Here is a 144,179-nt window from a genome sequence, read left to right on the forward strand (position 1 = left end):
AAGAGAGAACTTTGACCTCACACCTCTTACAAACCTTAAAGTACAGACTTAAATTTGCTCCAGTACTAACCCATGAAAAAATAAATGTATCTTCATTGTGACAGTGAGGGAAAAATAAATGGTTCCTTCTGTCTCGGATTCCATATTCTATCTCTAATACTCAAGATTATGTACTTAGATTATTACATTAAATTTAGATATGCTAGGCAGACATCTGTTTGCTGATTATCGACTTGAAAATGATAAATGTGTTTTTTATGCAAGTCACAGTAGATTTTGATACAAGCTTTGTAGAGGGTTCTGTCAACAGAAGGAGCTTAAAAGGTAATGGTTGAAAACAAAAAATGTTATCACCTATCTTCTTCAGGCTAAATATGCCCAATTTCTTCATACATTTGTGAAATGTGGAAAAGGCTGCAAAAACCTGGACGTTTACTGATATGTTTTTTTTTGTTTGTTTGTTTGTTTTTGTTTTTTTGCGGTACGCGGGCCTCTCACTGCTGTGGCCTCTCCCGTTGCGGAGCACAGACTCTGGACGCGCAGGCTCAGCGGCCATGGCTCACGGACCCAGCCGCTCCGCGGCATGTGGGATCTTCCCGGACCAGGGCACGAACCCGTGTCCCCTGCATCAGCATGCGGACTCTCAACCACTGCGCCACCAGGGAAGCCCCTCCTTTTACTTTTTTATACATAGGAACAGTTTTCCAATTTTGCAATCTTAGTGTAATTGTAACAGCTCTGTTCCTCCTCAGAACAAAACTTAAGAAATATTTCTACAGGTTGCTTCATCATCACACGATTATTTTTATGTTGTATAGTTTCAAACAGATGTAGTTATTTATTTACTTCTCTATTTTTAAGCCATATTGTTTATATTCAACATTTTATTACTATACAGTGTTTCAATAACTTTGTGAATATAACATTTGCATTTTTACATTTCCTCAATATAAAAATTACCAGCTTATTTGCTTTTTGTCATTGGTTACTTTGGTGAGACAAGTTACATTGAAGCTCTGCATCTTATAACAAAATTTCTAAAGAGGTGAGGAACGAATGTGGGTTAGGACTAGAGATAGAAGTTTATGAAGTATTTTCAGACATAGATTTAATAGAAACCAGAGGGTGTAACAAAGAATTAAGAACTGAAAGAATGATGTTTATACTCTGTTTTGCTTTTCTTTATAACGCGTATCAATTCCCAGTATATATTAGTACCTTTTTTTTTCCTATTAAATTTCTCCCATAATAAAATGTCAGCTCCACGGGTGGGGATTTTTGCACGTTCACAGTTGCGTCCCCAGCATCTACAACAGTGCTTGGCACACAGTAGGCGCTCAATAAGTGGCGAATGAAAGGATAGGGAGGACAGAAGAAACAGAGAGCAAAGAAAGAAATCCCGAGCACATTATCTCTTAACTACGCCCGCATCCTCCCGGGGTCCCCCCCTCCGGCGGGCCCCAGCCCTCACACCCAGCCTCAACCAGCTGCGTTTTTCCAGCACCGGGCCTGGAGCCCCACCTGCTGCGCCCGGGCGCGGGCCCGACCACCGCGCATGCGCAACACAGCCGCGTCCGCTATTCGCGGCCGACGCGTGCACCGAGCCTGGACGCCTCCGCGACGCGAGCAAGCTGCACCTGCGCAGTTCGAGCCGGCCAATCCAGGTCCGGGCTGGATTCGGTGACGGGGGGGGTGGGTCGGACGGCCTGAGAGGGCGGGGCGAGTGCAAGTTCTGGGTCGCAAGGTCGGGGTGTTTAAGGAGCGTGGCAGAGACGACGCGAAAGGACGAGGCAGGAAGCAGCTGTCTGCCCGGTCCCCCGCGGCGAGCAGTCCCAGGATGCTCCGCGCCGCACCGCGCCTGGCCCCGGACTCCATTTCCCAGCAGCCACTGCGGCTGGCGCCGACAGCCTGCCCGAGCGCTTTGGCCCCTTTGTGAGTCCGCCCGTCGGGCCCGAGATCGAGTCCACGCCCTGGCCGCAGAGCGCTCAGCTCCCAGCCTCCGCGAACGGTGCGGAACGAAGTGCCGACTCTCGGGGAGAAAGCGGTGAGGAGCCCGGGGTGGGTGCGCGCGCCTGGGCAGGCCTGTCGGGCGGGAGCGGGCGTGTGAGGGGGCCTGTGACGGTGGGAGCCTGGGTCCGGTGTGTGTGACCGTGTTTGAACAGAGTGAAGCCGTGTGACAGTGTGTGAGGCTGTGTGGGACCGAGGGAGAATGTGTGACAGTGTCTGAGAATGTGACAGGGAAACCGTGTCACTGTGTGTGAACAGTGTGACCGTGTATGGGACCGTGTGTTACAGTGTCACTGTGTGTGTGACCTTGTGTATGGGGCTCTGTGAGACGGTGTGTGAACAGAATTTGAGAATGTGTGTGACAGTTTCTGTAACAGTGAACGTGCAGCTGTGTTCACGTGAGACTGCTTGAGATTGTGTGACCCTAGGAGTGTGTGACAGTATATGGCACCATGTGTCATCATGTCAGTGACTGTGTGACTCACTGCGAGGGGTGGGCAAGCTACAGCTCGGGAGCATGTCCACAGTCTGCCAGGGGAGCTGCCAGCATGAGGGTTTGTGTGGTGGCTGGGAGGCTGTGTGGATGCTTTGGGAGGCCAGTGTGCTCCAGGATTTGGGAGACTTGTAGCGGGAAGACCGAGATTGAGATGAAGGGGAAGAGATGGGGTTTACGGAGAGGAGAGTGGGAGAGGGGAAGAGAGCTGGAGAGGAGGAGAAAGCCTCGGGCCTGGAGAGCAGAAGACTGAGCTGCTGGACCTTAGTCCTCTCTGGCACAGAAGGTCTTTCCGTCCCTCTCCTAGTGAGGAATCGAAGCGAAAAAAGGACGGGGAGACCTACTGTGTACTACTTATGAAAATTAATGATTGAATGATATTTATCGACCAGGTACTGCGCTAAATGCTTGATATGGATCATCTTATGACCCTCCCAACCGTTGATAGAGAGTAGGTACTACTCTGTTGATGAGGAAATTGAGGTTTGGAATAGAGGCTGCAGAGCCAGTTGAGTGGTGGATCAGATGTATGAGCATTCTGATCCACAAACCTAGTTGTTCTTACCACTAAGTTATGCTGCTTCTGAGATAATTTCTTTACTCTCCAAGGCAGTGAAGTTTAGTGGAAAATAATTAATGATTAAGGGGTTGCAGTGACTGTTTCTGCATATCCCTCCCCCCAGGCCCTTCTGAGGAAATTTCTTAGAAAAGTTGAGAGATTGGTTTTCAGGTGCATTTTATTTTAAGCCAGGACCAGAAGCAATATGTTCTTTTTGGTCCAGTGTCTTCCAGACCACATGATCCCTCTGATGCCTACTCTGTGTAAAGATGCTTTCTCTGAGGCATTCACTTTGTAGTTTTATCTCTCATCTTTGTAGAAAGGGTGGGGACACATTTCCTTTCAATGTCATCATCTGGTGGAAAGACTAATGAGTCAGACCTGGATTCCAGTTGGGCTCAATTACTTAATTACCATGAGGCATTGGATGATTTCACTGATGAATAGCCTTCACGTGTGAAGGGGGAATTATCCTTATTTGGCAGTGCCATTCTGAAGGATAAATACTGTTACTTCTTATAAATATAAATGAGGTATCTTAAGCACAGAAAGTTTATGTTGCATAGTGAGATCTAAAGCACGTGGGAGATTTAAGTGGAGTATAATCTATAAAAATATTGAATCACTGTGTTGAACACCTGAAACTAATATAACACTATAAATCAACTATATTTCAAAAAATAAAGCACATAGGTGAAAGAATTATAAATTTAGATAGGAATGACCAATGCAGTGACACCTCGTATCTACTTCTGTGGTTGGGGAGAAGTGCACAGAGAAGGAAAGGAGAGTATCTAGGCTGGTGATGCTGGGAGCTGAGGGCAGGCCCAGCATTTCATGTTTTCTTTCTCCCTCTCCAGCTCTGTTTTCTCTGGACACTGCCCTTCTCCCAAAAAGAAGCCAGAAGGAGGAGGACAGAAGGGCTGTCCTAAATTCTTAAAGCCATGCCTGAGGTAAGGAAGCTTTTCTACTCTCTTCTCTGAAATGCCTTGTTTTTCAGATTTTATATGAACATTTTGCTTTTCTTCTGAAATTTCCCATTCTAAAATTCCATTCATTCAGTGACCTGGTCCTCATGTTCTCCAGTCTAGTAAAAGGAGGTCCCCCAAAACCCACTGAGCCTCCTTTTTTTTTTCTCAGCCAGAATTTTCATCTTCATTCAAGAAACAGTTTAGCACTTCCTGCGGGTTAGGTGTTCTGTTGGGAGGTCTCAAGAGGCAAAAATACACTCCTTGGTGGAATCTGAAAGTCTTCCCTGTAGGGAAGTGAAGTGATTCACTGAGGTCAAGGTGGGTGTTCAGATGTGACCAACAGTTTAGAGCTTTTCCACAGACCTGGGTTTGAAAAGTAGACAGGGACTACTTGGGGAAGTCTTAGTTGTAGTATTGACACATGACAGGGTTGCTTGCTCAAGGTGATTTTGAGGAGTGGGATTTGTTGTGTCTTGAGTATTAAAGTGTGGGTCAGCTAGGGCAGGAGTGTTTTTCAGGCATTCTGTAGGCACTGAAGAGTAGGATTCCATGGGGGTAATGAGGTCCTGTTCTAGGGATATCCTGACTTAGTAGCTGGTTACAGCTAAAATATTCTAGATCATGCAGTAAAGATTAGAGGAGTTAATATGGAAAAATAGCAGGGAATTTTTTGAAAAAGGAGAATAGTAGGGAGTATTGAATCTACATAAAAGAATGGCTAAATACATCTGTAATAACAAATCATAAATAGTAAATAACAAAAATAGTATAGAATGAGAGCCAGAAAATATAAATGAAAAAATCAGCATATAATATCCAGAAACAAATGCAAATATAAATAAGAATAGAAAATATTCATTCACTGAACATATAGTTATTAAAGACTTACTGTATATTAACTGCTGGCAATACTGTGGTGAAAAAAATACTGTCTTCATGGAATTCAATGTCTACTAGTTTGTTTATTACATAATAATGTAATGATGTTATTTTAAATCCGTGGAGAAGAGCTGGAGTATTCATTTAGAAAAAAATTTTCTTCCTCATACTTTGAGGTTAAATACATTTTGTAGGTTAAACATAAAAAATAAAACCATACAAAATACTATATCTTTTTATTTTCTTACATCTTAAGAAGATGACTCAGAAGCAGAAATCACCTAGAGAAGCACTGTGATGATTGATGATAAAAGTGCTCTATGTTTGCACTGCCCAATACAGTAGCAACTAGCCACATGTGGCTGTGGAGCACTTGTATGTACTAGTGTGACTGAAGAACTGAATTTTTAAATGTTAATTGATTTAGATTTAAATAACCACGTGTGGCTAGTAGCTAGTGTATTAGACAGCAAAGATGTAGGTTCATAAAATGATAAAGCCAGGAAGAAAATTACGGGTGATCTTGTCTAAGACACTTGTTTTACAAATGAGGAAAAAGCCAAGGAAGGAAAGTGATGTATACACATCACTAGTTAGTGACTGTCAGATGTAGGAAGTTGTACTATATATTGAGGGTCAGTAACACACATGATGGTGAGAGATTTAAAGAGGGTGGTAGAAAATAATGAAGGACTCTAGGGAGCAGTGTGCTCAGTGTGATGGAACACATTATTTCACTCCTTTGCCCAGAAACTTTGTTCGCTTCCCATTTTACTTGGAATGAAGTCCAGTTTCCTTACCTGGGCCTATAAGGTCCTACATGATCCAGCTCCTGGCTACCCCAGACCTCATTTTCCACAAGTCTTTACTGCTCTCTGTGCCAGTCACACTGGTCAACTTGCTGTTCCTCAAATGTTCCAAGCTACCTTCTATTTCTAAACCTTTGCGTTTGCTCCTCCCTCTTCTGTAATTCTTCCGTAGATGATGACATGGCTGGCTCTCCCACTTTATGTATTGACAGATTTTTGTTCAAAAATCACCTCTTTGTTAAGTTTTACATTACTTTTTTTAAAAATAAATTTATTTTTATTTATTTATTTTTGGCTGTGTTGGGTCTTCATTGCTGCGTGCGGGCTTTCTCTAGTTGTGGCGAGCGGGGGCTACTCTTCATTGCGGTGCACGGGCTTCTCATTGTGGTGGCTTCTCTTGTTGGGAGCACGGGCTCTAGGTGCGTGGGCTTCAGTAGTTGTGGCATGCAGGCTAAGTAGTTGTGGCTTGTGGGCTCTAGAGCGCGGGCTGAGTAGTTGTGGCACACAGGCTGAGTTGCTCCACGGCATGTGGGATCTTCCTGAACCAGGGCTTGAACCCGTGTCCCCTGCATTGGCAGGCGGATTCTTAACCACTGCACCACCAGGGAAGCCCTACATTACTTTATCTTACTTTATCTTACACAAACACTCCTGTAACTTTCAGTTACCTTACCTTGTTTTTTGTCATAGTATTTAATAGTACATGACACTGTATGACCATATGGGGTTTTTTTGTTTTTTTTAATTGGGGTATAGTTGCTTTACAATGTTGTGTTAGTTTCTCCTATACAACAAAGTGAATCAGCTATACGTATACATATATCCCCTCTTTTTTGGATTTCCTTCCCATTTAGGTAGCCACAGAGCACTGAGTAAAGGTCCCTGTGCTATACAGCAGGTTCTCACTAGTTATCTATTTTATACATGTTAGTGTATATATGTGTATGACCTTATGTTTAGTGTCTTTCTCCTCTGTTAGAATATTAACTCCACAAAGGGAGGGGCTGTATTCTGTTCACCTTTGTATTCCCAACTCTTAGAACAAAATAGGTAGTAGTCATTAGTAAATATTTGCCAAATTAATATATGAATCAACAAAGGAATGTATTTGTGAGACCAGGGCAGCAAGAGCCAGCAGGCAACCTCTTTTTTCCTGCCACTGAATTGGTAATGGAAGAAGGAGAAGGCAGAGGATATGATGTGTAGAACAGACAAAGCCCATCAGCCCAAATGCTCTTTCTGGGATGCCACCTCAGACCTCCTGAATCACAGTGCCTTGTGGTGCTCTAAAGATTATATTTAAAGTATGCCTCTTATAAACAGTATATAGTCTTTCTTTTTTTTTCTCTCCCCTGCGCTCACAGCCAGGCACTCGGCCCAGTGTGCCTCCCAATCCCCTATGCCTCTCATGATCCCTTGTGCCTCCCCCCAAAAAAGGTTGGCTGGTTTTTAAAAATCCAGTCTGATAATCTTGGTCTTTTTAAATAAGTGTTTAGTACATTTTCATTTAATGTATTATTAATATATTTGTGTTTAAGTATACCATGCTGCAATTTATTTTCTACTTATCCCATCTGTTCGTTCTTCCTTTATTTCTCCTTTTTTGCCTTCTTTTGGATAAATCAGTTTTTTTCCTAGTTATCTTAATTATACATTACTTTTATTATTCTTTTAGTGGCCACTCTAGGATATGTACCATTGCTTCTTATGTAATGATCTTCTTTCTTCTTTCTGTAATTTTCCTTCTAAATAATTAGTATTCTTGCCACTTTCTGAATAAGGTAAGTCCCCTATTATTAGCAGATATAATATTTTGGGGGACTTACCTTATTGAGTTTATAGTTTGGGGGCTCTTAGTTTCTTCCTGTGTTTTGATGCTTCCATATTCCTTTTATTTCCATTTCCTTCCATTTTCTTTCTATGTGAAGAACCTTTATTAATATTTCTTTGACTACCGGTCAACACTTTACTCCCAGCCTGAATTATTTTTTCATTAGGTCCTATTCTGACTGGGTCAAAATAGTGTAAACTCTTTTCTGATGTTAAGTAAGTTTGGGAGATCCTAGTCTCAATGGAGAGAAAAACTTTTAGGAATATATTTTGAGAAAATAATAGAGACATTTATAGCATCATAGTGAGAAATTAAGATTCATATAACTGAAAATAAGCAAGGGGGTAGTAAATAAGATATCACATATTTACATCATGTAATATTATCTAACAAGTGATGTTATAAGAAAATGAATATGTATAGATAATCATAGACATGTCTGTATAAGGAAACATTTGAACAAATATATACTAACTAAATTTTTATTGTTTCTAGGTCGGGTGCCATGGTAGGTAGGTGCTGAGGGTTGAGGACTTCCAGTTTTTTACCTTAGAAAGGGAAAAAAATTCACTGAGGGTAGAAATACCAGACATTTTTGTTTTTGTTCTCTTAAGCCATCACCATATTTTATAAATTTTATTTATTACTTTTTATTGACATAAAAATTGACATATTTTTTATTGACATTGATTTACAATGTTGTGTTAATTACTGCTGTATAGCAGAGTGATGAGTTATACATATATACATTCTTTATCTTCTCTTCCATTATGGTTTATCACAGGATATTGAATATAGTTCTCTGTGCTATACAGTAAGACTTTGTTGTTTATCCATTCTATATATAAAAGCTTAGATCTGCTAACCCCAACCTCCCACTTCATCCCTCCCCCAACTTCCTCCCCCTTGGCAACCCTCAGTCTGTTCTCTATGTCTGTGATTCTGTTTCTGTTTCATAGGTAGGTTCATTTGTGTCATATTTTAGATTTCACATATAAGTGATATCATATGGTATCTGTCTTTTTCTTTCTGAGTTACTTAGTATGATAATCTCTGCTTGCATACATGTTGCTGCAAATGACATTATTTCATTCTTTTTTATGGCTGAGTAGTATTTCAGTGTATATATGTACCACATCTTTATCCATTCATCTGTTGATGGACATTTAGGTTGTTTCCATGTCTTGGCTATTGTGAATACTGCTGCTGTGAACATAGGGGTGCATGTATCTTTTTGAATAATAGTTTTGTCTAGATATATGCCCAGTAGTGGGACTGCTGGATCATATGGTAATTCTATTTTTAGTTTTCTGAGGAACCGCCATACTGTTCTCCATAGTGGCTGCACCAACTTACATTCCCACCAACAGTGTAGGAAGTTTCCCTTTTCTCCACACCCTCTCCAGCATTTGTTTTGTAGATATTTTAATGATGGCTATTCTGACTGGTGTGAGGTGGTACCTCATTGTAGTTTTGATTTGCATTTCTCTAATAATTAGCGATGTTAAGCATCTTTTCATGTGTCTACTAGCCATCTGTATTTCTTCTTTGGAGAAATGTCTAGGTCTTCTGCCCATTCTTCTGTTGGGTTGTTTGTTTTTTGGGGTTGTATGAGCTGTGTGTATAATTTGGAAATCAAGCCCTTGTTGCTCGCATCATTTGCAAATATTTTCTCCCATCCTGTAGGTTGTCTTTCCGTTTTGTTTATGGTTTCCTTTGTTGTGTAAAAGCCTATAGGTTTGATTAGATCCCATTTGTTTATTTTTGTTTTTATTTCTATTGCCATGGGACACTGACCTAAGAAAACATTGGTACAATTTATGTCAGAGATTGTTTTGCCTGTGTTATCTTCTAAGAGTTTTATGGTGTCATGTCTTATGTTTAAGTCTTTAAGCCATTTTGAGTTTATTTTTGTGTGTGATGGGAGGGTGTGTTCTAACTTCATTGATTTACATGCAGCTGTCCAGATTTCCCAACACCACTTGTTGAAGAGAATGTCTTTTTCCCATTGTATATTCTTGCCTCCTCTGACAAAGATTAATGGACCATAGGTGTGTGGGTTTATTTCTGGGCTCTCTTCCATTCCATTCATCCATATGTCTGTTTTACTGCCAGTACCACACTGTTTTGATTACTCTAGCTTTCTAATATTGTCTGAACTCTGGGAGAGTTATGCCTTCTACTTTGTTCTTTTTCTTCAGGATTGCTTTGGCAATTCTGGGTCTTTTATGGTTCCGCATGAATTTTAGGATTATTTTTTCTAGTTCTGTGAAAAATGTCATGGGTAATTTGATAGGGATCACATTAAATCTGTAGATTGCTTTGGGTAGTATGACCATTTTAACAACATTAATTCTTCCAATCCAAAAGCATGAGATATCTTTCCATTTCTTTGAATCATCTCAGTTTCCTTCATCAGTGTTTTATAGTTCTCAGTGTATAAGTTTCATCTGCTTGGTGAGGTTTATTCCAAAGTAATTTATGTTTTGAGTTGCAATTTTAAAAGATTTTTTTTTACATTCCCTTTCTCATATTTCATTGTTGGTATAAAGAAATGCAACCGATTTCTGTACATTAATGTTGTATCTTGCTACCTTGCCGATTTCGCTTATCTGTTCTAGTAGTTTATGTGTGGACTGTTTAGGGTTTTCTATATGTAGTATCATATCATTTGCATATAATGACAATTTTACCTCTTCCCTACCAATCTGGATATCTTTTTTTAAAAATTTTATTCTTATTTTTGGCTGCACTGCATCTTTGTTGCTGTGCGCTGGCTTTCTCTAGTTGTGGCGAGCAGGGGCTTTGTTGTTGTGCGCGGGCTTCTCATTGTGGGGGCTTCTCTTGTGGAGCACAGGCTCTAGGTGCACAGGCTTCAGTGTTTGTAGCACACAGGCTCAGTAGTCGTGGCTGGCGGGCTCTAGAGTGCAGGCTCAGTAGTTGTGGTGCACAAGCTCACCTGCTTTGCAGCATGTGGGATCTTCCCCGACCAGAGCTCGAACCCATGTCCCCTGCATTGGCAGGTGGATTCTTAACCACTGTGCCACCAGGGGAGCCCTAATCTGGGTATCTTTTATCTCTTTTTCTTATCTGATTGCTGCAGGTAGGACTTCCAATAGTGTTGAATAGAAGAGGTGAGAGTGGGCATCCTTGTCTTGTTCCAGATTTTAGCAGGAATGCTTTCAGCTTTTCACTGTTGAGTATTATATTGGCTGTGGATTTGTCATAAAGAGCTTTTATTATCTTGAGGTATTTTCCCTCTATACCTGTTTTGGTAAGAGTTTTTATCATGAATGGATGTTGAATTTGTCAAATGCCTTTTCTACATCTATTCAGAAGACCATGTGGGTTTTGGCTTTTCTTTTATAATTGTTTGTAGTTTTTTGTATTTTTTTTGTATTTCTGTGGTGTCAGTTGTTATGTTTCCTTTTTCATTTCTTATTTTGTTTAATGAAATAAGTTCTCTCTTCCTCCTTGAAGAGCTTGGTTGAGAGGTTTGTCAATGTTGTTTATCCTTTCAGAGAACCAGCTCTTAGTTTTATTGATTTTTTCTATTTTTTAAATGTCTTTTATTTATTTCCTCTCTGATCTTTATTGTTTCATTCTTTCTGCTGACTTTAGGTTTTGTTTGTTCTTCTTTTTCTAGTTCTTTGTGGTAGGTTAGGTTGTTTGAGATTTTTCTTGTTTTTTGAGGAAAGCCTGTATTGCTATGAACTTCTAAGAACTGCTTTTGTTGCATTCCATAGATTTTGTATGGTTGTGTTTTCATTGTCATTTGTCTCAAGGTATTTTTAAATCTCCTCTTTGATTTCCTCATTGACCCATTGGATTTGTAGTACCATGTTGTTTAGTCTCCATGTAATCATTTTTTTCTCATTTATTTTTCTGTGGTTAATTTCTAGTTCCATGCCGTTGTGGTCAGAAAAGATGCTTGAGATAATTTCTATACTCTTAAGTTTGTTGAGGCTTGTTTTATGCCCTAGTATGTGGTCAGTTCTAGAGAATGTTCCATGTGCACTTGAAAAAAATGTGTATTCTGGTATTTTTGGATGTAACGTACTGAAAATATCAATTAAGTCTAACTGTTCTGTTGTATCATTTAGTATCTCTTGTCTTATTGATTCTCTATCTGGAAGATCTGTCCATTGATGTGAATGGGGTGTTAAAATATCCTATTATTATTGTAGTCTTCTCTTCTGCCTTTATTTCTTTTTCTTTTTTATAAATTTATTTATTTATTATTTATTAGCTGCTTTGTGTCTTCGTTGCTGCACATGGGCTTTCTCTAGTTGTGGTGAGTAGGAACAGGGGTTACTCTTTGTTGCGGAGCATGGGCTCTAGGCAGACAGACTTCCGTAATTGTGGTGCATGGGCTCAGTAGTCATGGCTCTCAAGTTCTAGAGTGCAGGCTCAGTAGTTGTGGTGCATGGGCTTAGTTGCTCCACGGCATGTGGGATCTTCCTGGAACAGGGCTCAAACCCGTGTCCCCTGCATTGGCAGGTGGATTCTTAACCACTGCACCATCAGGGAAGTCCCTCTCCCTATATTTCTGTTAGTATTTGTTTTACGTACATGGGTGTTCCTATATTAGGTGCATATATGTTGACGTAAAATCCTCTTGTATTGATCCTTTTTTCATTATATAGTATTCTTCTTTATCTTTATGGCTTTTGTCTTAAAGTCTATTTTATCTGATATGAGTATTGCAACCCCACTTTCTTGTCATTTCCTTTTGCATGAAATATCTTTTTCCATCCCCTCACTTTCAATCTCTATGTATCCTTTGCCCTAAAGTGGGTCTCTTGTAGGCAGCATATTGTAGGCTCTTGTTTGTTTGTTTGTTTTTCCAATCTGCCACTCTGTGTCTTTTGATTGGAGGATTTAGTCCATTGACAGTTACGGTAATTACTGATATTTATTTATGTATTTACTGATAGATATGTATTTATTGAAAACCTTGTTTTCCTGTTGATTTTATATTTCTTCTTTGTCCCTTATTTTTCCTTTTGTGGTTTCATGATTTTCTTTGGTATTATACTTATGTTCTCTTCTTTTTGGTTTTTGTGAATCTACTGTATGTTTTTGATTTGTGGGTACCCTATTTTTCAAGAATGTTAACCCCTTCCTATATCTACTTGCCTTAGACTGGTAGTTATATAGGCTGAAACACATTCATTCTAGGAAAGAAAAAGAATCTACACTTTTTTACTCTCCTCCCCGACATTTTATGATTTTGATGTCCTGTTTTACATCTTATTCATCCTTTTGCTGTTCATTGTGGTTACCATCATTTTCACACAAATTTTTGGATTTTTTTTTGTGTGTCCTGGCTTTAAATTTAATGTAAATTTAAGTAATGTACTTTCCAATTGTGATGTTTTTTTCTTTCTTATAGATTCTTCTTTTCTATTTAGAGAAGACCTTTCAATGTTTCCTTTAGGATAGATTTAGTATTTTAGTTTTTGTGAGTCTGAGAAATTCTTTATCTCTCTTTCTATTTTAAATGATAATCTTGCTAGGTAGAGTATCCTAGGTTGTATATTTTTCCCTTTCAGGACTTTGAATATATCTTGCCACTCCCTTCTGGCCTGCAGCATTTCTGTAGAGAAATCACCTGGTAGCCTTATGGGGGTTTCCTTGTAATGAACTCTTTGTTTTCCTCTTGCTGCCTTTAGAATTCTCTCTTTAACTTTTGCTGTTTTTATTGTAATATGTCTTGGTGTAGGTCTGTTTTGGTTTATCTTACTTGGGACCCTCTGTGCTTCCTGTACCTGGATATGTGTTTCCTTCTTTAGGTTTGGGAATTTTTTTTTTTTTTTTTTTTTTTTTGTGGTACTCGGGCCTCTCACTATTGTGGCCTCTCCCATTGCGGAGCACAGGTTCTGGACGCGCAGGCTCAGCGGCCATGGCTCACAGGCCTAGCCACTCTGCAGCATGTGGGATATTCCCGGACCAGGGCACGAACCCGTGTCCCCTGCATCGGCAGGCAGACTCTCAACAACTGCACCACCAGGGAAGCCCCATTGGGAATTTTTCAGACATAATTTTTTCAAATACATTTTTGATCCCCTTTTTCTTCTCCTTCTGGAATCCCCATTATGTGTAGATTGGCATGGTTTATATTATCCCATAGGTCTCTTATATTGCTTTCATTTTTTTTATTTGGCTTTCTGTCTGCTGTCCTTGTTGGGTGATTTCCATTATTCTATGTTCCAGGTCACTTATTCATTCTTCTGCATCATTCATTCTGCTATTCATTGCCCTTAGCTTTCATCTCTGCAGATGAGTTTTCTGATATTTTGTGGTTCCTCTGTATAGTTTCTAGTTCCCTTTTACAGTACTCTGCATTTCTGTCAATAGCTTTTCTTACTCCTCCAGTATTTTCATTATCTCCGTTTTGAAATCAGTGTCTATTAGAATGAAGAGGTCTGTTTCACTGTTTGTTCTTTCAGGGGAATGCTCTTGGTCTTTTAACTGGGAGTGGTTCCTCTGCTGTTTACCAACCAGTGTGGAAGGATTTCAATATTTGACAAGTCAGTTCAGCTGTTTAGGTCATCTACATATCAGCTCAGCTTACGAGTAGATTTTGCTCCGTGACATGCCAAACCTGTGAAGCATATACCAAATCAGTCAGCAAGCCTTAATAAGTCTGAAGCGGATTTACCACATTAGGAAGAATGCCCATTTTCAATTTCTAGGGAGCAGACTAGGTCATCTTCCATGCTATCAAGATCCTTAATGTAACATACAGTGGTATTTAAAGAGCTATGTTTTAACATTTAAAAAACTCTTGCTCATTAGATGTGCACAATTGGGTATGTTCCTCTAGTGAGAGTTGTAGGTATTTTTTGATGGCACTTCATTATCACCTTTGAAATGTTCATTCTTTAACTTAATCAGTAGTACTTAAAATTACTATTATTTTGTCTTTTAGGTAGCATGATAAGTTACCAGCTGTCTTTGAAACTTAGTGATGTTGTCAGAGCTGTTATGTAATCTTTTGTTGTCCCTGATTGTTCTCCGTAATGACATATATTGTTTGTTATATTTTTGCAAAATCACCATAAAACTTTACTGTTTTTATTATATCTGTATTTAATTTTAGAAAACCAGTTATAAGCAACAAATATATTTTAATATATACCTTATTGATATAGCTGGAACATTGACCATTCCATTGTAGAATTTGGGAAAATGCTGGTTTAGACCATGTACGTCCTGTAAGGCATAACTCATGTTTTTGCCTCCTCTTTGAAGCCTTTTTCACTGCCCCAGTCTATCCTTATTTTCCATATTGAGAAATGCTCTAGCATTTAGTATGAATAACATTTTACACTTGATTGTTTACAGTGTTCTGTTATTGCCAATTTCTGTGTGTATCTTTTCTCCATCAGTAGAGACTCTGAAATTGTATACTTTCCATGACAGAATATCAACACTAAGCACAGAGAAGTTGTCTAGCAATTACTTGACACGTGTTGCTCAGAACTCAAGATACTGACAGAAAATTTCACTACCTATCGTATTTCTCTCCAGAAGTATAGACAATTTAATTTTTTAAACTATGCTCATGCGAGGGTAAGAACACTAGTTGAGCAAGAATATGTTTATGTCATTTCAGGATTTGGTGACATTTGGGGATGTGGCTGTAGATTTCTCTCAAGAGGAGTGGGAATGGCTGAACCCTGCTCAGAGGAATTTGTACAGGAAAGTGATGTTGCAGAACTATAGGAGCCTGGTATCACTGGGTAAGGAGGTCTCCCTGTAATTCAGAATCTGCACGTAGGGCTGCTTTCCAATGTAATGTTTGGGAAACCTCTGATATAGTTCGCTAAGTTTCTGATTTTTGTGCTCCCCCAGATAAATATAGTTTTGTAGAATTGGCAGCTTCATTAGACTGTCCATACAACTTCATCTTCCCCATTCTTCAGAATACTTCATCTCTTCCTCAGCTCCCTTCTATAATGGCCTCACCTTCCTGATGACCAAGCAACTTGATCTGATCTATGGGCCTGGCTAATTCCCCTTTTATTTCTTGTAAGCAGGAGTTTCAGTTTCTAAGCCAGATGTGATCTCATTATTGGAGCAAGGAAAAGACCCCTGGATGGTGAAGAAGGAGGGGACAAGAGGAGCATGCCCTGGTGAGTGAGAGAGAACTAGGCAGGCAGAGGCCATTGCAAGGAAAAGCTCAGCTATTCTGGAAAGTTCCAGCTCATAATTGATGTTTCCTGGGTAGCCTGAAAAGGCTCAAGGCCTGGAAAGAAACACTGTGGTGTGTCTAGCGTGAGTTCCCCAACCTAACTCTCCTCACACATTATGTGTGTATATTTTCTCTCACACATAACTGTCTTCTCTGATAACATTTTCTTATTCTCTGGATGCAGATGTCACAGTTATCTCCTTGTCCTTGCTTTTTAGTTTTACACACATTGCTCCATTCTATGTTTAAAAATCCAGACAGAGCAATGCATATTTTTTCCTCTTTGGTCACTCATTCCTTTCAGATTGAAGGATTGATTCATTTACTTATTCACTTGATTCACTGAATTTCTACTTTCATAAAATCATTCTGCTCAATTTTTAGGATTATTCAGAGGTTTATAAACCATCAAAGAAAAGATAAAGCATTTCCAGTTGTATTTTCAAGTCTGGGTAACTGGAAAGTGATAGCATTTAATAGAAACAAGTCAGAAGAAAGAACAGGTTGGTAGAGGAAAAGATGAATTTGGCTTGGGACAGTAAGAGACTTATTTTTAAGAGATGGGGAGATTGCCAAGGGAAGATATGCAATGTATGATTGGAGGGAGATGGAGGCTAAGAAGAAAAATTCTGATTTAGAGATGTTAGTGTGAAGGAATGAGGTCATAGTCTTCAAGTTTGAGAGAAAAGTCCTGGTACTTGGGCCTTTGTGGGGAAGTGGACCTTTGACAACTTTCTCAATGTCCTCTCTGGTAAATAACCTCCCTATAGTTTCTTCCTTGGGTTAAATTATATAAATTTAAATTTTTCTAGTTAGTTACCCTTTTCATTTAGGTTACAGATTTATTTCTATGAACCTGAGCATAATAATTGCTTATAATTGTTTTTCTTTTATATCTGGTAATTTCCAATTTTAATTTATTTTACATAACTGTTATTTAAAAAAAAATTGTTTGCTACTCAGTCAATTTTGTTAATTTTTATTTATTTTTAAAATCCAGCTTTTGGATGTATCTGTTAAATATAAAATATAGTGTCATCATTCTTCTCTTTTTAATTCTCTATTTTCTGTTTTTCTCTTTACTAATTCTTTCCATCTAATTTCCTTAGGTTTATTTTGTTTTCCATTTTGCTGAAAAAAACTTAAACTATTAATTTCATTTTCTCATTCACTAATGACATTATTAGGAGTTTTAATTTTCTTCTGAATATAGCTTTAGGTGACTTCCATAGATTCTGATATGTAGTTTTTCTTATTTCCATTTCCTAGACAACCTATTTTTTTTTAAATTCCTTTTTACACAAGAGTTGTTTAAAAGAAAGTTTTCTTGTTTTATTGTATCTTGATCAAATTGTTTTATCATATTTGATCAGGATAGTAATTAGTACTAATTCTACTCTCTAACGATTTGAGGATTTTATATGTCCTAATATAGCATTAGTTTTCTTTAACGGTTCCATAGGTTCCAAGGTATAGTCTCTATTTTCAGTGTAAAGAGCTTATTACATGAGTTTCTTTTTTTATTATGTTACTAAAGTCTCTCTTTACTTAATCTTTCTTCATTCCATCTATAATTTGTTCTTTCTTATTTTTGGCTGCATTGGGTCTTAGTTGTGGCACATGTGATCTTTCATTATTGCGCACAGGCTCTTCATTGTGGTGCTTGGGTTTCTCTCTAGTTGTGGCATGTGGGCTCAGTAGTTGTGGCATGCAGGCTCCAGAGTGCATGGGCTCTGTAGTTGTGGCACACAGGCTCTCTAGTTGTGGCATGCAGGCTCAGTAGCCACACGGCATGTGGGATCTTAGTTCCCCAACCAGGAACTAAGAAGGCGGATTCTTTACCACTGGACCACCAGGGAAGTCCCTATAATATTTTTCTTAATAACTAATTATTTACATACAGTAAATTGCATTCATATAAATTACACAATGTGATGAGTTCTGCCAGTTGTATACGTCCATGAAACCATCACCACAATCAAGACATAAAACGTTTCCGTCACCCCAGAAGATAGCTTGTACCTCTATGCAGTTCATTCTTCTTCACTCCTGGCTCCAAACACTAATATTTGTCATTTTAGATTACTTTGCATTTAAACTAAATGGAATCATACAGTTACGTGTGGCTTATTTTGTCATCAAAATTATTTTGAAAATCATATTGTTTCATATATAAATAATTTACTCCTTTTGTTTCTGAGTAGCAGTCTATTGTATAGATGTTCCACACTTTTTCCATTCACCTGTTGATGCACTTTTGGGTTGTTTGCAGTTTGGGGCTATATGAAGTGGTCACATACAGGACTTTGTGTGGACATACGTTTTCATTTCTCTTAGGTAAATATCTGAAAGTGGAAAAACTGAGTCATATGACAGGAATATGTTTAAATTTTTAAGAAACTGCCAGATAGTTTTCTAAAGAGATTGTATCATTTTCATTCCCACCAGCACTGTAGAAGAGTTCCAGTTGCTCTACATCCTCACCATATCTTGGTGAGGTTTTTTCTTTTTTAAAATAATTTTATTGAAGTATAGTTGATTTACAATGTTCTGTTAATTTTTGCTGTGCAGCAAAGTGATTCAGTTACATATATATATTCTTTTCCATTATGGTTTATCACAGGATACTGAATATAGTTTCCTGTGCTACACAATAGGACCTTGTTATTCATCCTATATATTGATATAATACTTTGCATCTGCTAATCCCAAAATCCCAATCCTTCTCTCCCCCACCCCTCCTCCCCCTTGGCAAACACAAGTCTGTTCTCTAGATGAGTCTGTTTCTGTTTTGCAAATATATTCATTTGTATTGTATTTTAGATTCCACATATAAGTGATACCATATGGTATGTCTTTCTCTTTCTGACTTACCTGGCTTAGTATGATGATCTCTAGGTCCATCCATGTGCTGCAGATGGCATTATTTCATTCTTTTTTATAGCTGAGTAATATTCCATTGTGTGTATGTATGTATGTATATATGTGTGTGTGTGTATATGTATACACACACATATGTACCGTATCTCCTTTATCCATTCACCTGTTGATGGACATTTAGGTTGTTTCCATGTCTTGGCTATTGTACATAGTGCTGCATGTATCTTTTTGAATTATAGTTATGTCTGGATATATGCCCAGGAGTGGGATTTCTGGATCATATGGCAAGTCTAGTGTTTTGAGGAACCTCCATACTGTTTTCCATAGAGGCTGCATCAATTTACATTCTCATCAACAATGTAGGAGGGTTCCCTTTTTGGTGAGCTATTTTTAGTTTTATCCATTCTAATGATTGTGTTATGGTATCTCGTAGTTTTAGTATGTATGTATCTGATGACTAATGATGTTGAGGATCTTTTCATGTGCTTATTGGCCATTCATATATCTATTGTGAAGTATTTGTTCAAATCTTTTGCCCATGTTTTATTAGGTTGTTTTGTTATTATTGTAAAAGTTCTTAATACTGGTATACTTCATTTTATTGTGCTTCACTTTATTGTACTTCGCAGATATTGCACTTTTTACAAATTGAAGGTTTGTGGTGACCCTGCGTTGTCAGATGATGGTTAGTACTTTTTAGCAATAAAGTGCTTTTTAATTAAGGTATGTAAACTGATTTTTTTTTAGACTTAATGCTATTGCACACTTAATAGACTACAGTATAGTGTAAACATAACTCTTACATGCACTGGGAAACCAAAAAATTCGTGTGACTCGCTTAATTGCAACATTCATTTTATTGGGGTGGCCTCGAACTGAACCCATGATACCTCTGAGGTATGCCTGTATAGTCCTGATACAAATTCTTTGTCATTTATGTGTATTGAGATATACGTACCAATTGTGACTTGTATTTTTATTTTCCTACTAGTGTCTTTTGAACATCCAAAGTTTTCAATATTTGTTAAGTCCAAATTATTGCCTTGGTTTGTCCCTTTTGTGTCATATCTAAGAAAGTCTTGCTACCTGCAGGTCACAGACATTTTCTTCTGTGTTTTCACCTAGGAATTTTATAATTTTGGCTTTATATTTTGGTATATGTTCCATTGAGCCAATTTTTGTGCCTTGTGTGAGGTAAAGGTTGAAGTTCTTTTTTCTTTTTTCCCAATTTGTATATATAGTTTCTCCAGTACCCTTTCTTTTAAAGACTTTCCCTTCCCCATTATATTATCTTGTTGGTACCTTCACTGAAAATCATTTGACCGTATATGCATGCATTAAGTTCTAAACTCTGTCCTTTCACCAGTACCACACTGTCTTGATTACTGTAGGTTTATAGTAAATTTTGATATCAGTTCAATTTGTAAAATCACTTTGACTACTTTAATATATCATTTGCATTTCCATATAAATTCTAGGATGAAGTTGAGAATTTCTACCCAGAAATCCTCCTGGGGTTTTGTTTGGGATTGTGTTGAATCTATGTATCAGTTTGGAGAGAAATGACATCCTAATATCATTTTTTTCAATTCCTGAGTATGGTTTATTTAGCCATTTTTTACAGTCTTAATTTCTCTTAGCAGTGTTTTGTCATATCCAGTGTAGTGGTCTTATATTTATAAGTATTATATTTATATAGCTATATACAAAAAATATACTTATATCCAGAATTTTTTTCCCTGAGTCTTATGTTTTTTTGGTGCTTTTATATTAAAAAGACCATTTTCCAATTGTTTGCTGCTAGTATGTAAAAATGTAAATGGATTTTTAAAATTTTTTTATTGAAGTATAGTTCATTTACAATGTTGTTAGACTTTTATATTAACTTTACATCTTTTGACCTTGCTGGATTGATTTAGCAGTTGTTCTAGTAGTTGTTTTGTAAGTTCCTGAGGATTTTCTGCATGAACATTTTTTCTGTAAATACAGTTTTATTTCTTCCTTTCTGATCTTTATGTCTTTTTCTTGATTAATTGTAATAGCTAGGACCTCCTGTAAAATGAATAGAATTGGTAAGAGCATATATACTTGCATTGTTGTAAGGGGAAATGTATTCACTCTTTCACTGTTGATGTTACAGATTTTTCATAGATGCCCTTTATCAGCTTGAGGAATTTCCTTTCTGTTCCTGGTTTGCCGAGAATTTTTATAATAAACAGGTGTTGAATTTTTTTTGCGGTACATGGGCCTCTCACTGTTGTGGCCCCTCCTGTTGTGGAGCACAGGCTCCAGACGTGCAGGCTCAGTGGCCATGTTTCACGGGCCCAGCTGCTCCATGGCATGTGGGGTCTTCCCAGACTGGGGCACGAACCCGTGTCCCCTGCATCAGCAGGTGGACTCTCAACCACTGTGCCACCAGGGAAGCCCTACAGGTGTTGAATTTAGTAAAATACTTTTATATCTATTGAAATATGATTTTCCTTTTTTTAATCTGTTAATGTGGTGAATTACATTGATTTTCATATATTAAACCAACCTTGCATTCGTGGGACAAACTCCACTTGGTTATGATTATGCTTTCATATGTTCCTGGATTTTATTTGCCATAATTTTATATAGGCTTTATATTTATGTTCATGTGCTACATTGGTTTTGTAAATCATGATAGGAATTTTGGTTTTACTATAAATAAGGTGAGAAACCATTGGAAAGTCTTGAACAGAATAATAGGTGATTTGATTTGGGAATGAAAAGGGTAAGGCAATTAAGGCCAATGGCAGGTTAATAAAACCAAGAAATTTGATACAAAATTACTTCCATATGAAGGCATCTTAGCTTGAGTATCAATTGAAAACTTACATTTGGTTGGAACATATCACACAGAAAATGATACTCAGGAAGACCACTTCCAGGCTGCAAAAGTTTAACCATAGAGTTTTATGTACAGCCTATGGCAATTAATGGTACTGGGAGTTTTTTTAGCCACACTGACATGAAATTGGTTTTTTAAAGGTAATGAACTTAGCTTGAATGCAGGATAACTAGCAGCAAGAGAGGAAGGGTGTTTGCAGACTGTTATATTAATATATATATAAAAAGATTATTATGATTTTCTGATAGTTACCTTTAGTTATGCATGATTTATTTTCTTAATAAATTTTCCTTCATTCTCTATAATCTCATTATTAGACTGCATTTAACAGCTGTTAAATCCTTGAACTTCTTATGTAGTTCATTCATCAATTTGTGCTTTAGAACTTCTTCTTTTCTAATGCATAAATACAAAAGACATTTGTTTTCTTGGTATCTTTTAGATTGGGAGTATGCATTTAAAAACAATGAATTTTCATCAAAGCAAGTTATTTATGAGGAATCATCCAAAGTAAGGACAATGGGAAGAAGCCATCTTAGTTATAACCTTGACTGCTCCAGTTTGAGAGAAGACTCTAAAAATGAGGACTGGTTTAAGAACCACTTGGGAAGTCAGGAGATACATTCTAGTCAATTGATCATCACTCATAAAGAAATCCTGACTAAAGATCAAAGTAATGAATATACTAAATCTTGGCAAACTTTCCATCAGGATGCAATCTTTGATATAAGGCAGAGTTTTCCCACCAAAGAAAGAATACATAAGCATGAGCCACGAAAGAGAAGCTACCGGAAAAAATCTGTTGAAATGAAACGTAAGAAAGTCTATGTAGAAAAGAAACTTTTGAAATGTAATGAATGTGAGAAGGTTTTCAACCAGAGCTCATCTCTTACTCTTCATCAGAGAATTCACACTGGAGAGAAACCCTATGCATGTGTTGAATGTGGGAAAACCTTCAGCCAGAGTGCGAACTTAGCTCAACATAAGAGAATACATACTGGAGAGAAACCCTATGAATGTAAAGAATGTAGGAAAGCCTTTAGCCAGAATGCCCATCTTGCTCAACATCAGAGAGTTCATACTGGAGAGAAACCTTATCAGTGTAAAGAATGTAAAAAAGCCTTCAGCCAGATTGCACACCTGACTCAACATCAGAGGGTTCATACTGGGGAAAGACCTTTTGAATGTATTGAATGTGGAAAGGCCTTTAGTAATGGCTCATTTCTTGCTCAGCATCAGAGAATTCACACAGGAGAGAAGCCTTATGTATGTAACGTGTGTGGGAAAGCCTTCAGCCATCGAGGATACCTAATTGTACATCAGAGAATTCATACTGGAGAGAGACCCTATGAATGTAAGGAATGTAGGAAAACCTTCAGCCAGTATGCACACCTGGCTCAACATCAGAGAGTTCATACTGGAGAGAAACCTTATGAGTGTAAAGTATGTAGGAAAGCTTTCAGCCAGATTGCATACCTTGATCAACATCAGAGGGTTCATACTGGAGAGAAGCCCTATGAATGTATCGAATGTGGGAAGGCCTTTAGCAACAGCTCGTCACTTGCACAACATCAGAGAAGTCATACCGGAGAGAAACCTTACATGTGTAAGGAATGCAGGAAAACATTTAGCCAGAATGCAGGCCTTGCTCAACATCAGCGAATTCACACTGGAGAGAAACCTTACGAATGTAACATTTGTGGAAAAGCCTTTAGCTACAGTGGATCTCTTACTCTACATCAAAGAATTCATACTGGGGAAAGACCCTATGAATGTAAGGATTGCAGGAAATCTTTCAGGCAGCGAGCACACCTTGCTCATCATGAGAGAATTCATACCATGGAGTCATTCTTGACTCTTTCCTCCCCCTCACCCTCCGTGTCCAGTCAGTTGCCAAGACCTGTAGGTTCTATCTCCTAAATATGCCTTGAATCTGACTCTAATTAATTTCCATTCTGTCACCTTTGTCCAGTACACAATAATCTATCTGACATGGACTATGGAAATAACTCTCTAATTGATCTCCCTGTGTTTACCATTTCCTGCTAGTAGTGCATATTACAGTCAAACTTGTGTTTAAAAAGTTTAATCATATCACTTCTCCATCATTAAAACCCTTCATTGGCATCCCATAGGTCTTAGGTCAAGGCACACATTCCTCAAAATAGCCTAAAAGACCTCCAACCCCCAATACTTTGTTCCAGTCTACATTTCAGAGTCCCATCTCATGTTATCCACCTCATTCTTTGGCTAATTATCAACATTAAGAATTTACAGTGCAGCATCAAATAGATCTGGGTTCCAATTCTTACTCTTCCATTTTCTGGCCCCCTAGTTTTGGAGAAACCTTTTGTCCCTTGTAAGCTTCAGTCTTTTTATTTATATTATGGAAAATAATAATGGTACTACCTCAAGTTAATGTAAGGATTAAATGAGATAATGCATGTGAACTGCTCAGCAGAGTGCCTAGCATAAAGTAATCACTCAATAAACACTAATGTAAAATAAAAAGGTACTATGAAAAAAGAATATCATCTCAGCAATGATTACCCGTGAAATAATAAAGCAACCCAAAAGACTGTAAAGGTTTTTGATTAGGAACAGCAGTCATTGTTCTAAAGGTGGGTGATAGGGGTATCCAGCACAGGAGAGTTAATGTTAGAGTCCATGATGACAGAGTAAGATGGGGGCTTCTGTTTCAACATGAATACACAGAGGTATGATTTTGTTGATAAGAAAAACTAACTTCATTCTATAGTCAACAGTTTTAAGAAGCCAGGTGTTAAAAATCACTTGTAATAAGTAAAATTTACTGAGATGTATTCATCATTTGCATTTAAACAAAGGCAATATAGTTTTTAAAAGACAGAAAACTTTAAAAGATCAATAACCAAAGAAGAATAGAAAGTAAAGTTTAAGTTTAACTCACCTCTCTTAATTTCAGGTAGATGAATTGTATTAAACACATGTCATTTAAATAGAAAAGTTGTTAAGCTTCTAAGATGTAATTCCAAAACTAGAGGGAAGAGAAACCAAAACTATAGGTCAAAACTCATCAACATGTTTGATTTGATATGCATCAAGTTTCAAATGAATATGAATACCTTTAGATGGACATGTGTTTTCCAGTTCTCCACAGTTCAAACCACTACCTGTTCCCTTACATCTGACTTGTTTTACACTTTATATTACTTCCTGACTCCTGAAGGCTTTGAGCATGCAATCAATGCAGTAACCAGTTCTCTTGTGAACATAAGTACAAAGAAAATAACTAAAGTTTAATGGAGGATTAAAAGAATAGACATTTTATCCTTCTGTAGGGGAAGACTCAGTACTCTACAGATGTTAATAGGCCCCAAATTAATCTATAGATTTGTTAGTAGGCCTCAAATTAATCTATAGATTCTTTGTACCTGACAAAATAAGGCTTTCTTTTTAAGGCTTGAAACATTGTTTGCCAACATACACACATACACATTCACAACATACACACATAAAGGAAATATATAATAAAGGTGATATTTCATGTCAGTGGCTTAACAGTATTGGTAAATGAGATTCGGCTCAAAAAGATTATTTCTGTACAATCACTTCATTCTTTTATCCAGATGCAAAACAGAGTCATTAGAGGACACCATAACATGCTTTATAATCATGAAGAATGGTCTTCCTAAATGCGACATGAGATCCAGAAGCCACACACACAAAGATTCTAGGTTTGACTATATAAGAACTTTAATTAAAGCTTTTATATAGTCAAAGATAGTACAAACGAAAGGTTTTTAAACATTAGAGTTGGAAAAAATCATTAAAATGTTTAACTTATGAAGTTCGTATACTTAACATAAAAGTGCTTCTACAAGTCATTTAGAAAAATGACACCTCCTCCCCTCATGGGCAAAAGGGTATAAAGAGCCAACAGGTGACTGATGAAAGTGGTAAGTACAGAATCTCACAAGGATCAGAACACAAGTTAAACAAATGAACTACCATCTTTCAATATCAGATTGATAAAATTTGCATTGCAAAAGCATAGGAGAGGAGGTACTTCTATGTACTGATGTAAGGGTGTATGAATTTGTACAGTATTTCTGAAAGGTAACTTGTCAGCATCAAAATTTTCATTGGGAATCAAGGTTTTCTTTTGCAGTTAAACACAAGTTTATCTTTCCTCCATATCCTATTAAAAGATAAAACAATTTAAAAGGTATCAAAAAAGAGCAGAAGTCATCAGTGGATGAAAGAATCAAATTTTATAAAAGACAAAAGGGAAAAGAGTGGTTATTCATGAAATCTTGCAGAAGAAGCTGTTACCTGAAATGTTGGCATGACAGGGATTTCAGTAAAGGGAGTCAGTCTGTCCAAAGGGTCCCTAGAAAAGTTCATGCTTTGAGTTGGCTTGTGTAGAGGCTGGGTAATAAGGAGACACGATGACAAGACAGTTAATGATTTTTTATGTGAAAGTTATGTTAGTACCCCTGCCAAAAGCCTTCCCACTCCACCCTCTCTTCTATAAGTAAATTGAAATGGATCCTTCCTTCACGCCATTCACAAAAATTAGTTCCAGTTAAATAAAATCCTAAATATTAAAGTAAATAGTAAAGTATTAGAAGAAAATATAGTACCATATGCTTATGACTTTGCTGTTGGACATATCTTCCTAAATTAGACAAAAATGAAAGCCATAATGAAGTTGATTAAATCAAAAGTTAGAATGCTTTTAAAAAGACAAAGATAAGAAACAGAATGGGAAAAAAAATTGTAATATAATACAAAGGGAGAGATGTAAGAGTACCTATAAATAGGTAAAGGACAACCAAGCAAGAATAAAAATGAACAAAGGACAAGAATGCGCAAGTCAGAAGAAATACAGATGGACCATAAATATGAGTCCCTGCTTAACTTTGCTAGTATTGAGAGATGCAAATTTAAGTAATCTACAATAATAAAAAAAAACTTGGTAGTTGTGTAGAGAAATAAATACTCTCATCAGTGCTAATTTGGAGGCACTGAAGTTTTAAAAATGCTCACTATAACCCCTTTGGAGGGCAGCACAGTACATGAAACTGGGAACAGTCTAAATTTCCATCAATAGAGACATGACTAGAAATACTAGCACCAGTTTAAAAAAATGGACTTGTAATATTGGTATGGATTTGACTAAAAGACACTGATTGAAAATGGAAAATTTTCATAATAATAGAGTATTATATATTTAAAATATATTTCTAATACATTTATATAAGTATGCAAATACTTAGAAAAAGTCCTGAACAGACACATCCAACTGATAAGTGTTTCTTTGGGGGAGGGAACTAGAATTGGACATTCTGGTCAAGAGGGTAGGTTTACCATTATCTGTAATGTTTGAAGTTTTAAATAAGAATGTTAAAATTTTAAAAGTTTAAACTATGAAAAAATTCAACAAACTCACGGAGAACTAGAGCAGCTAGAGTGAGAGTTGGCAGCCTAAGTTGAAACCTTTTTTGGAATTTGGAGAATTTCCCATCAACTCACCAGCCTTTCCCATGCAGGCAGAGAGCCCAGTAAACCTTTTCATTCAGGGAAACAGATCTACAATGAGAATAACCAAAGAACCTCCTGCTATCTACCTAAGATAATCAAACCATATCATTATTAAGTGTGAACAGACAGCTAAGGATCATCACAGATGAAGAAAAGTACCAGCATAATAAGGACCAAGAGAGAGACTAAACCAGAGTAGGGAAAGTTATATAATGAGAAGAAAATAAAAATTTGTGTTAGTCTGAGATTTGAATAGATGTTGCACTTTTAAAGCAAATATGGGAAGCTACCAAAAACAGGAATAAGACAGAACTCCTAAGGATGAAAAAACATTATTGCTGTAATAGAAGGTTTGAAAGAAAATTGTGGAAACTCTTCAAGTTCATAAATTGAAAAGTTAAATGAGAAACAAAAGGGACCTGGAAGTTCAGAAGGTCTAACATCTAATTGAGTTCCAGAAAAAAAATTAATAGAGAAAATATAATAGGAATGTATCAAATAAATGATTAAGAATCTTTCTAAACTGAAGAAAATTATGAACACTCAGCTAGGAATAGCTCACTCAATGTTGGGCAGGCTGAAGTGGCAAAAAGCACAATTACAATAGGAAAAAAAGACACCCAGAAATACGCTTGTGAAATTTCATAATACTAAAGATGAGGCCATCCTAAAAGCTTTCAAAATATGGAAATTTCTCCTGATAAAGAATAATGATCAAGATAGCATTAGCCTTCCCTCTGATGAGCAATATTAGATTGTAGAATACAGAACAGCACTTTCCAACTTGTGAGTTAAAACTGCTTTGAATCTAGAACTTTATACCCAAACAGTAATGAAGCATGAGGCCAAGTACTGATATTTTGTATTACCAGTTTACTTCAGTTTACTCCCACTGTCTTTTAATAGGGTATGGAATGATTAGCTTCAGCAAAATTTGGATGGAAAAGGTAAAAAACAGGAAAGGCTTTAAACAGTGGATCTAACCCAGTAAAGTGGTGCTGAGGATGAATAGGATGATCACCCTGCAAGAATCAGACCAAATTACTGGTAGGCTAGATATCCAGGGAGTCAGTGAAGAGGAACTTAAGAATGAAAGGGGTGGGTTACATTAAATAGAATTAATACAAAGTTTGAGGATTTTAGTAATATGGTGAAGATAAAAGTTCGTCAGAAGGAAAGAAAAACAATTACTGGCTCTGGAAAAAAAAAAAAGGAGAAGCCATACCAGATATTATGGTCCTAATATAAAGCAAGCCCCCATAAAATGTGACATGACTTTGGAAAATAACTAGAATATGAAAAAAGAAGTCCATATGACTGATACAAGGAATAGATTCCTTTAAGTGGGTACTGGGATCATAACATTGGACTTGTAGAGCAGAAAATGTAATCGTCACACATTGCTTGGCTCTGACTCTTCAGGCAATAATATTTACGTGGTGATAACGATCTAATGCTATTTTATTTCCAACTTTAAAATAGACAAATCACTGAAGTCTCTATGTGTATATATATCTACATATCTAATATCTACCTAATAATGTAAAGGCAAAATATAGCTTATATAGACTGGATGGTGGGAGGTTGACAAGGAAATAAGAGCTTGAAGCAAGGATAAGGGGAAATATGCTCACTGTATATAGAGGGGATTCAGGAGATGTCTAAAGGCGATAGAATAAGAAATGTAGGTTAGCTGTATTTCAAGTTAAAACACATCAGAGGAGCTAATATAACTCAGTGGGATGAATTAAATCCTTACCTTTCATAAGAAAGACTGTATAAAGTTGATAAATTTACAAATAAAATTACAACTGTAATCAGGATTATGACAGAAACCCAATTCAAGTCAGCTTAGGAGAAAGGTATTTATTAGTTCCTACAACTCAAAGATGTAGAGCATGTATGTTACAGTCTCAGGTAGGCTGCATGTAAGTGTTCAGACTCATCAGAGATTAATAGCTCACAGCTCTGTGTTCAGTTGTTTCATTCTCTGGCAGGTTCTGTCTCTTGGCAGGAAGAAAATGGCATCTGATGATATTACACTTAAAAAATCCTTAGAGCTTTTAATCTCAAAAGCAAGGTGATCTCTTTCTGAGCCTCCATGTCAATCCCTGGGAGGAAAATATAATTTGTTCCAGTTTATGCTATGTGCCCACTCTGGACCAATCACCAGATCCAGGGTAGGGGGTACTCTGGCCAAGCTGGGTCAAGTTCACATACCAGGGGAATTGGATCACTGGATGGCCAATTAACAAAATTCCCATGGGATGGGGGTAGGGTGGAGGGCAGTTGAGAATCAGTTCCCATAAAGAAAACAACAGACCTGAACTGACATATGAGGGCAACACTGACTCACTAAGTGTGTAGATATACCTATCTTTTGCTGCAGAAATACTGTGTGTAATTATAGGGAGCTGCCTCAGCCCCTGTAGCAAGGGTAAGTTAAATTTCCAGGGGTCAACTGGACTCAGTACACAGTTGCTAGTATTTAAGCTATCTTGCCAGACTCCTGAGATGGCTGCACATTGGACAAGGTAACTCCAACAGCAAGAGACTAGGGCTTGGGTGACAAGTGGTTGAGCCTCACCTGCACCATTTATGCCAGGAGACATCAGGGGAGTTCCCTTTAAAGACCTCCAAAGAAGGCTTTCTGCACAGATGTCAGAGACAGCAAACAAAAAGTGAAGCTGTTTACATAAAGGACAGCAGATCTGCTCTACAAAGGGGATTGCCTTCCAGTTTAGAAAAACTCCCATTTCCCCCCCGCCCCCGCCCCTTTTCATGGTCTCTATGGAAGAGTAGCAGACTGGTACATTCCCATAAGGAGGCAAATTCAAATGTATGTATGAGGAGCTTTTAAAAATACTAACTTTGAATTTAAAGTGGTGGGACCAAGATATCTCTATCCATTTCTCCTTTCTGAAACCAAGGGAAAGCAACAAGAAGAATAAGAAACAGAAGGAAACTCCATCTTCGATGAAGTAAAGAAACGTCTATAATTCTGAGTCTCAAAATCCACAAGGAAATGCTGCTAAATGTGGTGAGAATCCTGGGAGAGGAAACTGATGATGCATTGATGAGCACAAAATACCTCCAAAGTAGTGGCATATCTGGAAGGGCAAAAGAAAAGGCACCTCAACTGAAGCCACAGTATTACTCTGAAAAGTCTGGCTTTAGAAGTCTCCGGAAATTCTGTTTACAATTGCAAAAGAGTGGCAGGGGTGAGGAGCTGGAGTGTTCAAGGAGGAAATACATGGGTTTTGAAGAGGTGATTTATCATCTGACAGAGGAGAGGGAAGCTGCGAATGATGTGCAGGACTGCAAGGTAAATGCTAAATCCTTGCTACTCAACATGTGGGGCCTGGACTAGCAGCATCAGCCTCACCTCGTAATTTCTTAGGATTCCAGAACCTTGGGCCTTAACCCGGAGCAAGTAATTCAGAATCTGTATCTTACAAGATGCCCAGGTGATCTGAATACACGGTAATACATGACAATCACTAGGCTAAAACAAATTTCCTACTAGTCTAGAATACAGGCCTTTGATAAACAGCCAGATCAGGAAGAGCTCTACTCATTCAAAAATGTAGTCTAGTCTTTCAGAGACCCTATGGAATGATAGTAGACTCAGATTTACAAATTCCTCTTACTAAAATTGAACAGAGTGAGGAAAAAAACCCCAATATACCACCTTATATCACACACTATGAAAAGTAGAATACAGAATTAACAGAGCCACATTAAAAGAACATGCCAATATCTTTGGCACAGTCTGCCCTCTGGTAAAGTGGCATAATGGAGAAAAAGTAGGCAGAAGAAATTCTGAAAAACTTTACTAATATATCTCAAGATGCGCAAGATGTAGGCAGCACTGGACAAAGGTACATAACATTTCTCTAGGTAACCTTCATTCTAGATAAATACTAGTTTGAACAGGAAAGGCAAGTTGGCAGTATCTATCAAAATATGCCTATCTTTTGATCCAGCAATTCTCCAAAAATATTGGTAAAAAATTTCAAAAGCATATGTGAAAGACTTAATTGCAACCCTCTTTTAAAAAATAAATCCTAGCTCCACAGTGAGGCCTACCCTAACTAAATGCTTATTTGAGATCTGCTGGTGAAGATGGAATTATAGAGAATTGTTTATCCTCCCATCTGAAACAATAAAACACTGGACAAAACATGAAACCTTGGCATTCAAGACATTGGATAACAGGCAATGAAACAGAGACCCCTGAAAAATGGGAAACAAATGAGATGAGTACTATGATTTCCCCAGATAACTGCATGGAAAGTTTCCAGGCTGTTGCCTCCCAAAGTTGAGGAAATGAAGCTAAAAGTCACGGAGACTGAGGTGACTGGAGTTCACAGGATGAAGTGCCTGAAAGCTCTAAGAGGAAAAAACCCTAGACATCTGCAGAATTTTTAGCTGAATTTTACCTGAATACTCATCAGAACATGCATGTGAAGAAATTACCTGAAGCAGGGGGAAAAAACTGATAGAACTACAAAAAGAAATAGACAAATCTAAATCTTTAAAGACTGTTACAAGAAACAAAGGACACTACATAATGATCAAGGGATCAATCCAAGAAGATATAACAATTGTAAATACATATGTACCCAACATAGGAGCACCTCAATATATAAGGCAAATATTAACAGATATAAAAGGAGAAATCCACAGTAATACAATAATAGTAGGGGACTTTTAACACTCCACTTACATCAATGGATATAAAAAACACATACTTAAGTAACACAGTAGAGCAAATGGACTTAATTGACACCTACAGAGCAGCAGTCCCCAACCTTTTTGGCACCAGGGACTGGTTTCGTGGAAGACAATTTTTCTACAGACTGGGGTTGGCAGGGCGGATGGTTTCAGGATGATTCAAGCACATTTCATTTGTTGTGCACTTTACTTCTATTATATTGTAATAATATAATGAAATAATTATACAACTCACCATAATGCTGACAGGAGGTGGAGCTCAGGTGGTAATGCGAGCGATGGGGAGTGGCTGTAAATACAGATGAAGCTTCGCTCGCTTGCCTGCCGCTCACCTCCTGCCATGTGGCCTGGTTCCTAACAGGCCACGGACTGGTTGGGGACCCCTGCTATAGAGCATACTATCCAAAAGCAGCAGAATACACATTCTTTTCAAGTGCACATGGAACATTCTCCAGGATAGATCACGTGCTAGGTGGCAAAACAAGCCTCAGTAAATTTAAGAAAATTGAAATCATCTTTTCTGACCACAATGCTATAAGGCTAAAAGTCAACTATGAGAAAAACTGCAAAAAACAGACACGTATAGGCTGAATAAAATGCTACTAAACAACAAATGGGATCACTGAAGAAATCAAAGAGGAAATGAAAAAATACCTAGAGATGAAAACATGACAATCCAAAACCTATGGGACACCACAAAAGCAGTTCTAAGAGGGAAATCTACAGTGATACAATCTTGACTCAGAAAACAAGGAAGAGCTCAAATAAACAACCTAACCTTACACATAAAGGAACTAGAGAAAGAAGAACAAACAAAACCTAAAGTTAGTAGAAGGAAAAAAATCATAAAGATTCAGAGCAGAAACAAATGAAATAGAGACTAAAAAAATAGAAAAGATCAATGGAACTAAAAGCTGGTTCTTTGAAGAGATAAATAAAATTGATAAACCTTTAGCCAGGTTCATCAAAAAAAAAAGGGAGAAGGCCCATTTCAATAAAATCAGAGGGCTTTCCTGGTGGCGCAAGTGGTTGAGAGTCCGCCTGCGGATGCAGGGGACACGGGTTCGTGCCCCGGTCCGGGAAGATTTCACATGCCGTGGAGTGGCTGGGCCCGTGAGCCATGGCCGCTGAGCCTGCGCGTCCAGAGCCTGTGCTCTGCAACGGGAGAGGCCACAACAGTGAGAGGCCCGCATACCACAAAACAAGTAAATTTGAAAAAATAATAATAAAATCAGAAATGAAAAAGAAGTTACAACCGAAAACACAGAAATAAAAAGGATCATAAGAGAGTACTATGAGCAATTATAGGCCAATAAAATGGACAACCTAGAAGAAATGGACAAATTCTTACAAAGGTACAATCACCCAAGACTGAGACAGGAAGAAACAGAAAATATGAACAGACCAATTGCCAGTACTGAAATTGAATCAGTAATTTAAAAACTCCCAACAAACAAAAGTCCAGGACAAGATGGCTTCACAGGTGAATTCTACCAAACATTTAGAGAAGTTAACAACTATCCTTCTGAAATGATTCCAGAAAACTGCAGAGGAAGGAACACTTCCAAACTCATTCTGTGCAACCACCATCACCCTGACAGCAAAATCTGACAGAGATTCCCTGGTGGTCCAGTAGTTAGGATTCCATGCTGCCACTGCAGGGGGCCCAGGATCAATCCGTGGGCAGGGAGCTAAGACCCCACAAGCTGTGTGGCATGGCCAAAAACAAAAAAACAAAAAACTCAGACAAAGATATCACAAAAAAAAGAATTACAGGTCAATATCACTGGTGAACATAGATGCAAAAATCCTCAACAAAATACTAGCAAACCAAATAATAGGTTAAAAGGATCACACAACCAATGTCAAGTGGGATTTATCCCAGGGAGGCAAGGATTTTTCAATATCTACAAATCAGTCAATGTGATGATACACAACATTAAAAAACTGGAAAATGAAAACCATATGATCATTACCATAGATGCAGAAAAAGCTTTTGACAATATTCAACATCCATTTATAAAAACTCTCCAGAAAGTGGGCATAGAGGGAATATACCTCAACACAATGAAAACCATATATGATAAAGCTAACATCATAATCAATGGTGAAAAGCTGAATGCATTCCCTCTAGGAACAAGACAAGGATGCTCACTCTCACCACTTTTATTCAACATACTTTTGGAAGTCCTAGCCACAGCAAGCCGAGAAGAAAAACAAGAAAAGAAATCCAAATTGGAAAAGAAGAAGTACAACTGTCACTGTTTGCAGATGACATGATACTATACATAGAAAATCATAAAGACACTACCAGAATACTAGAGTTCATCAATAAATTCAGTAAATTTGCAGGATATAAAATTAATATATAGAAATCTGTTGAATTTCTATACACTAACTACAAAATATCAGAAAGAAAAATTAAGGAAACAATTCCATTTGTCACTGCATTAAAAAGAATAAAATTCTGAGGACTAAACCTATCCAAGAGGGCAAAAGACCTGTATAAGACTGATGAAAGAAACTGAAGACAATACAAACAGATGGAAAGATACACAGTGTTCTTGGATTGGAAGAATCAATATTGTTAAAATGACCATACTACTGAAGGCAATCTACAGATTCATTGCAATTCCTATCAAATTACCAATGGCATTTTTCACAGAACTAGAACAAAAAACTTTTAATTTGTATGGAAACACAAAAGACCCCTAGTAGCAAAAGCAATCTTAAGAAAGAATGGAGCTGGAGGAATCACGCTCCCTGACTTCAGACTATAATACAAAGCGACAGTAATCAAAACAGTACAGTACTGGCACAAAATCAGACAGATCAATGGAACAGGACAGAAAGCCCAGAAATAAACCCACACTCTTATGGTCAATTAACCTACGACAAAGGAGGCAAGAATATAAAACGGAGGGCTTCTCTGGTGGTGCAGTGGTTAAGAATCCGCCTGCCAATGCAGGGGACATGGGTTCAAGCCCTGGTCTGGGAAGATCCCACACACCGCGGAGCAACTAAGCCCATGCGCCACAACTACTGAGCCTATGCTCTAGAGCCCACGAGCCACAACTACTGAGCCCACATGCCTAGAGCCCTGCTCCACAAGACAAGACACCACAGTGAGAAGCCTGCATACTACAACAAAGAGTAGGCCCCGCTCATCACGACTAGAGAAAGCCCATGCACAGCAACAAAGACCCAAAAAATAAACTAAATTTAAAAAAAAAAAATATATATATATATATAGGAGAAATGACAGTACCTTCAATAATAAGTGCTGGGAAAACTGGACAGCTACATGTAAAAGAATGAAATTAGAACATTCTATAACACCGTATACAAAAATCAACTCAAAATGGATTAAATACCTAAACATAAGACTGGATACTATAAAGCTCCTAGAGGAAAACATAAGCAGAACACTCTTTGACATAAATTGTAGCAATATTTTTTTGGATCCTTCTCCTAAAGTAACAGAAATAAAAGCAAAAATAAACAAACTGGACCTAATTAAGCTTAAAAGTTTCTGAACACAAAAGAAACCATGAACGGAACAAAAGACAACCTAGGGAATGGGAGAAAATATTTGCAAATGAGGCAACCACAAGGGATTAATTTCCAAAATATACAAATAGCTCATACAGCTCAGAATCAAAAAACAAATAACCCAATTTAAAAAAATTTTAAAAATGGACAGAAGACCTAAACAGACATTTCTCCAAAAAAGATATACAGATAGCCAACAGGCACATGAAAAGATGCTTCACATTGCTAATCAGTAGAGAAATGCAAATCAAAACTACAATGAGGTATCACCTCACACCAGTCAGAATGGCCATCATCAAAAAGTCCACAAATAATAAATGCTGGAGAGGGTGTGGGAAAAAGGGAACCCTCCTACACTGTTGGTGGGAATGTAAATTGGTACAGCCACTATGGAGAACAGTAAGGAGGTTTCTTAAAACACTAAACATAGAGTTACCATATGATCCTGCAATCCAACTCCTGGGCATATATCCAGAGAAAATTATAATTTAAAATGATACATGCACGACAATGTTCACTGCAGCACTATTTACAATAGCTAAGACATGGAAACAACCTAAATGTCCATCAAAAGATGAATGGATAAAAAAGATGTGGTATATATGTACAATGGAATACTACTCAGCCATAAAAAAAGAATAAAATAATGCCATTTGCAGCAACATGGAGGACCCAGAGATTATCATATTAAGTGAAGTAAGTCAGACAGAGAAAGACAGATATCAAATGATATTGCTTATATGTGGAATCTAAAGCAAATGATACTGATACAAATGAACTTATTTACAAAACAGCAATAGACTCACAGATACAGAAAACAAACTGGTTACAAAAGGGGAAAGGTGGGGGGAGGGAATAAATTAGGAGCTTGGGATTAAGAGATACACACTATTATATATAAAATAAACAACAATGACCTGTATAGCACAGGGGACTATATTCAATATCTTGTAATAACCTATAATGAAAAAGAATCTAAAAAACATATATATATACATATATATATAAGTAAATCACTCCACTGTACATCTGAAACTAACACAACACTGTAAATCAACTATACTTCAATTTAAAAAAAGAAATAGACAAATCCACAATTATAGATTTTGACATGCATCTCCCGAAGACCAAGTTGACTGAAAATCAGTAAGGGCACTGAAGACTTGAACAACACTGTCAGTCAACTTGATCTAGTTGACATTTAAAAAACACTCCACCCAAGAACAGTAGAATATGCATTCTTTTTAAATGCACCCAGAACATTTACCAAGATAGACAATATTCCGGGCCTTAAAACACATCTCAATAAATTTAAAAGGATTCAATTCATACAAAATATTTTCTAACTAGAATGGATTAAGTTAGAAATCAATAATAGAAAGATAATTGGAAAATCCCCCAAATATTTGGATCTAAATAGCACAATTTTTAGTAACCCATGGATTAAAAGAGAAATCAAAAGGCAAAACAGAAAGTATTTTTAATTGAATGAAACTTGTAACACAGCATATCAAAATATGTGGAATGCAGCTAACACATTACTTAGAGGGAAACATAATATTACTAAGTTGGAAAATAAAACTCTCAAATCAATGACTTCAATTTCCACCTTAACAAATTAGAAAATGAAGAGCAATGAAACCCAGTTACCATAAAACTGGAAATAAAGAAATCAGTAGGAAACAGAAAAGACAAAAGCAGGTCAATAAAACCAATAAATCTTCACTCAGACAATATGAAAGAAAAAAGAGATAACATACAAATTACCAATATCCGGAATGGCAGAGATGACATCACTACAGTTATTAAACAGATAAGGGAATATTGGGAACTTTATGTAAATAAATTTAACCACTTAGATAAAATGGAAAAATTTTCTTGAAAGAACCAAACTGCCAACCTTACTCAAGAAGAAATAGATAATTCTTCAACTTATTCCTGGTTTAGTCTTTGTCAAGTGCTTTTTATAAAGGAATGTTTGATTTCTTGATATATCTGCTACAATTAGTAACACCCAGTTTCTCACAGCAAATTTTATAAGCTTCATGAAATAAACACAAAGTGAAACTCACCTTTTGGGATCTTAAATAATGAAGCAGGCAAGGTAGATGAGCTTTTGTCTGTCAACAAAAAGATCATTAACTTTAAATTCATAGTCAAGAAGTGTCAAAAGCAGAATTAATGACCATGGAACATAAACTGAAAAACTTGTATCTTGCAAACGAATTTGAGGAAATATAGGATTGGTCAATTAAAAAAATAGGATTGAGTGTACAGTCTACCTTGGCTTTTTCCAAATAGCTGCTTGTTCTCTTCTAAATGACTCAAAGTTCATTCCATTTTTCGGCAATGTGGCAGGAGTACTGGGAATCAAACATACTGGGGCAGTAAGAAATGACTGAGGCGAACTCGGCACGAGGTCATCGAGCAGATGACCACAGGATGTAGGTTCTGTGTCATGTGGTGCCAGCAGTGGAGGAAAAGGTGGGCTTGCTCCTCGAGGTGGCAGGGCCCAAGGGGGGTGGTCCAAGATGCAGCCAGAGCAGTGGAGGGGTCTGCACTTTAAGAAGTTAAATTACATGTCAAGTTCTTGACTTTAAAATCAGGTGGGAAATTGGGGGCTTTCTCATTTCTAACCTGTTACATCTGCCTGAATTGCCTGAATTTCTCCATATGTATCTGAGAAAGAAGAAACTGCTGAAGAAAAACCCACACGTTTGAAGATTAAATTATTTGATGCTTATTAGCCAATTTCTGAATTCTTATGTATTTCCAGGAGTGTGTGACATATCAGAAAACGGCACAGAAAGTATCACATAATGGGTCTTTCCCATCATGATTTAAATCCCAGCATTTTCAGTTACTTCTGTGATTCCTCTGTACTCATTACAGTTGACCCCAAATCACTTGGGTCTGAACTGCGTAGGTCCACTTATTCAATAGTAAATTTAATTCTGTATCTATTAAAAAAGTGGAATTTGTAATTTAAACCTTCCAAATATTTTCAGATACCATGCTGTTATTGCTAGTTTAGTTCTGTATGAACAGGGAATATATGTAACTAAATTTTTAAAATTTATTAAGATTTGTTTTACGGTCTCTCTTGGTGAAATGTTCCATGTGGAAAGAACATTTGGAAGACTTGGAAAGAAAGCATATTCTACTCTTGTGGAGTGGAATGTTTTATAAAGGTCAACTCATTAATTTGGTTGATCATGTTGTTCAGTTTTATATTCTTACAGATTTTCTACTTGTTCTATCAATGACTGAGAGAGAAGTGGTGAAGTTTCTAATGATAATTGTAGACTATTTACACTTTCTTTTTTCCTTTGTGAAATTTGCACCTCTGTAGTTTGATGCATATACGTTTAGGATCGTTATGTTTACCTAGAAAATTTATTGTTACGTAGTGTTTGTCTTTTTCCCTGATTATATTCCTTACTCTGAAGTCGACTTCATCTGATATTAAAAGTGAATTCAGCTTCCTTTTTACCAATGCTTGCATGATCTCTCTTTCCCCACTACTTAACTTTTACCTATACCTTTAAAGTGACTTTCTGCTAGACAGCATATAGCTGTGTCCTGCTTTTTCATTCAATCTTATAATCTGTCTTTTAACTGGTGTGTTTTGACCATTTATATTTGATGCAATTTTTTATATATTTGGATTAAAACCCATCCATCCTCTTAACTATTTTCTAATTGTTCTGCCTATTCTTTGGTTTTTGTTCTCTTTCTGCCTTCTATTGGATTAACTGAGGATTCTTAATTATTCCATTGTATTCTATTAACTGCTTACATCTCTTTAAAATGTTTTAGAGGTTATTGTAAGGTTACAATATGTCTTTAACTAACCAGAATATATCTTCAATAATGTAACATTAACAAGATATTACACAATATATTTCTTAATTTCTCCCTCACATCCTTTGTGCTTCTATCATCTATTTACACTGATATATGCTATAGCATACTGTTTTAAACAGCTTTTAGGTAGATAAGTTTTAAAAAAAACTATCTTACCTTCATTTATTCCATTTCCAGATCTCTTTGTGCATCTCCTTTTGTTTAAAGAACTGTTAAATGAAGTTAAGAGTAGGGTCTTCTGGCAATGTATTTTCTGTTTTTTCCTCCTCTGAGAAAGTCTTCATTTCTCTATCAATTCTGAAAAACATTTTCATGAAAAATTTCATAGACAGTTTTTCCCCCTTTTGTTCCTATGTAACGTCTTTTAAAAATAAATCTTTCCTTGTATTCTTTGAAGCTTTATAGATTTTTGTTCTGGTGTCATTATCTATTGTTTATTCAAATATTTCTTCCCACCCAATTTCTCTATTCCTTCCAGGAATCCAATTCTGCACGTGTTGGACCAATAGATCTTTTCCCACAGCTCTTGGACGATTTGTTCTGTGACCCCTGCCCTCCTCTGTGTTTCAGTTTGGCTATTCTTATTGACTTACCTTCAAGTTGACTTATTCTTTCCTTGGCTATGTCAAGTATACCTTTGAGCCTGTTGAAGGTATTCCCATCTCTTTACTGTGTTCATTTCAGTATTTCCATTTGATTCTCATAGTTCCATCTCTGATCAAATGACCCATCTAATTTGCCTGTTGTACACTTTTTTCATTAGAGCCTTTAACATTATTTAAAATTCTGTGTGAGGTAGTCTGGGTCTAGTTCTTGACTGCTTTGTCTTTTGGTGGGTGGTGACTTTTCTTGCATTTTTGTATGTCTTGTAAATTTTTATTTTTTGGCCCAAACCCAGGTATCTCATGTAGGACAGTAGAAACAGGTAAACAGATTTAAGCCCTAGAAACGGTCATGTCATTTATTCTGTTATTCCTTTCATGTAGGTTTTCATTAATATAGTTATAAAAATTGGACTAGGTTTAAGGTTGCTCCTTGCTGTGGTTACCCTAAGTTCATCACAGCCTTCAAAATTCACTAGTGATTCCTTAGAGTGAGGGCATGTTTTCCATGTGTCAATCTCAATGTCTGTGTGACCTTCAAATTTCAGTGTTCTCTTTGGATTATGCCTTAGAGACAGGCCAGCTAAACTAAGATGTTTTCATTCATTCATTCAATATTATTGAGTACTTACTACTTCCTATGTGCCAGTCACTGTACTAAATGCTGGAACTTGTAACTCCCCTAATACTCCACAACCCTCTGCCTTTAGTTTGTACCTCTGTACTTTCTCTTGCCTTCAATAGCCTCCCAACTTTTGTGTGCCTAGTAAATATCTATTCTCCCTTTAATACTATCGCTGTCTCCAAGTGATCCATCACCATGGAGTTCATCATCCTCTATATTACCTGTGTACCTTACATGCTTCCATATTTAAATATCCTGTATTCCCTAAACTGTAAATGCCTGCAGACAAGAACAGTGTCTTATTAGTACATATTAGGTTTGTGACCATTATTTTGGAACCAACCTCTATGGCAGACTGACAGAGGACTTAACAAAGTAGAGAGGTGTGTGTATAGGATAGGGAGAAAAGACATGCCCCTCCATGAACCTTCTCTATGCTGTTAGCTCATCCATTTGCTTGAAGTGTTGATTTTTTACGCTGATCTTGCAGACTGATATGACAAGTTTAAATGGAAAATTGTTCTATTACCCTACATGCATGCTCCCTTCACAAATCCAGTTGTCGTCTTCTCAGCTGTGGTCAAAGTTAGAGGGACCTAATCCATGTGGTCAAACATTTCACAAAGTTGTCTTAGATATAGGTGCTTTCAAAAGTAGCTTTTGCAATAGAAAAACGCACACAGAAGAGTCCAACTGTTATAACCTAATTCCAAAAAAGAATTCTGATTTTATTTCTTACACATTTTGCACAAACTGGAAAGAAGCACTGAAAACTATTATATATATGGTAAACAGCTGACATGAAAGAGCCTGGCACATAAATGCAGGGTTTTTCCCATGTATTAGTCAGTCATAACAAAATACCATAGACTGGGTGATGTAAACAAAATGTATTTCTCACAGTTTGGGAGGCTGAAAGTCTGAGATCAGGATGCCACAAGGTTGGATACTGGTGAGGTCTAGTTTCTTGGCTTGCAGATAGCCACCTTCTTGCTGTGTCCTCACATGGCAGAGGTCTCTGGTGTCTCTTCTTTAAAAACACTAATCCTATTATGAGGGCCCCACCCTCATGACCTCATCTAACCCTTATTATCTCCCAAAGGCCTCAATTCCAAATACAATCACATTGGGGTTAGGGTTTTAACAAACGAATTTTGGGAGGACACATTCAGTCCATGACATCCCATTCTCCACCAATCACTTGTACACCAGTGTTTTCACATGAAAATACCAATGTTTATTGATATAAATATAAATTCATTTTCAAACAAAACAATAACAAATGATTTCTCCTTGTTCTGAAGTTCCTCATTCTTCAATACATCCTGGTTTTTTTTCCTCATTAGCTTATCCCAGGCTTGTTAGATTTTTCACACCATTAAGATCATATGTCTTCATATCCATAGAGACAGTATGGTAATGACTCTATTGCTTCACACAATTATGAGTGCTATCTTTACTCAATCTTCTTTATTCTCAACCAGAAGTTTCTGCCAGCTGAAAATGGCACCCTGGTTTGTGAGGAAATCCCTTCTGTGTGATACTTCTAGTTCTAAGGGACAAACTCAAACTCTTCCTTCATGTGACCTTAAATCAGGCTCACAGCTCCATCCAGAAAAATGGATTTACAATTCACTTTGTTGTACATAACCAATGAAATAGCTTTAAAATTACATTGGAAATAAAGTACCAGTTATTTTTATCAAATGAAGAATGCTCTTCATTAAAAATGACTGATCCAATCATCTGAGCTTGCTATTTTGAAACAAAGACCTATGATAAAGTCACTGCCTCAGTTGATTTCAAATACTCAGGTCAAAATCACCAATGACTTTTGCTCTTTGGGTTTCAAAGTGGTACACACCATCAAACTGTCCCATTTTTACACAATTTATGTTATAGACAAATGCATTTTCCCATGCCTGTGTCTCTGCTACTTTGCTAGCCTCCCTCTTAGCTTTTACATATTTAAAACAATCTTAAGCCTTTTCCTCAGAATGTGTATTCTGATGTCGAATCAAGGATGAGCTCCGACTATATGCCTTCCCACATTTACTGCACTCATAGGGTTTCTCTGAAGAATGACTTCTCTGATGCCGAATAAGATCTGAGCCACTGCTAAATGCCTTCCCACATTCGTTACATTCATAGGGTTTCTCTCCAGTATGACTTCTTTCATGTAGAATAAGGGATGTACGCTGGCTAAAGGCCTTCCCACACGTTTTGCATGTATATGGTTTCTCTCCAGTGTGAATTCTTTCATGTTGGGCGAGGTGTGCACTCTGACTGAAGGCCTTCCCACACTGATCACATTCATAGGGTCTATCTTCAGTATGAATTCTCTTATGTCGAGTAAGAGATATTCGGTGACTGAAGGCTTTCCCACATTCCTCACATTGATAGGGTTTTTCTCCAGTATGGATCCTCTGATGTTCAATAAGAAATGATTGGCGGCCAAAAACTTTACTACATTTATTGCATTTGAAAGGTTTCTCTTCAGAATGAATGTTTTGATGTATTTTAAGGTTGGCAATTCCAGAAAACATCTTCCCGCATTCCTTACATTCAAACAGTTTCTTTTTCTTTGTATGAACTTTCTGATGTTGAATAAGGGATGAATGCCGGTTGCAGACCTTCTCACATTTATTACATCTGTATAGTTTCTCTCTATTATGAATTCTTACATGTAGAGTAAAGGTTGAAAGCCGCATGAATATCTTCTCACATTTATCACATTTGTAGGGTTTCTTTGAAGCGTGAATTCTCTGATGAAGCATAATGGATGAAATCCTATTAAAGAATTTCCCACATTTTCTGCATTTATAAGGATTCTCTACATGGTGACTTCGCTGCTGTAAACTCTGACTTAAGGCCTTCTCACTTTCATGGGTTTTCTCTCCAGTATGAATTCTTTTATGTATAACAAGGACTGATTTCTTACTGAAGCCTCTCCCACATTCATTGCATTTATGTATTTTCTTTCCATTGTGAATTTTCTTATGAAGTAAAAAAGATGACATTCGAATGAAGCCTTTCTCACATTTTCTGCACTGGTAGACATTTTGGACAAGGTGGATTTTCTGATGTATACTGAGAGATTGGCATTGACTCAAGGCCTTCCCACAGTCAAAGATTTCCTTTTCATCGTGACTTCTCCCATGTAAAATAAGGGTTGTTCTTTGAATGAAGCTTTCCCCACATTTATCACATTCATAGCTTTTCCTTCCATTGTGAATTTTCTGATGAAGAATAAGGGATGAGATCTGTCTGAAAGCTTTTCTACAATTACTGCATTCATAAGGCTTCTCTCTAGTATGAGAGTTCTGATGAAGTTTAAGAGATAAGCTTTGACTAAAGAATTTCCCACAGTCGTTACATTTTAGAGATTTCTTCTTTGAATGCACTTTCTTGGGTTTTATTAGGACTGAATTTTTCTTGCAGCCTCTCTTTCCTGTGGGAACTTTTTGTGGTGCAGAAACTGCTTTCTGATAGATGCTTTGCCCAGATTTGTTGCACTGATATGGAGATAACTTCTTGGTCTCACATTTAGACCCTAAGTCTGAAAGACATCAAGAAATTCAATTTGTTTTCCTGTGCTAGAAAAATAAAGCTATTTGCAATCATTATCATAATAACAATGATAATCAGAATAACTTTTTAGTGTCTCATTATGGTTTTAACACAGTAAGGGCTTTATAGAAACACTTCATAACTGAAATTCAGGGAAGTGCAATTGGAAATGAATAAATAAAGGTTTTATTTAGAAAATAAATGTATACCATATACCACATTAAACTCCATACATTGTTCAGCAGATGAATGTAGTTTTATTATAGGAAATGTCCAGAAAAGGCAGAAGGTAAAATACAGACAGAAGGTAAATTACTGGTTGCCTGTGGCTGAAGGTGGGAATGGGGATTATCTGTAAATAGTCATGAGGGATCTTACTGAGGTGACAAAACTGTTCTAAAACTGGTTTATGGCGATGGTGGCACAACTTGGTAAATTTAGCAAAAACTACTGAATTATACACTTAATATGGATGAATTTTACAGTATGTGGCTCAATAAAATTGTAAATTTTTAAAATGTATTCTTAAAATCGAATATTAAAAAAAAACAAACTGGACTTCTGGTTTCTGGCTCCTCATGTAAAAGTTTGGAAGTCACCATTTTGCCCTACAACTCTTCTTAGATCCATTATAGAGGGGAGGGCATGGGGTGAACCACTTCCTCCAACACTGGAGAGACAAACTGAAGCTTACTGGAGCAGAGACTCACAAGCATAACCACCATGGGAACCTGTGCTGGGGCAGGAAAACCTAAACTATAATTAATGAATTGTTGGAGGCTCAATGCCAACAACTCTGAGAGTTAAAAACTCCAGGGGGACCTAGTCAAAGCAGCCCACACAATATGGCAAGATTTACCTTTAGGAGTTTGATCAGATTCTCACGTTAAATATAGGAGAAAAATTATCTTGGGCTGCCTCCAGGGGGTGGGGAAAAGGAATCATTTTGAAATATGCCAGATCAGTCTGTTCCTCTTAACCAGGCCTGCCCTCAGGGGACACTAGGTAGGTAACCAGAGCCTACCAGGCTGAGGTATTATCAGAGCTTAATTGACCTGGGGAAGGAAAATATCCAACTCCACCTGGCTGTAGCCAGCTTGTCCCACCTAACGTGGGAGGGAAAAACAGAATCACTTGTGATGTTCACAATCCAGAGAAGTCTCACTAAAAGACTGAAAACCTAATCATAGGACTAAAGACTTCTTCCCTCCCCCACCTCACCATCACATCACTAAAGGCCTATTTAGAGCAGTTCCTTTTAAATGGTATATCATGGCTAGCTATCAAGAAAAAATTAGAAGATATACCAAAAGGCAAAAAACACAACTTGAAGAGACAAAGCAAGCATCAAAACCAGATTCAAATATGGCAGGGATGTTTGACTTATCAGGTCAGAAATTTTAAACAAGTATGTTTAATATGCTAAGGGCTCTAATGGATAAAGTATACAGCATATTAGAAGAGGTGGGCAATGTAAGCAGAAAGATGGAAATCCTAAGAAAGAAACAAAATGAAATGTTAAGAGATCAAAACCGCTGTAGCAGAAATGAAGAATGCCTTTGATGGGCTTTTCGGTAGATTTAACACAGCTGAGGAAAGATTCTGCGAGTTAAAGAATTTATCAATAAAATCCTCAAAACCTGGAAAGCAAAGAGAACAAAGACTGAAACAACAGAACAAAATATCCAAAGACTGGAACAATTACAAAAGAAATAACATATCTGTAACAGAAATACCAGAGGGGAAGAAAGAGAAAAAAGAATAATGACTGAAAACTTCCCCAAATTAATGTCAGACACTAAATTACATATCTAAGCTGCTCAAAGAACACGAAACAGGATAAATGTTAGGAAACCTATACCTAGGCATATAATTTTCTTTCTTTAGGCATATCATTTTTAAACTGCAGAGTATCAAAGAAAAAATCCTGAAAGAAGCCAGAGGGGAAAAAAGATCCCACCTATAGAGGAACAAAGATTAGATTTATATTCAACTTCTCGGAAACCATGCAAGCAAGAAGAGAGTGGCATGAAATATTTAAATTACTGAGAAAAAAACCCCACCAATCTAGTATTCTGTACCTTGTGAAAACTTCCTGCAAAAGTGAAAGAGAAAGACTTTCTCATATAAACAAGTATTGTGAGAACTTGTTGCCAGTACACGTGCCTTGCAAGAAATGTTAAACAGGTCCTTTGGAGAGAAGGAAAATAATGTAGGTCAGAAACTCGGATCTACATACAGAAAGGAAGAGCACTGAAGAAGGAATAAATGAAGGCAAAAAAAAAAAAAACCCTTTTATTATTTTTGATTAGTCTAACAGATAACAGTTTATTCAAAATAATAATAGCAACAATGTATTTGATTACATATGCTTATATATTTATCTTATGTGTGTGTGTATGCTAATGTATACTTATATATATAAGTGAAGTAAATGACAGCAATGATAGAGCGGATGGGAGGAAGGAGTTAGCATTATTTTATTATAAGGTACTCATGCTATCCACAAAGTGGTAACAGTGTTATTTAAAAGTGGACATGGATTAACTGTAAATGTGTACTGTAAGCTCTAGGGCAACCACTAAAAAGAGTTTAAAAAGTAAAATAAAAAAAAGTATAAAAAAAGAAAGTATGCTACGGATAGAAAATGGAATCATATGAAATGTTCATTTAAAATCACAAAAGGCAGAAAAGAGTGGAAGACGAAAACAGGAACAAAAAATAAAGGTAACAAATAGAAAACAGTAACAAAATGGTAGATATAAATTCAACTACATCAATAATCACTTTAAATGTCAATGGTCTAAATGCATCAATTAAAAGGGATTTTTCAGGGTGCATAAAAAACATGACCCACCTGTATGCTGTCTATAAGAAACCCACTTTAGATATGAAGACACATATGGATTAAGAGTAAATGAATGTAGAAAAGTAGACCACGCTGACACTTATCAAAAGACAACAGAAGTAGCTATATTAATTCTAGATAGAGCAGGCTTAAAAACATGGAAAGTTATCATGGATAAAGAGGGATATTACATAATGATAAAGGGGTCAATTCTTCAGGAAGACATAACAATTCTTAACATGTATGTACCTAACAACAGAGCATCAAACTACATGAGACAAAAACTGATAGAACCACAAGGAGAAATAGATGAATCCACTATCATAGTTGGAGACTTCAACACCCTCCTCTCATAAATGGACATATCCAGCAGGCAGAAAATCAGTAAGGACATAATGGAACTCAACCACACCATCATTCAACTGGATATAATTGACACTTATAGAGTATTTCATCCAACAGCAGAATTAACATTATTCTCAAGCTCACATGGACCATGCACCAAGACAGACCATATTCTGGGCCATAAAACACACCTTAACAAGTTTAAAAGAATAGAAATCATAGTGTCTGCTTTCAAACCACAATGGAATTAAGTAAACTGGATATCACTAACAAAAAGATGACTCGAAAATCCCCAAATACGTGGAGATTATACAGCACACTTCTAAATAACACATGGGTCAAAGAAGAAATCTCAAGAGAAATTTTAAAATACTTTGAACTAAATGAAAATGGAAACACAACTTATCAAAATGTGTGGGATGCACTGAAAGTAGTGCTTAGAGGGAAATTTATAGCACTGGATGCATATAATAGAAAAGAACAAAAACCTAAAGTCAAAAATTTAAGTTTCCCCCTTAGGAAACTAGAAAAAGAGCAAATTAAATCCAAAGTAAGCAGAAAAAAAAAGAATTAGAGCAAATCATTGAAAATGAAAACAGGAAATAGAGAAATACAATGAAATAAAAAGATGGTTCTTTGAAAATCAGTAAAATTGGTAAGTCTCTAGATAGACTGAGAGAGAGAAGACACAAATTAATATCAGAAATCAAAGAGGGGACTTCACTACATATTTCATGGAAATTAAAAATATAATAAAAGAAAACTAAACAATTCTATGCCCACAAATCTGATAATCTAGATGAAACTGATCAATTCCTTAAAAGACATAATTTGCCAAAACTCACACAAGGAAAAGATGATGTGAATAGGTATATATCTATTTAAAAAACTGAATCAGTAATTAATAAACTTCAAAAACAAAGTATCAGGCCCATTATGTGTTCACTAGTGAATCCTACCAAACATTTAAGGAAGAAATCATTCCAATTCTCCATTATCTCTTTCAGAAGACAAAAGCAGAGGGAATACTTACTCATTGTATAAGGCCATCATTACCTTAATGCCAAAACCAGAGACATCACAACAAAGTAAAACTACAGACCAATATCCCTGGATAAATACTGATGCAAAAATCCTAAACAAAATACTAGCAAACCAGACTCAACAACATATTAAAAGGATCATACACATGAGCCAGTGGGATTTATATCTGGAATGCAAGGATAGTTTAATATGGGAAAATAAATGTAGTCTATCACATTAACAAATTAAAGGATAAAAACCACACGATCATCTCAACTGATGCAGAAAAAGCTTTTGACAAAACTTAACATGACAAAAACACTCAAAAAAATAGGAATAGAAGGAACTACCTCACTGTTTGAACCAATCAATGAATTCAGTAAAGTGGCAGGATACAAAATCAACACCCGAAAATCAGTTGTATTTCTATACACTAACCATGACCACTCCGTAAAGGAAACTGAGAAAACAATCCTATTTATTATAGCATCAAAAAGGATAAAATATTTAGGAACAAGTTTAACTAAAGAGATGAAAGACTTGTACACTGAAAGCTACAAACATTGCTAAAAGAAATCAAAAGATATAAATAAATGGAAAGACATCCTGTGCTTGTGGATTGGAAGACTTAATATTGTAAAACTGTCCATACCACTCAAAGTTATCTACAGATTCAATGCAATCCCTATCAAAATCTCAATAACATCTTTTTGCAGAAATAGAAAAAAGTCCTAAAATTCATATGGAATCTCAAGGGACCCTGAACAGCCAAAACAATCTTGCAAGAGAGGAATGAAGTAGGAGGGCTCAGACTTCCTGATAATTAAGATGGTGTGGTAATAGCATAAAGATAGATATGTAGACCAAAGGAAGAGAATAGAGAGCCCAGAAACAAACTCTTGCAAATCTGGTCAAATGATTTTCAACAAGGGTGCCAAGACTATACAATGGGGAAAGAACAGTTTCTTCCACAAACGGTGTTGGGAAAACTGGGTATCTACATGCAAAAGAATGAACTTGGACCCCTACCATACACCATATACAAAAATTAACTCAAAATAAATTAAAGACCTAAGTGTAAGACCTAAAACTATTAAACTCCTAGAAGAAAACATAGGGGAAAAGCTTCAGGACATTGGATTTGGCACTGATTCCTTAGATATGGCATCAAAAGCACATGCTACAAAATGAAAAAACAGACAGATGAGACTACTTCAAACTTAATTTTTGCATGTCAAATAAAACGACAGGGAAAAGGCAACCTATGGGTATTGTAAATCATATATCTAATAAGGGATTAACATGCAAAATATATAAAGAACTCCTACAATTTAAAAACAAAGGACAAATAACCCTGTTAAAAAATGGGCAAAGGACTTGAACAGACATTCCTCCAAGACAGACAAATGGCCAATAAACACATAAAAAGATCCTCAACATCACTAATCATCAGGGAAATGCAAATTGAACCCACAATATCACCTCACACCATAAGGATGGCCACTATCAAAAAAACCCCAGAGGACTTCCCTGGTAGTCCAGTGGTTAAGACACCATGCTCCCAATGCAGGGGGGCCCAATTCAATCCCTGGTCAGGGAACTAGATCCCACATGCCTTAACCAAGAGCCTGCATGCCGCAACTAAAGAACCCACATGCTGCAACTAAAAAGAACCCACATGCCACAGTAAGACCAGCGTGCTGCAACGAAGATCCCACAAGCGGCAACGAAGATCCCGGGTGCCACAACTAAGACCCGGCGCAGCCAAATAAATAAATATTTTAAAAAAATAATATCAAGTTTTAGTGAGCATGAGCAGAAGTTGGAATCCTTGTGTACTGTTGGTGGAAATGAAAAATCGTGCAGCCACTGTGGAAAATGGTATGGAGGTTTACTCAGAAAATTAAAAACGTAACTACCATATGATCCACCAATCCTACCTCTGGGTACATACCCAAAGGAATTGAAATCAGGATCTCGAAGAGATATCTGTACTCCCATGTTCATTGCAGCATGATTCACAATAGCTAAGAGGGGAAGCAACCCAAATGACTACTGACAGATGAATGGATAAAGAAAATGTGGTATATACATACAATGGAGTATTATATAGCCTTAAAAAAGAAGAAAATCCTGTCACATACTACAACATGGATGAAACCTTGATGACATTATGCTAAGCAGAAAAAAGCCAGTCACAAAAAATCAAATACTGCATGATTCCATTAATATGAAGTATCCATAGTAGTCAAAATCATACTAAGGGCTCAATGGAGGGGTGGGAAGAACTAGTATTTAGTGGATACAGAGTTTCAGTACTGCAAATTAAAGTTCTAGATAACTCTTGGTCAACAATGTGAATATACTTAACAGTACATTTAAAAATGGTTAAGATGGTAAATTTAATGTTATGTGCTTTTTACCACAAATAATAAACTCATAAATAAAAACAAACAAAAAACACAAAAAAAATTTTAAAAACCCATAACTTGACCAACCAAAGAGGAATCTATGAGAAAAGGGAATGAGTTCTTGAAAAGCAGTCAAAATAAAGTTATGGAAAAGATTTTTAATTTTTTTTTTAAGGATTGAAGAAAATGATACAAGTTTGATCATTTGAAATGCTATCATTAGAGAAATCAGGACACACTTTCTCTGAAGGGAAATATGAAAGCCGAGGCAGGGGACTGGATAGGTGGGGATGAGGCTGTTGAAAGCTGAGCTTCTGGGACCGGAAGCTGGGGTTCAAACTCCAACTCTGCTGCCACTTCCTAGCTGGGTGACCTTGGGCAAGTCACCGAACCTCTCTGGCCCTCAGCTTCCTCATCTATAAAATAGGAATAATAATAGTACCTACCTTATAGGGTTGTTGGGAGGAACCTGTACTTAAAAGAGTACCTAATAAGGAGCTTGTTAAATGTTGGTTATTCTCCGTCTTGGGGCTCATACTGAAGAAGCTTGCGTTTTCTGCACAAGCCTGGGGCCTCTGAGGTGGAGAAAGTGGCTCTCAACTATTATCTTAAAGATGTTGCCCTCTCATGATGGAGGGCACCTTTACACAGAATGCCAGCTTCTAAGCCTTGGTTCTCTGTCACTCACCCAAGCCCCGGCGTCTTTTCACTGGCTCCACCATCCAGGGTGCTTTCCCTTTTTCCAATAAGGTGATCACATTTGGCCTCCGAAAGGAAAGTCCTGCACACAGGAAAACACTGGAACTGAGCATGATGTGGGCACCACAGCTGTCAGAGCCAAGCTTTGTGTCAACAAAAATGGGGTTTATTAGTGCAAGAGGAGCATGGAGGATGTAAAGGATAGGTGGAGAATAAGAAGGATGAAAGTTCAGTCATAGCCAGCAGAGTTATTCATTTCTAACTCTACAAAGCCAACTATTTTCATGAAAAGTTGGACCAGAAACTCCTGAGGCTGGTTATTCAGCTATTGCCTTTCTGCTCCCAAGCCCACCGTTCTCTGATCTGCTGTAATCCACACTTCTATGCCAGGTGCTCCGTGTCAGCATCTACCAATAGGGGTACTGCTGGTTTCAATTTATGCTTTTCTTTTTTTCCCTGCACTTCCAGAACTAGCCTCATCTTGCCCCCTCAAGAGGATAAACCAGGCAGTGCACCCCTCTCCTTCAGAAGTCTGAGTCCCTTCCTCAGAGTCCTAAAAACTCTCAACTCTTTCCTCTGTCCTCCCAGCCCTAGGATGGTGGCTGTGTCCTGCAGTTACCATCTGTGTCTAATATTCACCTTTTAATAGTACCTGTTAAGTCAATACTTTAAATTTTTTCTCTTAAAAACAAGCCAGGTGTCCTCAAAAGATTACATATATAGTTACCATATGACCAGCATATACCACTCCTAGGTATATACCCAAGAGAAATGAAAATATGCATCCACACGAAAATTTGTATGCAAACATTCACAGCAGCATATTCGTAACAGCCACACAGTGGAAACAAGCCAAATGACCACCAACTGGTGAATGGATAAACAAAATGTGGAATATTATTTCGCCATAAAAAGGAATGAGGTATTGATACACACTACCATGTAGATGAACATCAAAAATATTACCTTAAGTGAACGACGCCAGACACAAAGGACAACATATTTGATTTCATGTTTATGGAATGCCAAGAACAGGCAAATTCATAGAGACAGAAAGTGGATTAGTGTTTGCCTAATCTGGCGGGATTAGTGGGCAGGGGGAAATAAAAAGTGATTGATGATGGGTATAGGCTTTCTTTTGGGGATAATGAAAATGTTCTAAAATTGACTAGGGTAATGGATGCACAACTCTGTAAATACATTAAAAAAATCACTGAATTGCATACTGCAAATGGGTGAATTGTATAATATGTAAATTATACCTAAATAAAGCCATTAAAACAACAACAACAAAAAAACTGGAGTGGCTTCTGTTTTCTTGACTAGACTGATTGATTCATGTCCCACGATGAGCCAGCTGTGGATTATGGGGGCAGGAGAGCCTTACCGAGAGAAACCAAGTTCTGGTAGTTTTCCAACATGACATCTTCATACAGATCCTTCTGAATGGGGCTCAGCCATTCCCACTCCTCCTGGGAGAAGTAGATGGCCAAATCCCCAAATGTGACTGGTGCCTGAAATGGAAAATCACACGTCCTTTCACTGTGGGCTTGTGCTTCCACATGGCTGAGAAAACGTTGGACTTCCAAACACGGGAGATACATGGTGCCAGGATTCTATTAAGGAAACATTTGCGGTTCTGAGATCAAAAGGGGCAGGTGTATTAAAACACAATGCAACATGATAAAGATTTTGTTGCATAAAAAGCATATCAACTTGGATTTACGGGGCACTGACAAAGACAAGACATTTTTCTAAGTACTCTGCATGTACTGGCTCATGTTAGCCAGTGACTGAGGCCCAGAGACATGAGGTGACTTACTGAAGATCTAATAGCTTGTAAATGAAGGAGCTGGGGTTCAATTTGGGCAGTCTGGCTGCTGATTCATGTCCCTAACCACATGTGTCTGCGTTATACGTGGCAAAAGTTTATTTGCAGATGTAATCAAGGTTACTAATCAGTTGACCTTAAAATAGGGAGAGTAGCCTGGATTATCCAGGTGGACCCGATGTCATCACAGGAGCCCCGAAGAGCAAAGAATTTTCTCTAGCTGGTGGAAGAGGAGAGCAGAAAGGGAAGTCTAGGAGATGTGAAGGATGAATGGGATGTGACCTGTTGCTGCTGGTTTGAAGATGGGATGAAGGGAGCCACATGAAATGCAGGAGGGGGATCTAATTTTGCCAATAACCAATGAGTTCAGAAGAGGACCCTGAGCTTCAGATGAGACCACAGCTGCTGACACCTTGATTTCACCCTTGTGAGACCCAAAGCAGAGGATCCAGCTAAGCCAAGCTGTATCTGAACTCCAGCCCACAAACTGTGTGATAATAAATGTGTGCTGTTTTGAATGGCCAAGTTTGTGGCAATAGGGAATGAATACACATAACTTAGAGGGCAAAAGTGTCTATTATGAGAAACTACACTGAAGAGGCTTATTGTAGAAAATCACTTCATCATCTAAAGTCTTGAAACATGCTTATTTCAGGAGGCTGACTCACTGGCCTGGCTCCAACTAACTCAACCTGAATACAGGGTTATGAGGAGTCTCTTAGAGAGACGTCCTCCTTGTAAAAATGGGGTGTACATGTAAAAACAAAGCAACATCAAGAGATTAACTCTGGAGTACAGCATCCAATCCTCCTCTGCCCCAGCAGGTCCCACCTGGGTACTCATGTCCACCTCGAGAAATCATGGTGGCTCTGGTCTTCTCTCTGGGGAGAGTATTCCTCCCAGCACAGACAGAGACCCTGGAGATGCTGAATGAATAGGTGAATGGTCACGTGCACACCGAGAAAAAAGGAGAGGGGGGACGCTGAGTGGCCCTTCTCACGCTCCCACACCCGGTGGTGGTGATGGAAGGAAACCAGGGACTATGTCTTGGTTGGGTCTCTGTGGGATAGGACGTTCCCATGGAAGGAAAGCAAATGGTTTCTTACACGATGGAACTTTCCCAAAGGACGAGGAACCACTACTTACCTTGGACTTGGATTTCCTGCGTGCAGCAGGCATCCTTTCCTCCCCCTTGAGGGTTTCAATTTGGAGAGGGGCAGAGTGCTGAGAAGGTGGGGCTGGGAGAGAAGAGAAGTCATGAGTCGACTGGGCCTTCTGGGTGGTCCCAGGGTCTCTAGGATAAGAATCCCCTGGCCCCACACCTGGTCACACACACGTGCACAGACATGCACATTGTGGGAGGTCACAACATCTTCTGAAGCATTCCTGCCCCTTCTCAGGATCAGGGAGGGACCACGGCCAACACTATCTGTTCTTAAGATCACAGGAGGCTCCAGATCAGGAGGCAAATGAGACAGGCAGACACCTGTTCTTCCATTTGACAAGGAATTGTGGAGTGCTCATCAGGTGCCAGGCACTGTCCCCAGTGCTGGGGAGAGAGCAGAGTTAGAGCAGAGAGGTACTGGCTCCCAAGTACCTTACATTCCAGCAGGGAAGACAGGTCCAGATAGAACACAGTGTTAAAAAAAAAAGAAAAAGAAAAAAAGGACCCGAGCAGGGGATGGAGTGATGGGGTGGCAGGGAAAGGCCTCTCAGAGGAAGCAACATTGAGCCGAGGTGTGACTGCAGCGTGAGCCACCTGGGCACTGGGAGAAGGGCATTCTGGGTAGACGTACAACAAGTGCAAGGGCCCTGCGGCAGGCACATGCTTGCATGTGAAGGGGAAGTGCGAAGGCGGGTGAGCTGACGCAGAGTGAGCGAGACGGGGAGTGGTGGACTAGGAGGTGTGTGAGGGCAGGAGCGGCCAGATCACGAAGGGGTGAGGAGCAGTTTGGAATTCATCCTAAGCGCAATAAGGCATCATGGGGGGTTGGTGGCTGAGCAGAGGAATGATGTGGCTGACCTAACATTTAACAAAATTTTTCTCGGTGGCTATGTGGCAAATAAACTGGGTGTGTGTGGTGGGGGAGGGGCGAGGGGGAAGCAACAGCTGGAGAAGGGACTCATTAGATAGGTATGCAGAAATCTAGAAGGGTAATCTCAATGGTGTGCATTAGTGGGAGAGGAAGAGGTGAGACGTCAAGTATCACCTCCACAGGAGGCCCTCCATCACCCTGAGTCACTCTATACCTGTGCTGCCCAACACATGCCAGCAGCCACATGAGACGTGGAGTTCTGGAAATAAGAAAATGTTTAATTTTATTTCAATTTGTTTATTATTAAAACCATAATAAATGATAAATACTAAAATCACTGAATTAAAATGTATTATTAATCTAAAATTAAGAATTGATCCTTAATTCAGTTACTGTAAACTTTTAAGTACGTTTGGAACAACTTGGGTGTGTGAATCTACTTTTCCAATGGTAAATTTTATGAAATTTAAATACAGATCAATTAAGTGTCTGGATTGAGGTGCACTATACACGTAGAAGACACACCTGACTTTAAAGACTCAGTTAAAAAAGAAAAAAAGAATGTAAAAAAATCTCACTGGTAATTGTTTATATTGATTACAAATTAAAACGGTAATATTTCAGATATACTGTATTGAGTTAAACAAAATGTATTATTAAAATTAACTTTAATAATTAGTTTACTTTTTTCAATATGGCTTCTGGAAAATTTAAAATTCTGCCTTGCATTATGTTTCTACAGGACAGCACTGCTTCATAGTATACAGTCTATGCCATTCTACTGCTCCATCTTCTGTGCAGTACCCCCGGCTTCCTGAAAAGGGCTTGTTTATGCAGGTACCATCTCCCCCATGTGACTTGGGCTCTATGAGAGCAGACACCTTAACTGTTTTGTTCACTCTCTCCTCCCATGTGTGAGACCACGCCCTGTGCAAAGCGGTGCTCAATAAAAATTATTGACTGACTTAGTAACCAGTCCAAAATGCTTCCTGGCATGCTGAAAGTGGGGTGGAGTGCAACCATTTTATGTTGAAACCACAGCACAGAGAACAGTTCTAACAGCAGTCATTCCAAGCCCTCTTGTCTTTGGAAAAGGGCAGGGTCTAAAAAAGGCCAAAATGGGGACTTCGCAGATATGACGAAATGAAGGATGCTGAGGTGGGGAGATGATCCTGGATCATCCAGGTGGGCTCAATGTGGTCATAAGGCCCTTACGAGAGGGAGGCAGGAGGTCAGAGACAGAGAAGATGATGGAAGCAGAGTCAGAGAGAAAAAGGTCTGGATACACTGTGCCACCAGTTTTGAAGATGCAGGAAGGGAATGCAGGTGGCATCTAGAAGCTGTAAAGGGCAAGGTCACACATTCTCCCCAGAGCCTCCAGAATGAACATGGCCCTGCCTAAACCATTTCAGACATCTGACCTTCAGAACCGTAGGAGAATGAAGGTGTGTTGGAAGCCACTAAGTTGGTGGTAATTTGTCACCAAAGCAATGGGAAACAAATACAGTGACCCTTCCATTTGTTCCTTCCCATTCATGTGCCCTATAAGTAGGCTTTTCTTCTCTTTTGTCAATGACCTGGTGCTAAAAAAAAATGCATGATTCAGAGGAATCTCAGGGTTGCGCTAAGGCCAGATGAAAGGGGCTGGTTGGAGATCACTGAGGTTAGCCTATGAGGTCACTCCAACAGGGCAGAAAGGAGCCATGGGACACCAGCCCTGCCTAACTCAGACTCACAGGTCCAGAAGGAGCTTGGAGCCCTGCCCTGTCTTCACCTGGGTTACAGGGAGCGGCTGGGTGGCCTGGCGTGTGTTAAACACCTCACTCTGAAGTTGGACCACCTGGGCTTGATGACTATTTTTATTAGCTGTGTTACCTTGGGCAAATTACTTAGCCTCTCTGTGCCAGTTTCCTCCCCTGTTAAACGGGGACAACACAGAACTACTTCTGGAGTTGTGAGGATTAGGTAAGAGCCTACATGTAGTATCTGGCCTTATTTTCCCTCCCATGAGCTATGAATTCAGGTCTTACAATTCTCCCCTTCCTCACACTGGCCTCCTTGCCAATCCCTGAACGAGCTGCCACAGTCCTGCCTCAGGACCCCGCCTGCAATGCTCTTTCCCCTGTCTCAGTTCCTCACGCCCTTCAATCTTTGTTCTAACCTCACCTTATCTGTGAGGCTCACCCTAACCATTGTATTTATTACTGCAACCTACCCCTGACCCGCCTTTCCATCACCCCCCACCTCTCCCTTTCCCAGTTCTGACTTCTCGTTTCTCCACAGTTCTCCTCGCTAACACACTATGTGATTTGCTTCTGGTGCTTACAGTCTGTCCCAACCACTTGAGCATAAGCCCCATGTGCCCTGGACCAGGAGCTGGCACGTGGAAGGGGCTGGCTAACTATTCGCTACGTGAGTGACTAAATGGCCCAGTAGTAAATACTTTCTTTACCATCACTTCTTCAAAGAGCCCTCCCTGGCCCACTTAGCTGGGGTAGGGGCCTCTTGAACATGCAGTAGGTGCCACTTCATTACGTGGGAAACTAATTCTATTGTTACTACATCTGCCTTTGCCTTCTCCTCCTGTTCTCCACTGCACGCTGTGAGTTGACCAACATTCCTGTGTGTATCTGTGTGACCTTGGGCAAGACACTGAACCTTACTGGGTCTTTACCTTGATCCTTTATGTCTGCAAAAGGAAGGTGAAGGGCTGCTGCTGTGAGGAGCAGACAAGACAATTATCATGGTAGCTGTATTTATCATTATTGTTGTTATTAGTGTGGCATGTGGCCAGTGCTGTGGGCTGTGAGTCTTCTGCTCTGAACAGTCTACTGTCCTTCTGTTCACATGCTCTGGGGAAGCCCTCAGGTGTGTGCATGTTAAATGTGTTCAACCCCTGGTGACAACAATGTCCTCCAGTTAATAATAAGTATGAGATAATAAGGACCTACTGTACAGCACAGGGAACTCTACTCAATACTCTGTAATGACCTATATGGGAAAATAATCTGAAAAAGAGTGGATATATGTATATGTATAACTGATTCACTTTGCTGTACACCTGAAACTATCACAACATTGTAAATCAACTATACCCCAATAAAAATTTAAAAATCAATAAAAGTAGTAAGTATGAGACTGAGAGCTGTACTGGATATTTATATGCATTATATGATTTCACCTTTAGAGCAAACTGACCACATGGGTTCCAGTTTCCATTCTGAGGATGAAAGAGGGAAGAAGACCTGCCCAACGTCTCAGAGCTTTAAGTGATGAAGCCTGGATTTAAGCCCCATCCACATGCAGCACAGTCTGTCCTCTTGGAGCAGGATAAGGGTCTACACGGCAAATACTCGCACTGTCTTCTCTGGCAGGGTTCGGGAGGTGTCAATGTGGCACCGCAGTTACGAGATATGTACCTCTGTTATATCAGAGTGCCACAGCACTTGGGGAGCTTTGGAGCAGAGCACACTAAGGTTGATGAGTTGTGGCTCAGTGACAAACCGAGTGGCCTGGCCTTCAATTCTGACTGTGCTGAGCAAGGCTTCCCTTGTGTAGAAAATGGTGACAAAGAATCCTGGATGCCTGAATTCTCTCTGTATTCAACCTTGGGACAGTGATGTGCTGGGTAATTTGCAGTGTCTGCCAATTTCCACGGTGTACATACTCCCACCAGGGCCCACTGTAATATATCAAACTGATGTCACTGAATATGGAACTGGGGAGAGGTGTGCAAAATGGGTTCATGTGAGGCAGGGCAAGCCAGCTCCAGCACTTCACTGACACGTGGCGTCTGAGAACTTCTGACTAATGTCCCTGCACAGTAGAGGAGGGTTAATGGCTAGCTCTGTGGCCTGAGAATACCCCAATGCAGCTGCCCCATAACATAAAACCCTTGAAATCTTCTGTTTTGTTCTGAAACATCCATATAACTTTCTGCATCCTACATCATGATAAATCTGAGTCTGTGTGTTAATATAAAATCATGTTTTAAATCATTTACCAGATTCTTCTCTTCTGATTCCTCAAGTAAAATGGATTGCTCCAGGAAGTGGCAACGCATCCATCCTGTGGTTTCTCATGGCTGTTTGCCCTTGACGCACACCCCAAGTTGAAGGAGCACGATTCTTGTCCACAAAATAATTTTCTCCAAGGGACTCAGCACTGCTGGGGAGGAAAGAACAGCAGTTTGATATTAGATAATTCTGGATTCAAAGCTCGCTTCTGCCAATTATTGGCTGTGGGAGAACCACACAAAGCCTGTTTGCTCACCTGTGCAATGGGGTAAACAAAACCTGCTTCACCCTTAGCTGTTAAAAGTTTACATGAGATATCTTCAGCAACAGCCACACGGTTATTTCTTGCCTTTCTTTTCCTTTTTAATTCAGTATACACCACGCATCATCAAGGAAGCCTGACACTAAGAGGGCCGAAGTAAGAATTCTCACACAGTGCTGGTTGGAGAGAAATTAACAGTATCTTTTTTTTTTTTTTTTTTTTTTGCGGTACGCGGGCCTCTCACTGTTGTGGCCTCTCCCGTTGCGGAGCATAGGCTCCGGATGCGCAGGCTCAGCGGCCATGGCTCACGGGCCCAGCTGCTCCGCGGCATGTGGGATCTTCCCGGACCAGAGCACGAACCCGCGTCCCCTGCATCGGCAGGCGGACTCTCAACCATGGCGCCACCAGGGAAGCCCAACAATATCTTTAAGGCTGAAGGTGCACATACCCTTTAACCCAGTAACCTCATTTCTGGTATTTGTCTTCAGACGTTCTCGTATGTGTGTAAAATGACAGGGTTTGTAGGAAGAGGCAGTACAGTCCTACAGTGAAGGGCATCCATCTGGAGCCAGGCTGTCTGGGTTCAGCTTCCAACTCTGCCACCCACTACCTGTGTGACCTCAGACATGCTCCCTGTCCTCTTTGGGCCTGAGCTTCCTCAACAGTCAAATGAGGCAAATAACAATGATGACTCCACAGGGCTGTGGTGAAAATTAAATGAATGAAAACATGTAACACACTTAGAGCAGTGCCAGTGCTAAACAAATGTTAGTTTCTTTATTATCATTATGTTACTGAGGCCAATCTCACAGTGCTCACCCTAAGACAGGCCAGTAAATCGAGAGACGAGTTGTTGGGGCAAGGAACAGTGACTTTATTCGGAAAGCCAGCAGACGGAGATGATGATGACTCACGTCCCAAAGAATCATCTTTCCTGAGTTAGAATTCAAGATTTTTTTATACTAAAAGGGAGGGAAAAAAGTCAAACATTTCTGAGGGGATGTGTTAATTTCTTCCTTCCTGCAGTCATTCACAGGTGGGTTTGGTCAGGATGTTTCCTATGGGCTAAACAAAGGTATTTAAGCTTAATGCTCATTACCTGGGAGGCAGGGTTTCCCAGAGAAACCCATTATGTGTAGTTCAAGCTTATAAGCAACCTCCCTTTAGTGATTAACTTGTAATAGAACACAAAGGTTCTGGGACTTCTCTGGCAGTCCAGTGGTTAGGACTCTGCACTTCCACTGCAAGGGGCACAGGTTCGACCCCTGGTCGGGGGAACTAAGATGCCACATGCCTCACAGTGCAGCCAAAAAAAACAAAAAAAAAAGAATACAAAGGTTCTTCCCTATTACAATTACTACTCCTATCAAGAGATTGGAAACAACTGCCCATCAATAAGAAAATCAGTGAATGTTACACGCACATATGGGACACCGTGTAGTTCTTAAAAGGACCAAGGCAGCACTACCTCAGAGGTTCTTTACTGGGGGCAATTTTGCCCCCAGGGGACACTTGCAATGCCTGGGACATCTGTGGTTGTCCCAACTTGGGGGTGGGAGGTGTTCCTGGGATCTAATGGGTCGAGGCCAGGGATACTTCTAAACATCCTATAATGCACAGGACAGCACCCAGAGCAAAGGACAATCTGGTCCAAAGTGTCAACTGTGCTGAGGTTGAGAAATCTGCTCTATATGTACTGTGTGAAATGATCTCCAAGATATGGTGTAATGAGGAGAATAAAGATATAGAGAAAATGCTTAGAAAAAACAAAATACAGGATACGAATACATGAGTTTGAAAAGGTACAGACAAGTTCTGGAAGGGAAATAAAGAAGTTGGTAGCAGCGATTGTCCCTGAAGAAGGGAACTGGGTCACTAGGCTTGGAAACTCAAAACTCACTTTTCCCCATCTATCTACGCTTTGGCGTTCTGTATCATATATATAATTACCTTTTCAAAACACCATCACCACCACAAATAAAGAGGCTGGATCCCACACCACGTCAGGGCAGCGCTATAAACCTGGCCTCTCTTCCAGAGTCCCATACCTTAGGGTGGGAAGGGGCTTTGCAATTTAGCACAAGGCTAAATTCCTGCTCCTAAGGTAGGGATGGCTAGAACCTGGATGAGAACAAGCTTAAAGAGTTACTGGAGGGACTTCCCTGGTGGCACAATGGTTAGGAATCCGCCTGCCAGTGCAGGGGACACGGGTTTGTGCCCTGGTCCAGGAGGATCCCACATGCCGTGGAGCAACTGGGCCCGTGTGCCACAACTGCTGAGCCTGCGCTCTAGAGCCCGCTGCTACAGCTGCTGAGGTCCTCACACCTGGAGCCCGGTGCTCCACAACAGGAGAGGCCACAGTGATGAGGGGCCCATGCACCACAAGGAAGAGTGGCCCCCGATCGCCGCAGCTAGAGAAAGCCCGCGTGCAGCAACAAAGACCCAATGCAGCCAAAAAATAATAATAATAAATAAATTAAAATAAAGAGTTACTGGACAGTGGCCACGCCTCCCCTTGGGGCACAGCACCCCTGTGATCCTGGGGGCCTGTGCTGGGTGTTGAGTTGGGGTGGGACCTGACATAACTGAAAGCCAGCCATTAATGCACCCACACATTGCTTCCGTTCAGCCAGAGTTTGTTTTTGCTATACCACCCATCTAGTATTTTAAGATCACCTCTATCCTGAACCTGCCAGCCCCAGAGGCCGGGGATATAGAAAGGTACTTTCTCCAAAGACCCAAGCCCAGCTATAGCAGAAAACATAAGCTTTGCATCTGAATGCCAGACCTGCCCTTGCTCTGCTGGCACAGGTACAGATTTGATTTCCTCACTTGTAGGATGGGGCTAGGAACGTCCCTATTGCAGGGAAGTGCAGCTGTAGGGACTGCCTTTGATAAGATATTGAAAGCACTCAGAATTAATTTCTTTCATTCTGAGAAGCCCCAGAGAAGCCCACAAACTCTCACAGCTGTAGCTCTCAACCCTGTTTGTACACAGGAATCTCTTGGGAGCTTTTTAATAACTACTGATGGCTGGGCCCCTTGCCAGAACCATTAAGTCAGAATCTCTGGGGATGGAGTCCAGGCATGTCTTATTTTTATCTTTTAAGATTTCTAAATTATATGCAAGGCCATAGTTTAGAACTACTGCTCCAGTCTCCAAGCCTCAGTCGCAGGCTGGAGATCTGACCTCTCCCTGTTAAGAGTCCAGACCTCAGCACTGGGGAGAAGAAAAGCCAAATCCTTAGATTCCCTGATCAAAGGATTCCAAGGAGTCACTGATGGTGGCCATTCTTGGCTTTGGAGTTGACTGAGATGCCCATGGGAAGCCTGGGTGTAGACACTGAAAACAGCACCCACTGTCACCCTGTAATCCCTTCACCCTGCTTTCCTTTTCAAAATAATTACTGCCACCTGTTATAAATTTAATTTCATCTCTCTACTAAATGCAAGCTCCAATGAGTAGAAACCTGGTCCGTCCTGACTAGCAAGGTGCTTGGTCCATGGCAGGCATCTGACTGCTCAATGAATGAGTGCCTCTCAGAGCCTACCCATGTTGCAGGCTTTGGACACCCTTTCTTCTCATCTCAGAAACATTATCCCTTTATCACCTCTCTCATCCAGCCCCCTTGCTCTCCTCCCCACCCTCACGCCCTGAAAATGTTCATGGTGTGCCCTCATCATGGTCCTGTACACCAGTGGTTCTCAACTGGGGTGATTTTGTTCTCCAGGGGATACCAGGCTGTGTCTGGAGACACTTCTGCTTGTCAAAATTGGGGCAGCAGGGGTATGCTACTGGCATCTGGGGAGTAGAAAACAGGAATAATTCTAAACATCCGAAAATATATAGGACAGCTCTCCCCCATCTCTCAATTATCTACCCCAAAGCATCCAAAGTGCCAAGGCTGGGGCTTCCCTGGTGGCGCAGTGGTTAAGAATCTGCGTGCCAATGCAGGGGACACGGGTTCGAGCCCTGATCCGGGAAGGTCCCACACGCCGCGGAGCAACTAAGCCTGTGCGCCACAACTACTGAGCCTGTGCTCTAGAGCCCGCGCGCCACAACTACTGAAGCCCATGAGCCACAACTACTGAAAGCCCGCGCGCTTAGAGCCCGTGCTCCGCAACGAGAAGCCACTGCAATGAAAAGCCCGCTTACCACAACAAACAGAAGCCCCAGCTCGCCGCAACTAGAGAAAGTCCACGCACAGCAACGAAGACCCAACGCAGCCATAAATAAATAAATAAATAAATAAATAAATAATTTATTAAAAAAAAAAAAGTGCCAAGCCTGAGAAACCCTGTTCTAGACACGGAGATGTCTCTAGATCGCTGTGTTATCAGGAGATACTCCTCCTCAGTCCCTGCCACTGGGTCTTGACCAGTGGGCTTCTCAGAATGAAAGAAATTAACTCTGAGTGCTTGCGTCTTGACCCCACAGGCTCCTTAGGGATATCTCCATAAAGGAAGACCCTCTGTTCGTGCCCTCCTAGGACCCCGACTAGAAAATTCTGAACCTAAGCTCAATTTAGCCTTTAGGATTACTTTATCTCTTAACCTGCAACTTTTTCTCTGAGGCTCCACTTCTTGCTTTTCTTCCTGTGGATTTGATTCTCTGGGTATGGAATCCTTGGGGTTATTAGGCTAATAATAAAGCAATTAGCATTTATTCGTTGCTTACTTGTGTCAGGCACTGTTCTACTTAACGCTCACCACAGGCCTAAGATTGGTACTATTATTATCCCCATTTTGCAGGTGAAACTGAGGGTCAGCAATTTAAGTGACCTCTCCCAAAGTCACACAACTACTGAGTGATGGAACCAGAAGTCCCAGAGTCCCCCAAGCTACACTGGTTAGGAAGCAGACACACAACCATACGCAGCCTCAGGTCCCAGAGACCAGGACAGACACTGCCCTCCCTTCAAATGCACTAATGCAATAACAGACAACAAGGAGCAGCTGGGCTACTGGGGCACCGCTTCTCAGCTAGAAGAGGTCAGATCCCCAGCTCTGAGAAGCATTGCTCAATCTCAAGTTCAGAGATGCAAATTTCTCCAGTGTTCACCACCGCGCTTCTACCTCTGCACGGGGACAACGAAAAACGACCACCAGCACTCCAACAAACACCCAGCACCTACACAGGGCCTGGTGAGTGCCAAGCTCGGCACGGGGTATTTCACTACGTTACGCCATTTATATAATTTTCCCAAAACTGATGCGGGTGTTGTTATCCTGTTTTACCGAGAAGGAAAGCCTCCCACAACAGCACACATACTTCCTTGCCAGGAGCCTGCACGCCCGTAAAGCCGCTCAGAGTCCTCCCCACAAGGATCCTCCTTCCACGCTTACAGGGAGAGATACACCTCGACAGCGCAGTCGCACACTGCCACACACTCACAACCGCAAAGCCACTGAAGCTCAGTCATACAGCCACCCGGTCAAATCACGCAGCCACTCCAGACGGCGATAAACGGCCACCTACATCAGTCGGTCTCACACACACACACACACACGAACGCGCTTCAACAACACAAATTCTCACAGCCACACTTACATACCCACTCCCGGCCCCCCTCCCACAGGCGCAGTCACCTCTTCCTCACATAAACACCACAGACCTTGCGGTGAAATACGAACATTGTCCTGAGGCACGCCCCCGTCACCACACGGCTGGCTCCATCACAGACACACGCAGAAACGCCACAACCCGCTCTCCTCTCACAACACAGCGACGCCACCACACGCTTCAAACACAGTCCCTCACCTCACACTCCGTCACCACACAACCAGACAAAACCCCACAGGCTGTCACGGGCGGAAAATTCCAGGCAGCCGTGGGCACACACCCACAGCCACACTCAACCTGTCCTCCAGGGTCGCGTCCCGGCGACGCCCACCCCGGCAGCTGCGCAGGCAAGGCGCGCTCCTCGCGCTCCCCGCGCCTGCGTACTCTCCCCCGCGGCCCTCGGTCGGCACTGGCTGGACCCGCCCCCTCACGCGCGAGACACGTCGGCGAGCCGCGGCCCCGCCCCTAGGCGTCCACAAGAGCGCGAGGCCCCGCCCCTAAATAAAGCCACGCGGTGCGCAGGCGCTTACTCACCTCTCCCGGGACCTTTCCACAGGCACAGACCTGAGGCCCCAACCCACTTACAGGCAGGCATACGCAGGCGCGCTCGCGCACTCAGAGCCGCTCTTGGGGTCATCGCCGCTCGCGTGCCCGCCCGAGGCCCCGCTCCTACACCAGCCCTCGGAACACGCTGCGCCGCGCGCACGCGCAAGGGCCGCCTAGCGCTTCCCAGGGCCCCACTTGTTGCTGTCCTTATAAAATCACGTAGATGTTTTCGGGTGCTGAGACCCTTCCTTGATCCCTTCAACCAAACCCAGCCTCCCCAGCATCCACACCTACACGTTCCCGTCCGGGGGCTTCTAGCCCCAACACCCTCCCCTTTGCCCCTGGAGCTCAGAGGGGTTTGGGGAGCCAGGCTCACCCACGGACCGTAACGCACGCGCTCGCGCTTGCGCACTGCGAGCTCAGGCTGCACTTCCCAGAAGCCTCCGGGACGTGGCGCCGTTCAGGACGGCCACTCCCGGATCGTGAGGTTGAGGGATCCCGGCCCTCGCTGGCTCCGATCTGTCCGGCCCGGACACGAATGGACCCAGGAGAGGAGCGAAGGGATGTTGCTCCAGACCAGGGATGGGATATCGCTTGCGCCTTCTGTGAACGAACAGCCCCAGAGTCCTTTGCGCGGCCTTTCCAGGCCCCAGACTACATCTCCCAGGAGTCCCTGCGACTCGTTTCCGCTTCGTGTAGTGACGCGGCTGCGCGTCGGCCGGGCGGGGACGCGAGCGACCTCCTGTGGCGGTGCGTGAGGTGACCGCGAGTCTGTGAGAGAAGACAGGAGGTGTGAGCCCGCCCCTGAGGTCTGGGCTTGCGGGTCCCGGGTGGTCATTGTGCATTTATGTGTGTGAGGCCCAGGTTGTGTTATTGTGTGTATGTGTGAGGATGAACCTTTGTGAACGCGTGTGACCGGATTTTTGTGGTTGTGTACCCTTGTGTTTTGCGTGTGTGAGAAACCCAGTTTTTGTGGTTGTGTATGTGTGTGTGTAAATTCATTTTGAATGTGTGTGCTCGTGCACCTCGATGTGTCATGTATGGCTGTTTCTGCGCAATGCAGAGCTGAGCAGTTGCCACAGAAATTGGCCCACAAAGCTTAAAATACCGACTCTGTAGATCCCATTTTTTGTGGTTGTGTAGTTGTCTGTGGGCCCGCAGATAGTGAATGTGTGTAGAAGCTACCATTTCTGGAAGTGTGCGTTTGTACAAGTATGCGTGTGGCCCACTTTTTGTGGTTGTGTATGAGCGTATGGGAAACCAGTGTGTGTGTGTGTGTGTGTGTGTGTGTGTGTGTGTGTGTGTGTGTGTGTGTGTGTAGTGATCCAGCTTTGCGTTTTTAGAGGTGTGTGTGTATGTATAATTCTGATTTCAATTCCGGTGTGTGGATTTTTTTCCCCCCACCATCAAGCAATTTTCTGAAAGCAGCTGGGAGTCCTAACAATTCAACTCAACTCTGACACTGTCTAGCTGGTGATGAGGCAGATTCCCATAGGTTAAAGGCTGGGTCCCCAAGATGCCCCCACCCCCCACAGGTGCCAGTCACAAGTCCAGATATCACCTGTGCTCTGACTGACCCTCTATAGATCGGAGGTTCCAATGACTGCCCCCCGCCTCCTTGGGTTTGATTAGTTTGCTAGAGCAACTCACAGAACTCAGAGAAATGTTCACTTACTTTACTTACTAGATCACCCACCAATTTTTATAAAAGGATATAACTCGGGAGTGGAAAGATGGAAGAGATACATAGGGCAAGATATGTGTGGGAAGGGGCACGGAGCTTCCATGCTTACCGCTCTTCCAGTGTGTCCACGTGTTCCACCAACCCGGAAGCTCTCTGAACTGCGTCCTTTTGAGTTTTTGTGGAGGCTTCATTACTTAGGCATGATTGCTTAAATCATTGGCCGTTGGTGATTGAACTCAGTCTCTAGGCCCTCTTTCCTCCCTGGAGGTCTAGGGGTGGAACTGAACGTTCTAACTGCTGAGTAATTGGGTTGGTTCCCGTGGCAACCAACCCCCTACTAGTCATTCATTAACATAACAAAAGACACCTTGTTCTGGCTCCTCACAAAGGAAATTCCAAGAGTTTGGGGAGCTCTGTGCCAGGAACTGGTGATGAACGTATTTATTATAAATAAGAATATCAGGGTATGTGCAGAGGGAACCCAGGGCTTGTGGTTGTGTGTATGACCCTGTGAGTGTGTGAGTTTCTGGGAGTAGGTATCAAGAATGAATGTGTGAAGAACTAGTTTTGGTTTCCCAATTCTGTGACTAGGTAGTGATAATCAAAATAGCAGCTAACTGTACTATTATTAGGACTTTTACTATTTCTACCACCACCACTACTACTAGCAGTTAGCACTTAACTGATTGCTGTCCCTGGTCAAAAGTATATTGTCAACTGAAAAAACCTAAAATTGAGAATTATGGTTTATTTGGCAGACTGATATGGCAAGCAGCATTTTTCATTCACAATGGCATATTGATTATTTTGAAGGCAAGTTACATAAGAAAGAGCTGGTGAAAGAGGGATGCTTTGACCCACCTCTGTTTCCCTGAAAGCAGGAAATCTCCTGTGTGAAAGGCGCTTTTCCTGTACCAGAAGGTCACGAGACATCCTTATCACCAGAGATGGCATTTAGGGCCAAGAGACCTGTATAAGCAAACCTTACTACTTCTTTAATTTACCAGCTAAACCTAATTCTGTTTAGATTCTTCACTAACTGAGCACCCAAAACCTAAAATTCTTTGTCCTGTCATTTCCTCACAAATTTATTGTTTCTTTGTCTAAAAAGTATAAAAGCTGCCTGCTTTGGCCACTTCTTAAGTCTCATTTCTTTGAATTAAAGTTAGTTTCTTTTTCTCCTGTTACTCTGTCTTGAGTCAATTGTATTATTAGTCCAGCCACAAGAACTCAAGAGGGGGAGGGGAGAAATTTCCCTCCCCTCCCCCCAACAGTCTCCAGAGTCATGGAGGTCACAGTCAAATAAATGACCCTTACAGTAAACAAGCAAATAGAAATAGAGTACAACATTCATAAAATATAATACACTGTGATATAGGAATATTCTGATCATTCATCCATTACATCACAAAAGGTGGGTTGAGAGAGTTTCGTGCAATTTAGAGAATGTGTTTTGTATCACATGATTTAAACTATAAGAAGAGTACAGATTCACATTTATATCTCTAGGGATATTCAAAGTTAGAACCTTCCTTTGGAGCTCCTGAAATTTTGCATCACAGGACTGTGGAGCAGTTGATTGGGAAAGACATGCCCTACATAGATGTCATGATTAGAGGAGTCCCCATCGGGTTTCAAATGTAAACACCAAACCCATATTTCCTCTGAATTGTAAGCGATGATTTGCAACTGAGCTGCTTTTCACGTGGGCAACTCAACGTTGGGCACTTTACACTAGGGGGCAACAGAGATTTATTACTTAGCTAAGGAAGACAAAGTGTTCTCTGGAGCAACACCAAGGAAATTATCTAATATACAAACATGCCACTTTGAACAATGTTTTCTGATATGCTCACTTTGAATCAAGTTTTAATCTGTCCCACAAACAGAGTACAACCAGAGACATGATCCAAACTGAGCTTCCATTATTAGCTCACCTTGGCCTTGGAACTGAAGAATGACTTGGGAAAGAGTTGAATGGGGAGGGAAGGTTTAGAAACATTGTTATTTCTCATTCTTTACTTGTCCTTGCCTAGATTTATTTCCTGTCTATGGTGATTTATCCCAGTTGATGATAGATTGTTCCCTTCTTGCTGACGTAAATCCAAACTTTTCATTTTAAAAAATCTGCTGTTTTCCTAACATGCTTTTGAGATGCAATTGTTTCTATATTGTTCACCTATGGTTGTTAACAGATCATTTTTGTACTAATTTTAAATGTCAAAACTAATCTGTTTTTTCAAGTTAAACTTTATAATTGTGGACCTTAAAGTTGAATAGAAATTTAATCTTCAATAAACAAAATTGTAAAGGAAAAATAATCTGTTTTCCTGATTCCGTTTTGTTGCCTATCTCTGTTCTCCTGTAACTCACAGAGCTTCTTTAAGACGATGACTTTGAATTCTCCAGCAGGCTGTTGGTAGATCTCCATTTCTCTGGGATCGGTCACTAGGGCTTATTTCCTTCATTCGATGATGTCCTGTTTCCCTGATTCCTCGTGATCTTTGTAGCCTTGCGTTGATGTCTGCACTTTGGGAAGCAGTCACCTCTTCCAGTCTTTATGGACTGGCTTCAGGAGGGAAGGACCTCCAGCAGACAGCCCGGCTGGAGATTCTGGGGGTCCCTCCTGGAGGGGATGTTTAGGATTGTGTGTCTTCCCTCTATGCCACAGTGATCTCGGGTGGCCTCAGCCTGCAGCAGCTTCAAGCAGGATTTCAGATCCTGGCCACAGGCTGAAGTCAGGCCATGGCAGAGAGAGCACTGAATCCTAGTCACTAGACCAGTGGCCAGTGACGAGGCCCTGGCCCATATGGCTTTGGAGAAAATGAATTTCCACAAAGAAATGGAAAGTAGTGAAACAAGTAAAGTGTTTATTAGGAGGAAAAAGAGTACATATGAATAGGCACACACGGGTGGACTCCCAGAGAGAATCGCGCCCTTGTGGTAGTTTGAATCACTTATATGGGGCATTTCTTCCGGGTTTCCTCTGGCCAGTCATCTTGCTTTGCCTGGTTCTGAGTCTGTACTTGGTTTATCTCAGGGTTCTCCCCTGCGTGTGCGTGCATCTCTCAGCCGAGGTGGATTCTTGCGAAGAGGCCTATGGGTAGGCTGACATCACCCCCTTTTTGACCTCCAAGGAGCCTTTCTGCCCATGTGTAGTCGGGAAGGTCTCCTTGACCTCAAGAATGAGAAATTTGTGGTGTCTTACCTGGGCAGGGCTCAGCTCCTTCTCTTCATCTTGGACTATCTGTCCACAGGAGACAGAGTCCAGCTGCTCAGCCTGGGGCCCGTCTATCTCCTGCCTCAACAGGGCTGTGTCAGGTGTGTAGCACTACCAGCCTTTCCCCAGGGCACTGCCCCAAAGTGCTGGGGCGATGGGTACCAGCTTCACCCCTTTCCCTTCTCCTGATGGACCAGCCTCAGGACCGGGTGTCTCCCTCGGTTCTGCAGGGTCAAGCCAGTCCGTGAGGTCTGTGCCATCCGTGGGGGTGCCCAGGTGGTCCTTGAGACCTTCGAGCGGGTTGCTGCCATCCTTACCCCATTTCTTTGATCTTAGCTCTCCCCAGGCCACAGCCACGTGGGTTTCCTCACACTCCGTGTTTGAGGAGACAGAAGCAGGTCTGTCGGGCAGCGGGTCTCAAAGGCTGGAGAAGCCAGCCCCTCCCTTTGCTTTCTCTTTCCCCACTGGGTGAGAAGGGCTGGGGGTAGGCGGCTCAGCACTGAGATGTGGCAGCTTTGGAAGGGGTGATGCGGGCAGGGTGAGGCTGTTCTCATCCTGTCCAACGTGGCTGAACTTGGATTCCGTGGTCCATGGGGGGACTGGAACTGCCCTCCTGGCTTCCAGAGCCCTCACATTATTATCATCCGGGGACAGGGCCTCCTATTTCACCATCCTGCTGACATCACTCCCACACTGCCTTTATGCTGTAGCAGAAGCTAGTTGAGGCACCCCCATTATGTCTGCCCTTATTCAGCCCTTATTCTTGCCACCCATCCAACTGGTCTCCTGTAGACTTTTTTTTTTTAATAAATTTATTTATTTATTTCAGGCTGTGTTGGGTCTTTGTTGCTACGCGCGGGCTTTCTCTAGTTGTGGCGAGTAGGAATGGGGTGGGGGGGCTGCTCTTCGTTGTGGTGTGCGGGCTTCTCATTGCAGTGGCTCCTCATTGTAGAGCATGGGCTCTAGGGGCACAGGTTTCAGTAGTTGTGACACGCGGGCTCAGTAGTTGTGGCTCGTGGGCTCTAGAGTGCCGGCTCAGTGGTTGTGGCGCTCGGGCTTCTCACTGCGGTGGCTTATCTTGCTGCGGAGCACAGGCTCTAGGCACGCAGGATTCAGTAGTTGTGGCACACGGGCTTAGTTGCTCCACGGTGTGTGGGATCTTCCTGGACCAGGGCTCAATGTCCAGCCAGGGAAGCCCCTGTAGACGTTTTTTATTTTTCCCTTCTCTTTCTTGCTTAGCTGCACTCTGATAGTGACTGCCCTCTAGCTAAAGTTGTACTGTGCACCTGATGTTTACTCCTCCAAGACAACACTCCCTAGCACTCCTTTCCTTTGTGGGCATTCTTCATTCCAGAAAGAACGTCATGGAACGATAACCTTGAGGACCACCAGAACCCGTTCCGGAACCACCTGACGCCAGCCCTAATAATCCCAATGTCTCCAGAAGAAAGAAGAATGAAGACTACATCAGCCCCGATCCTTATCTACAGCCCTGTTTTCCACCCTGAAATTATAAGACCCCTTCCTATTGCCCAGGAATCAAGGCACAGTTTTGAGGGCCTTAGCCTGCTGTGGCCCCCTTTGCCTGGCAAAGTAATAAAGCTACTCTTTTCTACTCCTCCAGGTTCTGTCTCTGTGTTTGCATTCGGCAGCAGTGAACAGAGGCCGGGTTTTTGGTGACATTTACAACCCTGATGAATCCATCTGAGGTCACTGTCTCCACTGCTTTTTGCATTAGTGGCACTTTTCAAAAGGCACCTAATTCCACAGTCCTAAGAGTTACTGTTCCCCCTGTAAGAATCACATTCCAGAGATTCTGCACATGACAGATCAGCCCTTTCCAACTGTATCCCAACACAGTAGTGAAAACCTTAGCAGGGGACTTCCCTGGCGGTCCAGTGGTTAGGACTCCGCGCTTCCACTGCAGGGGGCACGTGTTCGATCCCTGGTCAGGGAAGTAAGATCCTGCATGCCGCATGGTGCACCAAAAAACACAAACAAACAAAAAGCCCTTAGGATTTGCCCTGGGATAATATGCCAGGGTCTGTCTGTATGTTCCCCTCTGCTAGTATTGGGGTCCTCATTGGTGTCTGGCTGGTAAATGATCAATTCCAGAATCCCATCTTCACAGTTTTATTCCTAGGATGGCTTCTGGGGTTAAGTTTCTTGAGTTGGGTTTCTTAGAAACAGCTTGAAATGGGTGCTTTTGTATAAATGATTCAATGAATGAGTGTGCTCTGAAAAGGAGTGAGGCCAGCACAACCCGGCAGGGGTGAGTGGTGGGTCTTGGGGAAGAAGCCAAACACAGATGTGGTTTGTTCTCGTCCCCCAGAGAGCTTGACAACAAAGCACACCACGAATCTGCTCCTTTCCTAGCACAAGGTGTTAGTCTTTAATATTTATCTCTGCAAGTCATTTGCTGGGTGCCGTTTGTTTTTCGGAAAGCCTAATCTTCCAGGAAAGATGTCTCTCGTTTTGCTCAAAGCAATGTTGCAGATAAGAGGGCACCTGCAAGCCCTCAGCAGGCTCCCTCACAGCGGCTGGAGCATAAGTGAGTCGGTGTGGTGATCTGAACAAGGTATCCCCTACAGAAACGTACACGCTAAACTCTGAGTAGTTACTAATTATGAGATGCCAAAGATACAGAGGGAAGATATGATTGGGGGATGGCTACAGAAGAAGAGGTAAGTATATTAGTATATGTAATGTTCTGTGGTGGACTTTCATATACTCACCAATATGGGAAAGTATTCACTTTTATTTTTTAACAGGTTAGAATTCATATGAGGTTTAAAATATTGTTTTCTTTCTTATTCTGTGTGTTTGAAATATTATATAACTTTTTGCAGCTGGCATGGCTTACAGTTAATAAGGAACATGATTCTTTTGTGTGTGTGTGTGCATGTATGTGTGTTCCATTAAAACTTCATTTATGGCACTGACATTTAAATTTTATATGACTTCTACCTATTATGAAATAGTATTCTTAGAACATGGTTATTTTCAATGAACCACATATTGAATTGTAGGATTAAAATTTGCTTCCTATGAGCGTGCTCGAACACAAGAACATCAGGAAATTCAGCATTTATATCTGATCCAGGAATATAAGGCCATTATTCCCATGGGAATAGGTCTTGAGTGAGCCCAGCCATCTTCTCCTGGTATATTTTATCAAAGGCTTCACTCTGGGCCACTGTAAAGTGACTTTTCCAGTCCCCAATGATTCCTGTCAAATATACAAAAAAATAAGTCCAGATCAGGTTTATAAATAAGGTCTCAAGACTTCACTTGAGTGTCTTCTGTGTTTGTCACCACTGCCAATCTGTCACGAACACTGAACTGGAAATTGCAAGGCAATATAACCAAGTGGTTAAAAATTTCTTGTCCAGAGTCCGACGGCCACTGGTTTTTGGTAGTATATTTGAGTCTCCAGTTTGCAATCTGTTTATATTGTGAGGTTTGAATAATCACAAAAGGCAACCACAACAGTAATAACACCTAACCTACATGAAGTAATTTCTCATATGCCAGGCATTGTGTTAGGATATTACATGTATACCTCATTTAACCAGCCACACATTTCTTTAGGACAGTGGAGGTTCTTTTCTCCCATGCTGCTCTTACCCTTGGTCGTGTAGGTAGATATGGTGTACTTGTGATTGATTGCTACCCCCAAATCATGCCTTCTCTTTCCTTTCTTTTTATTTTTTATTTTTATATGTGGACCATTTTTTAAAAGTCTTTATTGAATTTGTTACAATATTACTTCTGTTTTACGTTTTGGTTTTTTGGCCACGAGGCATGTGGGATCTTAGATCCCCAGCCAGGGATCGAACCTGCACCCCCTACATTGGAAGGCGAAGTCTTACCCACTGGACCGCCAGGGAAGTCCCTTTCCTTTTATTTTTAACTCTCCACCCTTGAATATCACCGCAAACAGCACTACCCAGTGTTCTGTACCTTGCAGTTTTTTCTACCTCGAATGCTCTTCCCTTGGGTAACCGAGCAAACAGTCACATGTCATCTTTTCCTTGAGGTCTCCCCAGCCCCACTCTTGTACACTGCAGGTTGAAAACGGAAACTACCCACTACATGCCGTCAACACCCTCATTCCTTCTGTGTAGTGAACATCTTTGGTCTTTAGTAATAGGGTCTCAACAGAAGGCTTGGCCTGGAGCTAAGTCACATGTCTTTCCCCTCATTTTTCTTTCCCCAGGGTTTCCATTTGCCAGCTCCTTTTGGTGGAATAGATATTCCCATTGTCAATACTTGTAAAGGGAGGGTCACTCCATGGGGCGAGGGACCACACCAGTGTTGTGAGCGGGAACTCTAACAAGAAAATGTGAGGGTGCTCTACACAACAACCAACACCTAGGACATGAGTGGGGACAGGGAAATACATTATTCATAGGCAGTGCTTCATCTTCACAAGTTTTCTTTAGGACCTTATAAATATCCCAAATCATTCCTTAAACTCTCCAAGTCAGGTGCCACTTTTGTGATTTTATAGACTCAAATATTTTCCTCGCCCCATATCTTAGTTTATCCACAGAAGCAGAGGAATTCTCTGTCCATTTCTTCCAGGTCCTAAAATTAGAAATGCTCAGGCATAAAAAAAGAATGAAATTCTGCCACTTGCAACAACATGGATGGACTTGGAGGTATTATGCTCAGTGAAATAAGTCAGACAGAGAAAGACAAACACTATATTTTATCACTTATGTGTGGAATCTAAAAAATAATACAAATGAATGGATGTAACAAAACAGAAACAGACTCACAGATATAGAGAACAAACTAGTGGTTACCAGTGGAGAGAGGAAAGGGGGGAGGGGCAAGATAAGAGTAGGGGATTAAGAGGTACAAACTACTATGTATAAAATAAATAAGCAACAAGGATATATTGTACAGAACAGGGAATGTAGCCATTGTTTTGTAATAATGTTAAATGCAGTATAATCTATAAAAATACTGACTCATTATGCTGCACCTGCAACTAATCACCTGCAACTAATATAATATTGTAAATCAAATATACTTCAGTTTTAAAAAATGCTCTCTTACCTTTTCTCATGAAACCTTTGCTTTGATCCATAAAGATATCAGGTGATTGGGAATAATTGCTATTGTATTATCTCTCATGGTCTTGAAGGATGCATTCTTGAGGACTGCATTCAGTTCTTCTGGGCTTAGCTTCTTGCCCAAGAAGTGGCTGAGCGTCTCTACACTAGCTTGTATGTCCTAGGATGAGAACCACAGAGAGTGGAAAGAAAATGACAATCGGGAAAAAGAGAGCAAACAGAGACAGCAGAGAGTGATGACCAGGAGGAGACAGAAAATAAGCGAAAGCAGGAAGAGGATGAGCTCGTCATGCTCGTCTGGAAATGTGCAGTCCAAGTGTGGGACAGAGGAGTGTTTATAAGAGACAGTCTATTTATTTTTTACTTTACTTTTATTTTTTTATTTATTTATTTACTTACTTATTTATTTATTTTTGGCTGCGTTGAGTCTTCGTTGCTGCGCGCAGGCTTCTCATTGCAGTAGCCTCTCTTTGCTGTGGAGAACGGGCTCTAGGCTCATGGGCTTCAGTAGTTGTGGCTCAGGGAAGTCCTGAGACAGTCTATTTAAAGTTACGTTGGCCACGGGCTTCCCTGGTGGTGCAGTGGTTAAGAATCCGCCTGCCAATGCAGGGGACACAGGTTCAAGCCCTGCTCCGGGAAGATCCCACATGCCGCGGAGCAACTAAGCCTGTGAGCCACAGCTACTGAGCCTGCGCTCTAGAGCCCGCGAACCACGACTACTGCGCCCATGTGCCACAGCTACTGAAGCCTGCGTGCCTAGAGCCCATGCTCTACAACAGGAGAAGCCACTGCAACGAGACGCACATGCACCACAATGCAGAGTAGCCCCTGCTCACCGCAACGAGAGAAAGCCCACACGCAGCAACGAAGAGCCAATGCAGCCAAAATGAAATTAATTAAAAAAAAATTTACGTCGGCCACTTTCTCTGGAGGTCAGCCAATGCTTCCTATGAATACTGACATATTCAATTCCTATCAGTCGGTCTGGGAATATGTAAATACTTTTGCCTCTATCCTGACCCTGCCAAGCCCCATCTGCCTTCCATACCCACCGGACACTGCCCCTGGGTTCCCAGATTGCTTCAGATTTTTGCCATGAAATCGCTGATAGCCCTCAGTATGTTACTAAACTCTTTGTCAGTGCCTGTATTAAATGTTGTAAAAAGAAATAAATGAGAAAATTGAAGAAAGAATGTGTACAACCTAAGGAGGTCAAAGAAGAAATGACCCCTCTTGATTTCCTCCCAGGGATTAGATCCGATTGAAAGGGTAGAATAGAAATATTAAAGAATGGATGAGAGAGTGGCATGGACTTATATACACTACCAAATGTAAAATAGATAGCTAGTGGGAAGCAGCCGCATAGCACAGGGAGATCAGCTCGGTGCTTTGTGTCCACCTAGAGGGGTGGAATAGGGAGGGTGGGAGGGAGACGCAAGAGGGAGGAGATATGGGGATATATGTATATGAATAGCTGATTCACTTTGTTATACAGCAGAAACTAACACACTATTGTAAAGCAATTATACTCCAATAAAGATGTTAAAAAATTAATTAAATTAAATTGAACGAATGGATGGAAGATAGACAGCCATGAGATGGAGCTAGAGAGAATGGTTACCTGTTGCAGCTCCTCATACGATATCACCAGGAAATTCTCTTTTCCTTTCATCTGCAGCCAGTTGTGAACATGGTCAAACCACGATCAATACAGCACTGCAAGAGAAGCGGAGAGAGAAGTACCTGGTTCACTCTCGTGGACCCCACCGCCCCGGGAATGCTGCCCGCTTGATGCACACCCTATGTGTCTGATGAGCAAGTGAGCAAAGCGGGAGGAATCCTTGTCCTTTCCTTTTCGTTGACGTGAGAAATAGAATTTCTGCCTTTACTGCCTGGATGGCCACCAGGTGGTGCCATATACAATGCAGTATTTAAGATGGTCATCTAGGGCTTCCCTGGTGGCGCAGTGGTTGAGAGTCCGCCTGCTAATGCAGGGTATACGAGTTCGTGCCCCGGTTCGGGAAAATCCCACATGCCGTAGAGCGGCTGGGCCCGTGAGCTATGGCTGCTGAGCCTGTGCGTCCGGAGCCTGTGCTCTGTAACGGGAGAAACCACAACAGTAAGAGGCCCCCATACCGCAAAAAAACAAAAAACAAAAAAAAAAGATGGGCATCTATTTAATAATGGGTAACCAACAAGGACCCAGTATAGCACAGAGAATGCTGCTCAATATTATGCAACAACCTAAATGGAAAAAGAATTTGAAAAAGAATAGATACATGTGTATGTATAACTGAATCACTTTCCTGTACACCTGAAGCTATCACAACATTGTTAATCAACTGTACTCCAACATAAAATAAAAAGTTTAAAAAAATGTGTCACATCTACCTGTGATGAGATTTTTGAACTGTAAAGAGAATTCAGTTAGCAAATGAAAGAGCTAATTTTAAACTCCTTCTAATTTGGAGTCCATGTCTTTGTTCTTTCTGCTATGAATACAGTTTCTTTCCCCTATACCAGAAACACATGTCTTTTGTATGTCCTTCACCCATCCCAAACCTTTGGAACAGCACATAGTGTGGAAAAAAAATTTTTTTTCCTTTCACAATGTGCATTTGAGGAGTCGTAGGTCAAATGATCCTGTTACTTAGACATTGTTGAATAAGGCATTAGACACATGCAAACCTGTGTCTCTTCCCCTGAGATTTTTGGTCTTCATATCAAGAGTAAACTTTCCAGAGGAAAAAAAAAAGAGCAAACTTTCTGTCTCTCCTTGTATAACTGTACAATACTATATAAGTTCCCCAATTCAGAAATGGTCAGCTCTCTTTCATATCATGCGAACCAAACTAGCAGAAACCTATGTTGAGACAAAAAAAAAAAGAAAAAAAATTTTTCATATTCTTTTCCATTGTGGTTTTTTACAAAATATTAAATATAATTCCCTGTGCTATACAGTAGGACCTTGTTGTTTATTTATTTTATACATAGTAGTTGTATCTGCTACTCCCAAGCTCCTAATTTATCCCCCCAACTTTCCCCTTTGGTAACCATAAGTTTGCTTTCTATGTCTGTGAGTCTATTTTTGTTTTGTAAATAAGTTCATTTGTATCATATTTTAGATTCTACATATAAGTGATATCATATGGTATTTGTCTTTCTCTGTCTGGCTTACTTTACTTAGTATGATCATCTCTAGGTCCACCCATGTTGCTGCAAATGGCATTATTTCATTCTTTTTTATGGCTGAGTAGTATTTCATCGTGTGTGTGTGTGTGTGTGTGTGTGTGTGTGTGTATCACTTTTTTTTGTTCAGAAGATGAAAATTTCAAGGAGAAAGGTGCAGAGATATAAGATCTTCTGTTTAATCCCATGGTTCCAGCTATTCCTACAGGAATATAGCTCGTTGAATTCTTATGTTGGATTCACTGAGATGTGCTTGAATTATTTATCCTGTTTAATTGTAATTGCTTGGACTTCCCTGGTGGTCCAGTGGCTAAGACTCCATGCTCCCAATGGAGGGGACCTGGGTTCCATCCCTGGTCAGGGAGCTAGATCCCACATGCCGCAACTAAGATTTCCAATGCCGCAAATAAAAAGAACCCGCATGCCACAACTAAGACCCGGTGCAGCCAAATAAATAAATAAATAAATGTTTAATTATAATTGCTTGATCTGTTTTTTATGTTTAAGGTTGTTTGCAACTAAGGGTTTGGTATAATTAAATAGGAGAGATAGTTGTGTTTGACATAATTAGATGATAAACTCTAAGAAGTTAAAAAAACAAAAGGCAAGATTTTTCCCTACCTTGCAATAAAGACACCTAATTTTTTCTTACAAGTGTGGAGCAGGTTTCAGCACAGTCTCAATTATTACACTCCCAAATTCAATAGGGAAATTGAGGCTCCTAGAAGTTAGGTCCTCCTTCTGCTGAAAAAACAGCTAGTAAAATGTTGAACATTCACTGTCTGCACACAGACACTGGGAACTGTTTTTTTGTTTGTTTGTTTTTTGTTTTTTTTTTGGCCGTGCAGCTTGTGGGATCTAAGTTCCCCGATGAAGGATCGAACCCATACCCACTGCAGTGGAAGCACAGAGTCCTAACCACTGGACCACCAGGGAAGTCCCCACTGGGACCTCTTAAAGGAGGGCATTTCATCCAGGAACGTCCAAGATTATGGCCAGGAGGAGCATGTTTGTGAAAGGAAAAATTGTAGTAGTTAAAAATATGTTTCCTCTGTGGCTCTACAAGGGAATCAAATAGGATTCCAGAGCATTGGACAAGCTGACACAACCGAAACAGGTGTTTAAAATTTTTTGGCATTAAAGCCCTTTAAAAATATCTTTGATGGAAATCCAGATCCAAATTTTAGAGTTTTCTTCAGAAATAATATTTTTTTAATCAAAATATTACATAAGTTAAATTCCAAGCTCTTGGGAATTCCCTGGCTGTCCAGTGGTTAGGTCTCCACACTTTCACTGCTGTGAGCGCGGGGTCGATCCCTGGTCGGGGAACTAAGATCCCACAAGCTATGTAGAGCAGCCAAAAAAAAAAAAAACCAAGCTCTTTAATACAATATTTAAGGTTGTCTCTGATGGTGACCAGGCAGATATTAGTTGCTTCTTTTATATATATCTTTATTGGAGTATAATTGCTTTACAATGTTGCATTAGTTTCTGATGTACAACAAATTGAATCAGCTATATGTATACATACATCTCCATAACCCTTCCGTCTTGAGCCTCCCTCCCACCCTCCCTATCCCACCCCTCTAGGTGGTCACAAAGCACCGAGCTGATCTCCTTGTGCTATGTGGCTTCTTCCCACTAGCTATCTATTTTACATTTGGTAGTGTATATATGTCCATGCCACTCTCTCACTTCATCCCAGCTTACCCTTCCCTCTCCCTGTGTCCTCAAGTCCATTCTCTATGTCTGAGTCTTTATTCCTGTCCTGCCCCTAGGTTCTTCAGAACCTTTTTTTTTTTTTAGTTTCCATATATATGTGTTAGCATACGGTATTTGTTTTTCTCTTTCTGACTTACTTCACTCTGTATGACAGACTCTAGGTCCATCCACCTCATTTAGTTGCTTCTTTCTTATTGCACCCAACTCTCCAAATTTTACCAAACTCTTCTCTCCTCATGCCCTTTCCTGTACTTGTCCTCTGTCGTTGTTCATTGGTAGCCTACGCTACAAACTTTTCTCCACATCTCAATTTTTAAAATAGTTAGCAGTGGATTCTAGAGGTCACTCTGTAATAGAATGGCAACATTCCATTTTTTTAAGTTGAGTAGCATTTCATTATATATTTGGTGGCAACTTTATTTTTTGCTATTACAAATAAGGATAATTTGAACAGTCTAGTAAATCCATCTTCTGCTTCTCCCCACCGCAACTTTTTTTTTTTGTATTTTTGCTAGTGTATTTTTTTCCACTGGAGAAAGGGGAGTTAAACATGAATGTGTAAATGCTAGAATGTTAGAATTTGCAAGATGACCCTACGTGGGTTAGTACTGTTATCCATGCCACCAGCAACATATGAGCGTGTTGGTCTACCCAGAGTCTCACCGCCACAGCATGAGTCAAATGTTTTGAATGCTAGCTGTGCTAGAGCAGAGTGATAGCCACACAAAAGTGTCCACAGCCTGATCCCCAAGTCTCTGCATACGTTACTTTTCATGACAAAATGGACCTTGAAGATGCAATTAAATTCAGGATCTTCAAAGGGAGAGATTATCTTGGATTATCCAGGTAGAAACAACGTAATCACAGGTCCTTATGTGAGAGCGGAAAGAGTGTCAGAATCAGAGAAGGAGATGTGATGACAGCAGAGTGTGGAAGGATGTGGTCCACGTGCCAAGAAATGTGGGCAGCCTCTAAAAGCTGGAAAAGGCAAGAAGTGAATTCTCTCCTTGAGCCTCAAGAACAGAATGTAACCACACCTGCACATTAGTTTTAGCCCATACGGCATATTTTGGATTTCTGAACTCCAGAATGTAAGATACTTTTTTGTTTTATTTATTTATTTTATTTTAGGCCACGTCAGGTGGCTTGTGGGATCCTAGTTCCCTGACCAGGGATTGAACCCGGGCCCTCAGCAGTGAAAGTCCTAACCACTGGACCACCAGGGAATTCCCAATTTTCTGTTGTTTTAAAGCATTAAATTTGTGGTAATTTGTTACAGCAAGGAGAGGAAAGGCATACACTTTCCACTATGACAGATGAGAAACTGTATATCATTGTAGTTTGAATTCATACTTCTCTTATTTTGAGTGTGGTGAATTATCTTTTTATATGTTTATTATATTTAGAAAAAATTTGGGAGAACACAAAGCACATTGGCTAAGATTTCTGTTGTTAACAGGAGGGACTACAGATTTAGCGACATCTAGGTTTCGATTACAATGTGGTTGTTTAAATCATGGGACAGTAAGACCTGGGGATGAGATGCAGAAACTTCCCCATTCCACCTGGAGTCCACATTTTGAGTCAAACTCACCATTTCCTTGAAGGAACCGTTCCGAATATTCTTCAAATGATTCCGGCTCTCTGATAATCTTTACTATTTTCCAGAAATGATAACTGGAAGTAATAACATCTCTGGGATTTCTCATTACATAAATACACTTAAATTTAAAAAAAAAGAGATGAGAATAAATGTATCCATTTCCCTTGCTCCACGCTTTTCACAAATGGAGAAAATGCCAACGCCCATTAAAGTGTTTGGCCACAATTTAGTCTTTAATTCATTTAACAAAATATATTTAGAACCCACAATGTGCCAGACATTTAGTTAGATTCTATAGAAGGAGCAGTGTATAATATATGGATTGTTTCTGCCCTTAAGAACCTTATGATACATGGAATGATGGTCTTTAAAGTTTTGAGAGGCAGATGATGTTATTACATTTTGAAGAAGTCTGACTTTTATTGGGATTCTGCCCTATTCACTGCTATTCCTGGAATTTCATGTTCCAGGCCTCACTATCTTTTCCTAGGAATTTCTACGATATCAGTATTTCCCAGGTACTAATCAGACAGATGTGAATGGCCAACTGTATATAAGGGTTCGTTTATAATATTCAAAATGATGGCATGAATAAACTCATGCTGCTGTAGATGGTGAAACCTCAAGAGGAAACAAACTTTCAGGGTTCTCAAAATAAACTTTAAAAAAAAAAAGGAACTAGTTTTATGTCAGTAAACCTGGGCTAGGACATGCTGGATCAAGTGTTATATCAGGTCATTTCCAATTCGGATCATTGCTTTACTCCACTGCGGTCATAATCTGAGCTGGGTATCACTTATATGTGGAATCTAAAATATGACACAATTGACACAAATGTTTAAAATCAAATGTCAAATCTAAAGTATGACACAAACACACAAATGTTTCTCTTCTGTTCTTATTTACAGAACAGAAACAGACTCACAGACATAGAAAACAAACGGTTACCAAAGAGGAAGGCGGGGAGGGATAAATTACGGGTATGGGATTAGCAAAGACAAACTACTATATATAAAATAGATAAACAACAATAAGCGGATTCTTAATCTACTTATTATATTTCTTAAAATAGATATAATTCATTGAGTATGCATTAGGCTCTGATCTAAGCTAGGCTGTCAGTAAAAAATGTGGTCGCTACGGAAACTAACAAATTTTGTCTGTTATTGGTCTTTTTTCAAATGATCTATACATTCCTTTTGGATGTGGCTTGAGGTCATCTTAATCATCACATTCCTCCCAGCCTTTAGCACAGATGAATAAATCCTGCTGGTTTAAGCACACAAAAATGGAGCTTCAACGACATTGCACTATTTGTTCATAGACAAAATCTGGAGAACTGAGGTTCAAACCAGAATTTTCTGGCGTAAAGTCATAATCATTTTACAGAGTGTGGTCTTGGACTATTTTTTGTTTGTTTGTTTTCCTGTTTCATGTATTCTTTCATTCATTCAATATTTTCTTTCTTTATTATTTTATTTTACTTAGGTATAATTGACATACAACATTATGTGCGTTTCAGGGGTAAAGCATAATGATTCCAAATGATGACCACAATAAGTCTAGTTAACACTGGTCACCAGACATAGTTACAGAATTATTTTTCTCTGGTGATGAGAATGCTTAAGATTTACTCTTTCAGCAACTTTCCAATATGCAGCGCAGCATTATTAACTATTGTCACCAGGCTGTACATCACATCCCCATAATTTATTTATTTTATAACTAGAAGGTTGTACCTTTTGACCTCCTTTACCCATTTTGCCCACCACCCACCCTCCACCTCTGGCAACTACCAATCTGTTCTCTGTATCTATGAGCTTTTTTTTTTTTAATTTTGGATTCCACATATAAATGAGATCAAGTGGTATTTATCTTTCTCTATCTGACTTATTTCACTAAGCATGAATGTCCTCAAGGTCTATCCATGTTGTCACAAATGGCTTGATTTCATTCTTTTTCATGGCTGAGTAATATTCCACTGTGCAGTTGACCCTTGAACAACATAGGGGTTGGGGGTACTACCCCCTGCACGGTGGAAAACCCAAGTACTGCTATCTCTGCTTCAAAAGCAAAGGAACTGATACTCACCCAAGGGCAGGAAGTGGAAACAGTTTGGATAGAATCAGGACTCAAACCCTAATTCTTTTGATTCCACATATTGTGCTCTCTAATCGAACAGAAACATTTCCCCACACTTAGTTAATTTAAAAAGCAATAAAATGGGGCTTCCCTGGTAGTGCAGTGGTTGAGAATCCGCCTGTCAATGCAGGGGACACAGGTTCGATCCCTGGTCCAGGAAGATAACACGTGCCGCGGAGCAACTAAGCCTGTGCACCACAACTACTGAGCCTGCACTCTAGAGCCCACGAGCCACAGCTACTGAGCCTGCATGTCATAACTACTGAAGCCCATGCTCCTAGAGCCCATGCTCAGCAACAAGAGAACCCACCACAATGAGAAGCCCGCGTACCGCAATGAAGAGCAGCCTCCGCTCACCTCAACTAGAGAAAGCCTGTGCACAGCAACGAAGACCCAACACAGCCAAAAATAAATAAATAAAATAAATAAATTTATTAAAAAATAAAAAGCAACAAAATGAAAATACAGTACTATATTTATTGAAAAAATTCTTTGTATAAATGAAACTCACAGTTCAAACTCATGTTGTTCAAAGGTCAACTGTGTGTATGTATGTATATATACATATATATATATATATATATCTCACATCTTCTTTATCCATTCATCCATCAGTGGATACTTATGTTGCTTCCACATCTTGGTAATCATAAATAAGGCTGCATTGAACATGGAGGCGCATCTATCTTTTCAAATTAGTGTTTTCGTTTTCTTTAGATAAATACCCAGAAGTGGAATTGCTGGATCTAATGGTAGTTCTATTTTTAATTTTCTGATGAACCCCCATGCTGTTTTCCATACTGGTTGCGTCAATTTACATGCCCACCATCCAATATTTTCTTAAATCTCTATATTGTTTTAAGCATTCTGGTAGGTTGGTGTAAAATGGTAAAAAAAAAAATAAAAAGTTACAAAATAAACCTGGTCTTCATAATCATGGTGATCACAGTAAAATAAATATACCTGACAATAAACAAGCAAACAAATAGAAACATAGTACAATATTAATATTATGAAAAACACTGTGATGTTAGAATATTTTGATCATACTTCCACTATCACATCACATACGATTGTTTGAGGGAGTTTCATACATTTTTTCTTCTTCCTTTTATGTATTTATTCATTTTTGGTTGCACAGCAAAGTGATTCATATATATATATATATATATATATATATATATATATATATATATACACGTTTTCAGATTCTTTTCCATTATAGGTTATTACAAGATATTGAGTATAGTTCCCTGTGCTATACAGTAGGGCCTTATTGTTTATCTGTTTTACATACAGTCGTGTGTATCTGTTAATACCAAATTCCTAATTCATCCTCCCCTTTCCTCTTTGGTAACCACAAGTTTGTTTTCTATGTCTGAGAGTGTATTTCTGTTTTGTAAATAATTTCAGTTTCACACAGTTTTGATAATTCCTTCGGTGTCACGTTTTAAACTATAATCTAAGATGAGTGAAGATGCACATTTACAGCACAGGGTCGCTCAATGTTAGGGTCCTCCTTTAGAGGTCCTGAGATTATGCCTCAGAGGTCTGTGGATCTATTAAGTGGGAAAGACATGCCCTAAATGATTTCACGATTAGAAAGACCCAGTGGGATTTCAAACATGTGTTCCAATCCTACATTTCTTCTGAAATACAGATGCTGATTTACAGTTGAGACACCTCCCATATGGTCATATCAATGTTGGGTACCTAGGGGTTGGGGGTGCAGCCAGGGTTTATTTAATTAAGGACCGAGTATTCTCTGGAGCAGCAGCAGGGAGATTGTCTGGTGTGTGCCACCATAGCTTGGAACAAGCTTTTCTAATATGCTCACTTCACTGAATCACATTTTTTAAAATTTATTTTTTTAATTGAAGTATAGTTAATTTACAATGCTGTGTTAGTTTCCAGTGTATAGCAAAGTGATTCAGTTATATATACATGTATATCTATTTTTTTTCAGCTTCTTTTCCCTTATAGGTTATTACAAAATATTGAGTATCGTTCCCTTTGCTATACTTGTCGTTTACTTATTTTATATATAGTAGTGGGTAACTGTTAATCCCAAACTCCTAATTTATCTCCCCCACCCCCACCCCTTTGGTAACCATAAGTTGGTTTTCTATGTCTGTGAGTCTATTTCTGTTTTCTAAGTAAGTTCATTTCATTAGTGTCATTTTTTAAGATTCCACATATAAGTGATATCATATAACGTCTGTCTTTGTCTGACTTAACTTCACTTAGTATGATCATCTCTAGTTCCATCCATGTTGCTGCAAATGGCATGATTTCATTCTTTTTTTGGCTGAGTAATATTCCACTGTATATATGTACAACATCTTTCTTTTTTTTTTTTGCTGTACGCGGGCCTCTCACTGTTGTGGCCTCTCCCATTGTGGAGCACAGGCTCCAGACGCACAGGCTCAGCGGCCATGGCTCACGGGCCCAGCCGCTCCGCGGCATGTGGGTTCTTCCCGGACCGGGGCATGAACCCATGTCCCCTGCATCAGCAGGCGGACTCTCAACCACTGCGCCACCAGGGAAGCCCACCCAGTATCTCTTTCTCTGAGTTTTTCTTCCAGTCACTTTCTTTGTCACACCAAATCCCAAGACACATTTTGAGCTTTGCTTACTGTGCTAAAAATCACAGGACATTATTACAATTCCAAAATCTCTGCAAAATATGTTTATGTAACAGCAAAGGGCACAGGGAGATTGAAAAGAATCAGGAATAGTGGACATGCTTGGAATTCCCAATAAGAAAGAGGTTTCTCTCTCTCTCTCTCTGGTAACATATGTCACCAAAGGGTAGAAGTTGGGGGTGGGCCGAGGGATAAATTAGGATTTGGGGATTGACATATACACACTACTATATATAAAATAGAGAACCAACAAGGACCTACTGTATAGCACAGGGAACTATACTCAATATTTTATAATAACCTATAAGGGAAAAGAATCTGAAAAAGAATGTATACATAAAAGAATATATATATGTAACTGAATCACTTTCCTGTACACTTGAAACTAATACAACATTGTAAATCAACTCTACTTCAATTAAAAACAATAGAAGTACCTATGACTTGCCAAATTCTTTCTATCACCCTCAACCAGGAAAAAGGATTGTGAGGTCCTTTAATCTATGTAGTACAAGCAATTATTTCAGAGCATGTTGTATATTTGAGGGCTTAGTTTTTGTTTTCTGGGTCTTGAGAGCAAGGAAGAAGCTATATTCATCCAGGTGTTACAGAAACACTGGGGAGTTTGCCCCTAGACTGATCTATATTAAAACAATTGTTAGACCTATACTTGCTGAAAGAAGTTGGAGTAAATATTTAAGCTCCCTGAACAAAAACGTTCCTGTGTGTTCCACGACAGCAAAACCAACTTGAAAGAGATTACAAGGGCTTTAAAAACACACATGTGACCTCCTTGGCACACAATCAATGCTCCAAAATTGGATCTTTGGTTGTAATTATATTTCTCCATTGACTATATGAACCCTATTTTTTTTTTTTTTTTTTTTTGGCTGAGCTGCGTGGCATGCGGGATCTTAGTTCCCCGACCAGGGATGGAAGCCGCGCCCCCTGCAGTGGAAGCGAGGAGTCTTAACCGCTGGACCGCCAGGGAAGTCCTCTTTGAGCTCTTTATAGAACTGAAACCCCCAACAAATGGAAGATGTTACCTTTCTTCATTCCAGAGAAGACCACCTGAGGCCAGATGAAAGGAGTACAGTCCCTGCACACACCCTAATCCTTACCAGCAGCCCCACCCTTGAACCATGGCTATAAAACTCCTCACCAAATCCTCCTGAGTTGGAACACACAGTTTTAAGGGGCACAAGCCTGCTGCGTCCCCCTTTGCCTGGCAAAGCAATAAAGCTATTCTTTTCTATTTCACCCAAAACTCTGTCTCCGAGATTCGATTTGGCACCAGTGCACAGAGGCCAAGTTTTCGCCATCAACTACAGTGACTCACCTGCCTACACTGTTTGTACCAACAGTATGGCTTATGCCGAACACCAGCTTTCCTTCTGGGAGTCTGGGATTTGGGTAGGTGCAACGCAGGGGGAGCCTTTGTGACCAGGCCCCAGTAAAAACTCTTTGGCCCTAAGTCTCTAATGAGCTTCCCTGGTGGACACCTCACAGGTGCTGATGAAAAGATTAATCAATAGTTGATCTAAGAAAGAAATGGAATTTTTTTTTTTTTGGCCGTGCCGCATGGCTAGTGGGATCTTAGTTCCCCGACCAGGGATTGAACCGGGCCCTTGGCAGTGGGAGTGCTGAGTCCTAACCACTGGACCACCAGGGCATTCCCAGAAGTGGAAAATTTTATTCCAGCCAACCTGAGGGTTATAACCCAGGAGACAGTCTTTCAGAAAGCTCTGAAGACTGTTCCACCCGTTAGAGGTCAAAGCACAGTTATATAAGTTTTTGAGACAAAGGGTTATAGTCAGGTGACGTATTGACAGTGTACACAATCCAGATCTACACGTACACGTACAAACTGAGTAGCGGTCTAAGCAGATAGGGTAGGGGGTGTCCAGAGAAAGGGAACCAGGCATGGCTTTCTTGACACAGAGAAGCCATTTTTGGCCTGAGCCACTTTGTGATCTGAGCCTGCACCCAGCGCTTATCTTTGAACAGGTCTCACTAATTAAGGATCTTGAGGGAACAGAAGAATGCAGGAACAAAGGACTGTTATCAGGCAAGCAAAGGGACAACAGCAAAGATAATAAGTTTCGCATTAGCCTGAAGCACATCCTTGAGCTGTTTTGCAGAATTTAAACCCTCCTCAAGGGCCCAACCGCCAGATGAACTGGATGATGTTGACCTTTTCTGACCCTCTTTGACTTCAATCAACTAACACTTGGACTCAATTCTATGCTAAATTCTCCTCCCTTAGCTTAGAGCTTCCCCAATTTTGCTGTTTGGGAAAAATCCCTGGTGTTCTCCTTCCTTGCTGCAAGTAATACATCCTTCTTTTTTTTGTGTATGTGTGGTACGCGGGCCTCTCACTGTTGTGGCCTCTCCCGCTGCGGAGCACAGGCTCCAGACGCGCAGGCTCAGCGGCCATGGCTCACGGGCCCAGCCGCTTCGCGGCATGTGGAATCCTCCCAGACTGGGGCAAGAACCCGCGTCCCCTGCATGGCAGGCGGACTCTCAACCACTGCGCCACCTGGGAAGCCCGTAATACATCCTTCTTAATCCCAATCTTTGGCTTGGTCGTGTCTTTTGGTTCGATGCCCACCAAGAGGGGTATCCAGTTTTTGGGTAACAGTGGGTCATGGGTCATTGTCGCCCCTGACAAGATTAAGAAAGAAGTTTATCTCCTGAGGAGGTCTGGTTAAGGCAGGTGCACAATACACATTAAAGGGGAGGGAGGAGGCCCAAACAGGCAGAGAAAATTCTTACATTTAAATTTTCTTGTCTTGACATAAAATATGAATTGGATTTCATCACAGGTGTTGTCACATCACTGGAGGAATTCAGTGTGATCAGCGTAGGGACTTCCTGGGTGGTCCAGTGGCTAAGACTCCAAGCTCCCAATACAGGGGGCCCGGGTTCGATCCTGGTCAGAGAACTAGATCCCACATGCATGCCACAAAGAAGATCCTACATGCCGCAACTAAGACCCGGTCCGAGGAATAAAGACGCAGACGTAGAGAATGGACTTGAGGACACGGGGAGGGGGAAGGGTAAGGTGGGACAAAGTGAGAGGGTGGCATGGACATATATACACTACCAAATGTAAAACTGATAGCTAGCGGGAAGCAGCCACATAGCACAGGGGTGGGATAGGGAAGGTGGGAAGGAGACACAAGAGGGAGGGGATATGGGGATATATGTATACATATAGCTGATTCACTTTGTCATACAGCAGAAATTAACACAACACTGTAAAACAACTACACTCCAATAAAGATGTTAAAAAAAAAAGAAGACCCAGTCCAGCCAAATAAATTTATATAAGTGTGATCAGTGTGACTCACAAGGAGAGGACTTGAAAGCTTGGGCCTGGTTTTCTGCAGATCCCACCCCATGTGCCTTTACCTCTGCTGATTTTGTCATGTATCCTTAGCTGCAAGGAGTACGACTTACTAGGAGTAAGTCGTAGGACTTACATAGCTAGGAGTACGACTCTACGCTGAGACCTGTGAGGCTTCCTAGGGAATCATCCAACCCGGGGGTGGGCTTGGAGGCCCCCAACACACCCACATTCAGCCCTGTCTGCCTCCTCACCCTGCCAAGTCGACCCCACATCTGTTGCCCCCCAGGCTGGGTTTGCCTTGATGCACCCTCCCTCCCGGTACTTGCCACCAGTATCCAGGTGTATGGATATACTTTTTCAAGCTCATCTAGATTCCATACATACTTTTTATATTTTCTTCCAGTATTTTACATCTTTTTTTTGAAACAAGTAGCTATGTGATTTTGCCTGAATAACTATTATGGGATTCAGTTTCTTTATCTGGCAAATTAGGGGATTGGTCTAGTCTTATTCATGGTCCCCCTCAGGCCTCAAATTCAAAAATATTGTATGACCGCGTGTCAATTTTTTTTTTTTTTTTTGGCGGTACGCAGGCCTCTTCACTGTTGTGGCCCTTCCCACTGCGGAGCACAGGCTCCGGACGCGCAGGCTCAGCGGCTATGGCTCACAGGCCCAGCCGCGCCACGTCATGTGGGATCTTCCCGCACTGGGACACGAACCCGCGGCCCCTGCATCGGCAGGCGTACTCTCAACCACTGTGCCACCAGGGAAGCCCCCGGCGTGTCAATTTTTAAAGCCTATATATGAGGTGGAAAACTCAAATGTTTGGAGGTGTTAGACACACAGGATCAATGAGTGAAGTGTGGTAACTATGGCTGACAGTGAACCAGGCAACAAAAGACCATCCAAAGCTGTGTAACCAAGACAACCTACCACCTGGGAGAAAATATTTGCAAACGATGAGACTGACAAGGGTTTAAACTCCAAAATATACAAACAGCTCATACAACTCAATAACAAAAAAACCCCCAAACAACCCAATAAAAAAATGGGCAGAGACCTAAATAGACATTTCTCCAAAGAAGACATACAGATGGCCAACAGGCACATGAAAAGATGCTCAACATCACTAATTATTAGAGAAATGCAAATCAAAACTACAATGAGCTACCACCTCACACCAGTCAGAATGGCCATCACCAAAAAGTCTACAAATAACAAATGCTGGAGAGGGTGTGGAGAAAAGGGAACCCTCTTACACTGTTGATGGGAATGTAAATCGGTGCAGCCACTATGGAAAACAGTATGGAAGTTCCTCACAAAAGTAAAAATAGAACTACCATATGATCCAGCAATCCCGTTCCTGGGCATATATCCAGAGAAAACCATAATCCGAAAGGACACTTGCACCCCAGTGTTCAATTGCAGCTCTATTTACAATAGCCAAGACATGGAAGCAACCTAAATGTCCATCGACAGATGAATGGATAAAGAAGATGTTGTACATATATACAATGGACTATTACTCAGCCATAAAAAGGAATGAAATAATGCCATTTGCAGCAACATGGATGGACCTGGAGATGGTCATACTAAGTGAAGTAAGTCAGACAGAGAAAAACAAATATCACATGATATCACTTACATGCGGAATCTAAAATACAACACAAATCAACATACCTACAAAAAAGAAACAGACTTGGAGAGAACAGACTGGTGGTTGCCAAGGGGAGGGAGGTGGAGGGGGAAGCATTGGGAATTTGGGATTAGCAGAGGCCAACTAGTTTATATAGTATGGATAAAAAACAAGGTCCTACTATACAGCACAGGAAACTATATTCAATATCCTGTGATAAACCATAATGGAAAAGAATTTGAAAAAGAATATATATATGTATATAACTGAGTCACTTTGATATACAGCAGAAATTAACACAACATTATAAATCAACTTTACTTCAAAAAATTAGAAAAAAAAGCTGTGTGACCTTGGGGAGGGCACTCAGCTTCTCTGTGCCTGTCTCCTTATATGCAAAATGAGGATGACAGCAGAATCCACTTCAAAGGCTTGGTGTAGAAACCCAATGAAGTCATTTGCATACTGCATTTAGCAAAATATCTAGCAGGAGCTTGACAAAAGTTAGCCAGTACTATTATTAATGATTTTAAAATTGAAATAATAAACTATCCTTTAAGTTTCAGGGACAATGACATGAGAATAATGCAGGTAAAGCATAAGCACGTAAGAGACACTTAATAAAAAGTCACTGTATTAGTCAAGGTTCTCCAGAGAAACAGAACCAATAGGAGATATATCGATACAGATATATACTGTATATTTATTATGAAAAATTGTCTTATAATAGTTGGTTCACGATTGGCAGAGAAGTCCCACAATCGGGGAGAACCAGGAATGCCAGTGGTTCCAGTCCAAGGGCAAGAGAAGACCAATGTCCCAGCTCAATAGTCAGGCAGAGAGAGTGACCCCTACCCATTGGGGAGGACCATCTGCTTCACTCAGTCTACCGATTCAGACACTAACTCTTCCAGAAACATCCTCACAGACACACCCAGAAATAAACATCTGGGAACCCTGTGAGCCAGTCAGGTTGGCACATAAAATTAACCATCACAGTCCCCCAAAAAGAAGGTGAGGGAAGATTTATTTTGAAAATACCATAAGACCATACTATAAGACATCACAAAGTGGTGAGCCACGGGCTATAGCCAGCCTCGTGTGTTTGGCCAATATAGTGTTAGCAAAAAAGTTTTGATTAGTTCCCATCTCTGAAAATGGAGATGCTCTCCACACGCATTGGAATTTCTTGGGTGGGGGGCAGATCACAATTTAAGAGAATTAATTCTAGGTCTGCATTCCACGTGGCGACGCTTTGCTGGAGATTTGGGATGGCTTCGCAGCATGCAACAATTCCCATCGCTCCCTGCGTCTCACAGCCAGACAGCTTCCCTCACTTGCCCCATTCGCCTGGCTCCCCCGAGGGAGCCGAGATTGAGATCCCCGGTAGAAGCAGCACCCCTAGTTCCGTGGAGCAATTGCGGGATGCGGCCACCAGGTGGCACCACGGCTGCGTGCTGTTCAACCACCAGGCGTCGCGCGAGTCATTCCCACGGGCCAGGGTCTCTCAGAAGAGCATCTCACACCTACCAGAGGCCCTACTATGTACCAGCAGCCTCACGTGTTTCTTAAATCAATCCTCACGCGTACACGGAGTCATGCTTCCTACGTGGCAGCGGAGGCTCAGAGACAGGGGCTGTGACTCAGTGTCTCCATTTATAAGACAGGCGTTGCAGCAAGGATTCCATGAGATGGTGTGTCAAGTTGTTGGCAGAACTTCTGCTGCGTAGTCAGGGTCTTTCCAGCTCCGGGGTGGAACCCTGACTTTCAGCTGGTCCGAGGGCAGCCTGATCAAGGCTACACTTCTTGGCCTCCCTTGCAGCCGGTGTTCTGGGCCATGGGACGTGGCATAAGTGGTGTACCCTCCTCACCCGCCTTCACCTCATCTCTCCTCCTTTACATTTCCCTGAGCTTCTTCCCAGAAATTGTCCCTGGGGTACCCCCTGCCCCGCCTCCCCTCCCCCAGCTCGGGTGAAGGAAGTACTTACTTGCTCATGATCCCCGGGGAGCCTGTACTTTTCCTCCTCATAGCACTTTTCACATTCTTATGGTTACCTATTCATTTGTCTTCCCGACCCCTGCCAACACCACCCCATCCCAAAGGTGTCTGCGAGGTGCAGCTGACAGCCTCGTGGCAGGGCAGGCACTCTTGAGCGGCAGGAACGAATGCAGACGTACTTCTGGACTAAAATGCCAGGCTCTCAACCTGGGCTGCGCCTCCTGGGGAGCTTTATTTTTTTTTTTTTTGGCCCCAGCTTCATTGAGCTATAACAGACATATAACACTGTGTAAGTTTAAGATATAAAATGTGTTGATTTGATATATTTATATATTGCAATATGATTACCACCATAGCATTAGCTAATGCGTCCGTCCTATGACATAATTACAATTTCTTTAAAAAAAACCATCCCAGCACCACCTGGAGCCAACTGAAGCCCAGTGTCTGCGATGGGACCCCACCATGGTGATTCCAAGGGGCAAGAGATTAAGTAAATGCTATAGGTTGCTGTGAAGCTTTGCAACTACGAAGGACCAGACCTTGCTATAATTTAGTGGTTATCAGGTTTCTATGACCCTTAAAGTACTGAGTAAGAATCTTAACTTTCTCAAGTGTCTGTAAGGAGCCTAGCGCTCCTTAACTGACCCTTCAAGTGGTCAGAATATAAGCAGCTTTGGGCGGGAAAAAGCTCTTTGCAGGAAAGAGCTCTCTTCAGAAGGCATCCCTTTGCCTTGTCACTAACCTTAAACCAGGTGCCCCCATGCTCTACTTATCTCCGGCCCTAACACACCTTTCAAATCTTTTGATCACACAATACCTTGCCTAACCTGTTGGTTTTTCCGTAGATCAAAGATGTAGAGGGGCTTCCCTGGTGGCGCAGTGGTTGAGAGTCCGCCTGCTGATGCAGGGGACACGGGTTCGTGCCCCGGTCCGGGAAGATCCCACATGCCGCGGAGCGGCTGGGCCCGTGAGTCATGGACGCTGAGCCTGCGCGTCCGGAGCCTGTGCTCCGCAGCGGGAGAGGCCACAACGGTGAGAGGCCCGCGTACCGCAAAAAAAAAAAAAAAAAAAAAATGTAGAAATGAAGAATAAGTAATTAACTGATGACCAGACCAGATCTCTTCCCTAGCTTCCCCTTCAGTAATCTCTCAAACAAACTGTGTGAACAAGATAGCATCTAGAGAAAAATCACAAGAAGTCAACAAGACTGCACACAAGCCTGCACACAGTGGGGGATGGTGATGACTCTGACCCCCCATCTCAGTGATTAACCGAGATGACTTCCCTGTTTCCCTTTAAAAGCTTTCATGACGGAGCAGAATCTTTTGTGTTTGTTTGTTTTGGAGCAGAATCTTTAGAGGTGGTTTTGGGGAGACGCTGAGTCCACCATCTCCCCAGACTGCTGGCATCCTGATAAAAGGCAGCTTTCCATTCCACCAACATTTGTGAGTATTGATTGGGTAAGCGGCAAGCAGCAGGAGTGATTCGATAACAAGAAGCCACAAAGAAAAGTCTTGGAGTGCCTCCCTCCTCCCACCACCCCCAACACAGGATGACCGTATCAGCCGGGTTTCCTAATCCCCCTAATTTTATCCCTTCTCCACATCATTTTCAAACTCGAGCACATCAGAACCACCTGAAGGCCAGTTAAAACACGGAGTGCTGGCCACACTCCCTGTGTTTCTGGTCTGGAGTGGGCCCCAAGGAATTTGCGTTTCTAACAATCTCCCAGAAAGTGCAAGTGTTGCTGTCAGGGGACCCGCAATTTGAGAACCATTAGCCTGAGTACTTTTTTCTTTTTTTGGCCGTGCTACACGGCTTGCAGGATCTTAGATCCCCGACCAGGGATGGAACCCTCGCCCTCGGCATTGAAAGCGCTGAGTCCTAACCACTGGACCGCCAGGGAATTCCCAGCCTGAGGACTTTTTAGATTTTAATTTTCATGAAATAGTAATGAGCTCGTACTCAGACTGGCTCTCATCCACACGAGGTAGATGCATCTGAGACTTCCCCTGCCCTGTGGGGTGGGCACCATGATGCAGGCGTGGAAAGGCATTGGGAAGGCAGGTGAGGCGGGCCCTGTATCACCACCAGACTCCCCCAAGGCTCGGAGGATCACTCGGAGGTGTGTGGGCTGTCCTGGTCTTGCTCAGAGTCAAAAAGAAAGGTGGGGGGGGCTTCACTGGTGGCGCAGTGGTTGAGAGTCCGCCTGCCGATGCAGAGGACACGGGTTCGTGCCCCGGTCCGGGAAGATCCCACATGTCGCAGAGCGGCTGGTCTCGTGAGCCATGGCCGCTGAGCCTGTGAGCCATGGCCGCTGAGCCTGCGCGTCTGGAGCCTGTGGTCCGCAACAAGAGAGGCCACAACAGTGAGAGGCCCGCGTACCACAAAAAAAAAAAAAAGAAAAGAAAGGGGGGGCCTTTCCTAGGGGCACAGAGGACCGAGGAATCCAGAAAAGGGTTACATGTTCCAATTCTGACACCAATTACAACGCGTGTTTTTTTTACACACCACCAAGCAATTCTCTGACACCAGCTGGGCGTCCAACAATTCAACTCAATTCTAACAATATCTACCCAGAGACAGCATCAGATCCCACAGGTTAAGGGCTCAGTCCCACAAGACTGCCCTGTCCCCTCCATGTCAGACACCAAACACATATCCAGGTGGTCACCTGTGCTTCTGACCCACTGGCTATGGATTTGAGGCTACAACGACCCCCTCCTTGGGCTCAATTAACTGGTGAGAGTGGCTCACAGAACTCAGAGAAACATCTTACTTACCAGATGACCAATTTTTTATTTTATCTTATTTTATTTATTTATTTTTGGATGCACCACATGGCATACAGGATCTTAGTTCCCCGACCAGGGATTGAACCTGGGCCCCCTGCAGTGGAAGCGTGGAGTCCTGACCACTTGACCACCAGGGAACTCCCACCACATGACCAGTTTATGATAAAATAATGTAACTGAGGAATAGCCAGATGGACCAGATGTATAGGGCAAGGTGTGAAGAAAGGGCTTGGGGCTTCCATGCCCTCTGCGGTGCTCCGCTCTCCCAAATCTCCATGTGTCCACCCACCTGGAAGCTCTCAGAACCCTATCCTCCTGGGCTTTTATAAAGGCTTCATTACCTCGGCATGCTTGATTAAATCCCTGACCGCTGACAATCGCCAGTCGCTAGGCTGGCGCCCCTGGCAACCAGTCCAGAGTCCCTACGTGCTTGCCAAAAGCCATCTCACTAACGTATCAAAAGCACCTTTATCAACTCTCATTACTTATGAAATTCCAAGGGTTTTAGGAGCTCTATGCCCTAAAGAATGGGAACAAAGACCAAATATATGTTTCTTATTATAAACCACCCTTGGATATTGCTATGAAATCGCTATAATATCAGAGATGGCAAAACGTGTGGCTAAGGGCAGATCTTTTGACATTAAGGAGGTGTGCTGGGTCTAGTTACTTGCTCTGTGTCCCTGCTCAAGTGAGGCAGCCTGCTTCAGGCTTGACTTTCTTCTTGGTGAAATGGGGCTTCTTGAGAGGAACTACATTCATGGGATTGCAGTGAAGGTTGAGTAATAGAAGCGTTTTATAACGCTTTGGCACACGATGAGTATTTGATACGTGATAGCTGGCATGAGCTGATACGAATTCTATTAAACCTGTAATGTCTATCATTTTTCGAAAGCGATTTTGTGCCAGCCATTTTGCATTTTTCATCATTAAAAAATAATTCTAAAACAATCATCAATGACTACTGAACTCTTGTTAGAAAACATTCTTAAGAGCTGTGGGTGTGGTGCAAACTCCTAACCAGGATGCCTTATATCAGCCCAGAGGAGGGAGCGGGCGAGGCTCAGAACACGCACCCCCTTCAAATTTGCTCCTTCTCCTCCCAGGGGGAGCTATGACGTCACATGCGAGCTAGGAGTGGCTGTTACCACGGAGACTGGGAATCCCAGTGGGAAACCCGGGTAGGGTATCCGGGGATCTCACTCACCTCCCCGGGGCACTTCTACGGAGCCCGCAGTTCTGGCCCCGGGAACGCAGCCCGGAGCGCCTCGCGTGCGCAAATTTGGCCATGCCCCAACGCGACCTACGACCCCACCCAGCAGCCGGAGGTTTGCGGACCCCCGGCCTCCACTAACCGAGAATGCGCGCGGGGCCAACGCAGTACGCACGCGCACCCCTGACCTGTCCTTCAAAGCTGGTGACGTGTCGCTCCGCCAATCAGGATCCTTCTTCCAACCTGGCCCCGCCTCATTTTTCTGGTTTTTCGGCGTCTCGCTGTCTCCAAGGCAACCTTCGGACTGAGGGCCTGGGGAAGAGAGTCCCGGAGACTTCTGGATATTGTAGTCTCAAAGGGGCAGAGAAACGGGAGGCACACTTGTTCGTAAAAAGGAGACTGTGATAACAATGGCTGTATTCAAGGATGACTTCGTGGATAGAGAACGCTTGTAAATGGTTCTCAAACTGTTATTTTCTGGGGAAAAATAGCACCCGGATCCGGAAGTGGCCGCCGAGCAATCGGGCCGCCGATGGGAATGAGAAATGTCCCTGACCCAGCGTTCCCGTTTTCTATCCCTGGCCCTGCTTGCCAGGTCCTTCCTGCTAGGTGGCCTGGCCCGTTCGCTGGCCTCGGGGTCAGCTGTGGGGGGCTCGACCATCACTCGTGGAAGTTTCTGAGCCTATCGCGGTAACCATAGTAACACCGCACGCTCGCTCCCCGCCCCTTGCGCGGTGACGTCACGCGCCGGGCCCTGTGATGAGCTGTTGAGCTCGTGCGCCTGGGGAGGGCGGTGATGGGGCGGGTCCTGGGAGGAACCCGGTGGGGGCGGGGCCGCTTGTGAGGTGTCCGCTTGGGGTCGGGGAAGCTTTATTATCGAAATAATCACTGGTAAATGATCGTACCTGCTTTCTAGTAAGTGCTAAGAGACTTCGCTGGATTCACTCGCTTGTTTTTGTTTATTATTTTTTTGCTCCCAATTTGGTTGGAAACCCAGACTTTCCATTTCAGGCCTGTCTCCATGACAAATGGGCCACTAGTGAGTCTCAGGAGCACGCCCGCCTCCCCCTGCCCACCCTGGGCCTTCATTTATTCAACCAGCGGGTCGTTATTAAATGCCCGATAAGTGCCCGTTGCCATGGAGACAGCAGGGAACAAAGAAGGGGATGGACGTTTTGAGCGGGGAGACGCAGAAAGTGAACCCATGTTTTTCAGCCTCAGCGTTATTGACATTTGGGTCTGGGGGCCGTCCTGTGCACTGTAGCGTGTAGAGCAGCATCCCTGGCCTCCCCCTATGCCCAAATTGCTGTATAAGGTTTTTGCTCCCCACTTAAGGACAAACTGGAAGTTGTAGGTCCATACACCCAAACTAAAAACAAAGCAAAACCAACCTCTGGTCCTATATCAAAGCATTGGCAAATATGTGGACAATTACAGATTTTAAAGTATTTTTCATTGCCCCTTTTAACCAACTTTTTGATGAACCAAACGACTGGTCCTGATTGTGATGATTAGAGGTCTTATACACTCTTAATATCCCCACTTTATAGATAGTAAAACACGGCACTGAGAAACAATAATTTCCCCAGAATGGCAATCCAGTAAGGGGTGGAGCTGGGATCTGGACTCAAGTCTTCTATATTCTCCACTTACAAAGCAGGCAGCATAATAGAACCTCCTTATAGGGTTGCTGCCAGAATTATGTGATAGATAGGACTCTTCACACACCTGCCACCCCACATGCAAAGTCTCAGTGGAAGAACCAGGCACTCAGCAATTTCAACAAGTGTACACTTTATTACAGAAACAGCGGGAAAGAGTTGATAAAGGCTGAAGAGAAGTTGTGGGGGAGGCCCCTGCAGATGCTCACTCAGCTACACTCTGGGCCCATCTTCTCAGAGACACCTTCCTGCCATGCCTCAGGGCAGATAGGCTCTATTCCTCAAAGGACCCAACTCATTACCCTCCAAATCGGCAGTCCAGGGAACAGGGAGTTTTCGCGGGAGTTGAGACTGACTACCTGGGAGATGGAAGACTCATGAAGGTTGAGCCGAGATGGAGCAGGGCCACTAGAAATCACAGCAGGGATCGTTTCTAAGGAAGGCAAGAAAGGAGGGAAATGTATCTGTGCATCAATTTATATCCTAGACCACTTTCCTTGCTCACTGGACTCTGCTCACCCTGCCCCTCCAACTCCCCGAGCTGACCCACTACCTGGAACATGCTTCCCTAGATCTCAGCCGGCTGGCTCCTCCCCATCACTCAGTGCAAATGTCTTCTCCTCAGAGAGGGGTTCTTCTGACCACCCAGTGGGACAAATCTGGCCCCTCCAGTTCCTCTCTGTCACAGCACCTTCTAGGAAACTCAGATGATTGCTCGTTTATCCCCTGCACTCCCACTAGAGGGCATGCTCCAAGAGCACAGGGAGCTCCCCTGCTGCAGCCCTGCTGCGCCCCCAGCCTGTCACACTGGGGTCATGTAGAGTTGGTGCAGGGTGTGAATATATAAGGCTTGATCTGGGCACTGGAGTCCCAGGGAGAGATCAAGCGTCTTCTTGCTCCCAGAGGGGCTCACAGTCTGCTGCATTGGTCTGAAACCTACAGCCTGAGGGTGACTCCAGCTCCACCCCTTTTTATAGTTTTAAAAAACTGAGGTAAAATCCACATGACATAAAATTCACCGTTTGACCATTTTAATGAATCCAGAATCCATCATAGAGCAGTTAATAAAAATGTATTGACTGCATTTCTCAATAAGTGCAGCATAGAATTATCATATGACACAGACTTTCTACTCCTAGGTGTGTGTACCCCAAAGAACTGGAAACAGGTGTTCAAACAAAAATTTGTACACAGATGTTCATAGCAGCACTAGTAACAATAGTCAAAAGGTGGAAACAACTCAAATGTCCTTCAACTGAAGAATGGATAAACAAAATGTGGCCTATCCATGCAAAGGAATACTATTCAGCCATGGAAAAGAATGAAGTGTGGTTACATGCTACAACTTGGATGGACTTTGAAAACATTATGTTACGTGAATGAAGCCAGACACAAAAGGCCACACAGTATATGATTCCACTCATATGAAATGTCCAGAATAGCTAAATCCATAGAGAGAGAGAGAGAGAGAGAGAGAGAGTTGATTAGTGGTTGCCAGGGGCTGGAAGGAGAGACTGCTTATGGGTACAGAGGTTCCTTTGGGGATGATGAAAAAATTTTGGAGCTAGATAGTGGTGAGGGTTGCACAACATTGTGAATGTCCTAAACGTGACTAATGGTAAGTTTTATTTTTTATTTTTTTTCAAAAAATTCTCTGAATTTTATTTGATATGTGTGCAGTCAAAATTCTCAACAAGGCACCTAAACCATGAGCAAGAGAAAACAAGAACAACTGCCAGAAAAATCATATCAGCAACGACTTTAGATACTGGAGTTATTCATAGACTATGAAAGAGTTAGGCTTAATATTTTAAATATATTCTTTTTTTTTTTGGTAAGTTTTATAGGGACTTCCCTAGTGGCGCAGTGGTTAAGAATCGGCCTGCCAATGCAGGGGACACGGGTTCGAGCCCTGGTCTGGGAAGATCCCCCAGGCTGCGGAGCAACTAAGGCCATGTGCCACAACTACTGAGCCCATGTGCCCGTGAGCCACAACTACTGAGCCCATGTGCCACAACTGCTGAAGCCCACATGCCTAGAGCACATGCTCCTCAACAAGAGAAGCCACCCCAGTGAGAAGCCCACGCACCGCAACAAAGAGTAGCCCCTGCTCACCACAACTAGAGAAAGCCCGTGCGCAGCAACAAACACCCAATGCAGGCAAAAATAAATAAATAATTGTATTTAAAATTTTTTATATTATGTGTATCCTGCCACAACTTTAAAAAAAATACCACATAACATTTCTTGAGGGAATTCATAAATGAATTCTTTCAGTTCTCCATATCCTTATCATTTGTGAGCAGTGGCTTGAGATTAGGGAGATGAACTTGAAACTTTTCATTCAATTCTGTGATCCTACAGTTGGAGTTTTGAAACGCCCCTGGGGTTCCCTACTCAAACACTAGGAAATTGGGACCAAGCCCTCCCACCCCAGCAGTGGACAAAACCCGCTTCCCTGCAAGAACGTACTTGGTGTCCACTTCTGGGTTACAGTAATGGCAGTAACACTTGGGAGGCTGAAGAAGGGGTGAACCAGAAACAGAGAAAGAGATGGCAGGGGTGAGGCAAGTCTACCACCTTCCCTCCCTTTCTCCCTAGTCCTCCTTCCTTCTTTCCTGCCCTACTCCTTCTCCTTCCCTCTGGTGGCGACATCCTGAGGTCTCCCCTCTTACTGCTTCATCTTCCAGCCAGTTCACTCCGTCCCCATAAGTGACAGGATCCTCTAACCTGGGGTTTCTCAACCTCATCACCACTGACATTTTGACCTGGGTCAGTCTTTGCTGTGGGCACCGTCCTATGCCATATAGGATGTGGCGAGGCATCCCTGACCTCTATCCACTAAGTGCCAGTAGCAACCCCTCCTCCAGCAGTGACAACCCAAAAGGTCTCCAGATTCTGCTGAGTGTCCCCTGAGTGGCAAAGTCACCCCCATCTGAGAACCACTCATCTAACCAAGGGCCCATACCAAGTCTGGGACTCATCTCCTCGGCCCCTCAGTCTACCCCATCCCTCACACCAAATCCGTTAGCACTTCTCCCTCTACAAGTGCTGCAAGGTCCTCCTCATCTTCACTATCATCACCAACATCCTGCCTGGGCCTTGGGTACCCGGCTCCTCCTTCCCTTCCTTCAAGCTCCCCTCTCTCCCCCGCCCTCCATCCATTCCCCTTCCCCCTCCCTTATTAGGTACCTGGCTCTTCCTACCCAGCCTTCTTTATTGTAGGACACGAACAAGAATGTGACCATCATGTAGGCGCATCTCAACGCGTTCCATCTGGTGTTCTTTCTTCGGAGGCTTCTTCAGGGTGGTAGTAGTTGGGTGAAACTTCACTGGGGAGAACCGAGTGGACACAACCGACGATGTGAAGACCTGCCTTCCCTGTGTGGACATCCTGCCCTTCCCGAATCTCTGTCCGCACAGATGTTCCTCTGAACTCCACACCCACAATCCACCTGCCTCCCAGATTGAAATGTGGTCCACTGCTGCCGGGTTCCCTCACCTCTCCTTTCCATCCCCAAGGTGCCAGCCTCACCTCTCCTCCTGACTACCATTGCCCCAGCCTTCTACTGAACTCTCCTCTCCCTCAAACCAGCTCCCACCGGGGCCGCGAGGATCTAACACCCAGATCTGACCGTGTCACCTCCTCCTTGCAGACCTCATCTAGTGCACAAGTCCTGTTTTACCTGCCCAACACTTTTTCCCTCTTCTTTTTCCATTTTAAATTTTAATGAAACTATCACATACAAAAAAACTAATACAAATAAAATTAAATACAAAATGGAGACAGGACTTGAAAATTCCCTGAGTGAGGAACCCATGTGAGTCATGGAAGTTAAACTAAATCTAGCTTCTTTCAGGAACATAAGCAAAATTTAAATTATTTCTTTTAAATGCCTCTGATAACCATAAGAGGAACTTAAGTCATCTTCCACAAAATGGTATAAGATAGTCCCCTTTTAACCAATCCCACTGCCATCTGGAAACCCCATTGTAATAACCATCACTTTAAAGCAAAAACAGGGACTTGCCTGGTGGCGCAGTGGTTAAGAATCCACCTGCCAATGAAGGGGGCACGGGTTCGATCCCTGGTGCAGGAAGATCACACATGCCGCGGAGCAACTAAGCCCGCATGCCACAACTACTGAAGCCCGTGTGCCTAGAGCCCGTGCTCCGCAACAAGAGAAGCCACTGCAATGAGAAGCCCGCGCACCACAACGAGGAGTAACCCTCGCTCGGGGCAACTGGAGAGGGCCCACGCGCAGCAACGAAGACCCAACGCAGTCAAATAGATAAATAAATTTATTTATTAAAAAAGAAAAAGTCTACAAATGACAAATGTTGGTGAAAAGGAAACCCTCCTACACTGTTGGTGGGATTGTAAATTGGTGCAGCCACTGTGGAAAACAATACGGAAGTTCCTTTAAAAGCTAAAAATAGAACTACCATATGATCCAGCAATCCCACTCCTGGGTCTATATACATAGACAATGAAAACACTAATTCAAAAAGATACAGGTACCTAAAAAAAAAAAAAGATACAGGCACCTCAGTGTTCATAGCAGCGCTATTTAGAATCGGCAAGTCATGAAAGCAACTTAAGTGCCCATCAACAGATGAACGGATAAAGAAGATGTGAGATATATATATATATATATATATATATATATACACACATATATGTGTACATATATATATAGAGAGAGAGAGAGAGAAAGAGAGAATATTATTCAACCATAAAAAGTATGAAATTTTGCCATGTGCAACAACATGGATGGATCTGGAGGGTATGATAGTGAAATAAGTCAGACAGAGAAAGACAAATACTGTGTGTTATCACTCATATGTGGAATCTAAAAAATAAAACAAATGAATGTATGTAACAAAACGGAAACAGACTCACAGATATAAAAAAGAAACGAGTGGTTACCACTGGGGAGAAGGGTAAATAGGGGTAAGGGATTAAGAGTTACAAATGACCATGTGTAAAATAAATAAGCTACAAGGATATATTGTACAGCAGAGGGAGTATAGACATTATTTTATAACTTTAAATGGAGTAAGCTCTATAAAAATTTTGAATCATTATGTCATACACTTGAAACTAATGTAATATTAATCAACTATACCTCAATACAAATTATAAAAATATGTAAAATCATAATTTAGTCTCATAAAATAGCATAATAAATAAAACAGGTTATAATCTAATTGGAAGATTATCATATAGTAAGCACAATTTGATCTCTATATAATACTTTGGGGTCAATAATAATGATCTGTATAATAAAATATTTCATTTTATTATTTATAATATATTTATATATTATAAATAATAATATAATAAATATATAATATATAATACTAATATGTATAATATATATAATATATATAAACTATATAATAATATATATAATAATATATTATTAATATATATAATAATATATAATAATATGTTACATGTTATATATATAATATGTTATATATTTATTATAAATATTAATATATAATAATATATTTTAAATAACAATAATAGATTATAAAATATTTCATTTTATTATTTATAATATATTTATATATTGTAAATAATAATAAAATTAAAATAAATAATAATAAATATAAAGTAATAAATAATATAATAAAAATAATAATATATTTCAATATAATATAATATTTCTTTATAAATTTCTTTATTTTTTTTTTTCGGGGGCTGTGTTGGATCTTCTTTGCTGCTCACGGACTTTATCTAGTTGGCGAGAGGGGTCTACTCTTCATTGCGGTGTGCGGGTTTCTCTTTGCAGTGGCTTCTGTTGTTGCAAAGCACGGGCTCTAGGTGCACGGGCTTCAGTAGTTATGGCATGCGGGCTCAGTAGCTGTGGCACATGGGCTTAGCGGCTCCGAGGCATGAGGGATCTTCCCAGACCAGGGCTTGAACCTATGTCCCCTGCATTGGCAGGCGGATTCTTAACCACTGCACCACCAGGGAAGTCCCACAATAAAATTTAAATATACCATTCTAGTAAAAGAAAAAAATGGCAGGTCATGTGAATTACCAAATGAAGGATCAAATTAATTCCCACACTAACAGCAGAAAGATTTATTTTTTTTAAAACAGATACTCATTCCTTGAAACATCAGTTAGCAAAACATTTCCTTATTTGAAGAACTGGTTATTTTACTTTATTTTTTCATTTTATTTTTTATTGAAGTATAGTTGACTTACAATATTACATTAGTTTCAGATGTACAAAGTAGTAATTCGATATTTTTATAGAATATACTACATACTTTATTATAAAATATTAACTGTACTCCCTGTGCTGTATATTACATCCTTGTAACTTAGTTTATACCTACTAGTTTGTACCAATTAATCCCTTCACCTATCTTGCCCCTCCCTCTTCTTTCTCCCCACTGGTATCACTAGTTTGTTCTGATTCTGTGAGACTCTTCTGTTATATTGTCCCTTTTTTAACTTTTTAGATTCCATTGGTTATTTTATTTTATTATTATTATTATTATTGGCCATGCCATGCAGCATGTGGGATATTAGCTCCCCGACCAGGAACCAAACCTGTGTCCCCTGCATTGGGAGCATGGTGTCTTAACCACTGGGCCACCAGGGAAGTCCTGGTTATTGTATTTTATTTTATTTTAATTTTTTGGACACTTTAAATTATTTTTAATACAATTTTTAAAGGTTACACTCCATTTACAGTTATTAAAAAATATTGGTTATATTCAGCACTATTCACAATAGCCAACACATGGAAACAACCTAAATGTCCATCGACAGATGAATGGATAAAGAAGATGTGGTACATATATACAATGGAATACTACTCAGCCATAAAAAAGAATAAAATAATGCCATTTGCCACTACATGGATGGACCTAGAGATTGTCATACTGAGTGAAATAAGACAGAAAGAGAAAGACAAATACCATATGATATCACTTATATGTGGAATCTAAAATAAGACACAAATGAACACATCTATGAAATGGAAACAGACTCACGGACATAGAGATCAGACTTATGGTTTGCCAAGGGGGAAGGAGGTGGGGTAGGGATGGATTGAGAGTTTGGGATTAGCAGATGCAAACTATTATCGATAGGACGGGTAAACAACAAGGTCTTACTGTATAGCACAGGGAACTATATTCAACATCCTGTGACAAACCATAATGAAAAGATTATGAAAAAGAATGTATGACTGAATCACTGTGCTGTCCAGCAGAAATTAACACACCATTGTAAATAAACTATACTTCAATTAAAAAAAAAAGCAACGATAGGCAACAATATTGAGATTCTAACCAGCAAAGAGGTACACTTCAAAATGATGGCCTTCTATTTGTGCCACTGGAGGCAAAAAGTACAACATCCAGTTTGGCAAGAACGTAGGAAAATGATCACCCTGCTCTCTGCTGGCCGGATTGTGAAGTGTTAGTTTCCTGGCAGGTATTGTATCTGGTAACATATACTAAATGTTGTATGAATGTGCATGTGTCTTGACCCAACAATTTACAATTATCGACATCAGGGAAATGTTCCAAACTTGCTAAGAAGAGTTAATTGTCACTTATTTATTGTTACATTAAATTAATGACAATGGCTAAATATTCCCTATCTTAAAAAATATATATATATTATATATAATATATATATATTATATATATAGGCTATATTCCCAGTGTTGTACACTACATCCTTGCAGCCTAATTTACACCCAAAAGTTTGTACCTCCTACTCCCCCACCCATATATTGCCCATCCCTGCCCTCTCCCGACTGGTAGCCACTAGTTTGTTCTCTATATCTGTGAGTCTGCTTCCTTTTTGTTATAATAGTTTGTTGTATTTTTTAGATTCCACATATAAGTGACATCATATGATATTTGTCTTTCTCTGTCTGACTTACTTCACTCAGTATGACAACCTCTAGGTCCATCCATGTTGCTACAAATGGCATTATTTCATTCTTTTTATGGCTAATATTCCATTGTATATACATACCACACCTTCTTTATCCATTTGTCTCTTGATGGACATGGGTTGCATCCATGTCTTGGCTATTGTAAATAATGTTGCTATGAACTTTGGGGTGCATGTATATTTCCGAATTAGTGTTTTTGGGTTCACTTGGGTGACAGGTTCTTCCCATCTCACAGAAGAGTTCAACAATCAACCATAGTTAATATGAGGATCCAGGGAGGTCAGTTGTTTTCCCAAGGTCTCCGAGTTAGCTCAGAGAATAGAAAGTTGAATAGAAAGCCAAACCTTTCTGAAACCCACTTCTATCTGTCCTGATTTCTAAGTATTCTCTTTAGACATTCCCACTTGGGACTTACCCCACAGAGCCCTCTTGACTTCAGTGTCCTCAAGTCACAGACTTGCTCTCAAACTGTGCCAGGAGATGAAATGTCTCTATTTATATGGAGCTGGGGGAAATTCCAGGGGTCCCTGACTGTTACCCAGTAAGCAGAGTGATTGGGTTAATGTTGTGGAACGAACCATTTTGCATAATCCAGGTGGATTCAATTTTCCATGGAAACTTCACCAGGAGAAACCATGATTTATTCAAGAAGCTTCCATATTTGTTTTGTGGGAGACTTCTTTATCGTACTTTATTTATTCTAGACTTTTATGGATTGCTTTTTGGGGGGGGGTCGGTGGGTGGGAAGTGGATTGGTATTCCTGGTTTAGTGAATTATTTTCTCATTTGCGTGAAGTGTTCTAGGGAGAAAGAGAAGAGAGATCTGATAGTTGGTGGGTTACCTAACTATTTTTTCTCATGTAAATAAGGCTTAAAAGACTTTTTTCTAGGACTTCCCTTATGGCACAATGGTTAAGAATCCTCCTGCCAAGGCAGGGGACAAGGATTTGATCCCTAATCCAGGGAGATCCCACATGCTGCGGAGCAACTAAGTCCATGAGCCACAATGACGGAGCCTGTGCTCTAGAGCCAGCAAGCCACAACTACTGAAGCCGGCGTGCCTAGAGACTGTGCTCCGCAACAAGAGAAGCCACTGCAATGAGAAGCCCTCGCACCGCAATGAAGAGTAGCCCCCGCTCGACGCAATGAGAGGAAGCCTACATGCAGAAACAAAGGCCCAATACAGCCAAAATAAATAAATAAAATTAATAAAAAGTTTAAAAAAATTTTTAAAGACTTTTTTTTTCCTAATATCAGCTGATGAGCTCAACTATAAGAACCTATTTCTGAGTAGACATTTAGAAAACCAGAGGTTGAACACCAGTAGGGAAAAAGAATGATGTCTATCAATTTAGGAAGCCTTCCGTTTTGTAAACACCTAAGGAAGCGATATCTGAACAAGTACAGAGGCGACATATTTCAACATAATAAAGGCCACATAGACAAGAACACAGCTATTATCTACTCCACGTAGAAGTCTTGGAGGAGGAAATACACAGAACACTCTTTGACAGAAAAGTGTGTGTTTATTTGAAATTTAAATGTCATTGGTTGGTTATCCTGTATTTAATCTGGCCACCCTACACGGAGCTTCCTATTTTACAATGAAATCATGCCTAACAGGAAGACAATCGACAGCAGCCTCAGTTTCATGATGAAGTACTGAAAACCAATGAAACACGACTTCATTGGAAGAAGAACACAGAGCAAAAGCTTGTCAGAAAAGCATAGCCTACACTAAAGTGGAAAACAAAATCCAAAGGGAACTATAAGTTAGCGCTCAAGGATCCTCCTAATTCACGTGAGTGGAACCCCATTAGGTTCCAGTATAATCCTAAATTCTTCAAATGTCATCCTTTCTTGATATTACATAAGTAACAAATTGTCCTGAATTTCCTTCTTGGATCAGAAGGGACTGGCATCTGAGGGCAGGGACTGGGACGAGTCATTTGGAATGTGTTTTCTGGTGGCGTTTGAAAGTTCCCAGCTGACAGAAGGCACTGTGACACTCGGGACACACGTAGGGTTTGAGCCCAGAGTGGGTGCGTCGGTGAACATTGAGGTTCCCTCTGTGGCTGAAGGCTTTGTCACAGTGCTCACATCGGAAAGCCTTCTCCTTTGTGTGGGTCCTTTTGTGAGCACGCAGCGTGGAGTCATGGGTGAACTTCTTGGGGCAGAGATCACAGCAGTATGGCTTCTTGCCTGTGTGGATCCGCTCATGAGCTCGCAGGTCCGAAGACTGCATGAACCCTTTGTCACACGTGTTGCATCGAAAAGGTCTCTCTCCTGTGTGTGTCCTCTGGTGAAGGGTAAGCTGAGATGGATAAGGAAATCTCTTCTTGCATTCCCTACATTCATAGGGTGCCCATGCCTGGGCTTCTTTTCCCTCAGGAAGAATGTTGGGTCCCACTGTGCTAGGTGAACCAATGAAAAGGGACCCAAGTTTTCCTGAGAATTCTCCTTTGTCCAAAGATGTGGTTTCTTCTTGATGTACTTCTTGGAAACTGGGACTGTTGGCCTGTTTCCTTTTGAAACCTCTTAGACCTCTCAGAGAACCTTTTCTGTATCCGCTCTTAGTAGAAACTTCTCCCTCTGGAACACAAGAGGAAAATGTTCAGCATCCACATTTGAAATATGAATTCCTTCTTGGGGATTCTTCCCACCCTCTGCCCTCTCAGAATGTTCTGAAAAAAGAGATTCAGCACACAGCATTTAACAAGGAGCATTTTCCATAGTGCCAACCTCATTGAAACCCAGAGCTGATGTGGCAGAGAACTTCCCATCAACTAAACTACCTGAGAGTCTAGATTATGACACACTCTGGAAAGGGGATGATGGAGAAGGTTGGTTTGGAGAACCAACTCCCCCCGCCCACCCGCCCAAGGGATGGTAATGCTGGGTACCCAGCCCCAAGCCACCATAGGAAGGGAGTCACTAACTCCTCTGAATTCCAAGTTTCCAGACTCACCAGGACCTTTCAGATGTTCCGGCTCTTGAGATTGATGGGTTCTTGTCTCTTCCGTGTCTTCCATCAGGTCTTTCTCCAAGTTCTCCTTGGATGTCAGACCCTCCATTTCACCTGTTTCAGGAAAGGTCTCTGGCAGGAGATCTTTCTGGTCCTGACAAGGAGCAACCAAGCAGAGTCAATAACCCATCTACCTTAGTCCATGGAAAACTGTTTCCTCTTTCCCCATCCCTGTCATATCATGATCTAAGACTCCAACTTTCTTAATATCAGTTTGGGGGATATGCCCTGACTTCTTCTGGGCCACCCCCATCACCCCAATTGATAATCATCTCCTGATACCTAAGTCTGTCCTTGATCTCTACTGGCCACATCGTGCAATCAAGTCTTGATACCACAGTTGGCACTCTGAATTCTCAATGCATACATCTCTCTGTGTCATCTCAATACTCCCTGCCCCTGACTCTGGAAGCAAAGGACCCTGGGTACATTCTCCCAAGTCCATCACTTTTTCCTACTTGGTTTGAGTTCGTCCTTCTGATGGTGGTTACGCAGTACATGGTAAGATGATGAGCAGCATCCCTAGTCTCTACTCACTAGAAATCAGGAGCATCCCCTCCCCCACACCCAACCCCATTTGGACAAATCAGCTGTCTCCAGACATTCTCCAGTGTCCTCTAGGAGGAAAAATGAGTCGAATTGGGAACCACTCCTTCAACTCCAAGGGTTGACCATCTTGTGAACTATGAAGTGCCTCTGAGGAAAGCAACCATGTGGAAATCAGCTGTCAGTGCATTTACCCGCGGCAAACTGACCTAGCACCATTCCACTGAGGCAGGATTCCTTTCTCCCCACTCTTAAAACTACACGTATTCATGGCAAAGGGACAAAGATGGATGAGTCTTCATTCTCACACCAGCTGGAAAATGTCTAGGAACTGAAGGCATCCATGAAAATCCCTGAAGCCAATGGGTCCATTCCTGTCCTTTGCCAAAACTCCCAATTACTCTAGCAGCAATGTCCACCTGAACCTCTTCTAAGTTCTCCCAGACTCTCTCCAGAGACCAGGGCATCACACACTCACCTGCCTCCTTGACAGGTCCTTGGCTCCTGTCAGAATACGCAGCTCTCGTTTTTTCTGCTGGCCGTTCTCTGGAGGTATCTCACTCACAGGGGATCGGGGCTCCCTGCATTGGTCTCTCTCATCGTTCATGTCACTGGCCTCGGATTCAACCATCTCAGCTTCTGAGCTTCGCACAAGAAATTCCTGTCCTTGTATGCGGACTATGGTCTGTGAGGGAAAAAACTCAATCGAGATCATTCTCCTATATGACCTGGAAAGCAGCTCTCAAGGCATCCAATGGCATCGTACCGTACAAGCACACTTTTTTTTTGTTTAAAAGATCTACATCCCTCAGGTTGGGACAGCCAAAAATAACTCTCAACGATGCCCAAAGAAACCTCTCACCCATTTGAATATCAGTGATTTAGAGTCAACCACTCAGATCCTATCTTGTTCAACCCCAGCTTGCAGGTCCCATCCCATCTCTCCCTTTCCCATACCAATCCCAAGGTTCCTACTCACACACTTCTTGGGTTTCTGCTTATTTCTTAGCATGTGCTCCAAGGCTTTGCAACTCTGCACCCCCGTTTCCTTGACTAAGACCTGACACTCCAGCGGCATGCAGATCATAAACTGCTCCAGCACAAGCTTGTCCATCATCTGCTCCTTGGTGTGAAGATCTGGCCTCAACCACAGATGGCAGAGCTCACGGAGTCTCCTCAGATCCTGGACGGGGTCGGATTCCTCTGAGCTGATAAACGTTCTGAAGTGAACATGCCACGTTTCCTGGTCACAGTCTGGCTTTTCCACAAGTGTATCTTGGTGTGGCACAGACACTGGTGACTCTGATCCAGGGCCGTAGGGGAGTTTTCCTCGACTCCAGAAAAATATCTGGTCCTCAGCCATGTTGACGGAGAAATTTTCCAATAGGATTCTGAAGAAACACTTGTAGAGCTGGTGCCAATTGAACTCTGTGGAAAGGGATTTCCTCTGCTTCTTCTCAGCAATAGAGTCACTGTTCAGAAGGCTGGGATAAAAAAAAAAGAAAAGAAAAGGAAAAGAATGAACAAGATGAGTTTCATTTTATTCCACCCTTCCCTCTCCCATACATCCCACATCCAAATACTGGACATCACTACCCCACTGGTTCAATATTTCATACCACAGACAATAATCCATTCTATTATAATTCTGACATCCACCTTTATAGGAAAACAAAAAAATGTCTGGTCAAAATATCCATAGCGCCACGGTTCAGAAACCCTAGTTGAAAAAATGAACCACAGCACACCACACCACGGACTATGGAAACGTTCTTCTCATCTCACAGAAGAGTTCAACAATCAACCATAGTTAGTGTGGGGTTTGAGGGAGAACTGCTGCTTTCCCAAGGTCTCCGAGCTAATGCAAGGTGAATAGAAAGCCAAACCTTTCTGAAACCCACGTCCATCTCTCCTGATTTCTAAGCATTCTCTTCAGACATTCCCACATGTCACTTACCTCTTGGAGCCCTCTTGCCTTCAGCCTCCTCAAGTCCGGGACTGGCTCTCAAAGTGTGTCTGGAGCTGAAATGTGTCTATTTATATAAGAGCCAGGGGAAATTCCAGGGGTCGCTTCCTATAACCTCATCATCCCAGTGATTGGATAAAGGTCTTGGATGGAACCATTTTAGATAATCTGGGTAGATTCAATTTTCCATGGAAACTCCACCAGGAGAAACCATGATTTGTTAAAGAGGACACCATGTTGGTTTTTTGTAGATTATCTTTATCATATTTTATTTATGTTAGACTTTATGGTTTGCATTTTGGGGGGAAACAGATTGGTTTTCCTGATCTAGTGAATTTACTCTCACTGCCTGGAGAGTTCGAGGGAGTTAGAGAATTGAGATCTGATGGTTGTAACCAAATTGGGTTACCTAATCTTTTTTCTTTTCTCATGAAACAAGTTGTAAAAGACTTTTGTTTAAAAGCAGCCGATAAGCTGAAGTGTGTGAAGAACCTATTTCTTTTTTTTTATTTTTTGAATTTTTAAATTTTATTTTATTTATTTATTTTTTTTAAAAAGTTATTTTTTATTTATTTATTTTTGGCTATGTTGGGTCTTTGTTGCTGCGCGCGGGTTTTTTCTAGTTGTGGCAAGCGGAGGCTACTCTTCGTTGCCGTGCACAGGCTTCTCATTGTGGTGGCTTCTCTTGTTGCAGAGCACGGGCTCTAGGTGCGCGGGCTTCAGTAGTTGTGGCACGCGGACTTCAGTAGCTGTGGCTCGCGGGCTCTAGAGCACAGGCCCAGTAGTTGTGGCCCACGGGCTTAGTTGCTCCGCGGAATGTATGATCTTCCCAGACCAGGGCTCGAACCCATGTCCCCTGCATTGGCAGGCAGATTCTTAACCACTGCGCCACTGGGGAAGCCCTATTTTATTTATTTTTTTATACAGCAGGTTCTTATTTGTTATCTATTTTATACATATTAGTGTATATATGTCAATCCCAATCTCCCAATTCATCCCACCAGCACCCCTCCCCCCGCCACTTTGCCCCCTTGGTGTCCATATGTTTGTTCTCTACATCTGTGTCTCTATTTCCGCCCTGCAAACTGGTTCCTCTATACCATTTCTCTAGGTTCCACATATATGCGTTAATATACGATATTTGTTTTTCACTTTCTGATTTACTTCATTCCGTATGACAGTCTCTAGATCCATCCAAGGAGAAGAAGCTATTTCTGAGTAGGCATTTAGAAAGCTAGAGGGTGTGCACCAACGGGGAAAAAGAATGGCATCCTATCCAAATAGGAGGCCTTTATCTCAACAAGTATAGAGGGAACATATCTCAACATAATAAAGGCCAGGTAGACAAAACCACAGCTGTCATCTACTCAATGCAAAAAAGACTTAGAAGAGGAAACACACAGAACACTCTTGACAAAAATGTGTTTATCTGAAATTTAAATTTCACTGGTTTTCCTCTATTTTACCTGGCTGCCATGCCAGGAGCATCCTATTTTACAACGAAATCACTCCTAACAGAAAGGCAATCAGCAGCAGCTTCAGTTTCATAATGAAGTACCGAAAACCAATGAAACATGCATTGTTTTTTTGTCTTTGGGGGGTTTTATTTATTTATTTATTTATTTTTGGCTGTGTTGGGTCTTCATTTCTGTGCGAAGGCTTTCTCTAGTTGTGGCGAGCGGGGGCCACTCTTCATCGCGGTGCGCGGGCCTCTCACTATCGCGGCCTCTCTTGTTGCAGAGCACAGGCTCCAGACGCGCAGGCTCAGTAGTTGTGGCTCACGGGCCCAGTTGCTCTGCAGCATGTGGGATTTTCCCAGACCAGGCCTCGAACCCGTGTCCCCTGCATTGGCAGGCAGATTCTCAACCACTGCACCACCAGCGAAGCCCAAGACATGCATTGTTGAAAGAAGAACACAAAGCAAAAACTTTATTTTAAAAAACATACGCTTGGGACTTCCTTGGTGGTGCAGTGGTTAAGAATCCGCCTGCCAATGCAGGGGACAGGGGTTCGAGTCCTGGTATGGGAAGATCCCACATGCCGCGGAGCAACTAAGCCCTTGCGCCACAACTACTGAAGCCCGTGCTCCGCAACAACAGAAGCCACCGCAAAGAGAAGCCCGCACACCGCAACAAAGAGCAGCCCCCGCTCGCCAACTAGAGAAAGCCAGCGCGCAGCAACAAAGACCCAATGCAGACAAAAGAAAAAAAAGAGAGAGAGAGAGAGCTCAAATAATGGGGTTTACACCAGTTAAATACAAGGATCCTGCATATCTCAAAGACCCTAAAGTTTGTAACATCAAAAACAGGGAGTATGTGCTCGCTTCGGCAGCACATATATTAAAATTAGCATGGCCCCTGCGCAAGGATGACACGCAAATTCGTGAAGCGTTCCATATTTTTCACCTAGAGGGGTGGGATAGGGAGGATGGGAGGGAAGGAGACGCAAGAGGGAGGAGATAAGGGGATATATGTATATGTATAGCTGATTCACTTTGTTATAAAGCAGAAACTAACACACCATTGTAAAGCAATTATACTCCAATAAAGATGTTAAAAAAAAACAGGGAGTAAATTCTATAAAGTTATCAGCAGTAAATTTATTTTACGGTTGAAAAAAAAAACAACAAAACAGTTTCCAAAGCCAGCAACAGGCAGGTGGAGTAGAGTGCTGGGGATGGAGGGTAGGGCAGTCTAACTACCCGTTCGCTCACCAGTGGCCTTCCACAGGTCTAGGATCCCGAGGGCTATCTTCTCCTTCCGGCCTCCATCAGTCCTGCCCGGGGATTGGGGGCGGCACGACCAGGTGGTCTTTAAAGGCAGGGAGAACACAGAATCCAGCAGACCCAGAGCACTGCTCATCGGATGGGGCACCTCCATCGAATCCGGGGGAACAGGCTACGTGCTCACCATCCCTACTTGCCAGGGAGCGGACTGTGGCTTTGACAAGTAGACTCTTGCTCAACGTTATCCCACCACTAAGTGGCAGAACTGGGATTTGAGCCCAACTGCATCTGGATCCAGACGTCACATCCTCTCTGCTCTGCCACACCGTTGTGTCACTGGAATGTTGGCATGTGACTGATTTAACTGTCATGAATCAGCACATCCCAAGTACACAGCAAGTATCCAATGATGATGTGCTTGGGGGAATGGGGAGAGAGGGTGGAGGATCCTCCCAGGAATTGCTGTAGTTTATCTAATCCTCACAGCATCTCCATGCAGCAGGGGGACATCGTTATACCCATTGTCACAGATGACGAAACTCTGGCGTTGAGAGATGAAGGCGGCACACCCAGCCAGGGGCAGAGCCGGGACTTGAAGCCAGCGCTCTGGCTCCAGGATCCATGCAGCATATCACTCCGCTGGACTAACCCTCAAGACAGGTCAGGAAATAAAGCCCATGGCCTTGAGGGAATGTGAGTTTAGGGTTGTTACAGGGTTGCCAATGCACTGCTCACAGGCACGAGCCAGGGATGGAGCACTCAGAGCAGGCTCAGTCACTGGAACCCAGGAGACAGCCAGCACTGTTGAGGGTCCAGCCTCCTTGCCCCTGGAGAGAGATGGAGAGAGAAGACTCAGAGACAGAAAGGGCAGCCAGCATCCCACAGGTCTGGGGAGACGTGGGTCAGCACGCCGCTTAACCACTAGTCTGTGAAGTGGGTTCTCTTAATCCACATTTCACCGATGTGGAAATTGAAGACTTCCTAAGACCAGCAACTGGGAATGAAAAGAAAGCTTTAAAAACCACTGCTGTAAGTCCTTGACGTGTGTAGTGTATTGTCACAAATCTCTCTCTCTCTCTCTCTCTCTCTCTCTCTCTCTCTCTTTCTCTCTCTCTCTCTCTCACTCTCCCTCTCTCTCTCTCTCTCTCTCTCTCACTCTCTCTCTCTCTCACTCTCTCTCTCTCTCTCTCTCTCTCTCTCTCTCTCACACACACACACACACACACACACACACACACACACACACATCCAGGATCAAATCCAGGCTGCATCACTGGATGACTGCAGGTAAGGTGCTGAGTTCCTTTGATAATTATAACGCCTAACATTTACTGTGGGTTTTACTACATGCCAGCGTCGGTTCCAAGGACTGGCTACCAAATCTAGGGGGCCCAGCGCAAAATGAAAATATGAGGCCCCTCGATGAACACGATTAAGGATTTCAAGATGACAGCAGGGCATCATCATGTGGGACCCCTCCTGGCATGGGGTCCTGTGTGGCTCTGCAGGCTGCTTGCCCATGAAGCTGGCTCTGGGTCTAGTCCTTGACATATTTACTCACCTAATCCTCCCAACAACCCTGGCAGGTATTAGTAGCCTTGTTTAACAGAAGAAGAAACCGAGGCTCAGAAAGGTTGGGCTAATAGCCTGAATGAACACGTTTCATAGCAGAGCTACAATTCAGACCCAGGCAGATATGAGAGTCTTAACAATTATGTGTCCTGAATATTTAAGCCTTGGTTTTCTTTTTCCTTTTTTTTCTTTTTTTTAGCATAATAGGAATAACGTACATTTATTGAGTAATTATTATGTACCTATACTCCAAAGGATTATGGCCTAGGAAACACATCCATTCACCTTGCACTTTTGTCTGTCTCGATCATGATGTACACTTGTTAATTCCTGTCTTGCTGATAAGCCTCGGTTTTCCATTCTGTCAAAGGGAAGTAACACGATAAAGTCTACATTTGAATTTGCCGGATAGAACTGGCCAGTGCATGTTCAGGGTTTAGCACTGGTCCTGGGACCAAGAAAGCACCCCACACCCATTAGCGCATGTCAAAATCCCCTGAACATCCCATCAGATGGGGATCATTATCCTCTAATTATATAGAAAGAGAGAAACTCAAAGAAACTGAAGTGGCTTACCCCCAGCCACCATGGAGCATAGCTGGTACCCCAACATGCGGCTGCACACTGACTACCTGCTGAAGGTCATTCTAAGAGCCTGCCACCCCTGCTCCCCGCAGAGGATCATCCACAGAGAGAGATAATAGGCAACGTGACAGAAGCCATACAGCTAGAAAGTGACAGAACGGGACTTCCAACTCAGCCCGTCTCCACGGCCCAGGCTCTGAATCAGGGGCTCTCAAAATGTGGTCTCAGGACCACCAGCACCAGCATTGCCTGGGAACTGGTTAGAAATGCAGACTCAATCAACCACAAACTCTGGGGATGGCACTCGGTGCCTTGTACGTTAACACGCCCTCCAGGGGATTATCCTGCTTGTTACAGCCTTGAAAATTTACAGTGATGGGAAGCTTTACCTTGGAAGGCATCTTTGGGCATCTCTGGGCAAACACTAATCATTAGGAAGTTTTTGCTTTGGATAAGCTGAGCCCTCACTCCCTGTATTCCACCCGTGTTCTGCTCTACCCTCCTGGGACCGAGGAGGTGAAATCAACTCCGCATCTTTCTTCTCTTATTTTTTCTATTTATTTTTTTGGTCGTGCCCCGTGGCATATGGGATCTTAGTTCCCCAACCAGGGATCAAACCTATCCCCCTGCATTGGAAGCGCAGACTCTTAACCACTGGACTGCCAGGGAAGTCCTTCTTCTCATATTTTCACAACTTGTTCCCTGGCCCCAGCTCAGCCAGGAAAATTAGAACTCTCTTCCTAGGAGGGCAGTGACAGGGGATGCTACAGGTGTGCAGGAGCACAGGGAGGTCTCACCCGGTGGACAGGAGCAGAGGCTGGAGTCTCCGCCAGGCTGAGCAGGATGCCAGGAAGGACAAGTAGGACAGACAGAGCCATCTGAGGGCTGGAGGGATGGGCGCTTAGGGCTGCAGAGCACTGCAGAGAAAGGGTAGTGAGTTTGTTTACTTATTCTGTAGCTTTACAGAGGTATAATTGATAAGCAAAAAATGATAGACATTTAAAGTGTACCTCTTTGTAAGTTTGGACATATGCTTTCACCTGTGATGCCATCAAAGCAATAGACACATCCACCACCTTCAAAAATTTCCGTGGTTTTTTTTTTTTAGTTTTTTGTTTATTTTGTCACATAAGATCTATCCCCTTAATGTATTTTTTCCTTCCAGTTTTACTGAGAAATAATTGACATGCAACACTGTATTAGATTAAGGTGTAACTGTCACTGTTTGCAGATGACATGATACTATACATAGAGAATCCTAAAGATGCCACCAGCAAACTACTAGACCTAATCAGTGAATTTGGTAAAGTTGCAGGATACAAAATTAATGCACAGAAATCTCTTGCATTCCTATACACTAATGATGAAAAACCTGGAAGAGAAATTAAGGAAACACTCCCATTTACCACTGCAACAAAAAGAATAAAATACCTAGGAATAAACCTACCTAGGGAGACAAAAGACCTATATGCAGAAAACTATAAGACACTGATGAAGAAATTAAAGATGATACCAACAGATGGAGAGATATACCATGTTCTTGGATTGGAAGACTCAATACTGTGAAAATGACTATACTACCCAAAGCAATCTACAGATTCAATGCAATCCCTATCAAATTACCAATGGCATTTTTTACAGAACTAGAACAAAAAAATCTTAAAATTTGTATAGAGACACAAAAGACCCTAAATAGCCAGAGCAGTCTTGAGGGGAAAAAAAGGAGTTGGAGGACTCAGACTCCCTGACTTCAGACTATACTACAAAGCTACAGTAATCAAGACAATATGACTGGCACAAAAACAGAAACATAGATCAATGGAACAAGATAGAAAGCCCAGAGATAAACCCATGCACCTATGGTCAACTAATCTATGACAAAGGAGGCAAGGATATACAATGGAGAAAAGACAGTCTCTTCAGTAAGTGGTGCTGTGAAAACTAGACAGCTACATGTAAAAGAATGAAATTAGAACACTCCCTAACACCATACACAAAAATAAACTCAAAATGGGTTAGAGACCTAAATGTAAGACCGGACACTATAAAACTCTTAGAGGAAAACACAGGCAGAACACTCTCTGACAAAAATCACAGCAAGATCTTTTTTGATCCACCTCCTAGAGTAATGGAAATAAAAACAAAAATAAACAAATGGGACCTAATGAAACTTCAAAGCTTTTGACAGCAAAGGAAACCATAAACAAGACAAAAAGACAACCCTCAGAATAGGAGAAAATATTTGCAAATGAATCAACAGACAAAGGATTAATCTCGAAAATATATAAACAGCTCATGCAGCTCAATATTTAAAAAACAAACAACCCTATCCAAAAATGAGCAGAAGACCTAAATAGACATTTCTCCAAAGGAGACATACAGATGGCCAAGAAGCACATGAAAAGCTGCTCAACATCACTAATTACTAGAGAAATGCAAATCAAAACTACAATGAGGTATCACCTCACACCAGTTAGAATGAGCATCATCAGAAAATCTACAAACAACAAATGCTGGAGAGGGTGTGGAGAAAAGGGAACCCTCTTGCACTGTTGGTGGGAATGTAAATTGATACAGCCCCTATGGAGAACAGTATGGAGGTTCCTTAAAAAACTAAAAATAGAACTACCATATGATCCAGCAATCCCACTAATGGGCATATTCCCAGAGAAAACCATAATTCAAAAAGACACATGCACCCCAATGTTCACTGTAGCACTATTTACAATAGCCAGGACATGGAAGTAACCTAAATGCCCATCAACAGACAGATGGATAAAGAAGATCTGGTACATATATACAATGGAATATTACTCAGCCATAAAAAGGAACAAAATTGGGTCATTTGTTGAGATGTGGATGGATCTAGAGACTGTCATACAGAGTGAAGTAAGTCAGAAAGAGAAAAACAAATATCGTATATTAACGCATATATGTGGAACCTAGAAAAATGGTACAGATGAACCAGTTTCCAGGGCAGAAACTGAGCCACAGATGTAGAGAACAAATGTATGGACACCAAGGGGGATGGGGGTGGTGGTGTGATGAATTGGGCAATTGGGATTGACATATATACAGTGATGTGTATAAAACTGATGACTAATAAGGACCTGCTGTATAAAAAAATAAATAAAATAAAATTCAAAAATTAAAAATAAATAAATTTTAAAAAAGAAGCAGAATACAAGGGGAAGGGGAAGAGGAACAGCTAAAAGGAACACTTTTCAGGTATGGGACTCAGATGGGATGGAGTAGGCAGAGGAGGGCTGCTTTTGTTATAAACCTTGCAGTATATTTGACTTGTAAAACTATGTATGATTTTTCTGAGTGATTACTTTGATAAAAAATTAAACATAGGGCTTCCCTGGTGGCGCAGTGGTTGAGAGTCCGCCTGCTGATGCAGGGGACACGGGTTCGTGCCCCGGTCCGGGAAGATCCCACATGCCGCGGAGCGGCTGGGCCCGTGAGCCATGACCGCTGAGCCTGCGCGTCCGGAGCCTGTGCTCCGCAACGGGAGAGGCCGCAATTGTGAGAGGCCCGCATACCGTTAGAAAAAAAAAATTAAAACTAAGTTTAAAAAAGAAAGATTAAGGTATACAACCTGAAACTAACACAACATTGTAAATCAACTATACTCCAATAAAATTTTACAAAGAAAAAAGGAAAAAGAAGTAGAACATTAACCACACCACAGAATTTCCCTTCCAATCACTATTACTATTCCCTTCAGGGTTAAACTGATTTTGAACCCTGTAAATTAGCTTAGCTTGTTTTTGAACTTTATACAAATGTAATACTACTGTTACACACACACACACACACACACACACAGATTAAGGTGTACAGCGGGGCTTGACATAGGTATATATTGTGAAATTATTACAATAAGTTTAGTGAACATCCATCACCTCATATAATTGCAAAAAAAATTTTTCCCTGTGATGAGAACTTTTAGGATTTATTCTTTCAGCAACTTTCAAACATATAATACGGTGGTATTGGTAATGATTGTCACCGTACTCTACTTTACATCCCCAGTATTTATTTATCTTGTAACTAACTGAAGGTTTGTACCTTTTGACCATCTTCATCCAATTCCTCCATGCCCCCACCAACCCTGGCCTTTGGTAACCACCAATCCGATCTCTTTTTCTATGGGTTTGTTTTGTGTTTTTTTAAGATGCCACATAAAAGTGACATTATACAGGAACTTCCCTGGTGGTGCAGTGGTTGAGAATATGCCTGCCAATGCAGGGGAGCTGGGTTCGAGCCCTGGTCTGGGAAGATCCCACATGCTGCAGAGCAACTAAGCCTGTGCACTACAACTACTGAGCCTGTGCGCTAGGGCCCGTGAACCACAACTACTGAGCCCACATGCCACAACTACTGAAGCCCGCATGCCTAGAACCCGTGCTCTGCAACAAGAGAAGCCACCACAATGAAAAGTCTGCGCACTGCGACGAAGAGTAGCCCCCGCTCGCCGCAACTAGAGAAAGCCCGTGTGCAGAAACGAAGACCCAATACAGCCAAAAAGAAACAACAAAAAAAGTGAGATCATACAGTATTTGTCTTTCTCTGACTTTTAACATATTATAAAGTGCAGAATACCCTATTGTTAACTAAGTTTCATCCCTACGTCTTTTTTTTTTTTTTTTTTTTTTTTTGCGGTACGTGGGCCTCTCACTGCTGTGGCCTCTCCCGCTGCGGAGCACAGGCTCCGGACGCGCAGGCTCAGTGGCCATGGCTCACGGGCCCAGCCGCTCCGCGGCACGTGGGATCTTCCCGGACCGGGGCACGAACCCGTATCCCCTGCATCGGCAGGCGGACTCCCAACCACTGCGCCACCAGGGAAGCCCCCTACGTCTTTTTGTCTTAAATATATAATAGAAAGTTAAAACGAACATTTCCGAATTTTTTGAAGTTTTTGTGGAGCACACTTATTTAAGTAAAACAAGAGAGCTGTTTTACTTAAGTTTTATTTAAGTAAAACAAGGGAGAAAGCCAAAGGAAGGAAGGAAGGGGGTGTCTGATACATAATATACCCCACCAAACCCCACAATGCATGAGTGACCCAAGTTTAAGAACCACAGAGGCATCACCACTCCCCCCCTACCCATTCCCTTTGGCCCATCACCAAGCCCTGAAATGCCTCATTCTCACTCCGTCCTCCACTCCCTTCCCAGACCTCCTGTCCTTGTACCTGCCCTCGCCTGTGCCCCGTCACCACTTCCCCCCATTTCTCCCCTTCCCCCCATCCTTTCCTACCTCCCTGCATCCTCCCAGGACCATCACCACCTCCCTGCTCTCACCTCACTGGAGTTGGCAGCTCTCCCCAGCTCTCTCTGGTCTGGTCTGGGTCCCAGCTCCCGAGACTCCAGCTTTTATGCCTGAGGAGGGAAAGCAGGGGAGGCGGTGCTCAGCAAACTAGGAGACAAGAGGGAGAGAGAGTATGGAGGTTGGACTGGGGCGAGCTGAGCATTCACCCGCAGGAGAGGCTTTTCCTAGCTGCTCTGTGAGGTCACAACAAGGATGCTTCTCAGAGGGAAACGTTTCTCTGCCGCAGTTTTCCCCACAGGCCCTCCAGCCCGAGGCGTTTGCTCTGCATTTATCGAAGGACCTCCCCCGTGCCGTGTCTGTATTTGCGGGCAGGGGGCAGCAGGGGTGGGTGGGTGCAGAGCTTGGTATTCTTAGTTCTATCCTCAGCCTTGATTTCTCTTGACCTGTAGCTGGTGTTTGCAGTTCCCTTGCTGAGTCCTTTTCTCCTCTCCTGCACGAGGCACCTGGGTCACCTCTTTCCTTGTTTGTTGTGAATCTCCCCTTCCCTGGAAAATAAGCTCAGTGCGGGAGGGGGAGCATTTAAATCCTGCTCATCACTGAGTTGCTAGCACAGAGGTGCTCAACCAGGTGGGCACATTCGGCTGTGCTCGGAGACTCTTTGGCTTGTAGCGACTTGGGAGGGTGCTTCTAGCATCTAGTGGCCAGAGGCCAGGGGTGCCGCTTGACACCCTCCAGTGCAGAGGACAGCCCCCCAGCAAAGAACAATCCAGTCCCAAACGTCCATAATACCAAGGATGGGAAACCCTGCAGCAGCCCCTAAACGGTACCCAGAACTCAATAAATACTTGTTGGATGAACAAATGAAGTGCATGTGTGTGTGTGCGTGTTTATCTCCCTCCCTCTCCGTTTCTGTTTCTTGGTATATCTGTTTCTCTGCCTCTTGGTCCCGGACAGCATCAGTTTTCCAGAGGCATGTACTCCTGGCTTTGCCCTGTGCTTCCTGACATTCTGGTCCTCACGGGACACGGTTTTCCTCATCTCTATGATGAAGGGCCGCGCTCAGCCTCTGAGACCCTTGCCTGTATTCCGCGGGGCTCCATTCCAGCTCCTCATTCCAGCCCTTCTGGAGTCCAAGCTCACTCTGCTCGCCGCACAACAGGCCAATAAATCGGAGACGAGGTGTTGAGGCAAGGAGTACGACTTTATTCAGAAAGCCGGCTGACCGAGAAGATGGCAGACTAAAGTCTCCAAATAACCATCTTATCGGGGTGTTATCTTTCTTTCTTTTTTTTTTTTTTTTTTTTTTTTTTGGCTGCGTTGGGTCTTCGTTGCTGCGCATAGGCTTTCTCTAGCTGCAGTGAGCAGGGGCTACTCTTCGTTGCTGTGCGCGGGCTTCTCATTGCGGTGGCTTCTCTTGTTGCTGAGCACGGGCTCTAGGCGTGCAGGCTTCAGTGGTTGTGGCACAAGGGCTCAGTAGTTGTGGTTCGCGGGCTCTAGAGCGCAGGCTCTGTAGTTGTGGTGCACGGACTTAGTTGCTCCGCGGCATGTGGCATCTTCCCGAACCAGGGATCGAACCCGTGTCCCCTGCATTGGCAGGCGGATTCTTAACCACTGCACCACCAGGGAAGTCCCTGAAGTAATTTTAGATGTACAGAAAAGTTGTCCAAATAATTTCCAGATACTCAGAAGCTCTACATGTTTACGTTTTACCACATTTGATTTCCCTGGACACCCACCCCTCTGCCTCTCTCCTCTCCATATGGGTGCATAGAGATATTCTGAACTGTGAGAGTAAGATGCAAACATGATGCCCCTTCACCTCTGAATTCTCCCCTTTTTTCCTAAAAACAAGGACGGTCTCATAACCACAGTAAAATTGTCAAAATTGCAAAATTAACACTGATACCGTGCTGGTATCAAAGCTACAGACCTTATTAAAATTTCACCAGTTGTCGTAGTAATTCCATTTATAGCAAAAGAAAACAAAAAGCAAACAAACCCCACCTCCACACCGTATCTCGCTAGTCCTCTACACTGGAAGCCTTCCTCTACCTTCCTTGTCTTTCTTGACCTTGACATGGTCCTTGACATTTTGGGGTGCATCAGTGACTTGTTTTGTGGGACGATTTTCAATGTGGGTTTGTCTGGCATCATCTCATGATTAGATTCTTGGTATGCACGTTTGGCAGGAAACCCACAGAAATTATTGCTGTGCTGTTGTAGGAATTCTCTCCTTCTGGGCACATCCTATCGTGGGAGCCTGGGAGGTCAATTCATCCGCTCCAGGTGATGCTAACTTTAATTGCCTAGCTAGGATGGTGCCCATCAGGTGTCTCCACTGCAAAGTTCCTTTTGTCCCTTTGTAATCATTAAGTGCCTTGTGGGAAGATAGCTGGTGAGTATGTAAGTGTGCTTCCTTACTCTCCCTCTCTCTCTATTTTTTAAAAAATTTTATTGGAGTATTGTTGATTTACAATGTTGTGTTAGTTTCAGGTGTACAGCAAAGTGATCCCGTTATACGTATACATGTACTCATTCTTTTTCAGATTCTTTTCTCATATAGGTTATCACAAAATTCCTTGCTCTTTTTTTTTTTTTTTTTTTTTTTTTTTTTTGCGGTACGTGGGCCTCTCACTGTTGTGGCTTCTCCCATTGCGGAGCACAGTCTCCGGACACGCAGGCTCAGCGGCCATGGCTCACGGGCCTACCCGCTCCGCGACATGTGGGATCTTCCCGGACCGGGGCACGAACCCGTGTCCCCTGCATCGGCAGGCGGACTCTCAACCACTGCGCCACCAGGGAAGCCCCCTTCCTTGCTCTTCTGAGAGAGTTTTTGGAAGCATATGTCTCTACATATATGGCTATGGCTATGGCTATGCATATACATATATCTCTCTTCCTTAAAAAGCCCAAAGCCCTAGGAGTTGTTATATCACCCTGTCACCATGAGAGGGAGCCAAACCTAGGACTATCCAACACCCAGAGTTTCCTTGTGTTCCTTTGTTACTGGTGTGTGTGTGTGTGTGTGTGTGTGTGTGTGTGTGTGTGTGTGTGTGTGTGTGTGTTAAGAACACTGGCATTATATGTGGAATTAAAAAAATGTTACAAATGAATCTATTTACGAAACAGAAATAGAGACATAGATGTAGAAAACAAACTAATGGTTATGGGGGTGGGGGAAGAGGGCGAGGATAAATTGGAAGATTGGGATTGACATATACACATTACTATATATAAAACAGATAACTAATAAGGACCTACTGTATAGCACAGGGAACTCTACTCAATACTCTGTAATGACCTGTATGGGAAAAGAATCTAAAAAAGAGTAGATATATGTAAATGTATAACTGATTCACTTTGCTGAACAGCAGAAACTAACAATTGTAAATCAACTATAATCAATTAATTTTTATTAATTAAAAAATTAATTTAAAAAAGCACTTCTCTTGAGATCTTCCCTCTTGAAGAATCTTGAGGTGCCCAGTCTGTGGTTATGCAGATCTCTGGAGCATATTCATCTAGCATAACTGAGTACCTTTCCTGGCCACAACAGCGTGAAACGAGAAATCAGAAACAGAGGAAAATTGTAAAGTTCACAAACACGTGGAAATTAAACAGCACATTCCTAAGAACCAAGGGATCAAAGAAGGGATGGAGAGGAAAGTCAGGAAATACCCTGAGTTAGGCTAGATGACAGATTTTTGTAACTTGCCCTGAAGGCTTCCTGAGAGATTACATCTCCCACCCCCACTGTTACACCTAAATTTTCATGGGGCAGGCCGGGGGGGCTTTTAAGGCCAAGGTATCAACAGCGACTGGTCCTCAATGCGCTCGTCCAAAGGGTGAAAGAATATGCCACCCCAAAATATGCCATATTCGCATCTTGATTTCTCTGAGCAGTGGGCACCTGACACGAACAGCAAATGCAGGGAGAGACTTCCTCCCCCACCCCCCTCCCTCCACAAACACATTCTACTTCTGCTGGGAACACTCATTAACATCCAAAGGGACTGATTATCCACTGCATCTATTTACTATCTAGTACTTGAAGAAATGAGGTGGGAGGATTTAGCCTGCTCCCAACAAACAATATACTTAAGCGTCTACCTTAGGATGAAGGTTGTAAATTGAAAGACACAGCAGAAACTTGGAGCAGGAAGCAGAAGGAACTGGGTTTTCTGTCTGCTGTCTCCTTCTATAGAATCCTGAGGAAAAAATAGGGAAGTAGAGATGGGGTGGATAGAGATAGGTAGGTAGGTAGGTGGATGATTGATAGATTACAGACAGATAATTGATAGTTGCTATATATCTGAAAGATATAGAGAGTGATGATGGATAGATGATAGATTGATAGATAGATATTGATAAATGATATATAGCTGACAGAGATGATAAATGGTAGATAGGTATAAATGAAAGATAATTGAAAGCTACACAGCTAAACAATAATACAAGACCTTAATTAAAACTGCTTCACAGACTTTTGTGAAGATTGAATGACTTAATGTTTAAAGCATTTAGAACAGTGCCAGCTACTTATGGAGTACTCAAAAATAGGAGATATGGCTAGGTAGCTACACAGCTAGATATCTGCATGGATGGATGGAAGGAAAAAACAGACAAAAAGAGAGAGGAAAAGACACAGAGTGTCAGAGAGAATATCTGCACCTAAGATTCATGCTGCTTCTAAGAGTCAAGGGAACAAAACAAATATTTCCAGAGCAATGCTAGGTGAATGATAAAACGATAGCTTCTGTATTGGACTTCTACTCTATGCCACGCACTGTGCTAACGTCTTTATTTAGGCTATCTCGTTCAATCTGAAAATAGCCCCATAAAACGGGTACTATTATGATCTCATTTTACAGAGGGGAAGTGCAGGTTCTAGAGTTGGAATAGTGTCACTCTCCCAGGGGTCAGAGACGAGATTCAGCCACAGCTCAGGTGCTCTTTGGCCAGCACTCCCAGCCAGTACATTGGGCTGCATCTTGGGTTCCACTGTCAGCCACGTGAAGCAGGCAAGGAGCGTCTCAGTACATCAACATCCCTATGAGTTTCTGATTAATTCTTTACTCGCAAATCCTAGAAGAAAGGTAACTCAGACAAAAGTTATACATATTCTGAGGTTCTTTTTGTTTTTAATTAATTAATTTATTTGTTTATTTATTTTTGGCTGCGTTGGGTCTTCGTCACTACGTGTGGGCTTTCTCTAGTTGTGGCGGGTGTGAGGCTACTCTTCGTTGCGGTGCACAGGCTTCTCACTGTGGTGGCTTCTCTCGTTGCAGAGCACGGCCTCTAGGCACGTGGGCTTCAGTAGTTGAGGCACGAGGGCTCAGTAGTTGTGGCTCACGGGCTCTAGAGCACAGGCTCAGTAGTTGTGGCATATGGGCTTAGTTGCTCCGCGGCATGTGGGATCTTCCCGGACCAGGGTTCGAACCTGTGTCCCCTGCATTGGCAGGCGGATTCTTAACCACTGCGCCACCAGGGAAGCCCAGAGGTTCTTAATATATATTTACAAACTGTCTTTCAACAATAGGTTGCCAGTTTGCAGTTCCACCAACACTACAGACAGGTACCCATTGCACCTGGGAAGGTTACAATTTTGAGGGAAGGTTAGTGAGAGGAGTTGGGAAGGACCCAAGCATTGTTGGTGCAGAAGAAAGACCTAATTGAATTACTGAACCAGAAGGGAGAGAATTCTTAGATTTTTTAAAGAGGGATGGGTTGGTGAGGCTGCAAATCATGATATCAGAAGGGTCAAGATATCCAAGAGGTGACAGGATAGGAGCCCATGGTCAGGAAGAGAAATTTCAGGGTTGACCCTCCTAAGAACATTTCTATGTGAATCTGGTGAATCAGAATGGAGTGGAGCCAAGGAGGAGTAAGAATGTTGAGGACAGCATGTGGAAAGCATCGCTGGTGCTGACAGTGCGTTCACGCCGGGGACTCAAGTGGAGTGATGCGGCGAGGAGTGTGCTGATTCGTGCTGGAGCTTGCGAAGGTGGGAGAGCTTCCTGCAGTTCGGAAGATGAAAACAGCCATGATGGGGAGTCAATGGAATAGTATGGCTTAGCCTTTAACAGGCAGTGGGCAGCAAGATGTGGAAATTTTTTACTTTAATTTTTTAATTAAAGTATAGTTGATTTACAATGTGTTAATTTCTGCTGTACAGCAAAGTGATTCAGATTATATATATGTATCAGTTCTTCTGAATATTCTTTTCCATTATGGTTTATCACAGGATTTTTTTTGGGGGGTGGGGCATATTTATTTATTTATTTGGTTGTGCCAGGTCTTAGTTGCGGCAGGCAGGCTCCTTAGTCGTGGCACGCAAACTCTTAGTTGTGGCATGCATGTGGGATCTAGTTCCCTGAGCAGGATCGAACCTGGGCCCCCTGTATTGGGGCGTGGAGTCTTATCCACTGCGCCACCAGGGAAGTTCCCCTATCACAGGATTTTGAATATAGTTCCCTGTGCTATACAGTAGGATCTTGTTGTTTATCCATTCTATATATGAAAGCTTACATCTGCTCACCCCAACCTCCCACTCCATCCCTCCTCAGCTCCTCCCCCTTGGCAACCACCAGTCTGTTCTCTATGTCCATGATTCTGTTTCTATTTCATACATAGATTCATCTGTGTCATATTTTAGATTCCACATATATGTGATATCATATGGTATTTGTCTTTCTCTTTCTAAGTTCACTTAGTTTGATAATGTCTAGTTGCATCCATATTGCTGCAGGTGGCATCATTTCATTCATTTTTATTGCTGAGTAATATTCCATTTTGTGTGTGTGTGTGTGTTTGTGTGTGTATATGTGTATGTATACATATCTTCTTTATCCATTCATCTGTTTATGGACATTTAGGTTGTTTCCATGGCTTGGCTATTGTGAATAGTGCTGCTATGAACATAAGGGTGCATGTATCTTTTTGAATTATAGCTTTGTCTGGATATATGCCCAGGAGTAGGATTTCTGGATCATATGGTAATTCTATTTTTAGTTCTCTGAGGAACCTCCATACTGTTTTCCACAGCAGCTGCACCTACATACATTCCCACCAACAGTGTAGGAGGGTTCCCTTTTCTTCACACCATTTCCAGCATTTATTATTTGTAGACTTTTTGATGACGGCCATTCTGACTCGTGTGAGGTGATCCCTCATTGCAGTTTTGTTTTGCATTACTCTAATAATTAGCGATGTTGAGCCTTTTTATGTGCCTGTTTACCATCTGTATTTCTTCTCTGAAGGAATGTTTCTTTAGGTCTTCTGACCATTTTTTGATTGGGTGGTTTGTTTTTTTGTTGTTAAGTTGTGAAAAGGTTTTGTTTTGTTTTTTTTGCGGTACGCGGGCCTCTCACTGTTGTGGCCTCTCCCGTTGCGGAGCACAGGCTCCGGACGCGCAGGCTCAGTGGCCATGGCTCACGGGCCCAGCCGCTCCGCGGCAGGTGGGATCTTCCCGGACCGGCACACGAACCCGTGTCCCCTGCATCGGCAGGCGGACTCTCAAACACTGCGCCACCAGGGAAGCCCAAGTTGTGAAAAGTTTTAAAAGAGAGAAGAACACAAGGCAAGCTCTCGATGTTGAGTCAATGGTACAGAGATGCTTGTGGGGGAGATGACTCCTTTAAGAGAAGAGATGCAGAGAGTGGCTGCATCTCTCCAGCTTTGGCCTCCCTTGTAGGTGCACAGATACTATTAGTGGAATGGAAAAGGGGGTAGAATCTTGAAAAGTGTGGGAAAGGAGAGAGCATTCTGCTATTGGCTCTGCCGGGAATGCTCCTGTCAGATATGGCACAAGTGACTCTGTTCCTTCAGAGTCTGCAAAACTGTACAGTGAAAAGAAAATTTTTTTGATAGTAAAATAAAATGAGCTAAAATATCATAATAAAAAGATGGGGCCAGACCTTGTCATGACCCTGGCAGGCTGTGTACTTCTTGTTAACAACTCTGGTTACCATGACGGTTTGAGGAGGGCTGTTAAATGTTTTGATGGGAAAGGGGGGTTCTCTCTAAACAGACACGTGAATGATTTTGAATTTTACGTCTTCTGAGTTAGGCAGTTCTAAAAAACCGCTGCCCACGTGATGTGTGGTCCAGCCACTTGGCATTTGTAAAAATCTGCTCAGATTGAAAGTTGTAGACCCATGCTTGTCTTTTCAGTCTTACCAGAGAATTCCCCTCACACACACACAATGAAGCAACAAACAGGACGTCCCTGTGCAGTTTGAAAACCATTTGCATGAAAGCTTTATTTCTCTTTCCTGCCTGAGAAAGGACGTAAGAGAGATTTCCGGGGCGTCAGGAGACAGGCATCCTTCTTTTCCGTGGCTCAGCTTCGAGCAAGCACCTCTGTCCATTGTGCTGAATATTCCTGCATCTCCCTCAATCAGTTCCTCCTCATCTTGGACCAAAATCAAGGGATTACAATTAACCCTCTAAAGGACATGGGTGTGTTATTGTTGGGGCTGCGGGTCTGGATTAGGATTAAGACCCCTCTCCCTCTCCTGCCTGTAAATAACCCAGAGGTCAGTGTCGTCCCAATGCCCCCCACTTCCCCACTCCTGTTTTCACCACTTCACGCCCCAAAAAGAAGGGATTTGGGGAGTCAAGCTTCAGTCGTTGCCCTGACTCAAGAGAGGGGCCGTGAGGAGGCATCTCTGCATCTCACTGGCCGACTGTGGGATTGTGGTAGATTCTCTGCGGGTCTGTGGACCTCCATCTCCTCACTGGTTACCCGGGGAACCCATTGTATCTTGGTTTTTTTCCTGCGTTTATGGAATGTGTTGTGCCATTTTGTGAGTGGGGTGGGGGTGGTGCAAGAGATCTGATTATCTTTCTTTCATTCTCCCTGCTGTCACCGCCCGGAATGTTTCGAAGAGAGAAGGTCATGCTTCTGCGGATACTTCTAGTTCATTGCCTCCAGCTTCGGGTAGTATTCAGTAAAGTCATAATTATTGATTTAAAAAAAATCTCATACCAATAGTTACCAGTGCTGGGTTGATGACTTACTGGGCTTCTTTACGACAGACCAGCAGCATGCAGCGCTTGCTGGATTAGGACTGGATGAACCAGGGCTGTGTGGTTGGTGGGGAGGGATGCCGAAGCGGGGCTGCTGCTTAAAACTGGTTCATGCCGCACCAGACGGTCAACCTCCACACCTGGCTGCTCCGTCTGCCAGACAATAAACCTGGTCCCCACACCCACCTCGCTGTGTTCCGGTTAACCTCTGACTTGGCAGGAGTGGTGCACCAACCCCTCTCCAAACAACTGTTAGCCCGACACAGTTTCATTTGCAAGGAGTTACAGGAAACTCGGGGGGGGGGTGTTGTTGTTGTTGTTGTTTTTTAACACTCTAGCATGATTTTATAAGGTTGCAGAGCTGAATTCTCACCCTATTTCTGGGTTTTGGACAACTTTTCCTGAACAGCGTGCGTGCACCTCCTCTCCCCCCTCTCCCAGGGTGGACGTCTGAACAGCCTTGCGAGGCACAGGGCTACACAAGTGCTCCTGTGTGTGGTCGAGCACGGGAGTTTATTGGGGTGGGGTGGGGGCCAGGGCGTGAGTCCACCACGGACGATGCTGACACGCTACAGAATCTGGAGTCCTGCCAGCTGGTTCTGCTTGCGCCCGCCTGCACCGTCAGCAGCCGGGCACATGCTTCCTACCGCCGTGCAGAGGGTCTTTCTGTTCCATTTCAGCCTCCCAGCTTCTCCTTCCCACCCTGACCCCGGCCACTGTGTGAGCCTTGGAGGAAGGCACGGCCCATCACCAGGTGTGGGAGCCAAGGTGGGACCAGTGCTCCCCGGCAGGCAGGCAGGGGATGGGGGTGGTGCCTGCGTGGAAACAGGCGAACCTCCAGCTGTCAGAGCTCTTCATCTTCCCAGCTGTCGGAGGTGTTTTCTCCCCCTCCAACCCCTACCATGCCCGAGGCTCATCCGGCACTGTGATCCCCAGTGACACAAAGGTGGAGGGGGTGGGACATCTCGAGGGACCGTCCACACTGATGGATGCAGTGTGTTGGGGTAGGAGGTCCCCAGACGGAGGTCAGGGATGGAGGCTTAACAAGCCCAAGCCACGGTTGTGCTGGCGGCAGAGGCTGGGGCCCCTGAGCCACGGTAGGAACTGGACTAAGTATTATTGCTGGGTGATGAGCAGACGTCAGGACGCCGGGGCCAGACACCCAGCTCAGATCTGTGACTGCGGCCCAACCACGCAGCCTTTCGATAACTTGGGCCCCTCGTCTGCATGACGGGAGTAACCACAGTGCTTGCCTCCTTGGGTTATGACGATTAAAAGACCTGATGGCTTTAAGTGCTTGAAAGAGGGGCTGGCGCATGGCACGCTCTTGTCAGACCCAGTCTTCAGCCCCCAGCCCCGTGGCCTGACACCTCCACTCTCCTGCCTTGTGCTCCTGCCAGCTCCCTTGTGAGGTCCTGCAGCAGATGACGTGGCCTCTTGAAGCCGGCTTCCTCTGCTATAGACATGGCCACGTGCACCTCGAGTGTGGAAGGACAGCCCTGCCACTAAAGGTGCCCTCGGTGCTCACTGCTTCTGCTGGCCTGGCAGTGCAAGCGTTTGCCGTCATTTAGTTTCCAGAATGGGCCCCTTCTCAGGGGCCTGAGATCATGGAGCCTGGGAGCTGTTAAGGCCAAGACTCCAACCCAAGCCGTTGGGTGCTGCGCTGAGTCCGGCCTGTGTGCGGTGGAAGCAGGGAGACCTGCTCCTGGGGCAGTGAGTGGGCTCCATAAGGTGGCGTGTGCCTGCGTTTCCCCCACAGTGCAGACCCCCACGAGAACTCATCTCTGTCACCTCTCACGGGGTTCATCTCATCTCTGGGCTCAAGGACACGGAACCAGCCCCCTGGGCCCAGGCTCCCAGGGCCCTGCCAGCTGGGAAGGTCTGAGGTGGGGCCCACAACGCCCCTCCCATCCTGGGCAGCTTGGGGAGGGCGGCCCCCAGGACAGAACGCAGGGCACTTGGGGTCTGCACAACTTATCAGTGGCTTTATTACTCTCCAGATGCTGGTGAACTGTCGTCTCCGACACGCTTCCCACGGGCAGGCATCTCTGTCCATCCCATGCCTTCTGGCTCGCAGAGAGACAAGCCAGACCAGGGAGCCCACTGCCAGAACCCAGGTCTGTCCTGCCGGAGCCGTCCCCGACTCTGCCCTGGGGGGTGCCTCCTGGGGGGGGGTGCCTCCTGGGGGGGGTGTCCTGTCAGAGCCGTCCTCCACTCCGTCCTGGGGGGTGTCTCCTGGGAACAAGACCCAGTCCCCTTCCTCCAGCCTCCTCTAGACCAGGGGCCCCGCCTGCTGCTCCTGGCCAGTCCTGCCCCCCAGCCGGGAGAGGGAAGGACTGCGGAGTCTCCTTCTATAGGCGGGAGAGACTGCGAGGACGAGGACGGCGTGAGATCCGAACAGGAGTGAGGTTTGGGACATAAAGTGAGAGTTGGGAAGGAACAGAAAGCTCTAGGGCACCAGGAGGTTCGGACAAAGGAGGGGCCGGTGGAGGAGAGAGACAGGGGGCAGAGGAGCCGGTGAGGGATGGGAGGGGTTGCACGGCAGGGCGGGGGCTACCCCAGCGGCCAGGGCGGGAAGGGACCCCCGCCTTCGGGGCCCGGCGCCGCCGCCCCGCCCGCGCCCGCCGCGCGCCCGTGGATGCGCTGGTGGCGCAGCACGTGCTCGCGGCGCCCGAAGCCCTTGCCGCACTCCCAGCAAGCGAACGGCCGCGCGCCCGAGTGCGTCTTGCGGTGGCGCACCAGGTGCTCGCGCCAGTAGAAGGTCTTGCCGCACTCGCAGCAGGCGTGTGGCTTCTCGCGCGCAGGCAGCGGGCGCAGGGCCGGACCCGGGCCGCCGGGGTGCGTGCCGCGGTGGCGCCGCAGGTGCTCCTTGCGCCGGAAGGCCTTGCCGCACTCGGGGCAGGCGTGCGGCTTCTCGCCCGAGTGGCTCTGCCGATGGCGCAGCAGGTGCGCCGGCTTCAGCGAGGCCTTGCCGCACTCGGGGCAGGACGCAGAGCCCGGGGCCGCCAGGAAGGCGGGCAGGCCGGGCGCCGGTGGGGGCGGTGGCGCTGGCTGGGGGCTGCCCGGCTCCTGCTTGTAAGGGCGCGCGGCCTGGGCGTCCCCTGTCGCCAGTTCCTCAGCCACGGGGGCCGCGTCTCCTGCAGGCAAAGGTGCAGTCAGGGCGGGCGCAGGGCACAGCTGGGCAAGGGAAGGCCGCAAGGGCGGCCCGTGTCCTGGCTAGAGGGGTGGTCCCGGGGCAGGAGGGGAACGCTTAACGCCAGGGAGCCCTCCGGGAGGGAAGAGCGTTGTCCGCCAGCTTTTCTGATTCATCCTTGGGTCCCCGTACCGCACAGGGCCTGGTGCAGAGTAAGTGCCCAGTAAACGAATGGATGGGTGGATGGACGGGAGGAGGAAATCGATAGGTAGGTAAGTGGTAAATGAGAGCGTGTAGACGGATGTTGGAGTGGATGGATTGGGTGATGGATGGATGCGTGGGTGCACGGGTGGGTAAGTGGGGATGGATAAGTCGGGTGGGTGGATGAACCACACATTTCCTTTCTTCAGGTTTCCAAACTGCTCTATGGAATTCCAAGGAGATAAGCAACCTTTAGGTGTCACACGAGGACGGGTGTGATAGAAACCTGTTAGTCTCTCCCCCTGAGCCGGCACGGTGCCGAGCACGTTGGTGTGCCGGCTCCTTCCGCCCCCGCTGTGGCCCCCGTTGAGCGGCATAAGAGGGCACTGCCTCGGGTTCCCAGTCACCGTCCCAGCGCTGCTCCCTCTCCGACCCACGCCCCTCTGGAGGTCCACAGGCACCCCCCCGCCGACCCGGGCTCTACAGGTCCTGATGGTGTCATCCGAAGGGCCCCCATCCTGACACCTCCACACGTGGCCTCAGAGATGGTCCCCAGCTCCTCCGTCCTCTCCAGCCACAGCCCTGGCACAAGGGGAGCGCCACCCTCCCCCACCGGGTCTCGAGGCGCCTGAGTCCAGGCCGGCTACCAGAGTCACCTTTCTGCCTCTGGTGGGCATCCTCGGGTTTTGCCTCCCGGGTCTGTTCCCCGCTTTGACGAGATTCAATCTGATTCTCCCTTCGTCACCCTAATGCCTGTGGTCGGGGTGGAGCCAGCACCTTCCCCAGCTCCCGGCCCGGGCATCGGCGCCAGGCTGGCCAATGAGAAGAGAGTCCTGCACAGTGCCTGGGTCAGGAGGAGCATGACTGCAGGAGGTCTCGCCACGCGAAGAACTGGGGCTCAAAGGCTCTGGGGTCAGGCTGCCGGGGTGCAACCCTGGCTTGGCCGGCACCTGAACCTGGGTGAGTTATTTCACTTCTCTGGGCCTGGGTTCCTGCAGCTACAAAAGGCAGCTGATGATGCCGGGGATCTCAAGGGCGGGCGCGGGATTTTGGCGAGCTGGCGGGACCACGCCTGGCGCACCATGGGCGCTCGCTGTCCCGTCTGACCCCCCGCTCGCCGCGCCCTCCAGAGCAGCGCGTGTCCGACTCAGCTCCCGTCCTGGTGCCAGCACGGGGCCTGGCTCGCAGCAGGGATGTTCACTGGACAAATAAAGGGCAGACAGGAGACGGCCCCCCGGGGCTGGGAGCGCTGTGGGGAAGGAGTGAGCTGCTCACCTGAGGGCGTTACCCCACCGTCTTCCTTTCCCACGCCGACCCCGGAGCCTTCTGCCGCATCCCGAGGTGCCCTCATTGCTGGTCCCTGAAACCAGAGATACCACAACCCCAACTGAGCAACCTGAGCCGCAGCCTCTACTTCTCTCCCTCTCAGTCCTACCGCTCGCTCCGGGGGAAGCCGGCTGCCAAGCTGGAGGGTGCTCGGCCACCCCACGGAGAGACCCACGTGGCGAGGACGGAGGCCTCCAGCTGACCACCGCGTGCGGGAGCCGCCTCAGAATCAGATCCTCCAGCCCTGGGCCAGCCTCCAGGTGAGGACAGCCCCAGTCGGTCTTAAATGCAACCTCGTGAGAGACCTTCAGCCAGCACTGCCCCAAACTCCTGACCCACAGAAGCTGCCTGAGATGACAAATGTTTACTGTTCTGAGCCACTAAGTTTGGTGCGATTTGTTACACAGCAGATAACCGATGCACCTGCTTTGAATCTTATTTTAGCTTTTTAATGCCTTTTGCAAACTCCTCGACAAAATGCAGAAGGAAAACAGAGAAGCTACTTTTAACTCAGCAAAAAATAAAGGAAGTTGAGAAGGGAACTTCTCCCAGCTCAGCCGGTGGACAGCTCCAAGCAGCATGGCACCAGCCAGAGGACCAGTGGTTTAAAAAGAAGCTTCACACTACTCTGGCTCCTTTATACTCTTTCTCATTGTTCCTCGAGCCCATGCCTCCAGGAAAAGACCAGAATTCTCCTGGTGCTGATGAGGAAGAGCTGTCAGGGGTTACAGGCACCCAACCCCGCTTCTCACGTTTCACTTGTTTCAGTGCTTTTGGACCCAAGCAGCTGTTAGGCTGCAGACCAGCGATGCCGACAATTCTGCCAGCTGGCGAGCAGATGGTAGGAAGCTTCCAGGGCCTTTTATGAAAGCTCGTCGTTAGGGATCCCTAAGTGCCCACCTTGTCTGGTGGTGGCGGGAGAATCCACGCGGTCACCTTGCTACTGCAGCACACTAGTGTGGCTCAGGGCGTTACGGCAACGCAGGTGCTGCCACGTCACTCGCGTCTGCTGTGGCCTGGTCACTGCCACGCGCTCAGCTCCTACCTCTGCCCGGGTCCCCGCCTGCACCTCCAAGCCCAGGCAACAGCAAAGGGCCAATGGTGTCCTGGGTGTGCCAGGCGCTCAAAGCCCCACGCTTCTGCACGCGCTCTTCCCTCTGCCTGGAGCCCCATTCCCACCCGTGCCCGGCCTGCCCTCCTACACACCCTGCAGGCCCTGGCCAAGCGCCGGCTCTGCCACCTCCCGCAGGCTCAAGGGCGCCCCCATCCTGGTACCCTCCACACTGCACTCCCAGCAGCTTCACCGGAGCGTGACACGCGTACAATGAATGCACATGGTTCACGGCACACGACCCGAGTTCCACGTGCGTATGTGCTCACGAAGCCCCAGAACGCACACGTGGCCCCGCAAGCTTCCCTGTGCACATCCGTAACCTTCCCACTTCCCTCCAGCAGGGCAACCACTGATGGGCTTCCCGGCACGATACAGTGGTCTCTGTCTTCTAGGACTTCATGTTCATAGAGCCATACAGTAAATCGGTACTTCTTCGGGGGGAGGGTCTAGTTTCTTTCACTCAACATCATTATTTTGAGATTAAGGAAGAAGGCCTACAGTTGTCTTTCCTTGTTTTTGGTACCAGGAAAACGCTGGCCCTGTAGAATGAGCTGGGACGTTCCTTCCTCTTCAGATGTCGGGAAGAGTTGGTATGGTCATTTTCCCCGCAAAAGGCCTGGTCGTCCTCCCATTGGAGCTGCCTGGCTCGCACGCTCCAGGAGGGCGGGGACTGGCCTGTCCCACTTCTGTGCTGAGCCTGGCACCAATCTTTTTATAAACAGCAGCTTTATCGCGACATGACTCATATGCCAGAGAATTCACCCACTTAAATTGCAATTCCCCGGTTTTTGGTACATTCCGTTGTGCAACCATTACCACGATGGATTCGAGAATATTTTTATCACCCCCAGCCCCCGTACCCCGTCCCTGTCAGCAGTCACTCCCCATTTCCTCCCCGCCAGCCTCCGGGAACCGCTAATCTGCTCCCCGCCTCTATGGACCTGCCTCTTCTGTGAATCTCACGGCAACGGAATCATGCCACGGAAAGTCCTTGTGACCGGTTTCTTTCATGTTTTCCTCGTGTTTTTGATGTTCGCCCACGGTGTAGCCCGTCAGGGCTTCACTCCTCTATGGCTGAGTGGTGTCCTGCTGCGTGGACAGGCCGCGTTCTGCTGATCCACTCACCAGCCGGTGGATGTGAGGGTTGTTTTCACTTTTTGGCTGTTACAAGTGACACTGACTTGCTACCACTCAGGTCGTATCGCATGTGAGGCACGTGTGGACGTGTTTTCACTTCTCTGGGTTCACACACAGGAGTGGGGCTGCTGGCCCACGTGGCCGCTCCACGTTCAACCCGAGGAACTGCCAGACTGCCCCCCACCGCCGCTGCACCATTTTACATCCCCACCACCTCAGAGGGTCCCGACCCCCGGAGCCTCTCACCGCAGCCCTCAATGGACACTGAGCAAGTGCACAGACAGAGGGATGGAGGTGTCCAGCCACCTGCCTTCGCTCCAATGGCTCAGGACGTGCTCCTCGAGGAAGAGGGTCAAGACAAGGGCGTGCCGAGGTGTGGGGTGGGGCTGGCACGGGGCCACCTGGGTCCTGGGCGCCTCCAGCCACAGACCTGCTTGGGGGGCCCAAGCGAGTTACTTCCCACGGGGGGGTCAGTTGTGGGGGGAGGTGGGCAGCACATGGTCTCACCAGGAGACCCCGCTCAGACTGGTGGACGCCGAGCTCCCAGCTCCCTGGCCTCAGTGGGGCCCAGTAACCCCAGGTGACGCCTGCCGGTGTGCAGGCAGGGTGGGAGCAGGACGCGGGCTGGCTCGCCCCGGAGTGGAGCCTGGGAAGCTGCACTGACCGGCCACCCTGCGATTCCCGGGCACACAAGCCTGGGAACTTTCTACTGCTCGGGGTGGGGGGGGGCCTGCAGGTGGCCTGCGGGCTCTCTGTTTCCGGGTCACAGGCACAGGATGCTGGACTGTGCCAAGGCTGAGCCCCATCCCCAGGAAGATGCTGGGCCAGGTGTTGGCACCCAGCAGGGGACAGAGGCAGGGATCTCAGGCCACAGCACATGGGTTCTGTCCCTCTCACCCGCCCCCCAACTGGCTGTGTGACCTTGGGCAAGTCACTCGACTTCTCTGAGCCTCATACCTTCATCTCTGAAATGGAGAGGATGATAGCCTCCAGTGCCCACCCCTCAGGACTGCATGGGGACAGGCAGGCCATGCTGATAGTGCGATCTGGGGGAGGCTTGGCCCTGCTGTATCGGCTTGACCTTCAGACGGACCTGCGATTAAGGTCAGCCTCCCCGATTGGGAAGCCATGTCTACAGAGGCTGGGGAGGCCCCCTGGTTGGCAATACTCATGCTGTCCACGTGACCCGGGGCGAGGAAGCTCCGTGAGGGTCTCCCTGCCCCATCCGCCTGCTCCCTCAGCCGATTTTAATCTGTGTCCTTTCACTGTGATGAACAGCAGCTTTCCTCGAGCTCTGAGTACTTCCCATGAACGACTGAACCCGGGGGTGGTCCTGGGACCCCCGAACTCTGCACACGCGAATCACCTGGTACCTGCCCAGTGCCCAGGCTTTTCCCTGAAAGGGCCAGGGGGCAAAGATTTTCGGCTCTGCGGGCCCTCTGGTCCCTGTCGCGACTGCTCAGCTCTGCCCCCAGGAGAGTGGATGGTGAGGCCGTGGTCCCGTGAGGCTGTGTCACACCACAGCCCCAGAGGCTGGCAGATATGGCCCTCAGGCTGCAGCCCGCTGACCCCTGGGGTGCAGCCAAGGGCTGACCTTACCCAGAGAGGCGTCTGGCCTTTGCCCTCACCTGCTGGGAGGGGAACCACTGAGCCCTCACTCAGCACATCCTCCTGCCAGGGGCCTTGGGCCGTGTTGGACACTCCAACAGCGTAATTCATGTGAAGGCTCTGGGCCACACGGTATCCGCTCAGCCTTTCGCGGGGGCTGGAGCCCCAACACCTCCAGGCGCGGAGGTGCGGGGAGCACCCTGGTTGGTGATGCTCCCTGTGTCTTGCACACGTTGTCGCCAGGAGTTGGCACCGCCCACGAATCCCCTGGGAGGAACCCTCCTGGACCCTGCCCTGCTGCCCCCTCCTCGGCTGATTTAATCTGTGTCCTTCCGCTGTGACCAGCCACAGCTGTGCGCAGGATGGAGCTCTGAGTCCTTCCACTGAGCTGTGAGACCTGAGGGTGGTCCCGGGGACCCCGAACTTGCACTGAGCATCAGGAGGGTGGGCTTGTGTACAGTCCCTCTAAACGTCCTCGCTGGCCTGACTTTCCCACCCGACTCGACCACACCCTGGACCTCAGGGTCCCACGGAGCCTGTTGTGTTTGTCTCAGTGTGGAGCTGAGGACCCCTGGCCCTGGGGAAGGCAGACGGCAGGCCCGGGGTGGGGGGACGCGGCGGTGCAGGCCCCTCCCGCCAGCCGCCTCCGCTCACCCAGAGCTCCTCCAGCAGGGCCACGGCCTCCTCCCCGCTCTGGGGCCGCCGGCTGCACACCCAGGCCTGGAGGTCAGCGGGCAGGGCGCTCAGGAACTGCTCCAGCACCAGTAGCTCCAGCATCTGCTCCTTGGTGTGCACCTCGGGCCGCAGCCAGTCCCGGCACAAGGCGCGCAGCAGGCCCAGCGCCTCGCGGGGGCCCGGGGCGTCGCCCAGGTGGAAGTGGCGGAAGCGGTGCCACGGCGAGTCCAGGGTCAGGCCCTCGGCGGCCCGGCACTCCTGCTTCACAGGCTGGGCGGCCGGGGCCTCCATGGGGCCGGCGGGACGGCAGCGCCTGTCGGGGGGGGAAGGGTAGCGGTGAGAACCCAACTCCGACCATCCCCCGGAAGCCCCTGCCTCTGCCATGGGCATGGGGTCGAAAACCACGCTCCGTGCGTGCATGCGTGCGCGCCGCCCACGCCCACCCAGGAGCGGCGGCGGCGCCGCGCTCGCCGGCCTCGTGTGGCCTCCCTGTCCTCCCTCTACCCCCGCAGCCTCCCCGCGCACCAAGATCTTAGAACGGATCCCGGCACGTAGCACATGCTCGAGAAAATGTGAGTTGTCATCACCACCATCGATGCCTGGTTACGTCCCAACCCACGTCCCCGAGGCAGACACCCTAGGATGCTTGCTCCAAGCCCCCCCAATCTCTTCCTTACTAGCCAGGGTGCACAGAACTATGTCCGTCCGTACCCCCCACCAGGTTCACATGTGGAAGCTCTAACCCCAAATGTATTTAGAGATGGGGCTTTTAGGAGGAAATTAAGACTAAATGAGGTCATCAGACCGGGCTCCTACAGGACTAACGTCTTCGTAGGAAGCGGAGATCTGTCTCCCCTGAGTGTGAGGACACAGCAGGAAGCAGCCGTCTGCAAGCCGGGAAGAGGCCCGCACCAGACACCGAGCCTGGCTGCACCTGATCCCGGACGCCCAACCTCCAGAACTGCGAGGAATAAACGTCTGTTGTTGAAGCTGCCTGGTCGGTGGTGTTGTCACGGCCGCCCAGCAGGCCACGACGCTCAGGGGCCCCCAATCACGTCTGCGTACAGGGAAACGCGAGAGACTGCAAGAGGCCCCCCTTATCCGTTCTCCCCATTCTCCTTTTGTAAGACCTGCGCCCCGGCGCCCCCAGGAAGCCGTGTGCCCTCCACTTCCTCCTCCCCTTCCTGAAGGAGGAAACAGACGTGCAGTGGCTTCAGTCGTGGGGTGACGCAAAGCGGTGGCTCTCGACCAGGGGTGACGTTACCCCGGGGAGGCATCTAGAAAGGTCTCGTTGTATGGGGGTGGGGGTGCTGCTGGCATCCGGTGGGTGGAGGCTGGGGATGCTGCTAAGGACCCTACAGTGCACAGGACGGCCCCCCAGCAGAGAAAGACCCAGCCCCTAGGAAACCCCGGCCTAGAACTGTGGTCCTCGAATGGCCTGGGGACCCCTGGGATCCCCAAGATCCTTCCGGGGGGTACCTCGAGGTCAGAACTATTTTCCTAACACAGGTTCCCAGCCTCTTTCGTGTATGCTGGGGCCTTCCAGAGGCCACAGGCTGCGAGCAGAGGCAGATGGGAGAACCCAGCTGTTCAAGTCAGACACTGAGATGTGCAAGACAATGATGCCATGTTTCCAGCTTTTCGTTTGGGGAAACATGGTTATTTTTCATTTAAAAAGTGTTATTTTTAAAAAATAAATGAAATAAACTGTCATTTGCTGGGGGAGATAAATCGGGAGATTGGGACTGACATATACACACTACTATATATAGAATATATAACTAATAAGAACCTACTGTATAGCACAGGGAACTCTACTCAATACTCTGTAATGACCTATATGGGACTAGAATCTGAAAAAGAGTGGCTATATATGCATGTATAATGGACTCACCTTGCTGTACACCTGAAACTAACACAACATTGTAAATCAACTACACACAAATTTAAAAAAATTAAGAAAAAAAGTGTAATTTAAATCTTAACATATGGAAAGTTGATTACTGCAATTTCTAAATGCATTAATATTTTGAAATTTTCTCAGCTTTAGTTTCTAACATGACACATACCAATAAATGTAACTCCTGTAAGCAAAAGTGCTTTGGGGGGGTCTTCAAAAAAATTTTAAAGTAGAAAGGGGTCCTGAGTTTAAAACCTTCAGGAGCCACTGGCCTGCAGCCTGGGTTTTGCTTTGTGTTTTCTTGTTTGCTTGTTTGTCTTTTCCCACACTGTGTGGTATGTGGGATCTTAGTTCCCCAACCAGGGATTGAACCTGCACCCCCTGCATTGGAAGGGCAGAGTCCTAACCACTGGACCACCGGGGAAGTCCCTGCAGCCTGTTTGTTTAAGTCAAGTTTTACTGGCGCACAGCCATGCCTGTCTGCCACGCACTGATGATCTTCTAAGACTCAAGGCTGGCCCAACCTCAGGGCCTTGGTACTGCCATTCTCTACCTCCAACTTTGCTCCACTGGCTCCTTCTCACCTCTGAGGCCCAGATGCCATCCTTCCCTCCTTGGACAGCCTCCCTGAATCACCTACACACCCTCCCCTGCAGTTACTGTCATGTCACCGTATTAATTTCATCTCAGCGTTTAATAAGATCTGGTCTTCCCATATCTGGGCGCTGATTTCCCTTGCTAGAATTTGAGCGTTGCAAGGGCAAGAGGCCACATATACAGAGCCCAGCATGCTGGTTGGCACTGACAGAAAATTTATAGGATGACCGGTCCTGTGTGATCAGCATTATTGCCCCCATTTTGCAGATGGAGAACGTGAAGGCCTTGCCCAAAATCACCCAGCTAATAAGTGGCAG

General features: G+C 43.3%; 5 protein-coding genes, 1 long non-coding RNA gene and 1 pseudogene across 33 annotated transcripts in view; 2 read left to right on the forward strand and 5 right to left on the reverse strand.

Moving 5' to 3' along the window:
• The first annotated feature begins 1,774 nt into the window (after positions 1 to 1,774).
• ZNF583 (zinc finger protein 583) lies at positions 1,775 to 23,492 on the forward strand. Of its 7 annotated transcripts, none has more exons than XM_060130162.1 (5): positions 1,775 to 2,058; positions 3,920 to 4,012; positions 15,171 to 15,297; positions 15,595 to 15,690; positions 21,944 to 23,492. In XM_060130162.1, exons 2-5 carry the CDS (start codon positions 4,004 to 4,006, stop codon positions 23,419 to 23,421), a joined length of 1,710 nt encoding a protein of 569 aa, XP_059986145.1. In that variant the 5' UTR covers positions 1,775 to 2,058; positions 3,920 to 4,003; the 3' UTR covers positions 23,422 to 23,492. The 7 variants fall into 7 exon arrangements, with proteins under 7 accessions (XP_059986145.1, XP_059986144.1, XP_059986143.1 ...); XM_060130161.1 differs by having other exon boundaries at positions 1,775 to 2,044; XM_060130164.1 differs by lacking the exons at positions 1,775 to 2,058; positions 3,920 to 4,012 and adding exons at positions 18,869 to 19,008; positions 19,259 to 19,352 and having other exon boundaries at positions 15,255 to 15,297.
• Positions 23,493 to 24,448: 956 nt separating this feature from the next.
• On the reverse strand, positions 24,449 to 37,961 carry LOC132509305 (uncharacterized). The gene is made up of 4 exons (XR_009536952.1): positions 37,599 to 37,961; positions 37,389 to 37,436; positions 25,816 to 25,911; positions 24,449 to 24,517 (listed from the first exon to the last, which is right to left on the reverse strand). It is a non-coding gene; the product is annotated as an uncharacterized LOC132509305 (long non-coding RNA).
• Positions 37,962 to 41,624: 3,663 nt separating this feature from the next.
• ZNF667 (zinc finger protein 667) lies at positions 41,625 to 67,425 on the reverse strand. 20 transcript variants are annotated; one of them, XM_060130145.1, is made up of 8 exons: positions 59,446 to 61,369; positions 59,177 to 59,340; positions 55,388 to 55,432; positions 54,460 to 54,686; positions 54,284 to 54,375; positions 52,694 to 52,820; positions 51,296 to 51,388; positions 41,625 to 43,969 (listed from the first exon to the last, which is right to left on the reverse strand). In XM_060130145.1, the coding sequence occupies exons 5-8, from the start codon at positions 54,314 to 54,316 to the stop codon at positions 42,390 to 42,392; spliced, it is 1,833 nt and encodes a 610-aa protein (XP_059986128.1). In that variant the 5' UTR covers positions 54,317 to 54,375; positions 54,460 to 54,686; positions 55,388 to 55,432; positions 59,177 to 59,340; positions 59,446 to 61,369; the 3' UTR covers positions 41,625 to 42,389. The 20 variants fall into 20 exon arrangements, with proteins under 20 accessions (XP_059986128.1, XP_059986130.1, XP_059986135.1 ...); XM_060130147.1 differs by lacking the exon at positions 54,460 to 54,686 and adding an exon at positions 57,848 to 57,889; XM_060130152.1 differs by lacking the exons at positions 54,460 to 54,686; positions 55,388 to 55,432; positions 59,446 to 61,369 and adding exons at positions 65,937 to 66,331; positions 67,354 to 67,425 and having other exon boundaries at positions 59,177 to 59,337.
• Positions 67,426 to 73,580: 6,155 nt separating this feature from the next.
• LOC132510191 (sulfotransferase 2A1-like) lies at positions 73,581 to 98,508 on the reverse strand. Its single transcript, XM_060131969.1, is given in 6 exon segments — positions 73,581 to 73,693; positions 75,532 to 75,594; positions 75,597 to 75,708; positions 77,170 to 77,264; positions 82,054 to 82,180; positions 98,440 to 98,508. Coding segments are annotated over 6 exon segments (579 nt in total).
• Positions 98,509 to 109,390: 10,882 nt separating this feature from the next.
• LOC132509300 (zinc finger and SCAN domain-containing protein 5B-like) lies at positions 109,391 to 112,322 on the reverse strand. The gene is made up of 4 exons (XM_060130183.1): positions 111,996 to 112,322; positions 111,495 to 111,701; positions 110,414 to 110,564; positions 109,391 to 110,037 (listed from the first exon to the last, which is right to left on the reverse strand). The coding sequence occupies exons 1-4, from the start codon at positions 112,131 to 112,133 to the stop codon at positions 109,391 to 109,393; spliced, it is 1,143 nt and encodes a 380-aa protein (XP_059986166.1). The 5' UTR covers positions 112,134 to 112,322.
• Positions 112,323 to 115,297: 2,975 nt separating this feature from the next.
• Positions 115,298 to 115,384, forward strand: LOC132510568 (U6 spliceosomal RNA; annotated as a pseudogene).
• An 18,750-nt stretch (positions 115,385 to 134,134) lies between these two features.
• Positions 134,135 to 144,179, reverse strand: part of ZNF444 (zinc finger protein 444) — a 14,526-nt gene continuing 4,481 nt past the window's right edge. For 2 of the 3 annotated variants that reach the window (XM_060130177.1, XM_060130178.1), the window contains exons 2-4: positions 141,345 to 141,678; positions 136,781 to 136,865; positions 134,135 to 135,308 (exon numbers count right to left, since the gene is read on the reverse strand). In XM_060130177.1, the coding sequence (XP_059986160.1) occupies positions 134,725 to 135,308; positions 136,781 to 136,865; positions 141,345 to 141,678 (1,003 nt within the window). In that variant the 3' untranslated portion in view covers positions 134,135 to 134,724. Of the gene's footprint in view, positions 135,309 to 136,780; positions 136,866 to 141,344; positions 141,679 to 142,108; positions 142,180 to 144,179 lie in introns of those variants that run through there. The other variant, XM_060130179.1, reaches the window with a different exon arrangement.

Source organism: Lagenorhynchus albirostris, chromosome 19 (genome assembly GCF_949774975.1).
Source record: "Lagenorhynchus albirostris chromosome 19, mLagAlb1.1, whole genome shotgun sequence".
Classification (NCBI taxonomy): Eukaryota; Metazoa; Chordata; class Mammalia; order Artiodactyla; family Delphinidae; genus Lagenorhynchus; species Lagenorhynchus albirostris.

Coding starts and splice junctions, on each gene's coding strand:
- ZNF583 (XM_060130160.1), top strand. CDS start 15,159: ATGTCATTTCAGGATTTGGTGACATTTGGGGATGTGGCTGTAGATTTC. Junction 15,298..15,594: donor TAGGAGCCTGGTATCACTGG/GTAAGGAGGTCT, acceptor TCTTGTAAGCAG/GAGTTTCAGTTTCTAAGCCA. Junction 15,691..21,943: donor GACAAGAGGAGCATGCCCTG/GTGAGTGAGAGA, acceptor GGTATCTTTTAG/ATTGGGAGTATGCATTTAAA.
- LOC132509300 (XM_060130183.1), bottom strand. CDS start 112,133: ATGATGGACAAGCTTGTGCTGGAGCAGTTTATGATCTGCATGCCGCTG. Junction 110,565..111,494: donor AGGACCTGTCAAGGAGGCAG/GTGAGTGTGTGA, acceptor GCTCCTTGTCAG/GACCAGAAAGATCTCCTGCC. Junction 110,038..110,413: donor GGAACATCTGAAAGGTCCTG/GTGAGTCTGGAA, acceptor CTTGTGTTCCAG/AGGGAGAAGTTTCTACTAAG.
- ZNF667 (XM_060130152.1), bottom strand. CDS start 54,316: ATGCCTGCTGCACGCAGGAAATCCAAGTCCAAG. Junction 52,821..54,283: donor GCAGGAAATCCAAGTCCAAG/GTAAGTAGTGGT, acceptor TTTCCATTTCAG/GCACCAGTCACATTTGGGGA. Junction 43,970..51,295: donor GAAAAGACGCCGGGGCTTGG/GTGAGTGACAGA, acceptor GATGTCTTTCAG/ACTTAGGGTCTAAATGTGAG.